The 144,179-nt window shown below is 43.5% G+C and overlaps 1 pseudogene; it reads right to left on the reverse strand.

Moving 5' to 3' along the window:
• Window positions 1-1,286: 1,286 nt before the first annotated feature.
• On the reverse strand, window positions 1,287-105,002 carry LOC142454644 (O(6)-methylguanine-induced apoptosis 2-like; annotated as a pseudogene).
• Window positions 105,003-144,179: the final 39,177 nt, after the last annotated feature.

Below are 144,179 nucleotides of genomic sequence, written 5' to 3' on the forward strand. Positions count from 1 at the left end.
ACCCAAAGAAAGATATCGTCAATGGCATCTGCGATATCATCTTTTAAAACATTTTCTGTCCATTCCACACTACCCAAAGAACACGCCCATGGATTTGTTTCCTCAAGTTGGTCAGTGTTGGTGAGGACAAAAGCCAGATGAATTGGAAACAGCAGATTGAATAAATAAATAAATAAATAAATAGGTACATAGATACAATGGAGAGCAATGTCCTGCTTGGACCACCAGATGATTATCAACAAGGAGGAAGACCCTGTGGCAACCATGACCTCTCACATGATCAGGATCCTGTGGTTGCCTCAGAGCCGGGGAAGGTTGCTAAGAGACAGAACTGACTCAGCACCTAACACAAGGCTAGAAACTGGATCATCACAGACCAGTGGGGTTGCCCATGATGGAAAGGCTTCCGGTCAAAGAGAGATTAGAAAGAAATGCCTGGCACTCTACTTCCAAACATCAGTCTGTGAAAATCTTTATCTATGACACAGCCTTACTGCTCTAAATGCAGTCTATGGACTGGTTGCATTGACATCTCACGAGAGTTTTGCTAAAAATACAGAATTGAACCAGAGGGTGGATACATATTAACTGGGGTGAAGGGCAAGACAAACACAACACAGATAGATAATAAAGTTAACGTAAGCACCCACGCAAACTGAAAACCTACAAGGGTACTTCAAAGTTTGCCGGAAAACTCCATTATTTTAGAATCCAATTCATCATGAGCATGCATGTCCACACAAAAGCTTGTGCATAAGTGTCCATGCAGCATTTATTCACAACAAAGCAAACTCTGTCATCAAGTGGATGCTGAATCATAGCAACCCTATCGGACAAAAGCAGAACTGGCCCTGTGAGTTTCCAAGACGGTAAATCTGTCCAGGAGTAGAAAGCCCCGTTTTTCTCCCTCAGAGTGGCTGGTGGTTTCAAACTGCTGACCAATGTGTAACTACCATCAGGCCACCAGAGAGAGAGAGAGAGAGAGAGAGAGAGAGAGAGAGAGAGAGAGAGAGAGAGAGAGAGAGAGAGAGAATATCAGCCTTTAGCTCAGAACAGCTGAATAAAAATCCACTTGGTAACAAACTCTGGAAGCAATTCATGTGCCCAATAAAACCTGAAGTGTCCTGGGATAGAACAACTTCTTTTTCAAGTTGGAATTATTTTCTTTTCTTCTTCTTCTTTTTTTGATGTCACGCAGGAAATATGTATTCTCTTTAAGAAAGTCATGGGGAAGCTGAGTCGGGTGGTCCAGAGGTCAGGGTTCTCCCTGAGCGTATGTGACGTCACTACAGTGCTGAGATCCATTTATGGTCCTCATTGTAGAAAAAGGACTGCTTCCCTGCGAATTCCGGGTTGTAGGTGGCTGGACTGGGTAGCCCCAGCTGGGACGGTTCCACCCCCCCCCCCCCCATCGCCTGGTGTTGGACACGAACGACGTGCGTGAGATGAAGTTCTTGGGGGTGTAGTCCACAATGTCATACTGACCAGGGCCCGGGAAAGGTGGCTTAGGTGGGAGAGGCAAGGGCAGAGAAGGCAGGATGGTGTTTTTTCAGGATCAGAGTCTTTTTTCAGAATGTTGGTGTGGTCCTTTGGGTTGTAGGAACCAGGTCCTGGGCCTGCTTACATCAGTTTGAGTCCACGGTCAGTTTTTTATTTAAAACAAGACATCCTTATCTTTGGCGACTGCCTCAAGAGGGATTCGTTGATGTTATAATGTCCCGGAGCAGGCACCGTTTGATTAGGCGTGAACACGCATCTTGGGGTTTTGGATATGAACCCTGCTTGGGGACAGATGTTCTTTTTCTCCTTGCGGGAAGAGAGGGTGGCACTGTCAGTTTGGGGCAGGAGTTTCAAATTTGAGAACGTTGGCAAAGTGTGGCAACTGGAACATGGTGGAACAGGTGTTGCTGAAGTCTTTCTTTGAAAAAATATGTGATGGGATTGAGTAGGCATTCGCTACAGGGTATTTAGAGATGGTGCTGCTCATGTGAGTGACCGCTTTATAATAAAATCTCTTGGCTTGACTATTAAATCCTTTTTTCCTGAACTTGGAACCCTTGAAAGGTGCAATTTAAATGGAATGGAGGACTGTGTTGGGCATGTAGCAGTAAAACCTTCCCAACCCACTGAAGTCAAAATGTGTGCATAAGCAAATGTGGTGAAGAAAACTGCAGGTGCCTGGCTATTAGAAGATATAGCATCTGGGGTCTTCAAGGCTTGAAGTTAAATAAGTGGTCATCTTTCTGGACTTTGTTGCCCCATCTGAATTTGCCAGGACTTTCATATTCTTGTTTAGGCTTGATCATGTTAGCAAGACTCAGTGAAATGTTCCATTTTTCTGATTAAAAACTCCACTACATGTTCCAACCTGACTCCACATCCCCAGCAGGCTCTTAAGGTGACCGGCCTTGCTCCTCCCTACACTTTCAGCTGTCCTTCTTGAACTGGAATGCCCTTCAACTGCATAGAGTCCTGGGGTTGAATAAAACTCTGTAATTATTTCCTTATGAGAGATTGCAAAAAATAAAAAAGGCCACAAATCCCTCCCACTTCTGTTGCATGTCCCTTAGCTCCTCCTATCAAGAAGGGGGAGTCTTGGTGTCTGCCCTTTGAAGCCGAGCACAAAGATTTTGTGTCTGGCTTTCAACAATGTATTCCAGTTGAAGTGGTGCTGTGGAAGGTCCAAGTCAAGTGGCTTTGCAGCTTCTGCTCCAATTTCCTTGGAAATCTGAGAGTCCTAAGTGCAGAAGCCCAAGGCCAGCTTGCTGGAGGATGAAAAGGCTTGCGGAGAGTGAGACTCAGCCAAGAATCATAACCAACAGTCAAGGATGTGGGTTAGGGCACACTAGACCATTCAACCTCATTTGAGCTGCCCCAGCGGAACAACCCGATGAGGGTCCTCAGGAAAGACCAGACGTTCTACCCAGCTGAGCCCAGCCCAAATTACTGACCCACGGTACGATGAGGGGAGAGGAAATACTTATTATGTTAACCCGCTAAGTTTTGTGGATGGCTTCTTATGTATTAAAAGATAAATAATATTGTCTTGAAATCTTCAGCCAGCACTACACGATTTCCTAAGAACAAATACAGCCCCCTTGATGGAAGAAACCATCTTCACTGATGAGAAGTGAAAGGTTGGCAAGTTGATTGTTGGTGAAGCCCCTTAGTTGATAGGCCTGCACATGGTGCAGTGATGGGGCCATTAACACAGACTCCATAACAAGTGGGTTACAACCTCTCTAGATGGATGCTTTAAAAATTGAAGACTCAGAGAAAAAAACTAAGTCACTTTCAAATGGTTCTGGTATCTAGACTGGATTTATGCAGACACGTCTGGTCTGGCACAGAGGACTCTGTCTGCCAGCACTGGAAGCTCTCACTCATCTATTCCAAGAAATAGAGAAGACAGCTAGTACACCAACTGACTGGAAGAAGGCCATATTTGTGCCCATTCCAGGAAGAATTTTTAACAGAAGGCGCAATTTATAGAAAATATCACTGATATTATATGCAAGTAACATTTTCCTAAAGATTATCCAACAAGAGTTGCAGCTGTACATTGACAGGGAGCTGCCAGAGGTTCTGACCAGATTCAGAAGAGGACATGGAACAAAGCATATCATTGCTGATGTCACTGGATCTTGGCTGAAGGCAGAGAATACCAGCAAGATGTTTACTTGTGTTTCATTGACTATGAGTGGGTTACAACCTCTCCAGATGGTGTGGATCCCAACAAACTATGGATGTCTTTGAGAAGAATGGGGATTCCAGAACGCTTCGTTGTGTTCCAGATTCAAGAGGCAATGTGCAAACAGACAGGGAACACTGCATGGTTTAAAACCGGGAAAGATGTGTGTCAAGGTTGTATTCTTTCCCCGTTCTTGTTCAATCTGGATGCTGAGCAAATAATCAGAGAAGCTGGATTATATGAAGAAGCATGCTGCATCAGGATTGGAGGAAGGCTTATTAACAACCCATATTATGCACATGACACAACCTTTCTCGCTTAACATGAGGAGGACTCGAAGCACTTACTGATGAAGATCAAGGATTGAAGCCTTCAGTACAGATTACAACTCAACGCAAGAGCAAAACTGCCACAGCAAGACCAACAGGTGACATTATGATAAATGAAGAAAAGGTCAAAATTGTCAATCAATGCTCATGGAAGCAGCAGTTAAGAGATCAAAAAATGTGTTGCATTAGGTAAGTCTTCTGCACAAGACCTCTTTAAAGGATTGAAATGCAAGGATGTTACTTGGAGGTCTAAGGTGTGCTTGACCCAAGCCAGGCATTTCCAATGGCCTCATATGTATGTCAAAAGTGACAGTGAAATAAGGAAGCCCCAGAAATAACTGAAGCGTTTGAATTGTGGTGCTGGAGAAGAGTACTGAAAGTATCATGAACTACTGATCAGACAAACCAATCTCTATTGGAAGAAGTATGGCCGGAGTGTTCTTTGGAGGTAAGGATGCCAAGACTTATTCCACACTTTGGACATGTTGTCAAGAGAGACCAGTCCCTGGAGAAGGGCATCCTGCTTGGTAAGTAGAGGGGCAGCCACAAAGAGGAAGGCCCACAAGGAGATGGATTGACACTTTGGACGCAGCAATGGGATCAAGCGGAGGAACCATTGTGAGGATGGCATGGGACCAGGTGGTGTTTAATTTTGTTGTGCATAAGGTTGTTGTGGGTTGGAACCGAACTGATGCACCAACCAAGCAACAATGTCAACAGTTCTAGCTCCAGTGTCTTGAGCCAGACTTATGAAAGTTTCTGCTCATGTCCAGGCACTACCCAAGGTTGTGACTCATTTTGTTTTTGGAAAACAATACAGGACTGGAAGGAGTCTGAGTTTGGGGGTTACCATAAACAAGTTTCAATCCTGGGTCCACCACTGGGTGACTTGGTGATTGGGCAAATAACGTCCATGAGACTCGGTTTTCTCCTGTGCCAATAGGGATTAAAGGCATCTATTGATCGAGACTGTCAAGATGAGATATATGAATGGTGAAGGCATATAATAAATGCTCCATAAAGATATTCTACATAACTGACACTCCAGATGCGAAAGTAATAAAGGCCTTGGCAAGTTCGATTTTTAGAAAAGAGAGACCTAAACCCACCAATACCTCCCCCAAGACTTTTCAAGAGGACCAGACTTATACATGCCAGGCAGACCACGATTTATCCGCTATTTATCTGTTGTCTGTTTGGCAGCTATTCTGCTTACAGCCATTTGGAAGGAGAGGGGAGGGGACAGGGTGATCAGCATTCATCTCTGGGCCACCAGGTCAAGTGGGTACTAATCAGGAAAAAATGTTTGGCTATTAAATGCTCCATTGAGTCCTTTAAATATCATCTGATGTGTCATAAATTTGCATTAGCCGTAGAGAATCAATCTCCGCCATATGCAAATTAAAGATGAAGTGAGATTCTCCTTCAGAGCCATTGCAGTCCCGCTGCCCCCACCAGTCACTTCAGCTTTATTCAACTGGACTCCATTTCTCTTCCCCTCTGCTTCCTTTTGTGACTTGAAGCTCATTAGCCTGTGATGGTTTGTGGTTGGAGAGACTTGGTCCCTGAGGTCAGCCTTTGGAGGCACCCCACTGGTGAATGGTTGGCTTTGTTTTGCACGTCCCCTGTGCAGTCCCAGGTTTCCCCCAACTGGCCTTGACTCTGGGACCACCCCACCCCCCACATGGGATGGCAATCATGTATGGACACAAGTTATGCCTGTATGCAGGAGCCCGTGCTCCTGAGTTGGCTTTCCAGGAGTTCATTCAGAAAATGAAAGGTTCATTAAACTATCCACGTGCCTTTGCTTCCTAGAGCTTGCCTCTTTCCTTATGCCTCCTCCTGTCCCGCCATCACTGTCCCCTTCTCCCCCCTCTTAGTGTCTCCTCCCCACTAGCTTGGTGTTGCTCTAATACTCACAGGATCTCTACCTTCTCCTAGATGCTGGTTCCACTTCCCTAGTTGTTCCCCTGTCCATGATGCCATCTGCTCACCACACCTTTCTCCCCATCTCCTTCTTCCCCCTCTGCCTCCCGGGGCCATTGGCCCCATTCCCTTCTCCCTGAGCAGCCCTCCCATGTCCAACCCATATAATTAGACAAACCAGCAATGTCCTAGTCTGAACAATAAAAAAAACACAAATGGTTGAAGAAAGAAAAGGAAAGAGAAAAAGATGAGAGAGAGAGAGAGAAAAAAAGGAAACCCCCCTACATAGGTCCAGGTCTGTTTGTTGGCCCCCATGAACCCCCCCCCCCCGGTTCTGAGGGAGATCCATCTGGGGGCTGCCCTGGAGCTGATCCCAAGGGCTCAATGGCAAGAAAATGTCTAGAAAAGAATGACGGAATATATGGACTAATATGTCAGATACAATTGATGTATGGACTATAACAAGAGTTGTAAGAGCACCCAAATAAAATGATTATATATACATATACATGTACCACATTTATTCCTCACAGGACACAGCAAAGACTGGAGTTCAGACTTCCAGGAGCTGGACCGAAGCTTTGGCATTGAGATGACAGACAATGGACTAAATTTTCCATGGTGGGGGTTGTGAATGGCCGTGTAGTGGACCCCGGGTCCTGGTGACCCCATGCACAATGGGAGAAAATTTCCCTGCCCCATGCCATCCCCATGCCAGCTCGATATCCACGGTGGTTTCCTCCATGAGTTTCCAGAAGTAGATCGTGAGGCTGCTTTCCACAGTCTGTGTGAGTCTGAAGAGCCCCTGAACCCTAGTGGGCATCGTAACCCAATGCAAGCCTCCCCAGAGAGAGGGTCGTGGCTGTGCACCAGGCACCTGGGCCAGGAATCCGGTGATGGAGACCTGCATGGAAGGTGACAATTCCACCAGAGAACCAGCCTTGCACAAGTTTTGTTGTATTTTTTAACCACTCCCCAAGATGCTCTGCTCCAGCTCATAATAATGACTATTGCTTATCAAAGCGCTGGCAACTTCCCAGGGGCAGAAACGCTAGCGTGAAGCCACGGCAGTCACTAGCTTCCTCGGAACTTATGCGTGTTCTTTGGGCGCAGCCCTCTTAGACCAGGATGCAGGCACTCAGCTTGGCTGGACACGGCTCACTGGCATGGATGCGAATGGGATGGGAGGAGACAAGTGACCACCATAAAGTCCCTCTATGACTTTATCATTTGCTCAAAATTTCCAATATGTTACCTCCTTCGGCCCTCCCAACAGTTACCTAAGGTTATTGTTTTTAATATCATGATCCTATTTTGACACGGTGGAAACAAAGATGCAGAGAGCGAGAATACCAGCACGATGTTTACCTGTGTTTCATTGACATGTCAGGGCATGAGATGGCGTGGATCCTAACAAACTGGATGTCTTTGAGAAGAAGGAGAATTCCAAGAGCCAAGTAAATTATTTACAGGAATGCATCTGGAGGAAATAAGAACAAATCCAAAGATAGAGAGAGATGTATGTATAGATTGTCACAAGATGTTATTTATAATAGTTAAAAATGGAAAACAACCCTTTCATTGCTGTTGATAAGTATTGCCACATCGATTCTATCAACCCCACATGACAGAGCAGAACTGCTCCATAGACTGTTCTAGGCTGGCATCAGAAAAGGAGCCGATCATGCTGTCTTTCTCCCTTGGAGCTTTGGAATGAGTTCAAGCTGCCAACCGTTCGCTCAGCAAAATGAGCGTTTAGTGTTCAAGAAAAAGACTCACTTGGATAAAGTACTGTAATTCAAAATAAGAACGTACTTAGTGATTTATAAAAATGGAGTTGTTGATATTAGTTAGGAATGTAGAAATGGGTTTACTGTCCCAATGTTGCCATTTCTCTGTGTATATACATGGGAAACAAGATGGAAAACATCACCCTGAGATGTTAACAGTTACGTCTATTCCATGAATTGATATTGACTTAGCCTCTTTTTAAAATTCTCTCTGTTTTCACAATTCACTGTAATAGATAAGCATCATAATTGAAAAGAGATGGATAATAGATTAATAAAATAATAACTTTCACAGAATTCATTTTCTTTTTGTGTGTGCGTGTCAGTTCGTTCGTCAGAAGTTAGAGAAAATACTAAGACACAGGAAAATACTTCGAGTGCTTTTGAAGGTCAGACTAAACATATGCCAAATACAGTGATTTTATCAAAACCATTTTGTCCATTTCTAACTAATTTATCTTACCCATATAAACAAGATCCCAAGAGGCCCGGTAATGATCCCATCTGTGAAATCACTGGATGTTCGGTTCGTCCCTGCAATTTTCTATACTTATCTTACTTATCCTTCACAAAGCACTCTCGGTGTTTGGGGAAATGATTTTGTGAAACTTGGTAAATTGCTAGGTAAAATATTTCCTTGGATAATGGTGTGTCTGACACCTTAAACATCTGAAAACTCTCAGAGTTGTTAGATCTCAGGTAGAAGAGGTCAGATAATGTCTCCAGAGACGGCTCCTATTAGCAGAGCTTGGGGTGATGTGAAATATGAGGCGAGGGTGGAGGGAAGGCGGTGGGCTGCCGCTGCAGAATTCTAAACAGATATTTAGGAGGAATTTCTAAACAAGAGGCAGAGACCCTGCTCCTGTCAGAACGGAAGGAAGCAAATTGATTCTGTGAAGGAAAAACTCAGGCATCGTGAGGAGACTCGTAATGATGTTCAAGACCCAATTCTTAGCATTTTCTCTGATTACATTGCACTTAAAATTGTCGTTTTCATATTCTTTGTTTGGCTACATTTAATTTTTTGAAATCGGTAAACTCACTTGGACTTTAGAGCTAGTTGATTTTTTTTACATATAATTCACATCTGTGTGAATATAGATAATTGCTATTAGACAATTCATGCATATGTAACTTTGAAGTGTGTGTCATTTACATATAATTCATAATTAATTTACCTGGAAGATGTTTTCCCTTCTCTACATCAAATCTTGACCCCCACCTTTAGTGAATATTAGTGACTTTATTAATTATCATCGCCGCCACCACCATTTATCAGTACTGGTGCTGCCCGGAGCTGTGCAGTTTGTAGACATACATCACTGTGGTACCTTCTCAGCTCTTTGAGGTTACTAACCCTATTTGCAGATCCAGCCACCAAGGCTGGCGGTTGAATAACTTTCCCAGGAACATAGTCAGGAACCTAAGGTTCTCTGATTCCCAAACACTCACTCCTGGAACACCCTGCTAGGATCCAATTATGTAGATCTGGTGGTGTCGTGGGTTCAATGTTGAGCTGCTAACTGTAAGACTGGCAGTTCAAACCCACCAGTCCATCCAAGAAGAACGATATGGCAGTGTGCTCCCATAAAGATGTATAGTTTTGGAAACCCTATTGAGGTAGTTAGTTTCTTGTGCCAATCTGGCCAATAAACACATGTGGGATTAATTGAAGGGCAGAGGGATAAATGGCTCTGTGAGCCTCGCCTTTTGAGTTCTCAGGTCTCTTGCTTTCTGATGGTCAGACCAGGGTGTAGCTGCCTTAGTCAGTTCCCTGCTTCAGTTGGCAAGGCTCATTTCCTGCAAGACATCCCCAAGGAGAAGCCGCATGGACCTACATCGATGAAGCCCTGGGTGCTAGAGCAGCTGTGTGGAGACCCCCGCCAGTGCTGAGATGCTTACATGTTCACTGCTTCGGCTTTCCTCCTGTAGTCGGCATCATTGCGTGTGTTTTGTGAGATGGAGGAGGACTTTGTGGATCGGTGTCAGACCTATGGGCTAATGTTGGGCTTGTGGGCTTGGGCAGCACTAGGTTGGGATGTTTTCTTGATGTGCACTTATTCTTTATATAAACCTCTGAGGATTTGTTTCTCTAATGTTCCCAGACTAACACACTTGTGGAGCAATTCTACGTTGCGCTAGGAGCCCTCATGACTCCGAATCAGCTCAGTGGCGGGTGGTGTTTATTTGTTTCAGGCTAATGATGCCACTGATAGGGGTCGGATTGGATCCCACAGCAGGGCTTGGTTTGGCGTTTGGTTTACGATGCTACCTGTGTCACAGGTCCTATGGTTATTACATTGGGATCGGCCCTGTTCCTCAATTTGTCTTCAGTTCCCTGGATCTGTTGGCCCAACCTTGCTTCTTATCATTCAAACAGCTGATAGGATCAATTATTCTGATGCTTCTACTTACCAACATTAACCTTGACTATTCTGACCTAACTTCTTGTTCTGTGCTGGCCTATCTGTTGCTGTGATGCGAACAGCTAGGCAAGGTTTATTTCAAAGACCAGGCAGGGTTAGCCACGGTGGCTAGGTTTCTGGGGAATTCCGGACTACGGTGAATTAGGAACAAAGACCTAATTATCTCCTTCTGAAAATTAACCAGTGAAAACTCTACAAATTATGTTATAGTGCTGCAAAGTAAGCATCCCAGATGAGCCCCTAGACTGTAACCCACTGCCAGTCAATCGACTCCAGCTCAATATTGACACCATAGGACAGGGGAGAACTACTCCTTAGGGTTTCTGGGACCATAAATCATCTTTCTTCTAAGGATTGCCAGGTGAGTTTGAACTACTGACTCTATAGTTAGTAGCCCAATACATAATCCACTATGCCACCAGGACTCCTAATACCCAGTGGGCACAATAGCAGACTCTAGCATATCCGTGATCATGCCAGTGATGCAGTGCCAGGCAAGGTTTGCTCAGTTGTACATGGGATTACTATGAGTCAGAGCCAACTCTAAGGCAACAATACCTTTCTACTGTTTTTGTTAAAATGTATGCACCCTGAAACTGTCCTTATTGGTGTATAATTATGAGATTTTAAAAATATGTATGGATTTGTGTAACCCTATTCCCTACTAGGACCCTCCAGTACACTGCTCCTTCCATGCTGAACCCAAACCCAGTGTCAGTGAGTTGATTCTGACTCCTGGCAATCACATATAGGGCTTCCCAGACTTTGTGTCATCTCAAACCATGTTAATTCATTTATTCATTCATTCAAGAAATATTTGCTTAAGCATCAACTCCAAGCCAGACAATATGTTGGGTGCCAGGGTCAATAATGAAGCACACATAGACTGGTCTCTGTCCTCATGGCTATAGTCATTCTTCATACCATCAAACAAATAAATATACAATCAAAATGCATTGGAAAAAAGAAGCTGAACAAGGTGCAATGAGTGGAAAGCACGAGGAGGATTTCCTGGAAGTGCGATCAGGGAGTCAACGACTTGCAAGCCATTTGCCTTATTTTGCCATGTTGCCCTCTAGGAAAATCATTTTGATTTCCGATTCAACAGACAGTGTGTAAGCAATGTACGTTTCCTTCCACCCTTGCCAAGGCTAGATATGATTTTTTAAAATTTCCCCCAGCTTCTGGATAGGTTATAGCTATTTAAGAAAGAGATCATTGAGTCAATAGTTTTAAAAAACCCCAAGATAAGGTATTTAACTTCAGAGGAATGGAAATTAAGTCACAGACAAAGATATCTATCTCCCCATCATAAGGCCAACATTTCAGAGTCATGATGATGTGCTTTTGCAAGGCCATTGTTATGGTTCATTGTCATCAAGTTATTTGCCCTCTTCCATACCAAACACGATGTCCCTTTCTAGGGCTTGCAAATTGTACAAAACCAACAACCTTACGCTGCTGCATACTGTCGTTATTCTGTAAAGACAAAAGTGCCCTGCCCTAACCCAACAGCCCAACCCATTGCTGTTGTGATAGGTAGGTTTATTGTGCCAACCTGGCCAATAAACACATATAGGGTTAATAAAGTGGCAGCTTAATTGAAGGGCAAAGAGATAGATGACTCAGCGAGCCTCGCCTTTCTCTCTCTTGCTCTCTGGTGATTGGACCAGCATACAACTGCCTTAGCTAGTTCTCTGCCTCAACTTGTGAGCTACACTACCTGTGGGACACCCAACCTGTGGACTGTGTTGTTATAGTTTGAGGTCCCTTCAAGACCTGCTTCACCACAATGCTGATATATACCATCACTCAATCTGAGGACTGCCAGTCCCTGTCATCTGGCTGACTGTTGGTGACCTGCTCTGCTGTTTGCTGCCTGTGACCAGACTACCTATATTTCTCTACAGAAGACTCCACTGTCTGTTTCCTTGACTTGCACCCAGCAGCCCTCGTGAGTTGAAGGACTGCCAGTGTATTAACTCTCACGGAAGTGAGTTGAACTGAGCCCTCTGTACTGCTTTGTGGAATACTTAGTTCTTTATTTCTTCGTGTTGTATATATATTCATATATATATATATATACACACCCATATATAAACATAAGTGTCCTGGTTTTGTTTCTCTAGAGAACCCTGTTTAACATAGCTGTTAAGTTGATTCTGACCCATAGGGACCCGACAAGACCGAATAGAACTGCTCCATAGGGTTTCCAAGACTGTATTTCCTTCTATCATCTTTTAACCGTTTTATTGGGACATAATCCATGTATCATGCAACACATCAAGAAGAGTTGTACAATCATTACCACAATCAATTTGAGAACACTTTCTTCTTTCTTGCACTCATTGTAATTAGCTCCGTACAACTCAGTTGCTTAAATATATTAAAAAGAATTGTGCAATCATCGCCCTTATTGATTTGAGAACATTTTCTTTGTTCTTGTAGCCATGATTTCAGTAGCCAACAGCTCCATCTTTCTCCACCAAAGCATCAACCTTGCTGTTAGCAGTCCAACTCTTAACCCTCCACACAACCCAATACCCTCCAAAATTCCACCTCCATGTAGGGAATTCGTTGAAATCATTTGCAGTGCTTATTAAAACACAGATTCCTGGGGTTCAACCCTAGGGTATCTGCTTCAGTGAGTCTAGGGTGGAGTCTACAAGTTTGCACTTGTAACCAGTCTCAGCTTCTGAACCAGGGGCAGGCCATACTCTGAAAACCATTGTCCCACCAGCATTCTTGTACATATACAGAAGGTTATTGTATCACAGTATTCATTGCAGTGTTACTTATTGTTTCAGAAAAGAAGAAACAAGCTAAATGTCTGTCCATAGAAGAACAGGTGGAGATACTGTGATATATTCTTGTGCTGGGAAAAACTACTTTGCAGTTTAAAGAAATGAACTTAAAGATATTCACAATTTAGAGTCTTCCTGACCAGTTTTACCAGGAACCTTTGCTAACTGCATTGTGGATAATGTTTTGAGCTGGTACCTGCAAGGGCAGCAGTTCAAACTCACCAGCCTTTCTGCAATGAAAGATGATCCTGTTAAAATCTCTGGAAGCTAACAAGGCAGCTCTACCCCATCCTGTAGGGTCACTGTGAGTTGGAATTGGCTCCATGTCCCTGAGTTTTCTCCGTTGATCAATTTGAAAACTGTTTTGTCAGATGTCTTTTTTGTTTCATCTTTACTCATTCATAACTTCATGAATTTGTATTTTCTCGCTTCTGCCTTTAATAAACTGGTCAGAATATTTTCTATTTTAATTTAGTTTTCTCTTTTCATAGAGCCAGCCTTTAGAGGTGTTTATCAGTGCTATTCCTTTACTGCTTCCAATTAATTAATTTCTCCATTTTATCATCTTTAATTTTTCTCTCTCCATTGACGTTCTTTATATAACTTATTGAATGGAATCCTGAGTTCATTTGTTTTCATTGTCTGTTTACTAAGGATGGAATTTAAGGCTACTGATTTTCCATTTAGTAAATCTTTGGGCCATTCCACAAAAGGTAGCTGTGTTGTATAATTATTTCTATTGTTCTAATTATAGTTTTGATTTTCTCTTTGACTCAAGAGTTATTTAGGATTGCATTTTTAATTTGCAAGTGCTTAGAAGTTGTATTACTTTCAAGTTGTGTGGCGTTGTGAACAAAGAGTGCGGAATAGTGCGTATAATAAAATAGGCAATAAAAAGGATTTATTATCTGTTTAGAGAATAAAGTTACTTGGATACTTATTAAATAAACTTTATTGATTTTATAATTCAAGTCCTCCCTATCCTAGTTAATGGTTTTCCTAATGTTTCAGAGACTTGGAGGCACTTATTAAAGTTTCCCACTTTAATAAGATTTCCAGAGGGACTTTGAAAATCTCTGACATATTCCTGAGAATCTATCTTTATCATGATTGTTATACCTTGCATGAAGGGATCTTCATGAATATTAGATTATACATCTGGTCCTTTTCAGTACTTTACCTTCAACTGTATTTATTCTGAAAGTTTCATTGTTGTAAACCCTGATTTCTTTTTATTGGCACTTGGATGACTCATGTGTTCATTTTTCTCATTTCAATCTTTATCATATGCTTTTTAAAAATTTTATTTTAACCAGTGTCTCTTCACATTCCCTCATTGCCAACAAGTTGATGCGGATCATAGCGACATAATAGGCAACCTAACAGGACAGGGTAGAACTGCCTCTATGGGTATCTGAGACTGCACCTCTTCACAGGAGTAGAAAGTCCCTTTGAAATGGCTGATTTTGCCATTAGCAGCCCAACAGGCAACTACTATGCCACAAGGAAGAGGTACCATAGTACTGGGCTTTATTTATGGGCTTCATCTGAAGTTGTAGGTTTCATCATTGCTACATTGCCCCCTGACTGGCTTGTCTCCTCCCTGAGACCCTTCTGTAAGGGGATCTCCAGTGGCCAACAAATGGGCTTTGTGTCTCCACTCTGTACTCCCCCTCATTCACAATGATATGATTTTTTTCTTCTGATGATGCCTGAGACCTCATCCCTTCGACACCTCATGATCACACAGGCTGGTGTGCGTATTCCTTCCACGTGGGGTTTGTTGCTTCTGAGCTAGATGGCTGCTTGTTTACCTTCAAGCTTTTAAGACCCAAGACACTATATCTTTTGATAGCTGGGTACCATCAGTTTTCTTCACTACATTTGCTTATGCACCCACTTTGTCTTCAGAGATTGTTTCAGGAAGGTGAGCATCATAGAGTGCCAATTTAATAGAACAAAGTATTCTTACATTGAGGGAGTACTTGAGTGGAAGCCCAATGTCCTTCTGCTACCTTAATACTAAACCTATAAATATATGCACATAGATCTATTTCCCCATCCTCATATATAAATATATTTACATATGTGCATGCCTTTATTTAGACCGCTCTAATGCCCTTTGCCTCCTAGCTCTGTCCTCTATTTCCTTTGATATAAAGCTCTTTCGTATACACACATGAGCCTCCCTAGATTTGTTTCTCTAATCTACCCAGACTAACACAAAGGAAGACACTAATAATCTTTTGTTTTACATTTTCTGTGGTTTCACTAAAATCTAGCAAACAATGCCATAAAGATGGGAACAACTAGGGGTTAAAATCAACAATGAGGTGGACGTGAAAATCCTGGGAGTGTTGAAGGAATAGCAATCTAGATGAGAGGAATTACTAAGAAGCAGAAGAAGGGTAAGCATGATGGTGGGACAGGAGGATGGTAAAAGGAAACAGAAGAAACATCTAGGAAGCAAAGCTATGGATAGAGGTACAACCATGGGTGTGTACACATATAAATATCTTAGTTCATAAAAACATATGTATTGGCATATATATATTATATTGAATATGTATAATATATTGAAGAAGTGGATGAACTTTGGGCCTCTACTCAAACCCTCCCTCAACACAAGGACACTTTGTTCTAACAACCTGGCATTCTTGGATGCTCACCCTCCTGACAGAATTGCTGAAGACAAAATGAGTGCACAAGCAAATGTGGTGAAGAAAGGTGATGGTACCTGGCTATCAAAAGATATAGTGTCTGGGGTCTTAAAGGTTTGAATTAAACAAGTGGCCATCTAACTCAGAAGCAACAAACCCACATAGAAGAAGCATACCAGCCTGTGTGATCATGAGGTGTCAACAGGATCCAGTAACTGGCAACAGAAGATCCAAAACAAACAAATAAACAAGCAAAAACATATTTCAGAGAACCAGGGGGTTGGAGCAGAGACCCAAAACCCATTTGTAGATAATGGGACATCCCTCACATAAGGGTCACAAGGAAGGGATGAGTCAGCCAGGGCTCAGTATAGCACTGCTGAAACACACACTATACCTCTGGTTCTTTGAGGCTCTTCACCCCCCCCCCCACTATCATGACCCCAGTCCTCCCTTTCAGTTCTGGCTAAACCAGAGCATGTACTCTGGTATAAGTAAGAGATCACGACACATGGAATCCAGGTCAGAGAAGCCCCTCAGTAACAGAAATGGTAGTATCAATACCAGGAGGTTGGGGGAGAGATATCCATCGGTGTAAGATATGAAAATAATAGTAATTTATAACTTATCAAGGGGTCATGAGGGCAGAAGGAGGGAAGGGAGGGATAAAGAGGAGCTGATACCAAGAGTTCAAGTAGAAAGTAAATGTTTATAAAATAATGATGGCAGCATATGTACAAATATGCTTGATACAATTGATGTATGGATTGTTACAAGATCTGCAAGATCCCCAATAAAATTATTTTTTAATAAAACCCTATATCATTAGAAAGATAATTTGAAGTTTTATTTTCAGATCAAAGCACCCATGGAGTGAGGAGGGACATAATTTTTGTTACATAAGATAGCCCACTTGGTAGGACCATGAAGGAAAGATGTCATGGTCCTGTCAGGAGTCCACACATGTCTTATCAAAATGTGCCCTTAGTTCACCTTTCAGAGATTTTACCTTCAACCTGTATAACAAGAAATAGACCTGTACTTAATTTCATCACGCAAGCAAGAGAAAGACATGGTAATTTCTGTTTGTTTATGTGGTCTGCCCAAACTAATTCAGTAGCTGCTGTTTTCAACTAAGCATGTTTGTCTTGTTTAGAGGTGAAAAGACATTTAATTGGTTCAGAAGTACTTGTTTGTCTCATCCCAACTTGGGAGATTCAGTCGCCATCTGTGTTTTTATGTCATGTCTCCTTCTCCACCACTGTGCTTAATCCCAAAGTATTTCTACAGAGTCTGTAGCATGTTATATTTGTATTTTTTTATCTGTGTCTTTACACCTATCATTGAAATAACACAGTCTTCTTTAGGGGTAATGTCTGTCATTCTGGCATTGCCATTTTAATTGTTTTGATATTTTATTATCTCGAGTCTTAGAAAGCATGGTCATTCTATTAGTAAGATTAAAAAATCCAACTGGTAAAACTTCCAAGGTCGAAAAATAAGGATTTCCATAAGCAACAAAGGTAGTGGCAAAATTGTCAACATCCTTGCAACAATATGAAGACTGCTTATCCAGTAAAAACTGCTCGACTTAGTAAGAATATCAGGGTTTGTTGCATTAAAATGCTTCAACTATTCCAACTTTTCTCTTCCAAACTGTCGTAACTTTGGCAATTAGCTGTCTTGCAACCACAGGAAGTGTTAAACCAGCAGCCATGCAGTCGCCGGTGGAGGCAGACTGGGTTTGGAGGAATAAAAAGCCCCATCCTAGCTTATTCTCACTATTTAACCTATCTTATAGTTGTCTGGAAGGAGTCCTGGTGGTGTCGCGGTTATGCACTGGGATCTGATCTGCAGGGTTGGCAGTTTGAAACCACCAGTGGCTCCACAGGAGAAAGACTGAGCTTTCAACTCCAGTAAGTAGCTATAGTCTGGGAAACCCACAGAGCGTAGCAAAGAGTCAGCACTGGCTCCACGGCAGTGAGTTTAGTTTTGGGGTTTATAGTTCCCTGGAGAGTCCCCATTGAAGAGGTTTGTTATTATGTGATGCAACTCAGAGCTCACTCTGCAAAAAAGTCAAGCAAAGATATCACAAAAAAATAAAACTACCAACGTATATCCTTTGTCAAACACACGCAAATACGCTCAACAAAATAGAGGTCAGCAACATCGTAAGACACAGATCAACAAAAACATCAATTGAATCTCTAGATGCTAGCAATCTTAAAAAATTTTAAAGGAACTTTATTTACTACAGAATCAATAAAACAAAAATAAATTAAACCCTCTGCCCACCCCCACCCCCCACTCAAAGTAGAGCGACTTGGATGCTGAAAACAATCAAAGATTATTGAAAGATTCCAAATAAGATCTAATTAAATAAAAATACATCTCATGTTCATGGTCAGAAGATGATACTGTTGAAATGGCAATCACCCCCAAGTAGCAATTTCTATTGAAACCTTTACCAACTTTTTGCAGAAATAGACAAATTGATCCTAAAATCCATGCAGAAATTCAAAGGTCCTTGACATTCAAAACAATCTTGAAAAGGGAGTAAAAAAGTTGGAAGGTCCACATTTTGTGATTTCAAAATTTACAACAAAACTACAGTAATCAAAATAATGAGATTCTACCTTAAACCTGAAAGGATAAAGTCAAAATTCCCTCCCATCAAGCTGATTCTGACTCATAGTGATCTTATAGGACTTCATAGAACTGCTCTATAGGGTTTCCAAGGCTGTAAATCTTTACAGAAGCAGCTGCCTCATCTTTCTCTTGCAGAACAGCTGGCGGGTTTGAACTACCAACCTTTAGTTAACAGCCCAATGCCTAAATCACTGCACTATGAAGGGCTAACCAACTAATTGTCATCGAGTCAATTCCAACTCATAGGGACTGTATAGGGCAGAGTAGAATTGCCCCTGTGGATTTCCAAGAATGTAACTCTTTACAGGAGTAAAAAGCTTCCTCGTTCTCCCAGGGAGCAGCCAATAGTTTTGAACTGCTGACTTTGCAGTTAGTTGACCAAGCTTTAATCCACTATACTACAAGGGATCCATAAAGGAACAGGGTGGGGTGGGTGATGTCACTGAAGCTTGTAAGAGCTGAAGTCATGGTGAAGACCTGATGGGGCTGTACCCTATGGAGGAGCACAGCAGGTAAGCAGAGAAGGATGAAAGGAAGAATTGCCACACACACACACACACACACCACACACACACACACCACACACACACACACACACACCACACACACACACCACACACACACACCACACACACACACCACACACACCACACACACACACACACACCACACACACACACCACACACACCACACACACACACACACACCACACACACACACCACACACACCACACACACACACCACACACACACACACCACACACACCACACACACACCACACACACCACACACACACACCACACACACACACACCACACACCACACACACACACACACACGACACACCACACACACCACACACACACACACACCACACACACACACACACCACACACACACACCACACACACACACACACCACACACACACACCACACACACACACACACCACACACACACACCACACACACACACCACACACACACACACCACACACACACACACACCACACACACACCACACACACACCACACACACCACACACACACACCACACACACACACAGACAGCAGCCTTCACTCTCAACCCTCCAACCCCCAGGTCCATCCCCCACCTCTCTCGTTCAGACTCCGGCTGACACTCAATGGCTGCCCACAGTCTGAAGACAGAGAACCGGGGATTTGTGTGGTACAGCTAGTAGAAGCTGGCCACAAATGGGCACAGAGCAGGGTAGAATATAGAGGAGGAACAAAACCTGGAAAAACAAACAAACAAACAAACAAAAACCCTAGCACCTCAAGGAAATGTCTCCTCCTATGTGCACATCAAGAAGAGATGTAAACTGTATTAATGCCTTTTGGTTTACTAAGGTGATGGGTCCTATTGACAGTTTTCGTGATTTCAAAACATCCTTCTGTTCCTAGACTCTAACCCACCGTAGTAAGGTGCTTGTCCTTCTCACCATACTTCTTTATGTGGAAACTTCAAAAAATCTATATTCATAAATAAGATTGGTCTGCATATTCTCTTTCATTTACTTTATTTTTGGAATGGTGAAAGTCACAATATCCTATCAGGATTACATGCATTTGCTGAGTAAAATTAATCAGACGAGCTTTGCACATTTTTATATACTGGAATAATTGATATAGTAAAATGATGTATTGATTCCTTAAACATGAAAAGAACCATCCAATCATGTTCCTAGTGAGAGTTGATGGTTTTAAATCAGACAGTTCTTAGAGAACTTCGCAAAGTCTTCCGTGATTATTGGTCTGTACAGATTGTCTGCTTTTGTCAATCTATTCCAGTCATTTGTAGCTTCTAGAGAAGTGGCCGTATCGTGGAGTCTCGTTTTCTCTTGCAATGTCCAAGTTTTATACTAAACCTTGGGGGTTAAATAATCTTGGGGAAGTGTTTACGTAGGAAGTGTTTGTTGGGAAGACTGCATGGTCGTAGTGGTCACTGCATGGAGGGTCACTCCTTTGGGGAGAGATTTTGAAGGCTTCATTAAAATCCTAAGAGGGGTTGAAAGACTTCCTGCAGATGGGATTGTTCAGGTTTCTCTGCAGCTGTTGACAAATGGTGCACCCCGTGGAGCTGACCAGAGGAGAATGTGCCTGAGGTGACCTTCCAGGGTGAGTCAAGGGTGAGTCACCCTGTGGTTGGGTAACTTCAGCACCTGCCTCCTCTGGAAGCTGACCTCTCAGGACTCTGGCTGCCATTTAGATCCCCTGTTGAGAAAAGTGACAAGAAAGTGTGTGAGAAGGAGGAGACAGAGTAGGGTGTGTGTGTGTGTGTGTGTGTGTGTGTGTGTGTGTGTGCCCTGCTGTAATCACAAGGGGCTGTGCTTTCAGTGCATCAGGTTGGCTTCCTTCCTGACCTAGGAGACGCCACTTGGTATGTGTCTTTGTGATTGACCTCTGCTACCTGATCAGTGAGAGGAGAGGCTCTGAGGCATTCTTAGATGTTTGATTCTGTTAACAGATATCCTGAAGATGAAGGTTTTAATCTTAGCAAAACAGGCCCGTGCCTCCTGTGTGTGTGTGTGTGTGTGTGTGTGAGAGAGAGAGAGAGAGAGAGACAGAGAGAGAGAGAGAGAGAGATTGATGATCCTACATAAGTAATAGTGCCTAAGGTTTTACTCATGAGGAGTCAAAGGTCTTACTTGGATTACTGTCTGGGATTCAAAGGCCTTCCTTCTTCCTGTCTGGGCTTACGGCATCAATAGCCAAAGGACAACTTTGTCTTGGAGAAACACCTTTTGAGTCCCTAATGCCTTCCTGTCACCGATTATCCAATTGGCACGGTTGGGAGGGAACAGGAAGTACAGATGAGATGGAGAGGGAAACGCCTAGCACATGGAATGCCATTGGGGATAGCTAAGGAGCTTAGTCGTAGGGGAATCTGTAAGCAGGCGTGCACTTGGCCAGCAGTGGGAAGCATGGTGATTTGGGGGACACTGAAGTTTGAGGTGGAATTACAACATAAATCACCGTTGCACGAGTTGGAGGAATATGAGTATTGGTTTTGGCTAAACCTCTGTGAGCCACTTTTTTCATCTGCAAAATGGGAAATATAATGTCTACTTTGACAGCTGACAAAGTCCCTGGTGGCTCAAACAGGAAATTGCTTGACTACCAAAATATTAGTGGTTCCAAGCAGCTGAGAGCTGTCCCAGAAGAACATCTTGGTGCTCTGCTTCTACCGGGCACAGCAGCGCTACCCTGCAGCCGTAGTGACGAGTCAAGATGACAAATGTTATTTTTTGTTTCTGTTTTAGTTTTTTCACATAATTATCATTTTTTCATTGTGGCAAAAATACACATAACAAAACATTCTCCAATTCACCAACTTCTACCTGTATCATTCACTGCCATTGATTATATTATTTGTGTTGTGCAATAATTGCTGATATCCTTTTCCAAATTATTCCACCATCATTAACATACAATTAATGCCCCCTATGCAAAACTCTTCCTTCTTCACCCATCTTAACCATTGGTCAAGTTTGGGGTCTTTCATTTTTTTTACATTTATTTTTTATATTTTTTAGTAATTTTCTTGATCTAGTTTTCACATATCATATATTTCTATAGTTAAATTGCTTTCAGGCAGAGTTATATGTACATCATCACAATCAGTTCTAATGCTCCTTCCCCATTCCCGCATACATTGTTTAGTCCCCAAATCCACTCACCCCCACCCCACATCCCCTGATAAACCATTGCATAAGTTATTGCCTTGATGCATCCCCTCCTGAGCTTCCCAAACTGGGAAACCCCATGGAAACAATAAAAAATAAAACAGCAAGAAGAAAATAATAATATAAAGATAAAAATAAAGAATATGACAGAAATGGCCACCATCAATATTTAAAAAGCCAGAAAAGAAAGTTCTGTTGTGAAACAAGTGAGAAGTAGTATTTGAGCCTAGAGCAAGTTCTGGTTGGGTCAAGAGGGACGTTAACTGACCAGGTATCATTTTGAACCATGGTTTCATGCAACAAAATCAAGTTTACAATCATCTCTGTCTAAGAGTTAAGTTTTTCAAGTCCCTTGTCTGTGGCTAGAGGGATCTTCCAGAAGCTTAATCTGACTACTCTGCAGATGCATGATGGGTTCCCACTGTCCTGCATAACCCTCTGCAAATTGGGTGCTCACAATTGAAGCTCTGATACTTTTCCCTTCACCATCTTTGGATTTTGTTATCGTCATTTTTTAATCACACAGGTTGGTATGCCTCTTCAATGCGGACTTAGTTGATGCCTCACTTAGATGGCTGCTTGTTTGAATACAGGCCTTTGAGACCCCAGACACTTCCAACTGATAGCCGGGCACTGCACTTTGCTGTAGCACCCTTATCTTCAGTGATCTCTTCAAGGAGGCAAGTATTGAGCAGGGCCATGTTATAAGAACTAACTGTTCTTGGATTGGGGCTAGAATTAAGTGGGAGCCCTGAATTCATCAGCTTACCCACAGGTTGTTGGGTTTTGTTTTTGTCATAATATGACTGCCAAAGAACAACAACAAACAGACAAAAGGTAGAAAAACAAAGAAACCAAAAGAAAAATGTTGACAAATCATCCCCCTGAGATATAAGGTGATTGCATTGATAACATCAATAATTTATCCAGTGACATAAAATTTAAGATATTGTTGTTATGATGAATTTGTGCTAGTATATAGTCCAACTGTAAACTGCAATCCATGGGTTGTTGCTTCCTACAGATCGATTTTTTGATGGAGCTCTGTTTATACTGAGAATGTGGTTGGTGCAAGGGGAAATGTTCCGGTGTCATTTCTTACAAGGGCATATCCTTGCCTATCAGATTAAAACCTGTCATATTAATGCCAAGGAACCATTGAGGTACTAAATATATAATGGTTCTGGGCCCCCTTTCATTGGACACCTATTAAGCCAGGAGTCCCAACCAAGGTCCAATGACGGCCATGCCCACAGTCCTTTGCTTCCTCTCTGACCAGAGTATGTCAGTCCTAACTCCAAGGGTACAGGTAGTTTTGAGGCAGAGCACCATTTGTTCAGCGAGGCTTCTAGATTGAGTCCTTCTGGTGTGGCCCTTGGGGATTGCTATGTTGCCTGTAAGGCCAGAGTCTAAGGTCAACATAGTGCTTAGTCCAGGGCGTGGTTCACCAAAGGTTGGGTAGAAACGTTTGTGGTGCCTACCCAGCAACATAAAACCGGGTTTATTCTCCCCCTTAGGTCCCCTGCAGTTATTGTTTAGCATCCTGATGTGAGGTTGCTCCTCCCCATGGACCCACCATAGCCACCAACAGAATTATCAGTGCCTCGTCTGAGAATGTACATGTGCCACCCCCTCTGGTCTTAACTCGATGTTCCAGTGAGATTTTCCTCTCATTTCTGTGGAGGGCCTGTGGATTTGTCGCAGCCTTGTCTCCATGTTGCATGGCATCAAATCGACGGTCTTCTCCTTTTCCGTCCTTCTGGAAGGAGTGACCCCAGCCAATGGGAGGTCTCCTCTTTCAAGGTGGTTCTTATGAAGTGTATAAACAGGGATCAATGTATGGCTCCCAGCTAGTAGGCACACTTTCTACCCTTTTGCATGTGAGTTAGTCGGTAAGATTTGTTTAATTGGTGTTTCTGCTTCTAGTAATGTCCTTTTGTGATTAACGAACTTCACTCAGCATAATGGTTTTCCAGGTCCTTCTATGACACGCAGTGGTCCATGCTTTGATCACTCCTTTTCAGGGATGCACAGTATTCCATCTTGTGTTTGTGCCATGGGTTCTTTATCCATTCTTCCATGGTGGGCGTTTGGGCTGCTTCCAGTTCCTTGCTGTTGTGAACTGATATGAACATGGGAGATCATACGTCCGCTGGTGTTGCGTTTCTTATTTCTCTGGGGTATATGCCTAATAGTGTTATTGCTGGATCGAATGGGATTTCAATTCCCAGCTGCTTTAAGTCTCATCCTATTGTTTTCCATGGTGTTATATGTATTTAGAAGCCCACCTACAGTGTGTATCAGCTCCAATCTCTCCGCATCTCTCCACCATTTGTTGCTTTCTGGTTTTTGTTTTTTTTAATTAGGCTAGCATTGTGGGAATGAAGTTGTATCTCACTGTGGTTTTAATTTTCATCTCTATGATGAGTAGTGATTGTGAGCATTTTTTTCATGTGTTTGTTACCATTTTACTTCATTTTGCTTAACGGTTCATGTCTTTTTTTCTATTTCTTAATTTGGTCATTTGTTATTTTCTTATTGAGCTGTTGTAGAGTTCTCTTTTAAAAAATCATTTTATTGGGGGCTTGTACAATACTTATCACAATCCATGCATCCATCCATTGTGTCAAGCACATTTGTACTTATGTTGCCATCATCATTCTCAAAACATTTGCTTTCTGCTCGAGTCCTTGGTATCAGTTCCTCACTTCCCCCCCCACTCCCCACTCCCTTATGAACCCTTGATAATTTATAAATTATTATTATTTTGTCATATCTTACACTGTCCGACATGTCCCTTCACCCACTTTTCTGTTGTCGGTCCCCCAAAGAGGAGGTTATATGTAGATCCTAGTAATCGGTTCTCCCTTTCTACACCACCTTCCTCCACCCTCCCAGTATTGCCACTCTCACTACTGGTCCTAAAGGGATCATCAGTCCTGGATTCCCTGTGTTTCCAGTTACTATCTGTACCAGTGTACATCTTCTGGTCTAGCTGGATTTGTACAGTAGAATTGGGATCATCTGTATATTTTGGTAAGAAGGCCCTTGTCCGGTGTGTCATTGTTTTAAAAAATTTCCTCATATGTGGGTTTTTGTTTTACTTTTTGGATGTGCATTAGTGATGTATTTTCAGCATGTCCCAGGCATCTATTTTGTCTTCCACTGTGTGATTTCTTTACTATACTTAATAGTCTATGTATGCCCTGTAATAGGGCCCTTAAGTTTGTTCCAGTTTTTCCATTGGTAATCTGGAGAGCTCTGGGGTTTACATTTAGGTATTTAATCCACCTTGAGCTCATTTTTGTGCCTGGGGAGCGATATGGATCTTGTTTCATTCTTCTGCAGATAGAAATCCAGTTTGTCTAACACCGTTTGTTGAAGAGGCTGTCTTTTTCCCATGGGATATTTCTAGATCCTTTGTTAAAGATATGTCTGGGTTTTTGGTTCGGATCCATTGGTCTATATATCTCTTGTTGTACCAGTACCAGGCTGTGATGACTAGTGGGGCTATGTAGTAGGTTTTTAGGTCAGGAAGTGCAAGGCCTCCTACATGGTTCTTCTTTTTATGAAGTTCTTTGGTTATCCTGGGTCTTTTGCCAGCCCATATGAAACAGTTAGTTTTTCCCATTTCTTTAAAGAATAGATTTGGTATTGGATTGCATTGTATCTGTAGATTGTTTTAGGTATGTGGTGGTTATATAATCTGTTGTCAAATTTGAGAGGCTTAAGAGTGAAGGAATGGAGTTTAGGCTATCAATCAGATCGCAGCTTGATGACCTCATTTGGAGGCGCTGAGGAGATAAATAGCTCGCTGGAGGTGGGACACTCAGACACTCCCTGTGAGACATTACTGATGATGAGCCTGATGGAGCTACAGTGATGCAGCCAGAGCCTGGAGATGGAGGAGTCAAGCGGAGACCCATCCCAATGCTGAGATGCTTCGACCCATTGGATCTACGAGATTTTCCGCCCACAGGCCTGTGATCTTCCTGCATTCAGCATTATTGCATGTGCTTCGTGAGTCCAAAGAGGACTTTATAGATTGGTATCAGATATATGGGCTAATATCGGAATTATGGATTTGAGCTGGACTGGGTTGGGATGTTTTCTCAATATTCAATTACTTTTTATATAAAGCTCTTTCTTATACACATATAGTGTTTATGAATTTGTTTCTCTGGTCAATCCAGACTAACACAAGGTAGTATTGATATCTTCACAGTATTAAGTCTGCCTATTTATGAGCACAGAATATTCTTCCATTTATGTAGGTTCTTTTTGGTTTCTTGTAGTAATGTTCTGTAGTTTTCTCTGTACAGGTATTTTGTTTCTTTAGTTAGTTTTATTCCTAAGTATTTCATCTTTTGAGTGGTTATTATAAATAGTATTGTTTTCTTGATTTCTTTTTCATGGCTTTCTTTACTGGCATACAGGAATCCAATAATTTCTGCTTATTAATTTGTATCATGCTACCTTGCTGAACCTCTAAATTGTTTCTAGTAGACTTTTTGTGGAGTCTTTTGGTTTTTCTATATATAAGATCATATAATCTGAAAATGGCAAGAGTTTTACTATTCGTATTCCCTTGATTTCCTTTTGTTGTCTGATCACTCTAGATAAGTGGTTGTCAAACTTCCTAATGCTGGAAACCTTTAATACAATTTCTCGTGTTCTGGTGACTCCCGGCCATAAGTGATTTTCATTGCTACTTCATAACTGTAATTTTGCTACTGTTATGAATCATAATGTAAATATCTGATGTGCAGGATATATTTTCATTGTTACAGACTGAACATAATTAAAGCATAGTTATTAGTCACAAAAACAATATGTAATTATATATTGTGAAATATTCACTTCTAATTACAAATGTATGAAATTTTGTCTTGAAGCATGGTGTAGCATGGGTAACAGTCTTAATATAACAACAGTAAACTACACTGAAACATTTTGCAACAGTATGCCTAAAAAAACCAAAGCCAGTGCAAAAGTTGAGATAGCTTCTTTCTCACCAGATCAGAAATTCATGGGGCAGTCTTTTCAAGAACACAACGAAGATCATCTTCCACAACAAGTCTACTTCTGTATTTAGACTTGATAACCAGCAAGCTGGAAAACCCTGTTTCACAAAGATATGTTGTTGGAAATGGAAGAAGAAGGCACAACACAGCTTCAGACAGAACAGGATATGACTGCAAACACTTGATCCAGAGTTTTGTAACTGGCATTGCAGAGAAATCAGGTCTCACTGCATTACTGTTAATAAGTTCAATGATCTCCTCTTGTGCTGTCTCAGGAACATCTTCAACTTTGATTGTGAATGGGCTTCTGGCAAGTGCAAATGGGGCTACAGGTAGATTTGGAAAGTACGATGAAATTTCGTCTGCAACATGTGCAAATGTTCTTTCACAGAAATGATCATCGTAATCCTTATGTATGGTTCCATGTCATGTTCCTCAAAGAAAGCAGATTGGGTAGGCAACATGTAAATTTATTTTCATCTATTTTTTTTTTTTTTTGCCAAAGGTGAAGTTTCATTTGAAATGATTGGGTCTTTTCAGACAAATTGAGGCATGATGCATTTGGTACTTGCAGTGATAAATTTAAAGCATTCCAGATGGCAAAGATATCAACCAAGTAAACTATTTTCTGCAGTTCACTTTTATCACTGAAAAGTGCTTTGAATTGTGGTCTTGCTTTCTGATTAAAAACATTTTGAGTTCATCACAAAGTTCAAAAACATGTTTTTAAACTTTTCCTCTCAACAACCATCTCACTTCAGTGTGAAATAGCAGAGCATTATTCTGTGCATCCAACTCGTTGCACAGTTGCAAAAGCCGTCAACTGTTTAAAGTGCTTGCCTTTACAAAATTGACAGAACTTATGATGTTTTTCATTACTTCTTGTAACTCTTGTGGAAGTGTTTTCATTACTAATATTTCTGATGAATCATACAGTGAGTTCCAATGACTTTTGGAGACTCATTCAGTACCAAACATTGAAATCCAGATCAACCTCCTAGCATAGCTGGAGCACCATCTGTGCAAACACCACAAACCTTTTCCCAAGAGATCTTATGCTCTTTCATAAATGAACCAATGGTGTCAAATACATCACATGCAGTAGTTGTAATTTCAAGAGCTTTGCAAAAAAACACAAACTCATCTTTAAAGTTGACATCATTAATATAGTACCTCACATAGACCAGTAACTGTGAACAGTTTGCAAGGTCTGTAGATTCATCAAGCTGGATCCTAAATATTGGAAGTGGAGCAGATTTAATTTCAGCAGATCACCTGATCAAGAATATCAGCAAGTATGTCATCTATTCTTCTGTGGACAGTGTCATTAGATAAGGAAATTGCACTCAATATTGTAACAAATTCTCTCCGGTCATAACTCCAACAATGTCTTTGGCTGCTGGCAACAGTAAATCCTCAGCAATGGTGTGAGGTTTCATAGCTCTGGTGATTCTGAGTGCCACCAAACATAAAGCTTCAATGGCTGCTATGTTTTGTTTGTGGTACTTGCCACCAGTGTCAAGTCTGGCCTTTTTGAGTCCATCAACTTTGCTTCTAAAACAGTGGGTATCCTTGCTGGCAAAGCTTGGATGATTGCTATCAAAATGACCTTTTAGTTTGTTCAGCTTCATTGACTCAGCTGATAGAACTTCACAACAAATAACACATTGCAGTTTCTCAATTCCTGCTGTAATTATTGAGGTAAAACCATACTGTAAAAAATCCTCACTCCTGAGGACCAGGCCCCATTACCAACTAAGTGGACAGCACCACCCTCCCCCTCAGAAGAATTCACTTCAGAGGACAGCACTGAAGCTAAAGTTCAAGGAGAGGGACTTGTCTGATCAGAGCACACAGGAGCCAATGAGGAGGTAGGGAAAAAGGAGTGAAGCACATCCTAGCCCACCAAGCCCTGAAGCCAATGTTTCTGCTCAGAGCAGCCAATACACAGAGACAACCACAGGGCTGGCCCCACCATGAGACACAACATTCCTCACTGACCTATAGCACCACGGGAGAACAACACTAGAGACACATGGTGGGAATTGTGCACACCCTGAACCCACCACACTGAAACCAGACACTGGGAGTGTGCAGCAGAGCAGTAGGGGAGCAGAGCAATGAAGGGATTGTCAGGGATAGATTGTGGGACCAGGGCAGGACACCCCATCAGGCTTGACTAGAAAGCACACATAAAGGTCAACAAATTGACCTTGAACTATTTATAGGGTTTGTTGTTGTTGTTGTTGTAGCTAATGTTCTATTTTCTATTGCTGCTTCATTGTGCTCGGTCTTGTGTAGGTGCATATTGTTGTTGCTGCATGTCTATCTGGGAGGGATAGGTGAGATAAACAAGCCAGTAGAGAGAACAACAGGATGACAGTTCCAGGGGGACATGGGAGAGGGGGAGGCAGGAGAAAGGAAGTAGGTGTTAACAAACCCAGGGACAAGGGAACAAGTGATCCAAAATCAGTAGCAAGGAGTGTAGGAAGTCTGGCAGGGCTGTATCAAGGACAATGTAACAGAGGAATTCCTGAAACCCAAATGAAGGCTGAACATGATAGTGGGACAAGAGGAAAGTAAAAAGAAATAGAGGAAAGAACTAGGAGGCAAAGGGCATTTATAGAGCTCTAAATACAGGCATATCCAGATGTAAATATATTTATAAATGATGAGGGGAAAATAGATCTATGTGCATATATTTATAGGTTTAATATTAAGGAAACAGATGGACAGTGGGCCCCTACTCAAGTACTCCCTCAACATAAGAACATTTTGTTCTAACAATTCGGCAATTTGAGATGCTCACCTTCCTGACATAATCACTGAAGACAATGGGCGCATAAGGAAATGTGGTAAAGAAAATTGATGGTGCCCGGCTATCAAAAGATAGAGCATATGGGGTCTTAAAGGCTTAAAGATAAACAAGTGGCCATCTAGCTGAGAAACAACAAAACCCAAATGGGAGAATCACACCAGCCTGTCCCAACATGATCACTAAAGACAAAGCAGGTGCATAAGCAAATGTGGTGAAGAAAGCTGATGGTGCCTGGCTATCAGAAGATATAGAGTCTGGGGTTGTAAAGGCTTGAAGATAAATAACTGAGAAACAACAAAGCCCACATGGAAGAAGCACACCAGCCTAGAGACCACAAAGCATCAAAGAGATTAGATATCAGGCATCAAATACCAAAAATATCATAGCATTGTGAGTGAGGGGGACTGAGGAGTGGGGACCCAGAGCCTATCTGTGGGTAACTGGACATCCCCTTGTAGAAGAGTTGCAGGGAGGAGACAAGCCAGTCAGGATGCAATGTAGCAACAGTGAAACATACAATTTTCCTTGAATGCTTCCTCCTCATCACTATCATGATCCCAATTTTACCTTACCAATCTGGCTGGACTGGAGGATGTACACTGGTACAGATAGGAACTGAAAATACAGGGAATCCAGGATAGATGAATCCCTCAGGACCAGTGGTGAGAGTGGCAATACCAGGAGGGTGGAGGGAAGGTGGGGGAGAAAGGGAAAACCGATTACAAGGATCTACATTTAACCTCCTCCCTGAGGGACAGACAGTGGAGAAGTGGGTGAAGGGGGAAGTCGGATGGTATAAGACATGACAAAATAATAATTATAAATTATCAAGGGTTTATGGAGGAGGGGAGAGCAGGAAGGGAGGGGGAAAATGAGCAGTGAATACCAGGGGCTCAAATAGAAAGCAAATGGTTGAAAATGATGATGGCAACAAATGTACACATGTGCTTGACCCAATGGATGTATGTGTGGATTGTGATGAGTTGTAAACCTCCCAATATAAGGTTTTAATATTTTTTTAATCCTCACTATATTTTCTTTTATTAATGTTCTTCTCTACATGATCCATTGTCATAGAATGGTTTGCTAATGAAAATAATATATAACAATAGATTTAATAATACAAAAGATCAAACATGACATAGTTCAGTCAATATAATTCATTAAAGTTTCCTTGATTTACCATTGTGTGTTGTTTTTTTTACACACCTGTTACTATCACAAGGGGGCAGTATTCACACCAACCACAGCTGAATATAAAAAGACCAATCAGCATTCAGATTAAGTTCTCATGTTACTATATATATACAGTACGTTTTACATTTACCTAGTAATTATAATTCATGAAATGTTGTTTTACCTCCAATACTGCTGCTTCCAACACAGTACCTGCTTTTGATTAGCTGCTTGCAACACAGCAGCTGCTCTCTACACATGTGTGACTGGTCCGCATAAGTACATTATGGTGCCATCCCTGTCACATACACCTGTTTTTGTATGGGGTGTATGTGATGGGGTTGGAGCGATGATGTCATCATGCTGGGTATTATTATGTGGGCAGACCCACCTGGAGACGGATAGAGGAGTGGCATCTCAGTTCCTAAGACCATCGGAAATATGTGTTCCCACAGGTTGAGAAACTGCTCTAGATAATGTTGAATGTTGTTGAATAAGAGTGGTGCTAGGGGACATCCTTGCTTAGTCCCTGTTTTAGGTGATAGTATTTCTAGCTTTTCCCCATTGAGCATAATGTTGGCTCTTGGATTTTCATATATAACTTTTATTATGTTGAGAAATTTCCTCTCTATTCCTATTTTGCTGATTTTTTAAATCAAAAATGGATGTTGGATATTGTCAAAAGCCTTTTCTGTATCTATTGATATGAGCATGTTTTTTTCATTATTCTTTGCCTTGTTTATGTGGTAGATTACATTGATTGTTTTTTGAATATTGAACCATTCCTGCATATCTGGAATGAATCCCACTTGGTTATGGTGAATTATTTTGGGGGTATGATGTTGGATTCTATTGACCAGAATTTTATTGAGGGTTTTAATGTCTATACTTTACTATCTTGGTGGGGATTTTGCCTGGTTTGGGTATGAGTGTTATGCTAGCTTCATAGAATGAGTTCAGGAGTTTGTTGTTTTTTCTGTGTTCTGGAGTAGTTTGTGCAGTATTGGTGTCAGATTTTTTTCTGAATACTTGGTAGAATTCCCCTGTGAAATCACCTGGTCCTAGACTTTTCTTGGTTGATATTTTCTTAATGACTTAATGGCTATTTCTTCTTTGTGTTCTAGATCTGTTGAGTTTTCCAATATCTTTGTGCATTAACTTGAGTGTGTGATATATTTCTAGGTATCTGTCCATTTCTTATAGATTTAAATTTGTTTGAATACAGTTTTTCATTGTGGTGTGTTATTATTCTTCTGTTTCATTTGGATCTGTTGTAATGTCACCCTTTTCATCTCTTATTCTGGGTGTTTGCATCTTTTCTTTCTTTGTTTGCTTTGTTAAGTTCTCCAGGTGTCAATTGTGTTCATCTTTTTAAAGAGTGAGCTTCTTGTCTTATTGATTTCCCCCATTGTTTTCCATTTATTATCATTTATTTCTGCTTTGATCCATATGATTTCTTTCTTTTAGTTGTTTTGTTTTCTGGCTTAAGATTGAAACGATAATTGCCCAAACCTACTGCTATTAAGTTGATCTGACTTAGAGTGACCTGTAGAGTTTCTAAAGGCTGTAAATATTTATAAGAACAGATAGCCTCATCTTTCTCCCCTGGGGGAGCTGGTAGATTTAAACCACTGACATTGAGGCAAACAGATCAATGCTTACCCATAAGTGCTACAAGAGCTCTGGGTAGGAGAGTTAGAGGAAATAATGTTTAACAAGTACTTAAGCACAGTAGCTTGTATGACTGGGAATTCAACCATTATATGTATTAATACAATAAAACTCAATTTTGTCATCGTACCTCTCAATTGTTGTTCTTGTTAGGTGCCATCAGTTTGGTTTCTATTCATAGTGAGTTTGTGTACAGCAGAATGAAACATGGCCTGGTCCTGCGATCCTCACAGTTGTCTGTAAGTTTGAGCCCGTTATTTCAAACACTGTGTCAATCCATCTTGCTGAAGGTCTTCCTCTTTTTTCACTGTCCTTCCACTTTACCACGCTCTAGAAACCATTAATTAAAGAAAACACCTTCTAGACCCTACTAATCACTGTGCTGACCACTGGGGGCTGCAAAGAAGAATTCAGCATCTTCTCTGCCCCCAAAGAACTTTAGATTCAATGGTGTAGACAGATTCACACAGCCAGGTGGAACATAAAATAGAACAAGCATAGAGGTGCCCACACACACCGTGGAAGGAAAAGTAGGAACAAACGTGGGTTGAGGATGTGGACCATGGAGGATTCTTTGAAGAGGCAGAGTATGAGTTAGCCTCTTTAGAATCTCCCAAAGTCACCTAGTCCAGCATCTTCACTTCATAATTAAGGATACAGAGAGGTACGCAACTCTGCAGATTTAGGAATCACTCGGGTGTTGACCATGAGCTATGTATCAAATACTATCAAGATTCACTTCTTAAGCCTCACAACAACCCTGAGAGATGGGGACTCTTGTTATCCTCATTGTATGAATGGAGAAGCTGAGGTACAGAGAGGTGGTGCCCCTTATCAACGTGGACAAGCTTGTACGTGGTAGTGCAAGGAGTTGTCCTCTCCAGGGCCACCACCGTTACCTCTCCTGTCGCAGAGCTGGAGCTTAAATGTGGGACTCACAGCTTGACACACTTTGGCTTTGTGCCTTCTTCCATGGCTAGTGTTCAGAGAAGGTTGGGTATTTCAGAATCTAAAAGAATTCTGAGTGAGTTTCCCTGGCTGAGAATAGATCAGGAGCAAAAGTATGGGGATCTGAAAGATGGTGTTCTTGGAAGAGCACATAGATTCTCCTAGCTGAAGGGCAGACACAATTAATTAATGAAAGGCTGTGGTTTGGCCTCCTACATCATTACACTACCAAACCCTGGGACAGAAAAGAAGCCACGAGCAGCAACACTTTTATACACTGTCAATGTAAGTGAAGATAAATGATGGTCTGCCGGGGCATCAGACGTTCCCCCATCACCATGGAAACCATAGAGATAAAAAGAAAATCTCAACTCTAATCCTACCCTGCACTTTAGATCCTCTATCTGTGAATGGTTCCACCGCCCATTCCTCTTGTCTGGTGAGAAACACATCCTCATCCCCATGTCGTCTATTTTTTTAAAAGTGTCTGTAAATCGTCTCCAGTGTCAGTTCAGGTTCTCCAAGATGTAGGCACCAAGATGAAATTAAACATGCAAGGATTTTTATTAGAGGACATGGCTCTGAGAGAATTCCAGGGACAACTGGGTGAGCAGTCAGATCATGATACAGTGTGTTAGTCCATGTGGACTAGAGAAACAAATTCATAGAAACTCCCATGTATATAAGAAAGATCTTTTTAGCAAAGAATAATTCAATATTGAGAACACATCACAGCCCAGTCCAGTTCAATTCCATAAGTCCGATATTCGCCAACATATCTAAAGCCAATCTATAAATTCCTTTTTAGACTCAGCACATGCAATGATGCTGAATGCAGGAAGATCACAGGTCTGTGGGTGGAAAGTCTTGTGGATCCAGTGGGTCGAAGCATCTCAGCACTAGGGTGGGTCTCCGCTTGACTACTCCAACTCCAGGCTCTGGCTGCATCAGTGTAGCTCCATCAGGCTTGTCATCAGTAATGTCTCACAGGGGTGTCTGGGTGTCCCACCTCCAGTGAGCTATTTATCTCCTCAGCGCCTCCAAATGAACTCCACCCCTTCCCTCTTTTTAAGTCTCAAATTGACAACAGAGTTTGTAACTACCGCATACTGTGTAATCCCTGTTGGAGAAAAGAGGAAGGGAAGGTTGGTGGCAATGCTCTAAACCACTGTGTAAAGACCAAGGAATGTTTCACAAAAATTTTTAGAAAGTCCTTGAGCCAAAACTGGCTGTCAGAGTAATACAAACTCTGCTAGGGGCATTTCTACAATTGTCTCTGTCACACTGTCATCGGCTAAAACTTTAGGTAGTTTGGCTTCAACACAAATAGGATGTTGGGTGTACTAGGCTGAGTTGTCTAACGAAACAAAACCAGTGATACTCGTGTACACATAAGAAAGAACTTTCTACCAAGCAAGAATTTTATACTAAGAAGCATCCCAACCAAGTGCAACTCAAGTCAATGGGTCAGATGCTAACTGGCGCCCCCTTTGGACTCACACAGCTGCCAGTCAATGAAGCAGGAAGGTGAGGCAGGAAGCTGAGAGATCACAGGCGGATGGATGCAGAGTCCTGGGGTTCCAAGTTCTGCAGGAATATGGCCATGTGCTGATAGCTCCCAGGCAGGGTGGGCTGCATGGGCCACCGGCTTCAAGTATGAGCCATAGGATGCAGTCGAGTATGAAAGTGAAGAACAAGAGGGAGAGGAGTTCTTGGTGTCTCTCTTATCAGAAGGTCACACCCCCAAGGAGCCATCAACAGCCTGTGATCTAATGAAGAGGTTGGACTTCACACACGTATGCCAAGTTGACATAAAGTACAACCCTGGGTTACAGAGCATGGCAGTGGGTCTCTTGGTTAATGCATGCCCTGTGGTTAGAGAGCTGTGACGTCCAACTTCGTAGCTACATCTTCTCCTCATAAGATCTACAACCTCCGGGTCAGTTCAGACCCTACATCCTCTGGACAATTGCAGTAAACCTGAAAGTCAGAGCTTTATCCTCCCAAGCCTTTTTCACATACCACAGTCAGGAAGATCTTCTTGAGATACAAATCTGGTGTGTCAATCCTCTGCTTAATGCCTTCAATAATGATTTTACCAATTCCCTTGAAATCTATAAAATGGAGTTCTTGCTTTGAATAAGAGATTGATTGAACATTTAATCAAATGAGATGCCCTTGAACTAGTCACATGGACATTCTTCCAGCTCTCAAACCTCAGGGTGAGTAAAATTCTGTGGAGACTGAAAATACAATTTCACGGAGGCACTTGAGCATTACCTTTACGGAAACTCATTGAATTTCTGAATGATTGTGTGTGGGGGCGGGGGGGGGGGTGGATGGGACAGGGGATCATTCCAAAACATGGTTTTGCCTAAGATTATGAATTGCTGATTGTTAATATTATAGCAAAAACTTAGCAAGCATCATTTGGAGTTTTGTTGACCTTGACTTTTTCTGATATTTATGGACTGGGTGCCATCTAGGATTTCAGGAGGGGTACCATCTTTTGGAAATAGTTTTAATTTATCCCATCTCCAGCTGTCCACACTAGCTCTCTACTGCAGAAAGCGGATCTTTATTTCCCTCACTCTCTCTTTCAATCCAGCAGTTACATCCCTATAAAATCATAGCTTCTTTCAACTAATCCTCTCCCTGTAGCCTGCTCTCTGTGATCCTTACATGGTAGAAATTACATCCTGATACTTCTAACCCTGGAATACTCCATCATCCCTGGTGGTTTCACTTTGTGAACACTCCCCTTTACGGAATTTTCCTAAAATTGGCCAATTTAAGGATATCATCTCTTATCTAACAGGACCCCAATTTATACACTATTTTCATTAGAGTTTCCAGATTTAGCCTCAACACAACAACAACACCACAATTATCAGATGCCCAGTTAAAACAGAATTTAAAATAAATAACAGCAACAGAATCTAGAATAAGCATTTTCTAATAATCCTTGTTTTTCTGAAATTCAAATTCAACTGAGTATTCTGTATTTTATCTGGCAACCTTATATATTTCCAATTACAAAAATAGATACTTTAGCTGATCCCTGAATTAAACCAGACCAATTACAACCACAGAATATGAACTCATGATATGGCTACAATTCCAAGTTGCAGGATGTTCTCTGCATAACCCACAACTGGAAGGTACTTTTGGGTAAGCCCTGAGCTACTAACTGAAACATTAGTGGTACAAGCCTACCAGCCCCTCCACAGGAGAAAAAAGGAGACTCTCTGTTCCCATAGATGTGTATAATTTCAGAAACCCTATGAGTCAGAATTGACGTGATGGCAGTAGGTTCCGGATGGCTTTGTTAATACTCACTTATGACAAGGTTATGTTGTTATGATCAAGTTGTTCTGTAAAAATGGAAGCTAGCTAGATCATTGTATAACTGCCAAATTGCATTAATATATAAGTGCCAAATCACTGGAATTTATGGTTCAGCTGAGTTGACACACTTTAACCACCCAGCATATTACTGTTGTCTCATAACCTTACCAGATGTGTGTCATTAATGTGCAAAATTGTCATGAAAACAGTCTATTTTTACTGTTTTCATGAGTTCAAACTGTTAGATACCAAAGAAGTGTATATACATGCATGTTCCATGGGAGAAAAATGGGACTTTCTATTTCCATAAACTGTTACAATCTTGGCAACCCACAGTGATAAGTCTACCCTGCTCTTTAAGGTCACTATGAGTTGACATTGACACGAAGGCAGTGAGTTTGGTTTTGAGAAAGTATGCGAAGGAAAATGAAAACAAGAGCAAAGAGAGAAGTAAGCCTGATAAGAAAGGCTGGGGCTGGTTTGCGAAGGAACGTAAATCCAGGGAGGATAACCGGGACACTCTGCATGGTGTGTGAATTCCCCAGACTCTTATGTATCCCCAAAGAGTTCTGACTCTCCTCAGCATTGTCCAAATTTTTTTACATATGTTTCATAGTCAATTCTGATCAAGTTGATGCCTGAAAAAAAATTATGATGGTAAGTCAAAAAGTATTTCCCCTAGGACTCCAGTCCATCTGTGCACAGGTTTATTAAAACAGGATGCCTTCCAACATGTCTCTGTGATCAGCGGATGGCTGGGCACAAATTCTCTCAGGAACACATTTGCCCTCACCTCAGCAGGGTGCCAAAGAGATCCAATCAAAACAGTGGTTTCTAGGGGTGTCTGCTAGGCCAGTAAAATTCGAGGCAGAGAGATCAGCTCAAAATGTTCTGGAAACTGAATTTGGGGATTGCACCAGGTAATCGTAATAGATGTTCTAGAAAGACACAGGGCGACCGCAGGGGTTATTAGGAAGAAGTCTTAAGAAAATGGAAAACTGCATTGATGAGGAAAAGGGCAGGACACTTGGGTTAAGGGATACCCCCCACCACCACCACCATCACAACAATGCACTGCGCGTTCTTTGAGGGTGACAAGGGTTTTCCCACAAGAATTTGGTTGTAAGAACTTATCCCATTCGCTCTACAGCTCGACTCTTGCTCCTTCAGACCTCTTTTTGTCCCCCAAACCCAAAGAACCATGAAAAAGGAAGCAGCATAATTTGAGTTCCTTGAAAATGCAAGACTGCAATTTTGACATGAATCAATCAAAGACATAAATCAAGGTAGTTGAAGGACTTCGGGCCTCTGCTCATACCATCCTTCAATGCAAGAACACTTTGTTCTAATGAACTCTCATTCTGTGATGCTTACCCACCCGGCACAAGATTTGAAGACAAAATGGGGGCATAAGCAAATGTGGTAAAGAAAGCAGATGGTGCCCAGCTATTAAAAGATATAGCATCTGAGGTCTTAAAGGCTTGAATTTAAACAAGAGGCCATCTAGAAGAGAAGTAACAAGCCCACATGGAAGAAGCACACCAATCTGTGACATCATGAGGTGTTGATGGGACTAGGTAACAGGCAATAGAAGACTCAAAACAAACAAACAAACAAAAATATTGTTGAGAACGAGGGAGGTTGGAGCAGAGACCCAAACCCATCTGTAGACAATGGGACATCCCCTCACAGAAAGGTCACAAGGAAGGGATGAGTTAACCAGGGCACAATAAAGCACCGATGTAACACACAATATTCCTCTGGTTCCTTGAGGCTTCCTCACCCCCCACTATCATGACCTCAGTACTGCCTTTCCTGTGAGCTTGACCACGGAGCATGTGCACAGGTGCAGATAAGAGATAGGAGCTCATGACACATGGAATGCAGAAACAGGAATGGGAGTAGTGATACCAAGAGGGTAGGAGAAAAATGGGGAGAGGAGGGTAGGAAGGGGGAACTGATCGACACATAGCCAACCCCCCCCCCCAAGGGAGACAAGCAACAGAAACTTGGGGGAAGGAAGATAGCGGTTGATTTAAGATATGAAAATAATTATATGATAAATATTCTATAATAATGAATTATGATGGTTTATTATCATATCAAATAATTATATGATAAATAATAATACGATGACTAATAATTTATCAAGGGGTAATGAGGGGGGAGGGAGAAAAGAGGAGCTGATACCAAGGGCTCAATAAAAAGAAAATGCCTAGAAAATAATCATGGGAACATATGTACAAACATGCTTGATACAATTGATGTATGGATTGTTATAAAAGCTGTAAGAACCCCAAATAAAATGACCTTTTAATAATTATTAAAAAAGACAAAACATCACTTTTAAAAATGTAGAACTACATGGAGAATCTATCAAGAAACAATAGTTCCACATTTTCATATCTTTGTTTAATAAAAATGTCAATGATTTTGTAGCAATACATTTGACCTACCCTGATAGATGAGACAACTTCAAAAAGTCCATCAACTTCAAAAAGTTTAACAAATTGAAAGATAATGGAATTTTTTCCATAAACTTTCTGAAACCCCCTCATATCACCTGAGATTTAAATCAAAGAATAAATTTGGACTGTGAGAATCTTACTAGGCTACTAACTGTAAACTACATTTGCTATTATTTCATGTTGAATTTGTAGAACATCGTTTCAGGAACATCAGCAGATGAGATGATCCATTTAAATGATCTTGTCCTGACTTGTTCTCACCAAGACCAGAAGGAAGAATAAAAAGGTGTATACGGAGCTTTGATAGACTAAATGAAATGTTTTGGAAAGATAAGTTAGAAAGTTGTGGCTATGTAATAGATATTGAAAAAAGTTGAAATGTTACTTAATCACCAAAATAAGTTATAATTTCATGGCCTCTAGCTATTATAACTTTAACTGGATGCTTTACAAGCAGCTGTTCTGGGAGATATTCCAAGCCTTTTTTCCAGGATTTCACAGAAAAAAATTACGGGTCTACAATATGTTTGATGAAATATTGTCACTGCCATTTCGGTCTTTGACAAAAAGAGACACCTGTGTGGGTGTGTGAGAAGAGAGGAAACGGGCTGCCTGGGCCAATGAGAATAACAAGCCTTTTGTGCTATGGGGTTGAATTGGAGGGGAAAAGTAACTTCATTTTAAGGTTAAATTTTTTAGCCTCCTGTGGTCCTCAACCACGACTTGTCTATCAGTTTGTTGTACTGTGGGTGACTGGTGTGTCTTTTTGTTGTTTCTGGAAGCTGGACCACAGGTGTTTCCATTGCCAGCAGAGTCAACCAGAGTGAAGCGTCCAGACTACGAAGAGACGCCGAGGAAGGAATTGAGCTGTCTGCTTCACAGGAGCTAGACGCTGAAAACCTCATGCGAAGCATCGAAACATTGTCAGATAATGAAGCCTAACGAAGAGCAGCAGAACACTGTCAGAGACCACGCCAGAGGGTGGACCCCACAGGTGAGAAGGCGCTGAAATTATGACTAAGGAAGCCTAGCTTTCTCAAGGTAAAATCGATCAGAATGATGTGCATGGAGTAAAGCCTTCAGGATCGTTCTTTGCTGCTGCAAACATCTATTAATGATTGAACCTTGCAATGTACGAAGTAGGAATTTAGGAGAGTTGAAATCCTCAAAATGAAATGCATAAAGATCGATTTCACTGGTGTTAGTGAACGGAAATGGACAGGTCCTTGCCGTTTTTAATTGGAAAACCTTATGGTTTACGATGCCAGGAATGATACAATCAACAGGAATGACATGGCATTCATTGTCAAAAGATGGATGCAAAAGATCCATCTAGAAGCACAACGCTGTCTGTGTTGAATTATATCTCTCTACCTTTGAGGAAATCCATTAATACACTAATTATTCAACTGTGTACACCAACCACTAAAGCTAATGATGACGAAATTGAAGAATTCTACCAACATCTTAAACATGCACTCAAGAGGCATAGATTGGTGATTGGAATGCAAAAGTTAGAAACAAAGAGGAAAAAGCAGTAGTTGGAAAATGTGCTCTTGGTGATAGAAATGAAGCTAAAGATCTTACAATGGAATTTTACAAGAACAAAGATTTGTTCATTGCAAATATCTTTTTTCCAACAACACAAAGGGTGACTATATATGTGAACCTCTCCAGATGCAATACATAGAAGCCAAATTGACTACGTCTGTGGGAAGAGACGACAGAGAAGCTCAATATCGGGAGCTAAATCCAAGCTGAGTGTGGGGGGACGGGGCAGTGGCTGTGGAACAGACCACTAATGGCTCATATATAAGCTCAGGATAAAGTTGAACAAAATTAATCAAGTTGACAAGAGCCAAATTATGACCTTAAGTCTATCCCACTTGAACTTTGTGAACATCTCAAACACAGATTTGCTGCATTGAACACTAATGACAGAAGACCTGAAAAGCTGTGGGATCACATCGAGGCCGTCATACAGGAAAAAGCAAAAGGTTAAACAAAAAAAAGACAAAAAAGAAAGAAAAGATCAAAGTGGATGTCAGAAGAGATGTTGAGACTTTTTCTTAACTGTAGAATGAAAATGAAAGAAATTATGAAGTCAAAGATCTGAACAGAAAGTTTTCAAAGGGTAGCTCGAGGAGACAAAGTAAAATATTAAAATGAAATGTGTAAAGACTAGAGTTAGAAAACCCAAAAGGAAGCAGGTGCTCAGCATATCTTAAATTGAAAGAGCTCAAGAAAAAAATTCAAGTCTTGATTTGAAATATTGAAAGATACTGTGGGCAAAATAATTAATGATGCAGAACAAATCAAATGAAGATGGAAAGAATATGCGGAATCACTGTACCAAAAATAATTAGTTGAAATTCCACCATTTGGGGAGGTAGCGTATGAACCAGAATCAATGGTTCTAGGAGACAGAAGTCCAAGCTGTACTGAACGCATTAGCCAAAAACAGGTCTCCAGGAATTGATGGAATACTGATGGAAATGTTTCAACAGCTGCTGAAGAACTGAAAGCAATCACTCAACTTCACCAGGGAATTTAGACGATAGCTATTTGGCCAACTGCCTGGAAGAGATCCATATTTGCACCCATTCCAAAGAAAGGTGACCCAAGAAAATGTTCAAATGATAGAACAATATCATGAATATCACAATATCACTGAAGATCACGCAACCATGGTTGATGAAGTACATTGACAGGAAGCTGCAGAGGTTCAGGTTAGATTCAGATGAGGGCACGGAACTAAGGATATCATTGCTGATGTCACATGGATCTTGACTGAAAGCAAAGAATCCTAGAAAGCTGTTGACTTGGATTTATTGGCTGCACATTCAACAGTGTGGATGATAACAAACTGTGGATAGCCTTGAGAAGAATGGAAACTCGAGAACACTTTGTGCATATGTGGAACCTGGACATGAATCAAGAGGCAGTTGTGTGAACAGAACAAAGGAATACTGCATGGTTTAAACTCAGGAAAGGCGTGGGTCAGGGTTGCATCTTCTCACCATTCCTATTCGCTCTGTAAGCTGAGCAAATCATCAGAGAAGCTGGATCCTATGAAGAAGAATGTGGCATCAAGTTTGGAGGAAGGCTTATTAACCACCTGCGATATGGAGATAGCACAGCATCGCTTGCTGAGAGCGAGGAGGATTTGAAACATGAGCTGATGAAGATCAAGGGTTGCAGCCTTCAGGGTTACAACTCAATGTAAAACAGTCCAAGATCCTCACAACTGGGCCAAACAGGAATCTTCACGGTAAGTGGAGAAAGGGTTGAAGCCGACCAGGATTTTTGTTGCTTGGTTCCACAATCAACGCTCACGAGAGCAGCAGTCAAGAGTTCAACGGATGCATTGCACTGGGCGGATACGCTGCACAACACCTTTTTAAAGAGTTGAAAAGCAAGGCATTTACTTTGAGGGCTCAGATGTACCTGACCCGAGCCACGGTATTCTACATCACATCATATGCATGTGAAAGTTAAGCATCAAATAAGGAAGAACTAAGGAAAATGGATACATTTGAATTAGGGTGCTGACAAAGAATATTAACAGTAGCATGGACTGCCAGTAGAATCAACAGATCCGTCTTGGGAGAAGTATAGCCATAATGCTCCTTGGAAGCCAGGATGGTGAGACTTTGTCCCCATCCTTTGGACATGTTGTCGAGAGAGACCAGTCTCTGGAAAAGGACATCGTGCTTGGTAAAGTGGAGGGGCAGAGAGAGAGGAAGGCCCTCAACAGGATGGATTGACGCAATGGGCTCAGAGAGAACAATGGTGAGGGAGGCACAGGACTGAGCCGTGTTTTGGTCTGTGTGCACCAGGTGTCTATGGCAGAGCACCAACTCGATGACACCTAACTGCACTGTGGTAGTTACCCCATCTGTTGCCCATTTGAGACTTGAGAGTGAAGGGGTGGAGTTTAGCCTGACAGTCAGATCGCAGTGTGATGACCTCATTTGGAAGTGCTAAGGAGATAAATAGCTCGCTGGAGGCAGGACACGCGCTCACACGCTGGGAGACATTCCTTGAGCTACGTTAGAGTGCTTGGAGCTGAAGGAGACACGTGGACACCCCTGCCAGCGCTGAGATGCTTCCACCGCCACTAGATCCACAAGACTTTCCTCCCACTGGCATGTGATCTTCCTGCATCCAGTGTCATGGTATGTGTTGTGTGGACTTGAAGAGGAACTTATAGATTGGTATCGGACATATGGGCTAATATCAAATTATGGACTTGATCTGGACTGGGCTGGGATATCTTCTCAATATTCAATTGCTCTTGTATATAAAACTCTTTCTTATACACATATGAGTGTCTATGAATTTGTTTCTCTAGTCAACCCAGACTAACATAATCACCCCGCAACAACATGGCTCTCAGATGGAAACTTTACGAATAGTTTTTTGTTTTTAATCGAGTATTTAAAGTTCACATGGTGGTTTCAAGATGACAGCCTGGTGAAACCTCATAATCTGTCTCTTATAAACCAAATCCTAGAAATAATAGCATGGCACGGGGCTGGGGCCGGGGGCATGGGGGAGAATGACATAAGTACATAGAAACATTCAAAAGTGATACAAAAGATCATCCAATGGACAAAAAAAATCCATGAGAAACTCAGGAAGGGCAGGAAGCAGAGACAATAATATTGAAAAAGACCAAACACCCAGAAGTATGCAAGAATGTGGCCACAGAAACTGCAATCAGAAATGAGGTCTTGGTTGTGAAATTCAAAAGCCTGAAGGGACTGGGCAGCAAATTGTCCCATTAATTGGGGTATTGCAGTAATGTATTGCTGGCCATTCCTTACCACTAGCCAGGTCAGTGTGACCCAGACAGAAATGGTGAGCGTGGGGAGCTGGGGGTAGACGGTCATCCCCGACTCCCAGGCCCTCAAGAAATGTGGGCTGGTCTAGACCAGCAAAACATCCTGGCAGCTTGGGTGAGGCTTGTGGTGATCTCCGCCCCATCCCAACATGCCCCTGGAATTTCCCATGACCGATGCTTCACCAGAGACTCCTCAGCCTGGGCACGAACAGGTTACCTTTGTCCATGAAGTCCAGTTCCTCATGATCCCTCTGAACATGGATCTACCAAAGCTCCTTCTCGATGCCTCCTGGTGTGATGCAACCTGCCTCAGGATCATCCTGCAAACGTTAACCAGAGATATGCCAAAGGCAGAGCTGGCTCAGGAGACACTAGAAATTGCTCTCTGGGTTCATGTGGGGGCATTAATCCACACCCTTTGAGCAACAGCTGAACCAGCTGCAAGTCCACCTCATCTACGTCCATTTTTATTTGACCCACCTGGACTACTGGCTCGCTGTCTGTCAAGCCACTTAGTCACACGGACCCTCTGTTTTCTCTTCCTACTTTACAGGATGGGTACAAGGACCAAATAGGATAAGATGCTTTTTAGAATGGACAGAATATATGAAGAGTCCTATCAAGATTTACTTATTCTTACTATTATCAGTTTCTCCAGCACTTGAGGTGATCACAGGTTTTACTGAAAATGTGATAGCTTGTATCTTATTTTTATCATAGCACTTGGCCATGCAATTCCTTTTTAGTGACTCTATAGGACAGGGACTGAAACGTTTCTAGAGTAGGAAGCCTCGTCCTGCTCCTGGGAAGCGGCTAATGGTTTTGAAGCACAAATCTTGAGGTCAGTAGCCCAAAGCATGACCCCCTATGCCTCATGGGCAACCACAATTCTCTGTGAAAATACCTTCTTCTGGGATTATTGTGATTTCCTATTTTTCTTACCTCCAATTTGTCTTGTGTTTTTCAGGGGTTCTCAACCTTCCTAATGCTGCTACCTTTCAATACAGCTCCTCATGTGGTGGTGACCCCCTCAACCATATTATTGTTGTTGCTCCTTCATCACTGTCATTTTGCTACTGCTATGAATCGGGCGACCCCTGTGAAAGGGTCATTCAACCCCCAAAGGGGTCATGACCCACAGGTTGAGAGCCTCTGGCCTAGATCCTCTGGTCATAGATTTGTACCTATTTTCTTTTCTTTTTGCAAGCGGTTTTGAAATCCACCTTCCGGCATCTGGAGTGCATTTCTTTCCCTCTCCGTTGTTCTCTTTAGAAGCCCTAGCAGCGAACGGTCACTTCATACAAAACTTTTCTCTCTTCCATTTTACCCCCTCAGTATTTTGTTGCACGTCAGGATTAACTCCAGAGGAAGATGTCCTCCCCGAGGTTCTGTATCCTTGCTGGAAGTTCAAGTTGGCTGCAGGACAGTCAGTCAGCAGTGCTGCTTCCCACAGAGGGCGGCTTCCAGTGAACGTTTGGATGGCTGACACATCAGCTCCAACCTTCTCCTGAACCCTCTCCCCACAGATTTTTCTTCCCATCTTTTCGACTGAGCAAAATATTCTTTTCTGTGAGTGTGTGGGTCCTGAATTTCTGTGGCTTTTCTTTCATCCACAGAGTGACTCAGGTTACCATTCTTCTGAACATGGCACCCTCCCAGTTGTATTTCACCTGTGGTCATTTACCTGGCCTAGGTGTGCCTTGTGAGGTTCTTGTTCCCTTTATATATAAAAAGTGTCCTTTGGCTTGCTCTTTCTTCTTCTTCTCCTTGCCAATACTCAGTCACGCCTGCACGTGATCAAGTAAGGGAGTTCCACAGAAAAATCTTTCTCTCGTTCTTCATGAAGTGTCTCCATCTCTAGTCAGAAACCCTCTCTCCAGTCATCAGAGAACCCCCAGTCAAAATCCCAGGTGCCTGGAGCCAACTGTTCACATTCCACACTCTCTTGTAATTTCAGAGGTCTGACCAATGAAAGAATGGGTACACTGAGTCACCAAGCCCTTCCAGCCTCCAAGGCACATTCCCACTGAACCCTGCGAGGATTCTCCTGAATCTGCTAAGTGGGAGCATCCGTTGACTGGCCATTGACTGGCTGTTTGCATGAAGTCAGTCACCCTAGACCCTGTTAGGCCCACCATATGCTCTCAGCACTATACTCCCCTATACACCAAAGGCTTCTGGTTGCAGGCACCGATGACTTTTTGTCTGAGTAGCAGCCCTGGTGGGGCCAGCTGGAAATGCCTGAGTGGGGTGGGGTGAAGCACCAAGAGCAATAATTGACCAAAAAACCACAGTTTCCTTAGCTCTTAGGTGGGCCACCTCTGAGGCCTACTCCACGGTTTCTCAGAGCTCCCCATTCAGACTGACCCACACTGGTGACTTGCTTGCACAGAGTACCCTCTCTTTGCCTCCTCGTTGGCTCCCCCATTTCCCCCACTTGCAAATCAAAAGCTGACATTCAAATCGGACTCAGGCTCCTCTTCTAGCACATCTAATTGCATTTATTTCCTTGGGCTGCCCTAGCAAAGTACTGCAAATGGGCCTGACCGAAAGCAACAAAAAAACTATTGTCTCAAAATTTTGGAGGCCACACATGGAAGAAGCACCCCAGCCTGTGAGATCACAGGTGCTGAAGGGAAACGTTATCAGGCACTAAAGAACAAAAAATCATATCGCTGAAGACAAATGGGTGCATAAGCAAATGGGAAAAAGGCTGATGGTGCCTGGCTATCAAAAGATATAGCATCTGGGGTCTTAAAGGCTTGAAGATAGACAAGCGGCCATCTAGTTCAGAAGCAACAAAGCCCACATGGAAGAAGCACACCAGCCTGTGTGATCATGAGGTGTTGAAGGGATCAGTTATCAGGCATCAAAGAACAAAAAATCATATCATTGTGAATGAGGGGGAGTGTGGAGTGGGGACCCAAAGTCCATCTGTAGGCAACTGGACATCTCTTATGGAAGGATAACACGGAGGAGATGAGCCAATCAGGGTGCAGTGTTCAAAGATGAAACATACAACTTTTCTCTAGTTCCTAAATGCTTCCTCCCCACCAAGTATCATGATCCCAATTCTACCTTACAAATCTGGCTAGACCAGAGGATGTACACTGGTACAGATAGGAACTGGAAACACGGGGAATCCAGGGCAGACCAATGTGAAAGTGGTGATACTGGAGGGTGGAGGGAGGGTGGGTTAGAGAGGGGGAATCGATTAGACATTGGACAGTGTAAAATATGACAAAATAATAATTTATAAATTATCAAGAGTTCGTGAGGGAGTGAGGAGGGAGGAGAAAAATGAGGAGCTGACACCAGGGGCTTACGTGGAGAGCAAATGTTTTGAGAATGATGAGTGTAGCATATATATAAATGTGCTTTATACAATTGATGTATGTATGGATTTTGATAAGAGTTATATGAGCCCCCAATAAAATGATTTAAAAATATATATTTTTTGGAGGCCAGAAGTCTGAAGCCAAAGTGTCATGGTCACCATGCCCTCTCTAAAGTCTCTGGCAAGATTCTTTCTTGCCTTTTCTGGCTTCTGGTGGTCCCAAGTGATCCTTGACTTGTGACAGTAACTCTAACCTCTGCTGCTTTTTCCATATGGCTCTGTGGGCCTTTCCCTTCTTTCTATAAGACACCAGATGGACTGGATTAAGGACCCACTCTTCTCTAGTCAAGAGGCCCTCGTGCCACACTGGGTCATGCTTTGGGCTGTTAATTGCAAGGGCAGTAGTTTGAACCCCTGAGCCACTCCAAGAGAGAAAGACGAGGTTGTCTGCTCCCATAAAGATTTACAACCAGATATGTCTAAGGGCCATTCTACTCTGTCCTATAGGGTCACTAGGAGTCAGCATTGACTGGATCCCAGGGAGAGTTTTCTGCTCCACTATGACCTCGTGTTACTTAATTATTTCTGCCAAGATCATATAGAATCCAAATAAGGTCCCATTCACAGATATCAGGGGTCACAGTTCAAACCATGACACCAGCCTAAGGTACAAGCCCACGTTGGTCGGGCCACAAGCCCTCCTATCTGCTTTGGTCCATGTCTAGTTGCAAGGGTTCCCCCACAGGTTCGAATCACAAATTTGTGTTAGTTTGCGTTACTTCCTTATTGGGGCTGCGACGAATTGCCACAAACTGACTGGCCTATACCAATACACATGCATTCCGCCTACGGTTAGGTGAGTAAAATGAGGAGCAGAGTCTGAGAGAAGGGGAGACCTCAGTGGGAAGGGAGGTGCTGGGAACCTATTGAGGCACCTACCATCCAAGTCATCCTGTGATCTACCTTCTGGAAAGCTAGCAGAGTTTCATCCTGTGCTTTTGTATGAGGGCCCCTGCTCTCCAGGCTTCGGTTCCTCTCGCCTCAGTTCAGGGACTCAATGGCATTTGCCCCTTGGCTCCTGCTCTGGTGGCTGACCAAAAGGCACGAGGACAGAGCGTTCTCCTGCCACACATGAACACCTGATCACAAAGGACCCCATTGCCTGGCCTCAGCATTGCTCTTGCCTGACCCATGAACACCAGCAGGGTGGATTACCCAACAAGCAAGGTAAGCATGGGCTCTTTTTGCACAGTTACTAATTGCTTACTACAGATTAGAAAGTAAGCACAAGCAAGTCCATGCTTACCGTGCTTATTTGGCAATCCAACATTGAAGGCCAGTGTGGATTAGTGCCAGGCCTAGCTCTCCTCTCAAACCCCTTGCCTCTAAGGCATTGTATTCCAACTTGCCTGTCTGGTACCAGGCCAGGCAGCTTTTCATTCTTTTGCTTGAGGTTCCCCTGCATTAGGAGTTGACTCAGTGGCAGCCAACAGCAGCAATGTTTGGTTCAGTGTAAACTCAAGCTTCCTGAGATGCCGTTCTCCTACCCATGAAAGAAATCTTCCGATCCCCCTTCGGAGTTATTGAAAGGTTTTAATGAGATAATGTGATTACATTCAGTAATTTTTTATTTTGCCTTCAAAGGCTAGACATTTATTCTAAGTCTATACTTAACATGAATCAGAAGTTTTAAAAAATTAAGTGTATAATTTAGGTTCAGGACATTGGCCCTTGCCTCAATAAGCTGTTTTAGGCTCCTGAGGGGTTACCTGTCTAATGTCAATGTTCTGTTTTATAACTCACGGGCCCTGGTGGCACGGTGGGTTAGGCATCAGACTGCCGATTGCAAGGTCAGTGGTGTTCGAATCCATCAGCTGCTCCAAGGGAGAAAGATGAGACAATTTGCTCCCGTAGCGATGTGCAGCCGAGAGACCCTGAACACGGTTGCTGCGAGTGAATCCTGACTCAATGGCAGTGGGCCTGGGCTTTGGGCTGACTTGGCCTCTGCCTCAGCAGAGCACTTCAAGATCATTCTCTCGGCCCGGTCCCAGTGACTCGCCGTCTCTCCTCCCAAGGGAGAATTGATTTCATTATATGAACCAGGGGCTTGGCGCAATGGGGACTCGTGTGCAGCTGGTCATCTTGCAAGGAGAAGGGGCGATTCTCTCAAGATCTACAAGGATGTGTAACAGTTTTACCAGAAATAGTGTGAACGCGTGCTCTATCTTAGCATCTCGGGGTCTTCTTGAGTGACTGCACATGCATTTGCTATTCCCTTGGGCTCAGTGCACCCATCTGGGGCCTGTAGGAGGAAATTGCAGGTAGGCAGCTCTGACTTCCGTCCAATGAAAGACTTTCATGCACCTAGAGCTTTCTCATAATAAAGTGCTTCCCTGGGGAAATTGGCCCTCCACGAGGCCAGAACGACTCATGTAACAGTGATTTGGCTCTGCAAGCCTCGCCTGCCCACTCACCACCTCTTCCAAATAGCATTATTCTACCCAAGTCTACAACATTTGAGTTGTTGTTTAAAGCCACTAAGTTTGGGATTATTTTGATAGACAGAAACCATTCACCAAAACAGTCCCCAAACCCTAATGTCAGCCATTTTTACCCATTTCCAGATCAACAGCATAATCCCTGCCCGTGCTTAGGATGTGAGGAATTTTAAACTTGATTACTGGGCATGTCCACTTTTTAGGACAGCACTTGTCCTTCAACCCCATAGGCTCAGAGAGCATCAGGTGTGTTCTTTTATGGCATTGAGACCATTAGGTCCTCACAGTCTTTCTTTCTCACCCGAGCTACGACATCGCTTCCCCTCTCCCTCCAGGCTGGGCCCGAGCTCAGCTCAGCTCATTGCACTCCCTGCCACCATCCACGGTCCCCTGTTAGAGCTGCTTGTTCTAATGCCCTCCCATCTTGAGTCAAGCCAGACCTCCACACTCTTTGTCTTAAAAGTTCCAGTGCCAATGCTTTTGAGAGTTTTATCTATCTATCTATCTATCTATCTATCTATCTACCTATCATCTATTATTTATTATCTTCTTTCCTCCAGTAGTAGTGTTCATCTCTCAGCAGATTAAAAAAAAACTTTTCATTTAAAAAAAATTGGATGCCAACTCTGCCTAGAACCCAAGAACCATATGTCGCTGCTGCTAACTGCGCATCTTCCAAACCACTTTGACAAAGGGGACCTCACCTCAGGGGAGAAGGAAAAGGCCGTTTAATTGCTGTAATCGAGTTGTACAAGGGCATCGCAAATCAACAGACATTCCTACAAGACTGATGAGCAAAGCTTATTGGAGATCAAGTCAAGTCTCAGGACGGTGGGCACATTTGTCTCAGAGAAGGTGATTCCATTTCTGTTGGTGAGTAAACCCGGGGGGGAGCAACCTCTCTTTGGGGAAACACTTAACAATACCTCTATAGAACGCAAGGGGAGAAGACGCCAGTACTCTGATCCTCAGTGGACACTCTTGACCTAGTTTCTATCCATCCTTTGGTGGCCCAGGCCTTGTGCTCTAGACTGCTGGGACTTTAGACCCTACCACACAACATCCTTCATGGGTCACACCATGAGGATCCAATGTGAAACTTAACAAAGTAAACTGGGCTTTGCCTCAAACTCAACTGTTAAGGAACTGACTCCGCTCCAGGGCTTTAGGCTTAAATGCACTGCTGTGAGAAGAAGCAGCTGACTGCTCTCCCAAGGTTAGGGAATTGGCAGTCATTGGATGTTGGCTTGGATCTCTTGCTTTGAAGGAGCCCACTGAATGGTGGCCTGGGACGAGCCTGGGATGATCATCTATTCAATATTTTAATGCCCTTCTTGCTTACTTATGACATGTGTTAGTTTGGTAGGCATGGTTCTGACTTTGTGAATGAGTGTTATTGGAAGTTCTGTCCTATTGCCAACCCCCCCATTGTTTGTGTACATAGTGGTCACTTAACAATTTAATCTGTACAAGTCAACAATTCATGTATTGCTGTCTGAAGCCGGTCTATACTTGTTAAATTTCCTTTTCTCAACTGTGTTTTTAAATCTATACCATTAGCAAAGTTGGTGACACTATCAATAGAATTATCTTATGCTGCAGGGGGATACTTTGTAATGTTCTCTATCATAAAATAATAATGGTGTCTTTAAAGAGATATATAAACCAAAGATATATATTTGGATTTGGGACTCGCACTTAATTCTATCTCCAATCTAAGAAAAATTTATTTGTAGGATGGGGTCCTACTCAATACTTACCCTCATAAAGCGATCACTGAAGATATGGGAGCTTATATAACAGGGTATATAAGAAAAAATGTTCTGAAATTGATTGTGGTGATAATTTCACAACTCTTCCTAATATGAATGAACAACTCAATTATATGACATGTGAATTATGGCAATAAAACTAGTTTTTAAAAAGATTGATGTTCCTGGATGAAACAAAGAGTAGCTACAAACAAAGAGTTAGATGAAGCTTGGCCGAGCAGATCATCCATTTTACGTATAATGAGTGCACATTTTGTTATAACTCATTCATTGCAATATATGATCACTTGTTCCAGTTCTTCTCTGTGTTTCCTGTTTCCATGCCCCTTTCTTTCCTCAGACTTTGTCCTTGGGTAAAATGCTTCCATAAATGGTGGGTTATTCTCACATAGGTGTGAGTTCAGCTCGACATTTGAAGGAGTAAAAGCGGTAGCCTTTGGGATTCTACCCGTCTCTATCCAACCAGCAAACCCGGGCTCTTATAGTGGTGAGTTCTTGGCCACATTTTATCCCACTCGGTTCACAGTTTTTCCAATAGCAATGTTACAGCGCCCTGACTTTAACTTCCTCAATTTCATGCATGTCCTACAAATTGACTGGGAGGCTATTAGGAATAGCTTTCTCTTTTACTGCCCAAAGTCTGGAGTTAGGCACTTGTAAAAATATACATTTTATTGTTCTCCCCATCCTCATAAAGAAGCACCTTCTCTTTGTAGCTGGAACTCTGTTCCTCTAAAGCACTGAGAAGAATTTGAGCCAAGGAACCCTGGGTGTTTTGGGGTTAACATGGAACACATTCTAAAATTTCTCTAAAAAAGTAAATCACTTGCAAATTTGGAAATTTTAATGATCATCGATACTGGATGACTTGGGACATCTCAGGAGTGACTGTGACGCCCGGGTTGAGATCTGCTCTGGAGGATTAATTCTTCTGTCTTTTCAGAACTGCTCTCATGTGTGAGGGCGTGATTGGGAGATGGTGCCTACAGTCTCCCTTCCCTCTGGCTCTCGCATACTCTGATGCTGGGAGTCTGCATGGGCAGGCGATTTCCACGGGGCAACTTGGCAGCGTGGATACAAAAAAATAGCCTCCTTTGATCTGCGGGTTCTATTTCTAGCAGTTTATTCCAAGGAAATTATCAGAAGTGTGAGGTTTATGTATAAGAACCCCCCCACACACACACACACAGGGTTTTTCATAATGGTGAAATATGAAAAACATGAATACCTATCAATATGATTTTTAATTATAACACCATAGCCATGTATCATGTCTAAGTTTGGGGGCACCTATTATGTGTCAAGTACTGTGGCCACAAGCCTTTAAAAACTCATTGCATTCTTACAACCATTCTTTTAAGGAGGTACCATGATTATCCCTATTTTACGGGTGCAAACATGGAGAGTCATAGGGGAGTCAATTGTCCTAGGGTCACAGAGCTAGGAATGACTAGACCCTCCCCAGGGCCCACGATCTTGGGTGAATACAGTAAATATTCCGCAGTCCTTAAACATGACATGAGAAAATGAAATAAGGATTGAATAATAAATGGCAGAGCCATTCTTATTTTAACTTTAGTAAGGCGATATGTACTCATGGGGGAAAGATACGGCTTTCTATTGTTGCAAAGTTATAGTCTGAGAAAACCAGAGGGGCGGTCCTATCCTGTCCCTGAGCGGAGAACCCAAGGGAGACGTGCTAGGATGTCATCTGACCTATGAACTATGAGCGAACAAATGGGTGTTGTTTTTAGTCTGAGTTTCTGAGGACTTACAGCACTGCCGTGGGGGAAGGGTGGGGGCAGAGGGAACCCTCAAAGTGGTTATAGACCTATTTGTGCTGATTCTTACCAAAGGACTTCAAGGACAGCCATGAAAGGAACAGCCCTCTGCCGGAGTGGAGAATGCAGCGAGAGAGAGGCCAGCGGGTTGAGGCAGGACCGGAGAAATGAAAGAATGAGCAAGGGGAGCAGAGCAGGACTATCCTGACCAACTGGATGAATGCCTAGGAAAGCAGAGGAATGGATCGGAATCCAAAGTAGACATGGAAACATCTGGAAGCAACATGGCGGGGTGAGTCAGGGAAGAGGGCTTCTTCCTAAAGAGCAGAGACTGGGCCTCAGCTCACGGTTTCGAGGAAGAGAACACAGAGAGGTGAAGACAGAGCTCCTTGGAGAAGATAAATGCGCTGGAGGAGCTCAAGGAAGTTATGTTTTTAAGATGAGTATCATAGTGCGAAGGTGAGAGTTAACACGCAGGAGCGAACGATGAAGCTAAGGAGGCGGGTGAGAGGACAACTGGAAAGAAAAAGTCCAGAATAAAAATACCTCAAAGCAATTTCTAATCATTTGTGTGTTTGGGAAGCAATTCAAGATAACACAAATATGTCTATTTTTCATAACCCAATTGTTATAGCACAAATTCATATCCATGCATGATCGACTGAAACTTCTCTTAACACCAGAAAGCCCCATCTTTCTGCTCTAAATGAATTCACCTCGTAGAGTCAGCCCCCTACATTATTCTTTCATAAAAAAACAAAAACCACTGCAGTCAACTCCATTCTGACTCACAGTGACTCAATCGGACAAAGGAGAATTGCCCACGGTGTTTTCAAGGTTGTAACTATCTGGGGGAGTAGACTGTCACATCTTTCTCCTGTGGAGCAGCGGATGGGTTTGAACCACCAACTTTTCAGTTATTCATTGAATACTTAACCACTGTATTACCATGCTAGTGGACTATATATTCCCGGATTGTGAAAATGAAAGATTCCAAAGCCAGTAAAGAAATGGTCATTGCACTAGTGTTCTCCTCAGAAGATGCAGGTCCTTCCCAAGTGTTGATCAGCCACTTGTCACCTATATCAGGTTCCCTTAAAAGCAGACCCTGAGATGGGAATCTGGAGGCATGTGATGTATGGAAGGAGGGTCTCGGGAGAAGGGGACCGAGTGGGGTGGGATGGGGGCAAGGGGCAGAGCTCCATAAGGATATGGGGTCAGCTGGGATTTGCTTCCACTTGATTCCACAGGGAGCTCTGGAGTATTCATTTCAGCATAATGTTGAAGGCATTGGCTTTTTGTATCCTTGTATCAGTTAGCTAGGAGCCCTAGTGGTGCAGTGGTTAAGATATTTGGCTGCTAAACAAATGGTTGAACATCCAACAAACCCCCTCCCTGCTCCCTCATCACTCTGCAGGAGAAAGATGGGGCAGCTAGGGAGTGTGTGTACCAAGAGGTAAAGAGACTCTGGATAGGCTCTAATTCCCATGGATTCTTCTCCCAGGATGTTTTCCAGCCCCAAGTTGAATCAGAAAATAGAAGGTAACTGAGAGTTTGGGAGCCAAAGATATATGCCAAAGCATGGAGTGTCCACCCCCAAGAGGACACACCTTTGACACTTGCCTTAGGCTCTGATTGCTCTCCACATCCATCAGGGTCACTGTTCTGGCCACTGAATTTTCTGCATCTCTGCTGACTTCTAGCTCTTTCTATTGATTCGACCCTGGCTAAGCCCTCTTGGCTCTCAGCATGCCCCAAGGGAGGCAATGTGATCTGGCAAGACTTTATGTCTGGTGAGGGACTGTGGAAGGCCTGCAGCTTAGGAAAGAAATCATAGACCGTTAAGAGTTTGAAGAACCTCAGGGATGCATGTAGTCCAATCTGTGATTCCTGCTGGGAAAAGGACTTTGACATATGCCTGGTCTGGTCCCTTGCTATAAAACAGTGGTTCTCAACCTGTGGGTCGTGACCCCTTTGGGGGGCTGGGGGTAAAATGACATTTTCACAGGGGTCACCCAGTTCATAACAGTAGCTAAATGACAGTTATGCAGTAGCAGTGAAAATAATTTTATGGTTGGGGGGTCACCACAACATGAACTATATTAAAGGGTTGCAGCATGAGGAAGGTTGAGAACCACTGCTATAGAACAAAGAGTTTTGCAAGTGATGACCAGTTCAGATGTCTGGTCCACCTTCAAGTACCTGTGGTCATATTTGTAAGGCACCTGAGACAGGGGCTCTAGGTAGAACAAGAAATGAGCACATCTTCCCCTGACCCAAAGGCAGCCTGTGCATTGAGTGACCAAGAGTCAATCATGTTTTCTCTCTTTGAAGATTTTAATTGAAACATATAAAGATTATGGTTAGCAATGATCAATGCCCCCCCCCCAAAAAAAAACCACCTCATTGCCATTGAGTCAATTCTGACTCATATTGACCCTATAGCACAGGATAGAACTGCCCCTGTGGATTTTTAAGACTGTAACTGTGTACAGGAGTAGAAGCCCCGTCTTCCCCCTGGGAAAACCGTGATGGTTTCACACTGGCTGTTAGCGGCCCCATGTAACCACGAAGCCAACAGCGCCCCTATTGGAAAAGGATGGGTGTAGAAGCTGAACATTTTTTAAAGAAAGACCATGGTGTAGAGACGGAGACCAGTGGCAGGTCATCTGAGATTTCAGCAATATCTACAAGTTGGATAGATTTAAAGTTTAGTCATACAATAGAATATGCACCTATATACTTGAGCATAAGCTGACCCGAATATGAGCCGAGGCACAAGGTGGATGATACCTTCAGGACCAGGGGTGTGAGGGGTGATACTGGGAGAGTAGAGGGTGAGTAGGTTGGAAAGCGGGAACCAATTACAAGGATCTATATGTGACCTCCTCCCTGGGGAATGGACAACAGAAAAGGGGGTGAAGGGAGACGCCGGATAGGGAAAGATATGACAAAATAAAAATCTATAAATTATCAAGGGCTTATGAGGAAGGGGGAAGCAGGGAGGGAGGGGCAAAAAGAGGACCCGATGCAAAGGGCTTAAGTGGAGAGCAAATGCTTTGAAAATGATTAGGACAAAGAATGTGCTTTATACAATTGATGTATGTATATGTATGGATTGTGATAAGAGCTGTATGAGCCCCTAATAAAATGTTTTTTAAAAATCTGCTGAAAACCTCAGCTTATATACACGAGTCTATTGGGTAATTATGAAGGGACATGTATGAAAGTTTCTGTTTGCTTTTACTTGTCTGGACAGTTAGTAAACACCATCTTTGGATTCCTTCTCTAGTATTTGGGGAAAGTGTCGTAAATTCCACTACTTCCAAATGATAATTAACCAGGTTCTCAATTTCTTACCATCGAGGCTGCCTGTGAATGGAGTGGGAAATGGTGGCATTTGCCTGCGGAGCTGGACAGTTTAGTGCACTTGGCCATGGCGATTATAGCCACTGCAGCAAAGGGGCCAGGGACTGGCTCAGTAGAGGACTAGAGCTCATTGTGCATTCTGTTCAGGCCATGCCTCATTATCCAGGGGGTGGATGATCCAGTTTGGGGATTTTCCATGCCTCTGGCTTCCCCTCCCCTCTACTGTCTGCCTTTTGGCCACATTACAGATCAAATTAGCATGTCTTTGAGAGGATAGACGGGGAAGGGACAGGTAGAATTCAAATTGGTCGATTTTGCAGTGTGTTCACCGCTCTAATGTAGGAGATCAAAACCACAGGCGAGCGTGGGGCTCTGGATTATCAGTGGATTATAGTTCATCTCGGCCAGAACTCCCCTCCATTACTGGAGAAATTGGAGTCTGATGAGCAATCGCCATATTTCACATGGATATCAGGGCTCAGCACGTAGAGGCTTGTCCAGAATCCCAAATGCATCCAAGTTAGAAGTTGAGAGCTGGAAGGGACCTTAGAGATGACAAGTCTTGGAATATTGAGGCTTAGAGCCCCATAGCAGCATCCCAAAGATGGTCCCCAATGACAAGTGGACACCTGGAAAGAGGGCCTGAAACCAGTTGACTTACAAAGTATGTCTTTGAGTCAGGGTGATAGGTGAAATATTAAACACTTCTTGTCCCCCCGGCCTATTTATTGTGACTCTCCACCAACTGGAACCTCAAATCAAGACCATCCACTGCAGATGCCCCGCCGCTGAGAGCAAAGACCCCACACGCTAAGGTTGCTAAAGAACACACCTTCCAGTTGGAGGTTGCTCGGATTTGATAAAAGAAGAGCCAGGAGGCAAGATCGGCGTGTCCCTCTGCTTGGCCAGAGAAAAGAAGGATTTCAAGATCAGCACTGAGGCGTTCTGAGCGTCCGTCCTCCTGCCCAACACCCACACACATACCCTTAAGGGAGAAGCCAGAGAGCGGAGAGGACTTCTAATGAAGTGTGGGGAGAGCTGAGGGAGAAGAGAAGAGCAGTTTTCTTCTTTTCCAGAGAATCCTGACGGAGAACTACTTGGTTTGACAGGCAGTTGGAATTTGGAAGAAGGTAAGCAAATAGGCAACACGATTGTGCCAACATCTTTCACCACGCAGTGGCTGGAGAAGACCCCAAAACCCCTATCTTCCCACTATGGAATGTGCTAGCATGCTGCCTTGGAAGGCGCTAGGTGAGTGAAGTAGTAAACCCCCAAAAGAGGCGCGTGCTGCTGCCCCAGAAATACCACAAGGGGCTGGCTTTCAAGGACAGAGACTTATTTGCCCATAGTTCAGGGGGCTGGTAGGCCAAGTGCAGGGCCTTGGTATTTCCGGCTGTGTGTCTGTGGAGGGGAAGGTGGGTGTTCTTTGTCTCTCTTAGTTCTAGGAACGGGCAGGCCTTGGCTCCTTGGCACCCTTCCGATAGCATCTATCTTCCCCAGGTTGTGCTGGCTCCTTTCCACATTTATCAGCTCTTTACATCACTCAGGAAGGATTTCCTTTAGGACAGACCTCACACTGAGATGGCCTCATTAACATAACAAAGAAACCCCCCCCCCCACACACACACACACCTGCATCCACAGGTATAGTCCTTAAGATTCAGCACAGATGTTGAGGGGATGCAATGCTACCCAAAATGTCGGAAACTCACACTGAGGGAAATATGACCAGGACCCTATTCCCTAACTTATCACAGAGGGAATCTGGAAAGCTAATATTCCACGGTAGGAAAGCCACCCCTGTGGTAAGTTGGAGGTAAAGTCCAAGTACATGATCCTGCTTTAAATATCACTCCCACAAATCCCCCACACACACAACAGCTATGCTGCCTTAAAGTGAGAATATGGTTGAATTTTTTAAAAAATTAAAACATTTTATTGGGGGCTTGTACAACTCATCACAATCCACACATACATCCATTGTGTCAAGAACTTTTGTACATTTGTCTTCCTCATCATTCTCAAAACATTTGCTTTCTACCTGAGCCCCTGGTACTCGCTCCTCAGTATGTTCCCCTCTCTCCTCACTCCCCCCCTCCATGAACCCTTGATAATATAGAAATTATTATTATTTTGTCATATCTTACACCATCTGAAGTCTACCTTCACCCACTTCTCTGCTATCCGTCTCTCAGGGAGGACATTATATGTAGATTCTTGTAATCTGTTCCCCCTTTCTACCCCACCTTCCTTCCACCCTCCTGATATCTCCACTCTCATGACTGGTCCTGAAGGGATCATCAGTCCTGGATTCCCTGTATTTCCAGTTCCTATTTGTACAAGTGTACATCATACCTCTGGTACAGTCAGATTGGTAAAGTAGAATTGGGATCATGATAGTGGGGTGGGGGGGGAAGCATTCAAGAACTAGAGGAAAATCATATGTTTCATAATTGCTACACTGCATCCTGAATGGCTCATCTCCTCCCAGCGACCCTTCTGCAAGGGGATGTCCAATTGCCCTCAGATGGGCCCTGAGTCTTCACTCCATACGCCCCATCATTCACAATGCTTTGATATTTTTTGGTCTTTGATGCCGGATAGATACTTGATCCCTTCGAATCCTCATGATTTCACAGGCTGGTGCCCTTCTCCATGTGGGCTTTGTTGTTTCTCAGCTAGATGGTCACTTGTTTATCTTCAGGCCTTTATGACCCCAGATGCTATATCTTTTGATAGCCACAGTGAGTTTTTCTGGATACTTTAGAGAAACAAATCCACAGAAACTCATGTATAAGAGAGAGTTTTATATAAAGGCTAAGTGCACATCAAGAAAACATCCCAACCCAGTACTGGCCAAGCCCACAAATCTAACATTAACCCATATGTCCGACACCAATCCACAAAGTTCTCCTCCATCTCACCAAACACACTGTGACACCAGCTGCAGGAGGAAAGCCGAATCAGTGAACATGTAAGCATCTCCGCTCTGGCAGGGGTCTCCACGCAACTGCTCCAGCACCAGGGCTGCATCAGGTTAGGTTCATACAGCTTCACCTTGGGGATGTCTTGCAGGAAGTGAGCCTTGCCAGCTGAAGCAGGGAACTGGCTATGACAGCTGCACCCTGTTCCGACCATCACAAAGCAAGAGACCCGAGAACTAGAAAGGTGAGGCTCACCGAGCCATTTATCTCTCCACCTTCAATTAACCCCACATGTGTTTATCGGCCAGATTGGCACAATAAACTTTAACTATATCAGCTGGGCACCATCAGCTTTCTTCACCACAATTGCTTATGCACCCGAGGGGGAAATAGATCTATGTACATATATTTATAGGTTTAGTATTAAGGAAACAGATGGACAGTGGGTCCCTACTCAGGTACTCCCTCAATACAAGAACACTTTGTTCTAATAATTGGGCAGTCTGAGATGCTCACCTTCCTGACACGATCGCTGAACCCATAGTTGATTCTATCTCCTTGTAGAAGCAGCCACTCTTGTTGTCTCCTCCCACAGCAGCACCCATCCCCACCCTCATGCTTTCCCCTAATGTAAGTATTAGGTTTCCTCACCTGTGAACTCAGGGACTTTACTGTGGTTACCGCCCACCCTGTGACATATATAACTACTGAATAGGCATGTCTTGTGGCTACCTTTACCTATCCCAAGAGAGTAAAGATGCTTCCTCCTCTCTCCTCCTCTCCTCTCCCACCTCCACGTGGACCACCACCAAGAAGGGCTGAGGTGAGCATGCTACTATGAAATATGTCTGACTCCTTTGTTTTATCCTCTCTCCTATCTCTCCTATTCCCTCTTTATTCTATATTATCACCCTACATTTGCGCCTATGGACCCTGTGGTTGTCAGAGGCTGGTTTCCTCTAACACCATAACATCCTACTCTCTGGATCCCCAAATCTGTGTCTTTCCCACATTCAGAGACACTCACTCTATCCCAAGAGGAATGGTGGATTTGGTTCTGGGGGAGATTTTGTGGAGGACAAGGTCACCAATTGGCCACAGAGGAATATGAATTACATGAATGACAATTATGTGTTCCTTATCACGAGGTAGCACATCTGCTGTTCTTCTATATCAGTGGCTCTCAACCTTCCTCATGCTGCAACCTTTAATACAGCTCCTCATGTTGTGGTGATCCCCCAACCATAAAATTATTTTCATTGCTACTTTATAACTTTCACTTTGCTACTGTTCTGCATCAGGCGACCCCTGTGAAAAGGTCATTCAACCCCCAAAGGGTCATGATCCACAGGTTGAGAACTGATAAGCTGACCACTGTCCTCCCCAAAACAGTCAACGAAGGAGAGAATGAGGCCGGTGCTCACTAGGGCCAAGTTATCCACCCACTGCCTACTCCGATGAACCTGGAAATTTCATCAGAACCAGGAGGAGATGAAATCCCACAGTGTCCACTTGGGCTGGACTGGAACTAAATGGCAAATCCTGAATCGCCTCTAGAAATGCCTGCAGTCCTTACAGTGAACTAGCCCAGGAAAGCAGAGCTTACTCAACACAGGGAAACAAAAGGAAAAACCATTCCAGTACCCTGAGTTGGGGTCACTGTTTTGACTGTGAAATCCCCCCTGTCAGCATGCTTCATAGAGGACGCAGCTGTCCTCTCTCGCCTGAAAACCATTTCAAAGGATTTGTCTTCAGACTGGAGCCGGAGAGGTCTCCATGAACGGAGAGATGAAATCGCTGCTCAGAGAGCCCTATTCCAGGCCATGCCAAGTTTGTCAGCAGCTTCACCACCATTTCTGCCTCTCTCCTTGGAGCAGCTCTGCAAGGGGCTTCCTGGAACCCTTGTTTCTGAAACAAGAGAGGCAGCTCCCCGATAGCAACAGCAACCTAAGCCCAAACAGTTGTCGATGAGTTGACTCGGCTCATGGCAACCAACCCCTTGTGTGACACAGCAGAACTGGGTGTGGTGGTTGAAGTTGAGAACAGACACAGAAGAGCATGTACCCGTTCAACAGTTCCCCCGTGCACTATCTAACGATCGGGATCACGCTCTTCAAGTTGCGTGATCATTCTCATCCTCCTCTTGCGAATCGTTCCTCTTCCATTAACACCAACCCATCACGGCCTGCTCAGGTTCCCACCTAATCTTCTGACGTAACTGCTGCCACGTGGATCCCAAATAGATGGTTCTGGAAGGAGCACAGAACTCAAGGCAGGCAGGCTTCACTAGTCAAGCTTAAACCACTGCTTTAGTTAAAAGAAGACACCAGGGGTCTTTGGGGTTTGCAGAGTTCAGGGCAAACGTTTGGGGGATCGTAGAGTTTTGCAATGGCTATGATCTTGAGGGAGCTGTTTTCCAGGCCTTTCTTCTGAGGTGGTCTCTGGGTGGATTTTGGTCGGTAGCCAAGCAAGGTGACTTCGGTCCCCAGAGGTCAGTGGTGCAGGAGCCCTTTCCTCTTCTGGCAGAGCTTATCAGGAAAGCAGAGAAACTTCCTCCACCCTGAGCCTCACTCTCGCTCCCCACACCCCGAGACGCTCTATGAGCAAGACAGCCAGCAGCTGAGCACACAGATGTGGTTCTGTCTGGGAACAGGGAACTCAAGAAGATACGGCGGTGGCCTTTGGAAGGGTCAGTGACAGCTGTGTAATCGGGGAAGCGCCTTGTCCAATTGAAAGCCCACCCTCCCTTTGAACTTCGTGCAATACCCCCCTCGTCCCCCTCCTGCTCCCCCACCCCCCGCACCCACACATACACCTCCCACCAGGGCCTGGGTTGTGTTTTCCTTTTTCTTTTTTCCCCCTTGGCAAATTACACCGTCCCGTTGGGAGGGCAGCTTGCTGAGTTTGGCAGTCCTGACACAGCCGTCTCTGAGCACGTTCCCGGAAAGCAGGCCTGAGCATGTGAGATGAATTTTCTCTGAACTGTGTGGTTTCCACTGTGTCAGAAAAACAAGCTTGGAGAAGCCCGCTTGGCTCCTATGCGTGTGCAGTCGCCCCCTTCCGGAGTTGAACACGCTGTTGGCTCCAAGTCCCTGTTCCTTTAAAACAAAAACAGCCGGGCTGCCGGTGTCTGGATCCCTGAAACCCGAGGCAGGCGTGGACAATGGACGGGCCTTCTTGTCATCACCCCAGAGGCCACATGACTGTGTCCTTGTGCCTGGAGGGGAGGCCAGGCCAGGCCAGCCTGCCTCTCTGTCTGCCTGTGGGGCCGCCACTCACTGCGGCTAAGCTGCTGGCCTTTCTTTTGAGCTTGCTCGCCTGCCTGCCTCCAGGCCCTTGGCTACCCTTCTTCCTCCCAAACATCCGAGTTCCACTTCCCAAAATAGCTGCCTGTAGGAAACCTCGGCGACTTGGGGGCCCCTGCAGTTGGTGAATTCCCAGTGCTGTCTGCAGGGATGTGGGGAGCAGGCAGGATGAACCGGGGAGGGACTGTGAGCCCCGGGGCTGCCAGTCACTGCTGCAATTCACCATCCACCCAGCGGTCACAGCTGCAGTTCACCAAGGACTCTGTGTAGCTCTGTGATGAGGCTGAAAAGCTGTCTGTCTACACCAGCTCCTCCCACCCTCCCTTCTGTTTTTCCCATAAGAGCGAGGCAAGGCCAGGCACCAGCCCAAGCCCTAACTCTTTCCATTGATTTTCCATACTTCAGGAAGGGAGCTCAAGGGCAGTTGACCTTCAGACGACCCCAAGCCATCAGTCTTTCCCCTCTGTCAAGAACTGTAGTTACCTGGCCACAGGGAAACAAAGAGCCCTGGCCTGCAAGCCCTGCTCCTCCCTGCTCAACCCCACCCATCCAACGTTGCACCCTTTGAGTGTGAGAAAACAGGGACATCTCCACAGCTCCCTACGCCAGGGCCTCTCAGATCTGAGTCCTGGTGAACTTCCCCCTCAGAATGCTGGGGGTCCTGAAAGTCAGTCCTTCTTGTGGATTTATTAGATACTGTTCCAGTCAGCGAGGAGTCTCTGAGCGGCAGAAACATGTACCGCACTCGCCTGCTAACCTACAAGGTCGACCACTCGAACCAACCAGAAGGACTTCCAAAGATAGGTCTGGAATATGCTTGATACAATCGATGTCTGAAGGTTAAAAGAGCTGTCAGAGACCCCAATAAAATGATTTAAAAAGAAATAAAGAGAAGATAGCTCTGGCAATCTACTTAACAAAACGCAGCTGTTGCGAACTCTCTGAAGGACACTTCTACAGCGACACGCATTTGAGTTCTCATGAGTCAGGGCACCCTGGGCAGCAGTGAGTTTTTGGTGCTATGTAGTTGGAGGCACGCTAGTGCTATTGTACTAGGGTATGCCCCAAAGGTCAGCAGTTTGACTCCACCGGTGGCTCCAAGGGAGAAAGTAGAGGCTGTCTGCTCCCATCAAGATTTACAGCTAGCGTGGGGCATGGTTGGCCCTCGGGTCATAAGCTGCTGTAGCCAGGTGCCTTTGAGTTGGTTCAGACCTAACCCTATGCACAACAGAAGGGAACGCTGCCCGGTCCTGCACCGTCTGCACCATAGCTCCCATGCGGAGCCCACAGTTGCAGTCACCATGTCAGTCCATCTCGTCGTAGACTTTTGCCTTTCTCACTTCCTCTCTACTTTAGCAAGCACGATGTCTTTCTCCAGGGACCGGGTCTCTCCTGACAACAAGTCCAGAGTATGTACAGTGGAGTCACCATATTGGCCTTGAAGGAGCATTCTGGCTGTACTTTTTCCAATACAGGTTTATTTGTCCTTTTGGCAGTCCAGGGTGCTTTTGATATTCGTCAGCACCTTGATATGCATCCGTTTGAAGCCCTTCCAGCCATCACGTTCTTGCCGTCATTGAGTCCATGCCGATTCATAGAGACTGCCTGTGGGTTTCCAAGACTGTAACCCTTGATGGGAGTAGAAAGCCCCATCTTTCTTCCATGGAGCTGCTGGTGGTTTCCAACTGCCAGCCATTCAGATCACAGCCTAATGAGTGACCACTTTCACTGTTAGGACTGGGGGGAGGGGGAGGGAGTTAATTGAATGTTTGACCAAATATAACAGGCTAATTTTTAAGTTGACAATTTGATATGGCTCTCAAATGGTGTTTATAAATATCCAAATGGCCCGTGCAGAAGAAAAGGCTCCTTGTCCCTGGTTGACAGCCTCCCAAACCCTCTGGATCTGGCCGAGAGGGTCGAGTCAGTGGCAGTGTTTGGTGTAGGTGTTAGTTTACTTTCCTACCTCGTCTCCCAGCCCAGTGAAATCAGAATCTCTGGGAGGTGGGGACAGACATTGGCACTTCTTAACACTCTCCGCGTAATTCCAATATGCAGTGAAGTGTAAGAAGCACTGGTTCAGCTATCATTTTCAAACTCTCCCATGCATCACACCAGGTCCTTCTCAAAGAGTACATCCTGACTCACAAGCAGACCTGGGAGGTGGCTGAGTTCTTGTAACAAGTTCCCAGTGGGGACTGGTGTCGCTGGCCCCAGGATCGCCCCTTCAGTCACAAAGCCTCAGGGACCCCAAGGATCTCTGAGGACATGTAGGCCGCATGGGTAGAACCCACGAGGAGATGCGACGGCATTTTCACAAGACGTTCAGACTTGACGGGGTCCCTGGATGGAAGCCACACCCATTCATCTGGGAACTCTACAGTGGTGGGGTGAGGGGACAGTCATCTGGACGGTGACTGGACCCAGGGTGGGGCAAACGATGAAGATGAACCATAATCTTCAAAGATGAGTTGTGAGAAGCGACAGGGTAAAGGATCGCTTCATACCTGCCCTCTGGTCCTCCGAGGTGAATGATGGTGGCATTCAGTCCCACGGGAACGTAGCTAAGTGACATAAGCATTGCTTGAAATTGACAAAAGCACAGCTGACCTAGCAGAGTGCTAGGACCCCAGTAAACTTAGACCCAAAGGGGGTGGGGCTAAGATGCGTGGCTGTCCCAGGGTGTCTTGGGTATGGCTGATATGACCTGCCTAGAGCAGGGAAAGCTTTGTTGCTGCCTCTTCCCTTTCCAGAGAGTCTTGGTGATGCATTGGTTAAAGCACTCCCTGCTAGCCTAGCAGACAGTGCCTGGAGCCACCAGCGACTGCTTTGCAGGAGAAAGACGAGTCAGTCTGCTCTCCTACAGACTCACGGACTTGGAAATCCTGTGGGGCAGTCCTACGCTGTCATATAAGGTCGGTAAGAATTAGAATCTACTGCCGAGGGAGTGGGCTTCTTTGTTTGGGGTTTTGTTCCCTTTCTGATTCAAGGTTAGACATTGCCTTAACAGGTTTCTCAAAGTTCATTCCGGTGAGATATCCAGACAGTCTGAGTTATAATCAAACATCCCCTAACTCAACTCTTGAGTCAGAAAAGCCAGTGCAGAAAAGTATTTTGACACAGATGGTATTTGGGACTCTCTCTCCAAACCTGGTTTGTCCATCAGTGAAGTGGGAGTAACAAATGTACCTATCTGCTTGTGAAAATTACATGAAGTAGTGTGTGTCAGCAGATAGCATAGCACCTATACATAGTAAGTTCTCAATAAAAGCTAGCTGCTATAATAATACTAATAATACAAAATCATCAAACTCCCTGTCCATTCAGAGACAGAGTACGACTGCCCCTTTGGGTTTGAAAATTTTAAGTCATTATGGGAACTGACAGCCTCATCTTTCGCCTGAGGAGCCACTACACCAGAGGCTCCATAATAAATATTATTGTATGTATTTTATTTAGATTTCATTTAAAGTATTCAATTCAATAATTTAATGAAATAGTCCACTTGACAAATGGATCATTATTAAATTGGAATATCTGTTTCATGGGATGTGAAAACCTCAAGGACAATGGGTCGCACGCGGTAAAGACACGATAAATACGTGTCGAATATAAGCAATGAGCAGGTTGTGTTTTCTTCTATGTCCCCCACCTAGGCATGTTCTCTAGAGAAAGAAAACCAGCATGAAGGAAGATAACTGCTAATTAATCCACACAGCAGTACAGAGGATTCGTGTCAACTCACTTCTGTGGAACAGTACATATACCGGAAGTCCTTCAACTCACGAGGGATATCAGGCCCAAGGTCCAGGAAGCAGACCACTGAGTCTTCCCTTGGGCGGTGCAGGCAGAGTCTGCCCACAGGCAACAAACTGCAAGGCGGGTCACCAGCAGTCAGCAGCTCAGGAGTTTAGCAAAGCAGGCCCGGATTGGATAGCAAACGCAAGCAATGCAAGATGACAGGATCCACCAGACTCAAGCTCAAGCGATGTGCCCACCAGCAGCTTGGAGAAACATGTCTCGAAAGAACCTCAAGCTCTAGTGACACGATCCACAGGTTGGCTTGTCCCACAGGTAATGTAATTCACAGGTTGAGGCAGAGGGCTAGCTAAAGCAGCCGCACGCTGGTCCGATCACTAGAGAGCAGAGAGAGATGGGGGTGGGCCTTGCTGAGCTATTTACCTCTTTGCGCTCCAATCAAACTGCGACCTGACTCATCCCACACATAGGTTCCTATTGGCCAGGTTGGTACAATAAACCTACCTATCACAGGAGTTCAGTGATAGCTCAATTGTCAAAAGGCTCAGGCCTAGAACTTTCCACTACAGAAACAGCAAAGTTCGGGGGGGAAATGTGCTCAGTGTTCACAATTTTGCTTCATAATTGAACTGAAGATCCAACTTGAAAACCCCCGTGTGGTCTGAGAGTGAGTCACACTTTGCACCCTAGCACGAACTCAAAGGAGTGACACTTCTGTCTGTGCACAGCTCTCTCTCAGAGCACAGTGCTGTGTACAGTGCATTAAAATTGTGTGTGTACAGCGGGGGAAGGGAAACAGTGGTTGGTGTAAGATATGAAAAGAATCAATTTATCAAAGGGTCACGAAGGTAAAAAGAAGAGCTGATATCAAGGGCTCAATGGAAAGTAAATGTTTAGAAAATAATGATGGCAACATATACACAAATATGCTTAAGATAATTGATGTACAGATTGTTATAAGAGCTGTAAGAGCCCCCAATAAAATGATCTTTTAATTAAAAAAAAACCTTGTGTATAGTACTGTAAAACCCTTTCTGATGTTAGGGTGCTGTATTGGTTGTGTGTAGATGTTTTGGGGGCTATTTCCACAACAGAGTACTGTTAACTTTGTGTAAAAGTCCTGGAAAAATGAATTTCCAAGCATCATTTGAGGGCTTCAGAACCCATTGTTTTGTTTTCCATTAAGTCTTACAGGAAAAATATGGTCAGTTCTTGAACTTTATGGTGTTTGAACATGAACTTGGAACTAATTGAATTCAACAAGTGAGGTATCACTGGAATTCATAAGCCTTTGGTTGGTTTCCATAAGGTGCCCAGCTGCTACCCACAGGGCCAGAGGTTCGTGTCTACCCAGAGATACCTCAGAAGAAAGCTTTGGTGATCTACTTCAGCAAATCAGCCATTGAAAGCTGTAGGGAACACAGTTCTACTCTGACATACGTGGGGAAACCATGTATGCGAACCAGCTCAATGTCAACTGATGGTGGCAGTGGATCCATGCCTCACTCAGGCTCCTGGGCTTGGACCCTAAACTTGCTCCCCAAATCCCATCCAAGTACAGAGAGAAGGCTTAGGATGCAAATCCCCCTCTTGGTTCAACCAGATCTGCCAGATTTACAGAGAAGAGGTCTTCTCTGTGGGAAGTCAGAGGAGAGTGACTCGGGAGTTGAGTAGTAAGCAGAGTACCTACCGTCAAAGACTGTCAATGATGGGCTCAATGCCAGGTGCTTGACAGGAGGTACCATGGTCAATGCTATGCCTGTCCTTCCTGAAAGATAAAGAGGGGAACATGGATTCCACTGATCGCCTCCTTTCCCTGACACTTGTGCATGAGAATGGCTTTGGGAACCTTCTGTTTTTCACCACCGGAAGTTACTGCCTCTTTTGAAAAACTCACGTCTGCCTCCCAGAGGAGCTCAGAGCAGTCATTCTGGATACTCACGGTATCCTCTGGAATGCAGACACTGAGAAGAACTCCTAGGGAAAGCATGTGGCCAAGGAGTAGCCAGATCAGAGCACAGGGACTGAGGGATGGAGATCAACTTCCTGGTAGCTGGGCTGCAGAAAGCATCTGCTTTCTGTCCAGGCTTGACCTCTGTCTGACTCAAAACATTTGGATGTGGGAAGTAGTGGGGCAAGCCTTCCAGAGACCACAGAACTTGAGGGAGAAAAGACGGGGCCATTAGAAAGGGGCTTGCTCATTAGAAAGAGGTGATGCTGAACACAGGCTGTCACCAGGACTTGTCCCTGTGGAGTCATGTCTGCCCTGGATGAGGGAGCCCTATGAGTGAAAAGAATGTGTTATGAACAGTCGAGAGATCTTGGAGCAATGCAGTCACGCCTAGGCAACCCTCCAACTCCATATGAGTCAGATCACTAACTGTCGCAGACCCTCATCCACTTTGTCATGTGGAGTAGTCTAGTATTTTCTTTGGCCAAGATTGTGGTGGGTGGAGAACTACTTGGTGGAGATGGTGATAACCACCAGGCATAGCAGTGCCCAGGGCTTGCTGCAGTACCCAGTGGAAGGGAAGACAGAGCCTCAGAGGAGGCAGGCTGTACCCAGTGGAAGGGAAGACAGGGCAGGCAGTGACCAGAGAGAGGAAAGAATAGACTCCTTTCTATCTAGATCTCACCCAGTAAAAAGGGGAAGCATTGACCAGTGAACGGGTTGAAGTGCCCATCTGGGGGACATTGTGTGAGGTTTGAGTGGACTTGGGCTTGAGCTCCTGAGGAACCCTGGAAGCACAATTCCTGGGAGTCTTGCCAGGTGCTGAAGTCCTGTGTAGCAAGTGGAGGGATGGCCTTCCAAATTATGGTATTTTTAACCCTAGTCAGAGATTATCCAAGGAATGTGTGAATGTGATCAATATCCCAATATGGGAACAAAACCTGTTTTTTTCATAGGACATTGAGCTCTATTTAGGTCTTTGTCTACCTCTGTCTTTATCACAAAGGAGTCTTGGTGGCCAAGTGATTGTGCATTGACCTGCTAACTTCAAGGTCAACAGTTTGAAGCCACCAATCACTCTGGGCAGGAAGACTGGGTGTTCTAATTCCTTAAACAGTTACAGACTCAGTAACCCACAGGGGAAGTTCTACCCTGCCCTATAGGGTTGCCACAAGCCAGAATTGACCCAATGGCATTGAGTTTGTTTTTTTACTTGAGTCTTTGCCACCATTCTTCCACCTCCAAGACTATTTCCCACATCACTGCCTCTGTCTTGTTCTCCTCCCTCCCCTCCCCTCCCCTCATTCCCTCCATGCTTGATTCACACACACACACACACTCACATGTGTGCACACACTGACATGGTCACACAAATACTCATATGTGTACACACACACGTTCTCTCTCACACACACACACTCAAACACATGTGTGCACACAATGACACAGCCACACAAATACTCAAATATGTATACATACACATACAAGTTCTCTCTCTCTTACACACACACACAACACACACATGCGCACACATCTTCATGTCTCTAGGGGAGTCCCGCACACACCTTTAACTGAAAGTGAATAAATTGGGGCCTAAAGGAATAAACACGATGCCTGACTAACAGGTCTTCTAAAGCACCTTTTGCTCTTCCACGCTGTGCCATTTCTGCAGGCTTGTCCCGGATTACTGACCAGCTGCCATGGAGAGGACTCCAACCCAGAGTGGCCTCAGATGTGCCATCAATCATTGGTGTTTCAGAGGTAGATAGCCAGGTCTTTCTTCCAAAGTAACTCTGGCTGGACTTGAACCTCCCATCTTTTCCTCAGCAGCTAACTAAGCATGTTACTTGTGTACATCACCCAGGGTCACACAAGGCCCCCTAAGAACCCTACACCTATGCAGGCTGTCAGAACCACAACAGACTGATAAATGTGATAGGGAAAATGTGCTGTGTGTGTTGTTGTCCATGGTGTTGGTTACGTTATCACTGTTCCATATTAAATACACGAAACGGTGTCTATAAGGACTGCTGTAGAATACTGTCAACTGCATGTTACGATCAGCTATATGGGGATGGTAGTCAGTTTTGAGACAAGTCGTTTGTAAAGTCTTAAGCTAATGATTAGAGCTATCGAGGCAACAGATCTGGTGTTTTGCAACTCTTTGCAGCAATAAAATTCCTTTTAAAATAAAATCTGACTCCCCAAAAGCCTCAACTGTATTAAGTGCACAAAAGTAAAACTGGTTTGGTTTGTGTAGGCTGCAAAGTGTGGGGAGGATGCTAGGAAAAATAATTTAAACAAAACAAAACAAAAGATTGACCTGATAGAACTCATCTTGCAAAGAAGTGCACAGCCCCCCAGAGCATGTGAAGTGGTCCACACAAGCTGTGTGCTGCAGGAGTTGTAGAACCAGTGTCAGGATCTAGCTCCCTAGCAAGTGTTTCTTCATTCACTCCTAGCGTCATAGAAGCAACACCACACTTAGCTGTCAACTGAAAAGCTGGAGGCTTGAGTCCACTCAGATAAGCCGGAGAAGAAAGGTCTGGTGATTTAAAAATCAAGTCAAACATTGAAAACCCTCTAGAGCAGCTCCCCTGTGGTATACCTAGGGTCCCCATGAGCTCTCAATCAACTTGATTGTCCTTTTTCCTTAGCTTACCCCTTCCAGAAATGGGAATCAGTCCAAAAATAGTGCTACTTTACTGGAAATGTATCAATGACTATGGTGGAGCACACAGGAAGCACATTTATGAGAGCTTCATAAACATAACCAAACACTTAGAGGAAATGAGTCACTGAGGCCCGGGGGCTCAGAACTGTATTCGCCCAGGGGTCCCCTAGGTCAACCAGGATAACATAGACCACAAACACAATGCTCTACATTATACTTTGATGAGTAGAAATTCAGATCTTCAAAGCACATGAGACGCCATCTAAGTAGTAATCATTGCTCTCCTCCCGTCCTGACTACAAAAGATTGATGAAAATTGAAGAAGAAAGAAAAGAGTTGGTCTGATCGACTCTTGGACCATGTACATATCAGTACCCAAGACCCTGAGACCAGAAGAACCTGGTGGTGCTTGGCTACTACTACCAACTACGGTGAATGTAATCACATTACAAGGTCTTGGAAAGAATAAGAGAACAATGTGGAACAAGGCTCAAAGCCATTAAAAAATGTATCAGGCTTATTAATTGGATAGAGACTGATGGAAGCCCAACTTGATGGCCTTTAATCATCCTTCAGCTGTATAATTGAAATCACCCCCATGGCTCACTTTTCAGTCAAACAATTGCAGGTCTTTGAGAGGCACAATGACACTCTGAAGGTACACATACCTTAGAATAATCAAGCAGTGGGGACCCAAAGGGCAGCATTTATCCAAGGACAAAGTTCAGAAGGGTTGGGAAAGAAGGAGGAATGGAAATGAGAAACACAGGGAGGAAGCAGGCTAAGTGATGTTTCATTGTGAGGATTTCAATCAATGAGATGAAACAAAATGTGTCTGAACTGTTGCGTGGAAAATTGATCTGTTCTGCAAATCTTCACCCAATTCACAATAAAGTAATATCAAAAGAGTCGATGGGCAAAATATTGAACTATGCGGGAAGCATCCAAAGAATATAGGAGGAATACACAGAGTCCCTGAGTATAAAGAATCCATGGCCAGTCAATCATTTCAGGAACTGATGGTGCTGAAGGAAGAAGTCTAATCTTCACTGAAGACATTACTGGAAAACACGGCTCCAGGAATGGACGGAATGCCACCTGAAATGTTAAACAAGCTGATGAAGCACTGGAAGCACTCACTCTTCTATGCCAAGAACTTTGGAAGACAGCTACCTGGCCCACTGAGTGAAAGACACCCGTATTTGGATGTATTCCAAAGAACGATAAGCCAACAGAAATGGCAAAGTATAAAACAAAGCATCATTGATACAACATGCAAGTACACTTTTGCTGATACTCGGTCACCCCTCAGGGAGCTGCCGGAAAAATCCAGGCCAGAGTCAGGAAAGGATGTAGAACAGAGAATATCATTGACGATGTCAGGTTGATCTTGGCTGAAAACAGAAGATGCCAGAAAGATGTTTACTTGTGTTTTATTGACTATGCAAAGGCCTTTGTGTGGATCATAACAAACTATAGCTAGTCTTGAGAAGAATGGGAATTTCAGAACTCTTTATTGTGTTCATGTGGAACCTGTACATGGACCAGGAGGGAATACTCCATAGTTTAAAATCAGAAAAGGTGTGTGTCAGAGTTGTCTTCTGACTTGATATCAGAAACGGAGAAAGGCATATTAACAACCCTCATTATGCAGATGAGGAGGACTTGAAGCACTTGCCGATGAAGATCAAGGATTGCAGCCTTCAGTGTGGATTACATCTCAATGTAAAGAAGACCAACATCCTGACAACTGGACCAGTAGGTAACATCATGATAAACAGGGAAGATTGAAGTTGTCCAGGATGTCAGTTTGCTGGATGCACAATCAGTGCTCATGAAAGCAGCAGGCGAGAAATCAGACGACAGACTGCATTGTGTAAATCTGCTGCACAAGACTTCTTTAAAATATTGAAGAGCAAGTTAAAGTTGGACATTGAATCAGGGAGACTGAAGAAGAATCGATCCATTAACATTATGGTGCTTGTGAAAAATATTGAAAGACTGCAAAAAACAATGAGCAAATATGGCCCAGAAGAAGTATAGGCAGAACATTCTTCAGAGACGAGGGTGGTGAGACTTCATCTCATGCTCGTTGGATGTGGTATTAGGAAACCATGGAACAGGACATTATGAAAAATGTTTCAGAAAAAGAAAGGCAAGCAGCACAGAGATCTCCAGCTGCCTGGGTCCCCTGCCTAAGTAAATTGAAGTCACTGGAACCAGGGCAAGTCAATGAAGTTGGAACCCAGTTGTTGGGGAGCTCAGTTTCCAACAGGGCTTCTGCCACCCAGGCCTCCCCTGAGGTACAAGCTAGGAGGATTGGTTTGATAGTTGGATGGAAAACTTGTAAGGTGGCTTTTTGCTCCTGTACAGAGTTACAGTCTCACAAACCCACAGAAGGTAGGTCTAATCTGTCCGATAGCACTGCGACCACTCAGAATGGACTCAACATCGGGGAGGTTTTGTTTGTCTGTTTTCTGGTAAAATACACTTCTATACAACTGTTTAGCCAGCTGGGATTTGAAAACACTGATTTTCTTAGAAAGAACTGTCTGTTTCATGAATCACACATGGATGCAATTATTTCTTCTTAAATGTGTATCATGCAATAATTTGCTGCGCAGGATCTAATTAACAGCCAGGACACTTGATTGCGTAGTCAACGCCAGTCCGTCGGTGAAGGTTTGTGTGAGGCTATGAGGCTGGCCAGATGCTAGCAGAGCTTCCAGACTCAACTGGACTAGGAAGAAAAGCTTGGCTATCTACTTCTGAAAACCAGTCAGCGAAGACCATAGGGCTCATGACAGCCTAATCCACAAGCAATCATGAGGATGGTGCAGGACTGGTAGTCTTTCCCTCTGTTTTGCTTGGGGTCACCATGAGTCAGGAGCTAGCTGGATGGCAGCGACAGCCACCACCATTAGAAATCTAGTCAACATTTGCTTCGTCTTGCTCGCCTCTTGCAGGAGCCCAGGTTGGCAGCCAGGGGGTTGGTAACTATTAGACATTGTGTGTTGAGCAGCTGGTGTGATGGTTGGCGCGTTGCAAACTCTCACAAATGGCAGGGTTAGACACCTGGACGTTCTTGTAACACCTTCAATCACAGAATGGCTAATTAGCAGTCGGCATGGCTATTGGGATAATTAGCAATTCTGTATGAAAGCCCCTACCCTCCTGCCTGGCACTCAATAAATCAAGACTCAAAAGGGATGGAGTTAGACACAATCTCTCTGGTCCTCATGTTCATGTGTTTTCCAGTCCACCTTACTGGTCTCCCAAAAGTCAGTCCCACGTTGTGCTGAGCTACTCTCAGCTGCCCGGAGCAACGCAAGGTCCGGCGAACATACCGGCCACTGCTGTCGCTAACTGTGACTGAGTCTCCTAAAACCGATGGCAATGCCATGCACAGCAGAACAAAATCCATTGTGGACTGGGTCTTTGTGAGCTCAGGAGTCCTAGTTGAGACCTTGGTCATGCGGCCAAAGCACTTCTCAGGAGTTTCCCTTGACCTTGCTCTGCATGTCCAGTGTGACTGGCCATCTCGAAGGCTGCATTCCTGTCCACCACACTGTCAGTAACACGTGGGAGTAGATGCTCACTAATTCTCGCCCACAGATGATGGAAAGGGTGAAATTCCCACCAAGGTTCTATTTTAAGCCAGGGTGGTGTCTGTAGGGCTGAGAACGTAGAGTTGTACTTAGTGTTTTGCGGTAGCTGATCCTACGCCAACATTTGTTTAGATTTAAAAAGCTGAGGGAGGAACTCTTTCCTTTTCTTTTTCTTGTTCCCCTTTCCAGTGCCATTTAAAGGAAGTTATTTCCCCGCTTACATGACCCTGGTACATTTTTTCGGAGTGGCTCTGCCACACGTTTGCTCTGGCTGATGCCTTAAGGAACAGACAGCTTGCATGCTGGGCATGTGATGACATCTCTCTCCAGCTCTGGAAGCGATGCGGGGCTCCAGGGTCTCGTTGTTTGAGGGGCTGTCAGCCTTTGTTTCTCTTGGCTTTGCTGGGAATGCTCACTGACCTATCCCCTGAATCCGTCTCCACCAGAGGCTGCAACTGGGATTAAAATAGAAAAGCGTGGGGTGGGGGGGGGGGGAGTCTGGGTTGACTCTCTATGCAGGACAGCCCAGTCACACCCTAGTGTCCGTGAATGCCCCCTCCGCTGCATGCTCCCCAAGACCAAAAGCAGAGACCCAGGGGGAAGGGTGCAGGGAGCTCAAAATCACTAGACTCTTCTGAACCAGATTCCTGTGTCCATGTGGCTGGGCCATTACTTCTCCTCCGGGTCTTCCATGGGACTGCTCTCCATTGTGGGGAGGCTCCTGGCCTGTTTGGGGGATTATCCTCCTTACAAGCCACCATGTGGTCGGTTGAAGGTGTTTTCTTTCTTTCTAAATTTGTTTTATTGGGGGCTTGTACAATTCTTATCACAATCCATCCATCCATCCATTGTGTCAAGCACATTTGTACATTCATTGTCATCATCATTCTCAAAAAAATTGCTTTCGACCTGAGCCCTTGGTATCAGCTCCTCATTATTTCCCTTCCCTTCCTGATCCCCCTCCATCATGAACCCTTGATCATTTATAAATTATTACTATTTTGGCATGTTTTACACTGTCTGATGTGTCCCTTCACACACTTTTCTGTTGTCCATCCCCCAGGGAGGAGGTTATATGTAGATCCTTGTAATTGGTTCCCCCTTTATACCCACCTTCCCTCCACACTCCTGGTATCGCCACTTCTACCACTGGTCCTGAAGGGATCATCTGCCCTGGATTCCCTGTGTTTCCACTTCCTATCTGTACCAGTGTACATCCTCTGGTCTAGCTGGATTTGTAAGGTAGAATTGGGATCATGATAGTGGGAGGGGAGAAGCATTTAGGAACTAGAGGAAAGTTGTATGTTTCATCGTTGCTACACTGCACTCTGACAGTCTCATCTCCTCCCCTAGACCCTTCTGTAAGGGGGTGTCCACTTGCCTACTGATGGGCTTTGGGTCCCCAATCTGTAACCCCCTCATTTGCAATGATATGATTTTTTTGTTCCTCGGTGCCTGAGGGGCTGCCCTATGTCAGGCCCTGTGCCCGGCAGTTTCACCAGTATTAGCTGTCTCAGTTTTCACAGTCAAGTGAAGTCAATACCCCTTCGTGTCTGTCATCGCTCTCTAATATTGTTGTATATACATATCAATATGCTAATATGAATTAAAATATAAGAGCTCTGGTCACACAAAGGCTACTTACTTGGCAGCCAACTAAAAATAATGTCTGTTCAAGTCCACCCAATGTCCCCATCGGAGTCAAGGCCCGGTGATCTTCTCCCATAAAAATTCCAGCCTAGGCATCTCCACAGGACGGGTCTACTCCACATTATGCAGTCAAACGGCATCAGAATTGACTCTAAGACATATAAAAAGCATATCTGAGTAATCAAAGCTGTCACAACTCTGCCCACTTTATGAGTGTAAATCCTTACATGTTTTCCATCCAACTATCAAACCAATATTCCTAGCTTGTACCTCAGGGGAGGCCTGGGTGGCAGAAGCCCTGTTGGGAACTGAGCTCCCCAACAACTGGCCTCCAACTTCATTGACTTGCCCTGGTTCCAGTGACTTCAATTTACTTAGGCAGGGGACCCAGGCAGCTGGAGATCCTGTGCTGCTTGCCTTTCTTTTTAAAAATTATTATTTATTTGTTTGTTTGTTTAGCCTTTATAACAGAACCACAGGAATTTGGTTCTACCAAGCCACTCACTCCTGTTGGCATTGGGGTCTTGCTCCCCACAATGCACCCACTCCTGAACTTCTCAAGCTCAAGTGTAGACCTGTTTCCTCTTGCTCCAAAGGCTTGTGTGCAGAAAGAGAATGTGCATTCTTTTGTAGTAGTCTGAGCTCCTATTACCTCATCTCTTTGATCAGTTACAGCTTTAACTATGCACACACATGCCCATGGGGTCTCGCACATGCCCTCAGGATGGTGTGCACGACTATATATTGTAGCTTGGACAAGCAAAGCTTCCCCAAGAACCCAGCTCACAGGTACTAACTTCTCCAAGCCTCCAGGGGGCCTGTTACCCCTTCCCATAATTATTTTTCCTTAATTCAAAACCAAACTCACTGCCATCGAGTCAATTCTGACTCATAGCGACCCTATAGGACAGAGTAGAACTGCCCCTGTGGGTTTCTGAGACTAACTCTTTATGGAGTAGAAGACCTCATCTTTTTCCCAGCAACAAAGCAGGTGACCAGCAATCAAAACTCATTTTTATCAGAAGCTTTATGGTCATGGGGAAGTTTTAGGAATGCAATGATGTGTTAAGGGAGGGCCCTCCTCCAGCTATGGGAACATGTAGCTCCCAGATCCTGAGGCATTGAGAGAGTGAGCACAATGAACTCCACTCCACTCACTCACAGTTTCTGACTTCCAAACCGTGAGTACATACGTCTGAAAGTCCACGTTCGCAGATAGAAAACTAAGGCTCAAACGGGTTGAGCTGTTGGCAGAGCCCTGACGTATCAGGAGCTTTGTATCGTTCCATGCAGTGTCCATAGCCAACGGTGGTTATAAGAAAGGAAAGAAGACTTCAGATGTTTTCAGAGCCCTCTGTACTTCATATCACCTATCTTGAGCTGGGTTTTTGGAGACGCAAGGTAACAAGGACTTGAGTGTGAGTGGATTACTTGGAAGGTGCCTTTAACAAAGCATTGGTAAAGGGATAAGACTGTGAGACAGAGAGGAGAAAGAAGACCACATGGGGTACATTAATAATCAGGGCACCATGGGAGCAACACGGGCTCAAGAATTTGGGGGCTCTCTGGGAGATTGTGAAGAACAGAGGTTCTCACACTTGGACATGAGCCAGACTCACCTGGAAAGTAGGCTAAGATACAGAAGGCTAGGTCCCACCCAAGGTTTGAAGTTGGGGGACCTGGGCATTTGCATTTCTCTCAAGTCCCCTGGCGATGCCAGTGCTGCTAGTGTAGGGACCACACTTGGAAGATCATGGCAAAGAATATACCTCTGTGTAGCCCCACCCAGGAGAGAAGAGTTGGGGTATTTCTGGGACCACTGACACCTGTCACTAGCTGAAGGCTTTTCCTGGGGTGGATAATTCCCTCTTGCCCTGTATACCAGCCAAACATGATCCTGCAGTGAAAGAAAGCACCCTGACTGAGAGTAATCGGCACTTGTATGATAGGTCTTGAAAAAAAAAAAACATCTATGGGGAAATGGATTTGCCATTTGGATTTTTTCCATGAATAGTTTATAGCTCCCTCAATCATCAGGCACCATGGGACTGTTTGGGAAGGAGGCTGGTCACACCACCTAAAGGAACAGTGTGTCTCTGGTGAAATCAGAACACTGTATTAGAGAGCTGGGGGTCAGCCCAGTCTAGTTATCAGCAAATCCATTGTGTCTCATGTGAAGTGCTGTAGAACTGGGCAGCATAGGGTTTCCGATGACTGATTTTTTTTTGAGAAGTAGATCACTAAGCCTCCAGGTAGACTCAAACCTCCAACCTTTTAGTAACAGTCAAGTAAGTATGTTAACCATTGACACCCCTCCCAGGACACCAGAGAGGCTGAAAGAGCACAAAAACATGGAGACAGACAAAGGGTGACCATAGTGACCCAGTTGCTCTCACACTCATGGGTGTGTGACCTTGAACAAGGTTTGCATCCTCTCCTGGTGCTTGGCTGGAATATCTCCAGGGACCCACTTGACTTGAAAACTCCCTGATTTTCAGAAAACTGAGATTCAAATGACCATGCTCAAGCACAGACCGTGAACGCATTCTGTCCTAAGTAGGACACCAAGAAAAAGATATCTATTGGTGTTCACTACTCCTGCCCAGACCATCCTCTTAGGTTGCTCCCCTTGCCCAAGAGATTGCTTCAAATACCCTGAGGCTCGCTAGGATGGGTCTGGTACATGGACCCTAAAAGTGCCTGGTCCTCGGGCTCTAGGTACACTGCCTTCCCTTTGGCTGCTTGGCAGGTGTATGAAGCATTAATGAGGTGCTTAATCTCCATCAAGGAGGACTATACGACTACGCATTTTCTTTTAATGAGTTATGCAGTTAAAATAATACACTTTTCATCTTTTGGTTTAGGATAGGATGATGTATGGGCACTGACGGTATTGCTTCCCCATTTTATGCTCCTTCCCTAAGTATCCAAGGAAAAGCCACTGCCTGGAAGTTGAGTTTTGTGAGCCCCTGAGCTTGCATCGTAAGCGTAGGCTTCCCCAAAATTCTGGGAAAGATAATCTAGGCTCTCAGGTTAAGGTAGCTGAAAGTTCCTGCAGCTGCTGTAGCAACTCAGGATCCAGATAAAATTAAAACATATCATAAGCATCTCTGGGCTTTCCCCTTTGTCTGAAACACCTCTCCAGTTTTCCTGGAAAATCCTAAACTGCCAATTCTGAATCCCAGTAGTTTGGGATAACGATGAGATCAGTTTCAGATCAGCCTAATTACCATATTTCCTAAATTTGGCCTGTTGGCTCAAGGATGAATGAACTCATGACCTAAGTCATTCAATCGGACTTCCCAGTGCTGAGGCAAATGAGAAAGAGACACATTTCTTCATGTTGAGCTTCAGCTGGGAGGGTGAATAGCTGGGGTTTCCAGAGGTCCGCATGAGCGAAAGCCTGCCTAAGACTAAAGGCAACACAAAAAGAGCTGGAGCCCAAAGCAAGAGAGAGGCAGCATCTTGGGGTCATGTCTCAAGGATCTACATACAATTATGGAGCCTGGTGGTCCAGTGGATTACAACCTACAGAGGTCCATCGTTTGAACCCGCCAGCCACTCGGAGGAAGAAAGATAAGGCTTTCTGTTCTCCTGAAGATTTGCTACACAGAAACCCTCAAGGGCAGTTCCCTGTTGTCCACAGGATAGCTCTGAGCCCAAGAGGTTTCAGTAGCCCGGGGCCATGTGTTGGGCTGCTAACTGCAAGAAGAGCAGTTCAAACCCATCAGCAGCTTCTCACAAGAAAGATGGGGCTTTCTATTCCCATAAAGGACTGGATCAATCCTGCAAGGTTTTAAATCAGGGAAGGTGTGTCATGGTTGTATTCTCTCACCATACTTGTTCAATCTACAGGCTGAGCAAATCATCCAAGAAGCTGGGTTTTATGAAAAAGGATGTGGCATCAGGATTGGAGGAAGGCTTATTAACAAGCTGAGATATGCAGATGACACCATCTTGTTTTCTGAAAGTGAAGATGAATTGGAACCCTTGCTGATGAAGATCAAGGATTGCAGCCTTCAGCAGGGATTATTGCTCAAGTAAGGAAGACCAAAATCCTCACAACTGGACCAATAGGTAACATCATGATAAACGGAGAAAAGACTGGAGATGTTGTGGCAGTTACATAATCTCCTGTCAACTTGTGAAGAGGTGGAATCTAGCCTGTCGATTGGGTTGCAGTTTGCTGACCTCATTGGAGATGCAAAGGAGATACATAGCTCACTGGAGGCCAGATACACTCTCTGCTTTGTCTTCCTGCTAACTAGACACAAAGAGCTGTACTAAGGGAATCAGAGCCCTGGAGCTGGAGAAGCCACATGGAGACCCACGCCAACATTAATATGCTTCCACTGCCATTGGATCCACAAGACCTTCTACCCACTGGCCTGTGATCTTCCTGCATTCTGCATCATTGCATGTGCTGCGTGACTCTAAAGAATGTCGGACTAGTGTCGGACATATGGGCTAATACCAGACTTGTGGACTTGATCTAGACTGGACTGGGATGTTTTGTCAATATACAATTGCACTTTTATATAAAACTCTTTCTTATACCATGAGTGTCTATGAATTTGTTTCTTTAGTCAACCCTGACTAACACACATGTCAAGGATTTTGTTTTACTTGGATGTGCAATCAATGTTCATGGAAGCAGCAGTCAAGAAATTAAAAAATGTGTTGCACTGGCTACATCTGCTGCACAAAACCTCTTTAGAGTATTGCATAGCAAGAATGTTTCTTTCAGGACTAAGGTGTGCCTGCCCCAAGCCATGGTATTATGCACTGCATCATACACATGTGAAAGTTGGACATTGAATAAAGAAGACTATAGAATAATCAATGCACTTGAATTGTGGTGCTGGAGAAGATTATTGAAAGAGCCATGGACTTCTGCATTGGAAGACGTAAGGACAGAGTGCTGCTCAGAGCCAAGAATGGCAAGATTTCATCTGACACACTTGGGACACATTTGTAGGAGACACAGTCCCTGGAGAAGGACACTATGTTTGGTAAAGTGGATGGGACAGCACAAAAAAGAACCCCCACACCACCTCAGGAGGAGGCAAAAGGAAACAGAGGCAAGCTCTAGGAAGCAAAGGCATGGATAGGGAGATTAACAGAGGTGTGCACTTACGCAAATACATTAATCCATAGCAATAGTGTTATGGGCCTATGTACATATATTTATAAGGCAATACACTGAAGCTGCAGATGGGCCTTGGGCCTTGGCTCATACCTCCCCTCAATGCAAGAACATATTGCTCTAACAAATTGGCATTCTGTGATGCTCACCATCTCCCACCCCACGGTCTCTGAAGACAAATTGGGTGCATAAGCAGACACGAGAAAAACAGAGGATGGTGCCCGGCTATTAAAAGATATAGTGTCTGGGGTCTTAAAGGCTTGAAGTTAACAAACAGCCATCCAACAGTGAAGCAACAAGCCCACATGGATGAAGCACACCATCCGGTGCTATTGAGGTTTTGAGACTGGGCAATGGGCATCAGAAGATTCACAACAAACAATAAACAAACAGACAAAATGCATTGGTGAGAATGGAGGCGGGTTGAAGCAGAGACCCAAAACCCATCTATGGCCAATGGAGCATTCCCTCACAAAGGGGTTTCAGGGAGGGGGTGAGTCAATCAGGGTGTAGTAGACTGGTAACTAATGGGTCACACAATTTACCTCTGTTTCTGGGAGGCCTCCTCACCCCCGCTATGAAGACCTCAGTGCCGCCTCCCAATCTAGACTAGATGGGAGCATGTACATAGGTATAGGCAATAGATAAAACTCACAACACATGGACCCAGGAATAGGAATGGGAATAGAGATACCAAAAGGGTAGGGAGAAGGAGGGGAAAAGTGGGGAGGGAGGAGGGCACCGGTCACAATGAATAGCACATAACCACACACCCAAGTCAGAGGGAAAAACAACAGAAACCAGAGGGGAAGGCAGATGGCAATCAGAGTGAGATTTGAAAATAACTAACAATCTACAATGTATCAGGGGGCCATGAGGGGTCGGCAAAGAACCGATCCCAAGGGCTCAATGGAAAGTAAATGTCTAGAAAAGAACGATGGAATATATGTACATATATGTCAGATACAATTGATGTATGGTTTGTATCAAGAGTTGTAAGGGCACACACACACAAAATAATAATAATAAAGAAATGGGTAGCAGGGGCACAGGGCACTAACCCACCCAAGGGAAGGGTATTGTTTATATCTCCACAGGGAAAGAGGGACCAGACTTCAACCCAGTGCTCCAAGATGTGAATGCAACATTCCAGCATGGAGTAGGAAACCAGAAGAGAGGTCTGGGGGGCCAGTCCCAATTCCAACTACGTGGACACCTGCCCCTCCCCACAGAAGAATTTATTTTAGAGGACAGTATTGAGGGATATATCTGATCAGAGCACATGGAAGCAGATGAAGGGGGAGGTGGAGAGAGTGGAGCACATCCTGGCCCACCAGGCCTTGAGGACGATGTTCCCACTCAGAGCAGCCAGTCCACAGAGAGGACCACATTGCCAGCCCCACTATGAGACGCGACGTTCCTCATTGACCCATAGCCCTACAGGGGACAACACTGAAGACACTGCGGGACTTGTGCCCGATCTGATCCTGCCACACTGAGGCAAAACACTAAGGGGTTACAAGAGAACAGCAAGGGAACAACGGAGCGGCGAGGTCCCTAGGGAATGCCGAAGGTGGACTTTGGGGCCAGGGCATGGTGCCCCAGGGGACTGGACTGGAAAACACCCCTAAGGGCCAACAAACAGTCCTTGAACTAACTACAAGCTTTTCTTTCTTGTTTGTTTGTTGTTGTTTGTCGTTGTTTTGTTGTTGTTTTGTTGTATGTTGTTGCTTGGTTTTGCTCTGTCTTGTTTTTGTGCATGTTATTATCTCCACAGGTCTGTCTAAATAAGATAGGCTGGATGAACAATCTGGAGGAGAAAACAACAGGACTGATAGTTCCGAGGGCACATGGGAGAGGGGGAGGTGGGGGGAAAGGTAGTGGTGTTAACAAACTCAGGGACAAGGGAAAAACAAGTGATCCAAATCAGTGGTGAGGAGGGTGTAGGAGGCCTGGTAGGAAGTAATCAAGGGTAATGTAACCAAGAGGAATTACTGAAACCCAAATGAAGACTGAGCATTATAGTGGGACAGGAGGAAAGTCAAAGGAAATAGAGGAAAGAGCTAGGAGACAAAGGACATTTATAGAGGGCTAAATAAAGGCATGTACATATGCAAATATATTTATATATGAGGATGGTGGAATAGATCTATGTGCATATATTTATAGGTTTAGTATTAAGGTAGCAGAAGGACATTGGACCTCCACTCAAGTACTCCTTCAATGCAGGAATACATTATTCTATTAAATTGGCATTCTATCCTGCTCACCTTCCTGACACAATCACTGAAGAGAAAGCGGGTGAATAAGCAAATGTGGTGAAGAAAGCTGATGGTGCCCAGCTATCAAAAGATATAGTGCCTGGGGTCTTAAAGGCTTGAAGGTAAACAAGCGACCATCTAGTTCAGAAGCAACAAAGCCCACATGGAAAAAGCACACCTGCCTGCATGATAACGAGGTGCTGAAGGGATCAGTTATCAGGCATCAAAGAACAAAAAAACATATCACTGTGTGCTCACTTCCATGATACGATCGCTGAAGACAAATGGGTGCATAAGCAAATGTGGCGAAAAAAGCTGATGGTGCCCGGTTATCAAAAGATATAACATCTGGGGTCTTAAAGGCATGAAGGTAAACAAGTGGCCATTTAGCTCAGAAGCAACAAAGCTCACATGGAAGAAGCTCACCAGCCTGTGCGATCACGAGGTGTCGAAGGGATCAGGGATCAGGTATCATCAGAACAAAAAATCATATCACAGTGAATAAGAGGGGTAGTGTGGAGTGGAGACTCAAAGCCCATTTGTAGGCCACTGAGCATCCCCTTACAGAAGGGTCTCGGGGAGGAGATGAGCCAGTCAGGGAGCAATGTAGCAATGATGAGGCATACAACTTTCCTCTAGTTCCTAAATGCTTTCTCCCCCCACCCCCACCCCACCATCATGATCCCAATTCTACCTTACAAATCTGGCTAGACCAGAGGATGTACACTGGTATAGATAGGAACTTGAAACACAGGGAATCCAGGGCAGATGATCTCTTCAGGACCAATGGAGAGAGTGGCGATACCGGGAGGGTGAGGGGGGGTGGGGTAAAGGGAGGGTGGGGAACCGATTACAAGGATCTATATATAACCTCCTCCCTGGGAGACAGACAACTGAAAAATGGGTGAAGGGAGACGTCGGACAGTGCACGATATCACAAAATAATAATTTATAAATTATCAGCGGTTCATGAGGGAGGGGGGAGGAGGGAGGGGAAAAATGAGGAGCTGATGCCAGGAGCTTAGGTGGAGAGCAAATGTTTTGAGAATGATGAGGGCAATGAATGTACAAATGTGCTTTACACGATTGATATATGTATGAATTGTGATAAGAGTTGTATGAGGCCCTAATAAAACGATTTTTTAAAAAAGAGTTGTAAGAGCCCCCAATAAAATGGTAAAAAAAAATAAATAAAAAAGAAGGCCCTCCACCAGATGTATTGGCAGTGGCTGCATGAATGGGCACTTGGAATGGGCATTGGAACAATTGTGAGGCTGGCACAGGACCACATAGCGCTTCCTTCTGCTGTGCACAGGGTTGCTATGTGTCAGCACCAACTCAATGGTACTTAATAACACCAGAGGGTGACAGTCATGAAAACTCACAGGGATGGCTCTACTTTGTCCTTCAGGGTTGTTATGAACCAGCACCAACTCAATGGTAGAGAGTTTGGGTGAGGGGATTGGAATTTATATCCAATTTCACCTCACACATGTGCCTGCCCTAGAACTTTTCCAGTTGTATCTGAAAGAATTAGTTCTATCATATCTACGTCCACATCACCATGCTCCTGCCATAGACGGTGGCATAGCCTTCGATGAACTCCTGACCCCTTCAAGACCTCTACCCCTGCTCTGTATTTCCTGGCCACCTTCCAGTGGTCATACTACATGTTTTTGTCCCTGGCTATGTTATCTTGCACAGGGGCTGTTGAAGGATCTCATGTCCCCAGTGACAGAAAACACCAAGATCAAGATTGATTGATTCAGTCCTCTCTCTGAAAGGTCCACACAGTCACCATACTTGACGCATGAAAACTCAGAGGTTATCTGGAAAATCTGACAGTAAGCAGCCTCTTTAGTGGTCAGTATTTCCCTTATATCTCCAAGTATGAAATCTTTATACTACCAAAATTGCCTGCTAGAATTTGATATGTCTTTTCAAAAATGGGATTGATCCTCCTTCTTTAAAGAATTGGAAAAACTGATTACCAACTTCATATGGACAGGGAAGAAGCCCCAGATAAGCAATAATTCTTGAAGAAGAATGACACAGTGGGAGAGCTTGCTTTAATCTGACTTTAGCACATATTATACAGCCATAGTGGTCAAAACTACACAGCATTGGTATAATGACAGATACTGAGACCAATGGAAAAGAACTAAAAACCCAGAAATAAAATCATCAGCATGCAGACAACTGATCTTTGATAAGGGCCCCCAAAATATCAAATGGAAAACAGATGTGCTCTTTAACAAGTGATGCTGGAAAAAATGGACATCTCCTGCAGAAAAATGAAGCAAGACCCTTATCTCACTCCACGCACAAGAATAACTCAAGGTAGATCACAGACCTCGAGGTAAAACCCAAACTATTAGGGTCATCAATGAGGGATTTGGGACCAACTTGAGAACAATGGTGCAGTGAATACATAGACTATCAGAAATAGGGAAGGACGCGAATACAGATGAGTCACAAATTGACAAGTGGGATATACTGAAGATAAAACACCTGTGTACATCAAAAGAATTCACCAAGAGAGTAATAAGAGAGCCCATAGACTGGGAAAACATCTCTAGCAATGACACATCAGACAAAGACCTTATTACTAAAACCTACAATACTTTGCAAGCTTACAATAAGAAAAAAAAAAAAACCTAATTGCCCACTATGGAGATGGGCAAAGGACCTGAACAGAAGTTTCACAAGGGCAGAAATCCGAATGGCCATTAAGCATGAGAAAATGTTCCTGATCATTAGCCATAAGAGAAATGCAAATTAAAATAACAATGAGATACTGCCTAACACCCCCAAAGATAGGCCAATTCAAAAAATCAGAAAGTAACAAGTGTGAGATAGGAACTCTCATCCACTGCTGATGGACCTGTAGGTATGTACAGCCATTATGGAAATCGATTTGCTGATATCTAAAACAGATGGAAATTGAGTTACCATGTGACCAAGCAATCCCTCTACTGGCCATATACCCAGACGAGGCAAGAAACAAACCACAGCCAGACATCTGTGCTCCAATGTTCATTGCAGCACAGTTCACAATTGCAAGGAGTTGGAAAAAACCCAGATTTCCATCAACCAACGAATGGATTAAAAACCGGTGGTACATACATACAATGGAATACTACGCATTCCTAAAAAGCAGGGATGAAGCGCATTGACGCATGGGATGAATTGGAGGAAACTGTGCTAAGCGAAGTAAGCCAAGCACAAAAGGACAAGTACAACATGAGTCCACTGAGGTAAGCTTTAAAAATGGGGCATAGGGGAAAAGCTACTGTATACATACATTCCTTGGGTCAGGCTCAGGTACAATGGCAGGGGCCAACCCCAATCCAGGGATACATACAGCAGTCAATGAAATAGGAGGGCTAAAGAAAGAGGGGGAAAAAAGACATGGGCATGGGAGGAGCAGGGAAGTAACCCCCCCAAAGGGAGGGTATTGTTTATATCTCCACAGGAGAGGAAGAGAGACCAGGCTTCAACCTGATGCACCAAGAAGTGAATACAGCATACCAACATGTACCAGGGAACCAATAGAGAGGTCTTCAGGGCCGGCCCCAATCCCAACTATGTGGACACCCTTTCCTGCAGAAGAACACAATGCAGAGGGCAGCACTAAAGCTACAGTTTGGGGAAAGGGGCGCATCTGATTAGAGCACACAGGAGAAACAAAGAGGGATGGAGAGTGAGGGGCTCACCAAGCCCTGAGGACGATATTCCTGCTCAGAGCAGACAATGCACAGAGAGGACCATAGGGCCGGCCCCACCAGGAAATATGTTCCTCACTGAATCATAGCACTATGGGGTACACAGTGCCCCATCTGACTCTATCACATTGAGGCAAAACACTAAGGGCATGCAACAGAGCAGCAAGGGGAGCAAAGTGATGAAATCCCTGGGGAATACCAAAAATAGACTTTGTGGACAGAGTGTGACACCCCATCATACTTGACTGGAAAACACTCCTAACGGTCAAAAAGCAGACCTGGAACTATTTATAGGCTTTTCCTTTTTTGTCACTGGCTTTCTTTTTGTTGTTGTTATTTTGGTTTTTGTTGGTTTTGTCTTCCTTTGTTGTTTTGTTTGGCTTTGGCTGATTTTTGCACTTATTAATGTCTCTGAATGTCTATCTAGGTAAAATAGGCGGGATAAATAATTGGGAGACAAAAGCAATGGGACCGACGGTTCCAGGGGACACAGGAGAGGGAGAGAAGGGAAGGAGGGAGTGGTGCCAACCAAACCAGGGACAAGGGAACAACAAGTGGACTAAAATCAATGGAGAGAAGGAATTAGGATGCCTAGTGGGGCTTTATCAAGGACAATGTAAGAGCAAGGAATTACTAAACCCGAATGAAAGCCAAACATGACAGTGGGACAAGAGGAAAGTAAAAGGAAACAGAGGAAAGAAGTAGGAGGCAAAGGACACTTATAGAAGGCTAACTACAGGCATGTGCATATGTAAATATATTTATATATAATGATAGGGAAATAGATGTATGTACTTATATCTATATATATTAAGAAATAAGGTAGCAGATGGACATTGGACCTTGGTTCCAGTACTCCCTCTACACAGGAACACTTTGTTCTAATAATCCAGCATTCTGTGATGCTCACCTTCCCTACACGATCACTGAAGACAAAATGGGTGCATAAGCAAACGTGGTAAAGAAAAGTGATGGTGCCCAGCTATCAAAAGATATAGCACCTGAGGTCTTAAAGACTTAAAGATAAACAAGTGGCCATCTAGCTCAGAAGGAACAAAGCCCATATGGAAGAAGTACATCAGCCTGTGTGATGATGAGGTGTCAGTGGGATCCTGTGTAAGGCTTCTAAGACCCGGAACAAAATCATATCAATGTGAATGGAGGCAGAAGGGGTGGAGTGGAGATCCAAAGCCCATCTGTGGACAATTGGACATCCCCTTACAGAAGGGTCACAAGGAAGAGACAAGCCAATCAGGGTGCAGTATAGCACCGATGAAACTTTCCTCTAGTTCTTTCATGCTTTCTCTCCCCATTATCAGGACCTCAATTCTACCTTACAGATCTGGCTAGGCCAGAACATGTACACTGCTACAGATAAGAGCCCACAACACAGGGAATCCAGGACAGATAAACACCTCAGGACCAACAATGAGACTAGAGACACCAGGAGGATAAGGGGAAGGTTGTGTGGGGGGGGGGGGCGAAGGGGGGGAACCGATCACAAGTATCAACCTATAACCCCCTCCTAGGGGGACAAACAACAAAAAAGTGGGTGAAGGGTGACAGATGATGATGTAAGATAGGAAAACAATAATCTACAACTTATCAAGGGTTCAAGAGGGAGGGAGGAGAGGGAGGGAGGAAATGAGGAGCTGATATCAAGGGTTCAAGTAGAAAGAAAATGCTTTGAAAATTATGATGGCAGCATATGTACAAATGTGCTCAACACAATGGATGAATGTATGGATTGTGATAAGAAATGTAAGAGCCCCCAATAAAAGTATTTAATAAAAACAAAACAAAACATGGTGTTGAGGGCAGAGCAGGAGCAGGACCTGAGGACATATTTCAGTGAGTCACTATCCATTGTAGAGAGAGAAGCCAGGATCTTAGGGCTTCTGCCCTGCCCGTTCACCTCCATGGAAACATCTCTCCTGTTCGCCCAAGCCACAATGTCCTCCCATCCTTCAAGGTTGACTCTCATCTGACCCTTTGTCTGAAGCAGCTCTCGGTCCCCGCGGGCAATCAGATGACTTGACTGTTGCTGTTCTTCCTCGTTACAAACCCCGAGAGTGAATGAGGGGCCCTAAGTCATGGCCCCGGACCTTCAAATGCATCCTGTGACCATGTGGTCCCAAGGAAGAGCCGGACTATTCCAAAAGTGGATGTGTGGATATGTGTGAGTGGTTTTCCTTGTAAAGAGACTGAAGAATGGTGCCCAGAGATGTTCCCCATTCTACCAGAAGGTTAAGGAAGAGGTACCGGTTGCTTCTCAGGAAAGCACTATCTGCTTACACCAGAGAGAGAGACAGACAGACAGGTCGAGAGAATGTTGTTGAGTCTGTTCTGACTGGTGGCAACCCTATATGTGGAGTAGAAATGTATTCCAAAGGGTGGCTGACTATTCAGAAGTAACACACGGAGGCCTGTCTTCCAGGGCACCTATGGGTGCATCCCAATGTCCAACCTTTTGCTACATTAGCCATTTGCACCATCAGGCATTGCCTGTCAGATTATAGGCACTCTGAGTGCCCAAGGGAGTGGCTGAAAGTTCCTTCTCTGTCACCTGCCCTGTTGCCGAGCTCTCCTGGGCATGCTGACTTTTGTCATGACTAGTCTCAGAGCCAGGTTGCCCCTGGCCCATTCCCTCCCCTTTCAAGCAGATAACACTTTTATCTCCAAAATAGACCTGGGCCTAATCATTGCTGAACTCTGATGGAGACCAGGCGAGATTGCATTTTATATCCAACTTCTGATGGGGCTCTAATCCTAATTAAGGAGTCAACTGATGTATGGATATTGAGGGTCTTCAGAATAATTTTTCTCCTCCATTGCACCTCGATCTTCAGTCTCTTTTAAATGTGTTTCCGCCAAGCCTTGAGACAATGGGTCATGTTAACTTGAGACAGCCTGTTAGTAACTACATGCTCTTTTCGTGTTGTTTTTGGCTTCCCAAAATCCCAACCTCATTGTCCTGCTGCTGGGGTCCTCTTCATCAACTTTGTCTCACACAATAAAAGTCAATAAACCATAGAGCACTATGCCCGGTCAATCGCCGTCATCCTCGGCAGACCTTCAGTTGGTGTGTCAGGCCAGAGGCTTTTCATGACTGGAGTAGGGGCGGGTGGACGAACCAGGAAGCAAGAATATGAAGCAGAAGGAGGAAGACCATGGCTGCTGGATGCGGAGGTGGATGAGTCCAAGATGGACAGGTCAGATGTTAGGGTCTGATGATGCCCAGAGTTATCAGGCAATATGGTAGGCCATGGCCTCAAGTCCTATGAATTGAAGTTTGGAGAGCCAGATGCAGGGTCTGGTCCAGCAAGAAGAGAGAGTATTATCCATAGTATGTGTGTATGTATATTTGAAGTAGGTCACACTCCTGAGAAAACATCATTAGGGCTGTGACCAGAATAAGGGGCTGCACCCTGCTCTTTCCACAAAGGCTTGGCTGCTCATCACAGATACCATCATCGATTTGTTTGTTAGGTCACCTCACAGAATCACAGGGGAGGCCTCAACTGCTGGACTCCTGAGAATCCTGACTCATCCAAGTTGACACAAAGCCTAACTATTACAGTTTGAACCTGTGATTCCCGCCCCCCCCCCAAAAAAAAATTTTTTTCTGATGGAGTGAGGAGTGTGGTGACCAGTTATCAATAGTAGGGGCCTTGCTACCAATCTATTTCTGTGACATGATGTTGACTGTGGTTCTGATCATGCAATCACCCTCTGTCCACATCCAAATCCCAAAGCCAATCCTCTTGACATCCCAGTAATTCCATGAGCTGTCGACTATCCTTTCAAGGAATTTACTTTGTAATCACATCAATCAGTCAGCATCATTCAAAATTAATATCTGTCACATGTCACAAAGAACCTTAGCTGAGAACCTGGTACTTGCTCTCTCCTTTTCCCTCCCTCCGTTCAGAGCCCCACTCTGTTTGCTGCTAACATAATCCTGGGTCCATCCTGTCCTCTGCTGAGGCAGCGCATATATTCCCATCACCTCATCGGAAGTCTCCCCACAGTCATATTTCCCGATGTGACTTTATGTTTGTTGCTTTTGCCACACGTGTCCCCCAGGCACTAGCGATGGGATGAGGTTTCTTGGCCCAGGGAAACCTGCCCTGAAAGCTTTCCTTTATGGGTCTGACCCAGGGGCAGCTGGACATTTATCTCAAGGTCTGGGTAATCACCTGCATTTTATTGCAACCCTAAGAGAAGCACCGGTGACTTGGCTAGCAGACTTGGGAACTCTGCCCAGAGGCCTTGAGGCTGGAAAGGGGCCCAGCTTACTCACAAGTCAGGGGTGTTAGAGTCGAAAGGAGCCCAGAAGCCTTCTTGCTTTAGTTTTTGGTAAAGGGAGGCCTATAGGGAAAATGGTTTAGTCAGAGTCCGAAGGCAAGTAAGCGATTGCTAGTCCTCCATCCCTAGTAACTCTCAACCTAAGAAGCCACGTGTTTGTGCCGTCCACTCACCTTACTACAATGTCTTTCTCCATCTCCATTTCTTTTGTCTCAGTTAAGTGGGTGAAACCTTCTTCTTTCGGAAACAAACATATCTGGCATCGTAATTCTGTTTTAATTTGAAAAGTGTGTATCGGGGACGATTACATGCGCTTCTCTTTCTACCGGCGGCCTTTGCTGACTCTTTCAGAGTCCAATCGAAGTTTCCACTTTTCGGGGGGAGGATCAAGCATAGGAGGACTTCCATCCCAGATTTCTTGGAGCTAGAAAGAGTGTGTTTCTATTTGCCACAATCGGGAAAAGTAGTTCAGCAGCCGCGGGAGCCCAGCTGCTCTTCAAATCACCAAGCCGCAGCTGCTAAAGGACTCAACTGGATCCATTGCGCCGCCGGCCCTGTAGGAGCAAGCATTTCATTAGTTGGATGCCAGCAGACTGCTGGGTTTAAGAATTTGAGCCAAAGATGACTAACGCTGGGTCTAGAAACCTCTAAGGGAGATAATTACTTGTGATTCTGTGAAGCCATGTCAGAGGGTGTCTAAGGATAAAAAGGGTGTTGGAAAGAAGACGCAGTTGGAAAGGCAGGTTGAAAGAAAGCACCTGGCTTGCTCTTTGGTATCAGGTGAGAACTATGCAAGGATCACCGTGAGGTTGAACTGATTTGATGGCAAGTGATTGGTTAGTTAGTTAGTTAGTTAGTTAGGCAGGATTTTAAGGAGTCCCTGAGGGGGTACAAATAATTAATGTGCTCAGCTCTTAACCCTAAGATTGAAAGTTCAAATCCACCCCGACAATGCTTGAAAGAAAAACCTAGCAATCTACTTAGGAGAAGCAGCCATGGAAAACCCTGTGGAGCATAGCTCGACTCTGATACCCAGGATTCAGCATGTGTCAGCGTCAACTCCCTGGACACTGGCGAAAAGTATCAAAGTATCTCTGCATATTCAGAACTGGAACACAAATGAGAATCCTTGATGGGTCAGGAAGAGGAAGGGCTGGGGGCTTCTAAATACTTCAAATGCATGGATACCCCACTCTCCTTTGAAGAAGGCCATTTGTCTGGAGTATCGGCCATATCTGGGAGTCAAAATTCTTTGTTCTCTTCCTGAATTGTCCAACCCGTGAGCATGAGCTCCGGAAGTGCCAGGCACTGGAGACCAGTTCAAGAGCAGAGTGGCCTCGGATGGACGCCGACTCCCTCCAGTCAATCTTCGCAGCTGCCTGTCCAGCTGCTTTGCACGTTCTCAGTAAAACGTTAGGTGCCAGGTTACTGATTGCCTTATCTTTTGTGAGCCACCTACCGCCACAGGACTTGAAAGAACTTATAAGAAAAGCACACATTACAGTTTGCGACCACTGCAATAAAGATAAGGGAAAAGCCCGGGTATTGTATAGAGAAAGAAGATCATTGTTTCCTTCATTAAGCGTGAGTGTGACTTTAACTGGGGAGCAAGTTTAACTGTGAATTTCCTGGAACTGGGGTTAAAGGGGAAATATACTCATATGGATGAATAAAAGATAGACTCCATTGTATCCAGGGGAATAAAATCTTAAAGCAATAAATACAGGTCCAATGAATTATTTTAAATAGTAGTATAATATCCCATAGTGTGGATGCCTAATGACTTATTCAACAAGTCACCTAATGCTGGGCTTTTACATTGTTTCTAGTTTTTATTTTTATTTTTGGACCACTATGAGCGATACTCTCTCCATGATGCCTTGCATTGTCAGATTAAAAAACCATGAAGCAGAGACATGGTATTGTCTCCATTTTTAAAGAGATTATTTAAATCACATTCACATACTCATATATATCCGTATGGCATGGAGAAATATGTGCAAGGAAAAACCAAGTTGCCAAGACTTGCTATCAGAATTTGGTTTGATTGCAGGTAACAGAGACTTGGGGGCGGGGGAGGATGGAAGAAACCTGTAAAAGGTTGCAGTTTATTTTCACTGTGTATAAATGAATCCCAGCTATAAGTAGTTGTGGTAGTTATATAATCAGGTGTCAATTTGAGGATTGGGAGTGAAGGGGTGGAGTCTAGCCTGTCAATCATTGTATAGCCAATGAGGCCTCTGTGTGGGCATGGACTTCTCCCGAAGATTCTGAGAATGCCTGTATTTCCTCCTTGAAGGCAAGAGACTCTCTTTCTCTCTTCTCACTCCCTTGGAGATGCTCTACTGACAAGACACGCAGTTGACTCCCTGAAAGACATCCTTGAGAAGAAGACACATTGACCTACCCTGATGCAGCCAGAACCATGGACCTGGAGAAGCCACATAGAGACCCCTGCCAGCGCTGAGATGCTACAACGCCACTGGATCCAAAGACTTTCTACCCACTGGCCTGTGATCTTCCTGCATTGGGCATCATTGCATATGTTTAGTCAGTCTCAAGAGGACTTTATAGATTGGCATAGGATCTATGGGCTAATATCCGACTTATGGGCTTGGACTGGACTTTCTTAACGTACAATTACCCTTTATGTAAAACTCTCTCTTATACACAGTTGTGAGCCCATGGATTTGTTTCTCTCGTCTACCTGGATGAACACAGGAGTCTAGCATGACAGGGCCTCAAGGTTAGTAAAGTCAGAAAGAGAGGCTTTTCCCAGGTCACCCTGCAATGTCCCACACTCGGGCCCTTGTCATCGCCCAGCTTTGTCTGCATGGTCCAAGAGGATGACTGGAACTCCAGCGATTAGATCCCCATTTATGGCACCGAAAGGCGGAAACGAGGAGAGAAAGATTGGCCCTTAAGAGTGGGTCTGGGAGAAGTCCCACAACACAATCTCACCTGCTCTCATTGGCCAGAAGAAAGCAAGATCAGCTGCAAGCAAAGCCGGGCAATGCGGTATTTTAACTGGGAAAGAAGATACCCCTAAGTAGTGGAATTATGAGAACTAGGGGGAAGGAGTTGAATCAATGCTGAGAGGTCACCAACAGTTACCTTGAGGTAAGAATGCGGAAGCAGTAGAAGATGCAAAGGACCAAGAAGCAAGAAGGTTGTTGTTTGCAGGAGTCAAAGTAGGTTCTGAGTCATAGCGATCCTGTGCCCAGCAGAGCAGACCTGTGCTCTCCTACCGAGCAGGTAGAAGTGCTTACATATATATATATTTCCATAAACATATCATTAAAAATATACATTTCATAAATATATTTTCCACAAACATACAAAGTCTCCACAAATAAATATACATTTACAAGTATATTTTTCACACATTATATATTTTTTCACAAATATATATCTATTTTCACAAATGTAGGTCATAACCTATATGCACTTTCAGAAAGATACATTTTCAAAAATACATGAGAATGTTTAAAAATTTTTCTTTCTTTCACAAATCTGTGAAAAGATGGTGAAAGCAACAACCTGGTCTGTATCCTTTCTCCAGCAGATCAGGGATAATATCATCTTACTGTGAAGAGTTTCTCTAGCTGTCCTGATCCAGATGTTGGGGACTTTCTGTTTGCAGAATCGTTGGGGGGCGGGGATGAGGATGGAGATGTAGCCAGTTCTCAAGTGGTAAAGGCTTCCTCTAAACACCCTGGTCTATGGGTTCAAGGCCAGAATGAGAACCCGCAGGCCTTGAGTTCTCAGGCAGTTGTCAAACTAAACATTTTTAGATGAGTCAATTTCGTTGTCAGACTAAAATGCACTCACGCCTGGAGTTAGAACAACAAAAGGGAAGAATGCTACCAGGATTTCTCAAGCTGAGAGAAGAAAGAAAAACAACCAGGCCTCAAGTTGAAACACTACAGGATTCATGTCTGAACTGCAGGGAGTATCTAAAGATGGAAGCAATACAGCAAGTCACTCTGGCAAAAAAGAATTTGTCAATGCCGATCATTTCAGTAGGGTATCATATGATCAAGAACCGATGGAATTGAAAAAGAGAATTCCAAGGTACACTGAAGGTATTGGCAAAAAGCAAAACTCCAGAAAATTAGCGGAATACCAATCATCATGTGCCAACAACTGGATGAATTGTTGGAAGCACCGGGAAATTTGGAAGATAGTTACCTGGCCAACCAACTGGAAGAGACCCATGTCTGTGCCCATATAACGAAAAGCGATCCAATGGCATGTGGAAATTACTGAACAACATCATTACCATCGACCATAAGTAAAATCTTGCTGAAGATAATCCACAATTGGTTGCAGCGGTACATTAATGGGGGAGCTGCCAGATTCAGGAAAGTATATGAAACAATGACGATCCTTGCTGATATCAGATGGATCTTGGCTGAAGTGTATCTCCTAGAAAGATGTGCTGTGTCATATTAACAATGCAAAAGCATGCCATTGTATGGATCATAACACATTATGGAAACACAAGAATGGGAGTTACAGAACACTTAATTATGCTCACGAGGAACCTGCATGTAGAACGAAAGGCAATCTATTAGAGCAGAATAGCAATCTGATTGCCCTTGAGTACATTCCAACTCATAGTAACGTTCCAGCATAGAGCAGAGCTGCCCTGTGTGTTTCCTGAGCCTGTGCATCCTTATGCGCAGTCGCAGAGTAACTGGTGGGTTTGAACCTCAGACCTTGAGGTTGGCAGCCCGATGTGTAACCTCTTGGGCCAGTGCATACTTTAAAGTTACGAAAAGCTGAGTGCCGGGTGGCACAATTTCACCCTATTTGTTCAGACTATCTGCTGAATCATATCAGAGAAGCAGGAGTATGTGAAGAAGACTAATAGTTGTCCCTTCACACTAAAGAAGCTGAAACACAGGGAAAATGAGTAGCTTGTCTAAGATCCCATACCTCATAAATGTAGACTCCCTGGCCTAGCTCCTAACCACGATGAATATATAGACATAGCCACCCTTCTAGCTCTGGCTGATCTAAAAAGGCTTCAAACGTAGTTTAAAAACAAACAAGCAACACTCAAAGCCAAACTCGCTGTCATTGAGTAGATGCTGACTCACAGCGACCCTGTAAGGCGGACGAGAACTGCCCCTGTGGATTTCTGAGACTGCAATTCTTGCCAGGAGTAGAAAGCCCCATCTTTCTCCCACTGAGCAGCTGGTGGTTTTGAACAAATGACCTTGGGGTCAGCAGCACTACTTACAACAACTACACCTCCAAAGCTCTGGTGTTATTTTTTTAAGATGTTTAAAAGAAACTTCTATAAGACAAATCCATTATTGTAAATAATAAAATCCAGATCCCACGGAGGAAATGGTATCAGAGCTTACTTTGGGAACACCTGGTTTGCCAGAGGTTTCCAATGCCAGTGGATGCCCCAAATCCCTTTGCTGGGTTCACACAGGGATTAGGCCTCTGGTGAATGCCCTCTGGCTAGGGTCGCCGGATGTGAGTAGTTGTGTTATCAGACAGAGGCCATTGTAAATTCGATCCTAGCAGATGTAGTTCGGTTCAGCTGTCATATCTTATCATTTGACACCCCTTTGGACCTCTTTTGAAGTTGTGAAGGGGAAAGACGTGTGTATTAAAGCCTCCGGTGAATCCCTTGTGCCCCATAGACCAGTGATGTGAATCACCTTGCTATTGTGTAGACTGCATTGGAAAATGGATTATTGCAGATGCAGTTAGGTTTAAGTTTAACACCATACCTATCCTTTGATCTCGTTTTGACTCATTTTAAATTTGTTCTAGTTTTCAACATGTTCTGCTTTCTTTTCTATTGAGTTGTTCTGTATTCCTTTGTTATTGTTAGTATTTGGGTGTTTGTTTTTCTTTTGGCAGTGCGGGGGCCGATATGACTTTCTGTATATGAAGTCCAGGCTAGGGAACATTAACGCTATAGATACAGCAACTGGATCAAAGGTTTCTTGAGGGTATGACAGGGCAGGCTGGTTAAAGTGGGAGCTAATATCAAAAATGCTCTAAAATTGCTTGTGGTGATGATGGTACAACTCTTCTTGGTATAATTGAGCTATTGGGCGGTATGATATGTAAATGTCATGCCAATAAAACTGTTTGCAAAAGAAAACACCATCCATTTATTCTCTGACCCGCACTAGAAGGACTTATGACAGTTTCAGAAAATACCATCCTAAATCTGCAATGCTGTTTGTAATATGTCTTCTTTCCTAGTTAACTAGATGCTTGCGAAGCTATTTTTAAAAATAGAAGATTTAAAGGAGAGCCCATTAATAAATAGAAGGTCTTGCGCAGGGATAGGGCAAAAATGAAAGACTGAGAAAGAAAATTGCTAAGCAGAAAAACTAAGCCGAGGTGAGGCATGGCGTTGGAGGTTTATAACAGCCTCCACTTCCCAGCAAAGAAGGAAAAGCAGGGAGCATCACGGCCCTCATGCAATAAGAGCGTCGTAATCGAAATAGAAAGGAGAGACTCCCCACCCAAACTCCTGAAATGGATTTGTCCTGGGGTGTTAACCTTGACATACAGAGCAGTCACTGGGAAGGTGGTGGTGGTCATTTCTGCGGAAGCGGTTAACGAGGAGAATGATGTGCCCTTTGTTCCTAGACTGTTCTGCTTCAGATATTTTGGGAGAACAGTGAGTGGCTACTGACCAAGACTATCATTCACGAGGGCTTAAGTAAGAGAACGACCTTTTCTGTCCATCAATCCATGTCTGCAGGCTTGCCTTCCATCCGACTAGACAAAAAATGTCACATTTCTCCCTTAGAAGTTCTCCCTCTGATCTCTCCTTGACCCAACGTTCTGTCCGACACCAGAACCTCGGCAGTATTGACATAGTCTGATGTTTGTGATAGATAGACTCACACATCTTAAGTCATAGCCTGTTTAGACAATGAGAAACTCTACTGTTATTTTTCCACCCTGATTTCACCCCCATCTCATTGCTTTCTCCTCCACAGACCTAATAACGTCTTTTCAAAAGGAGACTTGATAATGGAATGAACATGGATTCTCTCAAAACCAAGCTCACTGACATTGAGTTGATTCTGACTCATAGCAACTCTGTAGAACAGGGTAGAATGGTCTTTTTGGTTTCAAGACTTTACATCTTGACCTGAGTAGGCAACCTCATCTTTCTCCCTCAGAGCAGTTCGTGGGTCCAAACCAGGGACCTTGTGGTTAGTGGATCAGAAGATTTAGATGTAATGCTGCAGCCATGATTCCTGTGTTCTCATATCTCGGCAGTTGAGAAATTTGAGGTCTATTTGAAACTGATTCTTTTGTAGGAATCTGGTTGTTGTCTCAAGAAACACTTTTCTGTTTCTTGATGTGTTTATATTTCATCATACATCCAGCTTTGTGTGTGCACACACACAAAAGAGTAGAAAAGAAAATCTATTCTGTTTGTTATTTCATGCACACCACTAATCATTGGCCTCAATTTCAATAAATCAAAAAAGTCCTCTGTCCTCCAAATATTTATTTTATCTTTATTTTATATTTTATATCCTCCCCCATTTAGTCATTTCCTTCTCTCTGAAAGTCTTAAGTAAAAAACAAAGTGTTTAAGCTTTTAGGTCTAGCTTCCATATTGTTTCCCCCCATTATTTCCATCTCTTCTTTTCCAATACTTTCTGTACGGCACGTGACTAGAATGCCCAGCTCACAAATTCATTCTGCCGCTGAATCTACATAATCTATAATCTGTTCACCAAGCACCTTACTCTCACAATTACACATGTCCATGCCTAATTATCTCCAATTAGTTTTCTTCATAATTGCTCACTCCTACATCCCTATTTCCCTGAATACATTTATTATGCTTAGTTTAAATCCGTGTTCCATTTAGTCTGCTCCTTCTGCAACAGTTTGCGGCATCTGCTGGTTTGTTGTTAGTATGTGCATACTCCAAGTGTCCTCTAATATTTCCACAAGAGTTGTCACCACGCTCCCCTAAATATAGTCATCATCGGCCGTAACAAATCCTGAACTCGGTGAGGTGGAGAAAAGACACCAGCTCTCACTGTGCTCCTCCAGAGATACCCCTTCACAGCATACGGTCTCTAGTGTGACAAGCTAGGCTCAATCTCCTAGGCAAGGTAGTGGTAGTTATATAATTTCATGTCAACTTGATAAATAAGTGGAGGGGTGGAGTCTAGCCTCCTTGTGGGCGTGACTTTCTCATGAATATCCTTTCTCTTCTCCTTGGAAGTGGGCCACACTCTCTCTCCCTGCCTTCCTCTTCCTGTTGACAAGGCTTGTGGTACCACGCTGAGAACTGAGCCAGCCCTGAGGACAAGACCTGTGCCAGCCTTGAGATGCTTCTACTGCCATTGGATCCACAAGACTTTGCACCCACTGGCCTGTGATCTTCCTGCATGTTTCATCATCGTATGTGCTGTGTGTATCTGAAGAAGGGTTTGTGGACTAGTATTGGACTTATGGGCTAATATCGGACTTATGGACTTGATCTGGAGTGGGCTGGGATATTTTCTTAATATACAGTTACTCTTTGATATAAAGCTCTTTCGTATACATCTATGAATACATAAGTTTCTCTAGTCAACCTGGCCTATCACAGCAAGCTTCTGCCTCTAAGAGGGGATCATCATCTGCTGTTATTGATGGCTTTCAGGCTCAGGTTGAAGGTAAAAGAATCATCAAACAATCCACGCCTGTGATCATCCATTGCCCTGATATCTCTCTGGGACCTTCTTCTGGTGAGACCGCTTCCATTCCTAACAAAAATGAATGAAGTTGGCAACCTGCTTGTTGTCCACTCAGGAGAAAAGAGGCACAACTAGGAAGCCGCCTGGGACCCTCGCCCTGTCACCATACGCCACCCTACCACCTTCACTGCCCCTGGGTTTTCTCAGTCTCTTCATTGACTGCTGTGACCCTGTTCCTGCCCCTGGGTTTTCTCAGTCTCTGCATTGACTGCTGTGACCCTGTTCCTTCTCGTTTACTCCTGTGGTGTTTCCAGCTTTGGGACTGAAAACCACCATGGCCCAAGTGGGTTGCCAGCTTATCCAAAAACCCCCCTTCCATTTCTGAGTCTCCACACCTACTTATAGGATGATCCTGCCCTCCAGGCCCTTCTCAGAGAACATAGGCTTTGCTGACAGTCACTAATCACATACACCCAGAACTCTTCCTAAGAAGAGGCCTTGATGGAAGCAAGGCACTTTCTCTTCAAGGGTTGTTACCTCTTAAAACTAAGCCAGTGCCCCTCAGTCTTGCCCCCAACCCTTCCACCATTGACCTCCAAAGACTTGTTCTGGAAAGGTATGATCCACCGCAGCAGTGACTCACTCCTCTGGAATGTCGTTCCCAAGAAATGTCGCGTAGCCTCAGACCTCAAATCTTTATTTTTTTTCTGAGAAAGAGATGTGTCGTGTTCTCTCAGATAATAAGAACTGGCCACTTCTCCTTGTCTATTTTGACTGCTAAATCAGAGAGAGAATGAAGACAGAGCCCAACACTTACATGGACAGGTCCCTGGTCTGCATACTCAGATCCCTTCTCTTTTTTGCCCCAACTTCTTATTAAATCTGGTCATATTCCTGCCTACCTATTTTATTTATACATTAGTAGCAAAAATTATAATAATAAAGCTCACTTTGAAAGATTCACAAAATAAAAAAGGGAAAATGCCAAGGAAGCGATTGTTTATAATTCCCAAGAACCGAATTTTTTATTCTAAGTTACATTTGTTACCATTTTTTTGTCTGAGTTTCTGTTATATGTCAGCTCAATTCCACTGTGAAATTAAGCGAGGTATCAGGAAGCACAGAAAGTAAGAATACATAAAGTCTGTGGACCACGTCTTTGCAAGCAATCCTATAAAATACCAAGACCATCTACACATGGCCATTTATCAACCTCAACCAAAGTCAAGGTCTACCAATCACAGGGAACACCCCTGATCTGCAGTTGATAACAAAGCTAAGGTAAAAATAGTTTAACAACACCCTCTATGGCCTGCTAGGTGCTTGAGCAGATTCATTTCACTGGAGGGCGGGGGTTGAAGGGTTGAGGGGTGTGGTTCACAACAACTCCAAAGCCAGTTTTTGTTGTTATTATTGTTTGATCATTTTATTTGGGGCTCTTACAGCTCTTATCACAATCCATACCTATATCCATTGCGTCAAGCATTAGTACATATGTTGTCCACATCATTTTCAAAACATTTTCTTCTACTTGAGCCTTTGGTATCAGCTCCTCTTTCCCCCCACCTACCTCATGAACCCTTGATAATTTATAAATTATTGGGTTTTTGTTTGCTTGTTTGTTTGTTTTTGTCTTACGTCAACTGCTGTCTTCTTTCACCCACTTTTCTGTTGTCTGTCCCCCTGGGAGAGGGTTATATGTCAATCATTGTGATCAGTTCCCCCTTACTCACCACCCCCTTTCCTTCCCCTCCTAGTATTGCTACTCTCATTATTGGTCTTTAGGGGTTTATCTGTCCTGGATTCCCTGTGCTGAGAGCTCTTATCTCTGTACCAGTGTACATGCTCTGGGATAGCCGTATTTGTAAGATAGAATTGAGGTCATGATAATGGAGGGGGAGGAAGCATTAAAGAACTAGAAGAAAGTTGTATGTTTTATTGGAGCTATACTGCATCTTGACTGGCTCATCTCTCCCTTGTGATCCCTCTGTAAGGGGATGTCCAATTGACTACAGATGGGTTTTGGGTCTCCACTCTTCCCTCCCCTTTATTCACATCAATATGATTATTTTGTTTTGTTTGAAGTCTTTGGTTTCTGATACCTGATCCCATCAACACCTCATGATCACACAGGCTGGTATACTTCTTCCATGTGGGCTTTATTGCTTCTCAGCTGGATGGCTGTTTGTTTATCTTCAAGGCTTTAAGACCCCAGACACTATATCTTTTGATAGCCAGGCACCATCAGTTTTCTTCACCACATTTGCTTGTGCATGCATTTTTTATTCAGCGATTTTGTCAGGGAAGGTGAGCATCACAGAGTGCCAGGTTAGTAGAACAAAGTGTTCTTGCATTGAGGGAGTACTTGAGTGGAGGCCCAATGTCCATCTGCTGCCTTAATCAAAGCCAGTATTTTATGCACTGAGGGCACTACCAACCCTTCCCAAACAAGATGCATGGTGGTTTGGGATGAATACATTATATTCCATGCTTTCTTAACCTTTCCACCTGCCAGCATCACCTTCCGGGCTATAGGCTGAGGACATAAACAGGCTCCCAGAAAAAGGGGGATCTGTAACCCATGGACATTTATGGAGCCTGTCTGTAAGCTGTTCTGCATATTCCAGACACTGACTGGAACTCTGTGACTTCCCCAGGAGGATCTGTCAAAATTCCCCGTGGTTCACAGCTGGACCCCAAAGGCTTGATTGTTCCTGCAGGTAGGAATGGCGAATCCTGATGCCCCACAGGAAGCAGGAGTCATCCCAGGGTCTTATCGAGACTGTCCATCACCAGCATGAGTGGGTGAAAGGCCGCATGGAAATCGAAGGAAATGACTGGCCTTTGGGAATGAGGGGAAAAAAAAAAAACACACTTTGGGAAATGCATTTTTTTTTTAAACATTAGGACCAGGCAGGTGCTCCAGACTGGCTGTGTGGACTTCTCCAGAACGTTTTCCTCCTCGAGGTTTGGGTTTGTGAAGACAGCCACACAGACACCACCAGGGTGGGAGTCAGGGTCCATGTGTCGCCCCTACTCGATTCCCTCCGTGTGATCCTTCATCTTGGCTTGCCACTCTTCCTCCCATCGGTGAAATGGGGGTTGCAACATCTGAAGAGGTTTGAAGACTTGAAAGAAGATGGGGAAGGGCCCCATGCTTATCAAGAACCAAGAGACTCATAAGTATAAATAGGATCAAACGCACTGCTTTAAACTGCAGGAGAAGCCCGGTGCCTTGAGCGTACATAACTAAAATCCCATGGAACTGAACTGCACCCAAATTCTAAACTCAGTACATGGGGAGGGCAACCTGTTTATGAGGATCTTTTGGAAGTAACACTCACTCATTCTTTAATGATCTGCTAGGTTGGTTCACAATCCGGCATCCTGCTTATTCTTGAAAAGATGAGACTTTGGAACAATGGAGTGTCACGGAAGCAGAGTGTGTTATGGGTCCTTGTGCTTTTGTGGACAAGCATTCAGAATCCAAAGGTAAATAGATCTAGGCCATCCCCTTCTAGCTGAGTCTTCAGTTTGTTGTTGTTGTTTGTAGCTTGATAACCTTTATTAGGTAACCCGCTACTAGTTTCCATCCACCCCGACTGTCTGTAGGGCTTTGGAAGTGGTGACAGGCATGTGGGCTACCAATGTGTAGAGCTTGTTTGGTGCCTCTTCATTCTCATTACGTTTCCTGGACAATTGTGCGTGGATCTCACAGCGGACTACCTGGTTCCTTTGGCCCCGACAGCTCTGTGGAGCCTGGTGTGGCTCCGTCCATCTGGTGTGCCCATCTCCTTCAGGGCAAACTTCCCAGTCTCCTTGAGGGCCCAAGGGACACGCTTCTTGAAGCCCGTGCCATGGGTGCACTTGTGAATGTTGATGGTGTCCTCTCCGGTCACGACTCCACTGGGAGGCGAACAGCCCTGCTTCTTGGTACGCTTCTTTTCAGGAGCCATAGTACCGGGACCAGGCTGGGAAGCAGTCTTAGTTTGCATATCTGTAAAATAGGAACACTACCAGCCACACAGGGCTGTCATGAGGATTAAGAGATATTGTGCAAGTAACTCAGTTAGTGCCAGGCATAGAGCAAATGTTCCATAAATGAGGTAGCAAAGGAGCCCTGGTGGCACAGGAGGTTACTTGTTGGACTGCTAAGAAAGAAGTCATCAGTTCGAACCCACCAGCTGGAGGCTGTCTGCTTTCGTAAAGATTTACAGTCTTGAAAATGACAGAGAGCAGTTTTGTTCTGCCCTATAGGGTCACTATGCTGAGCAAATCATCAAAGAAACTAGATTATATGAAGAAGAACGTGGCATCAAGTTTGGAGGAAGGCTCAATCATAACCTGCAAAATACAGAGGACACAAACTTGCTTGCTGGAAATGAGGAGGACTTGAAGTCTTTGCTGATGAAGATCAAGGATTACAGCCTTCAGTATGGACTACAACTCAGTGTAAAAAAGACCACAATCCTCACAATTGGCCCAGGGCATAACATCATGATCAATGGAGAAAAGTTTGAAGCTGTATGGGATTTCATGTTGCTTGGATCCATAACCAGTGCTCGTGGAAGCAGCAGCCAAGACATCAAATGACTCATTGCACTGGGTCAACCTGCCACTCAAGACTGCTTTAAAATGTTGGGGGTGGGGTGGGGAATGTGTTTGACACAATGGATGGATGTATGGATTGTGATAAGAGCTGTCAGAGCCCCCAATAAAATTATTTTTTTAATGTTGAATAACAAAGATGCTACTTTGAGGACGAAAGTATGCCTGCTCCAAGCCATGACATTTTCAAGGGCTTCATTGTGAACATTGGACATGGAACAAGGAAGACTGGAGAATGGGTGCATTTGAACTCTGGTGCTGGAGAAGAATATAGAAAGTGGTGCTAAAAGGACAAGCAACCCGTTCAAGAAGAAGCACGGCTAGGGTGCTCCTTAAAAGCAAGGATAGAGACTTTTTCTGACATACTAGGAACAGGTCGTCAGGAAAGACCAGTCCCTGGAGAAGGACATCATGCTTGGTAAAGCAGAGGGGCAGCCAAAAAGAGGAAAGGCTTCCACACGTTAGACTGTCCCCGTGGCTGCAGCAATGGGCCAAAGACAAAAACAACGGTGAAGATGGTGCAGGACCACACAGTGCTTTGCAGTGTTGTACATCAGGCCGTTATGAGTCAGAATCGACTGTACAACATTTTACCACAGTTTAGGCTCTCTCTGAATCAGGATGGACCCGTTGGCCATGGGTTTTGTTGTATGAAATAGGATATTTTAAAAACATTTAGCAAACTATGAAATACTACTATGAGGAAGACTTAACCACACAAAAAGATATGGAATACACCCAACCTCACTGTAGTACAAGAAAACATAGAGCCCGCTTAGAAACATTTGTGTAGATAGTTATCAATATTTTAAAATCAATTGTTTACTATTTGTGGTGATTATAGAACATAATTAATGCTGTTGATATCACCAGATTGCACAACTAAAAACACTGAATTGGTAAATGTATTATAATTTTACAAGAAATAAAAAGAAAAAGATTGAGTATAGTACAGGCCACAAATGTAGATCGCATAACTCGTTTTTTAAACATTTTATTAGGGATTCATACAACTCATCACAATCCATACATACATCAATTGTGTAAAGCACATCTGTACATTCTTTGCCCTCATCATTTTCAAAGCATTTGCTCTCCACTTAAGCCCTTTGCATCAGGTCCTTTTTTTCCCTCCCTCCCTGCTCCCCGCTCCCTCATGAGCCCTTAATAATTTATAAATTATTATTTTGTCATATCGTGCCCTGTCCAACCCACATTATGAAGAGTGAAAAGAAATAGATGAAATTAATTTTAATAAGTTGCATCTTAACTGAAGATATCCAAAATACTATCATTTAAACATGTAAGAAATTGAAATTTGAATATGATATTTTACTAAGTTGTTGTGAATTGAACTATGTCCCTTCAACCCAAAATATCTGCATCTGTGCATGTGATTCTCTTGGCATGAGGGGTTTTCTTTAGCTGTGTGAATGAGTGCATACTAGAGTGAGGCGGGTCCTAAACCTAATCACTATGAGACATGCCTTATAAAGACTTGAATGGACACCTAGAGACACATAAATAGGAGACAGACACTCTGTGACAATAAAGGCAGGTGCATCTACAAGTTCAGGAATGCCAAAAACACTTGCAGCTCTCAGAAGCTGAGAGACATAGAAGGACCTTCCGTGTCTCATCTCTAAGAGCTCATGTCCTGATTTTGGACTTCTAGTCTCTTGAACTGTGAGGAAATAAATTTCCGCTCCTTAAAACTGCAAAACAAAGAAACAAAAAAATCCAAACAATTTTCTGTATTAGTGTTTTCAATTTATCTTGCTTTGTTTTGTTTTTAATTATCATCCCAGCCAGGGCTCTTTTAAAGTACCACCACCACCACCTTATTGTGCTCCTTGAATGAGTTCATACTACAGATACACTGCATTCTGTTTATGTAGCCTGTTTGATATCTATCTATCTATAGTGTGTGTGTGTGTGAGAGAGAGAGAGAGAGAGAGAGAGAGAGAGAGAGAGAGAAGGTTTAGTTTCCACCTTACAGAGTCCAATTGTTGCTTCCCTTGGGAGGAGGTATCTCTCCCCTGAAGAATGCATGGCTTGTGAATAGTTAACTATGGTAGAATTTTCTTAATACTTCTTTGTATTTTTCTGTCCATGCTATTTTATTATTTATTGTTGTTATTCCCACCTTTCTCCATTTTCCTTTCTCCTCTTCCTCCTCATTCTCCTCCCTCTTCTTCCAATTAAATCTTTGTGTATTTTTAAATATGGTGGTATTGCTGGGTGTTTGGACTTTTAGTTACAAGATTGATGGTTCAAACCCATGTGCCAGACTGAGGGAGAAAGATGAGGCTTCCTGCTCTTATAAAGATGTATAATCTCAGAAACCATATATATAATCACTATGAGTTATAATGGACTTGGAAGCAGTGTTTTTTTTTTGTTTTGTTTCATAGCAGTATGAGTAGTTGATGAATTGGACTCCTTCTCAATGTACTAAAAATTAATACAGGTTAAAGATAAGAGTATCTAGGGATCAAAATACTTGAATTTGAACCTGACAATATCTCCTATTTGTATGGTGTGGTAGTTACATAATCTCCTGTCAACTTGCAAAGGAGTGTAGTCTAGCCTGTTAATCAGGCCATAGCCAATGAGGTCTCCTTGTGGACATGGCCTTCTCCTGAGCATTCTGGGAACTCCTGTATTCATTCCTGGAGGCGGGCGACACTCTCTGCTTTGTCTTCCTGCTGACAAGCCACATGGAGCTACACTGATGCTGCCAGAACCCTGGAGCTGGAGGAGACACGTGGAGACCCTCGCCAGTGTTGAGATGCTTCCACCACCACTGGATCCACAAGACCTTCCACTCACTGGCCTGTGATCTTCCTGCCTTCTGCATCATTGCATGGCTGTGTGAGTCTAAAGACGAATTTATGGACTAGTATCTACATATAGGGCAATATTGGACTTTTGGACTTGATTTGGACTGGGCTGGGATGTTTTCTTAATGTACAATTACTCTTTAATATAAAGTTCTCTCTTACACCCATATGAGTATCTCTAGATTCATTTCTCTAGTCTACCCGGACTAACACATATGGTATGTCCCATGATTCTTACCTAAGTCTCAGTTTCCTCACTTGCAAAACAGTGATACATGTGTGTGTCTGTGTGTGAGCATTGGTGACATAGTGATTATAAATTGAGATACTAACTGCAAGGTCAGCAGTTCAAAACCACCCACTGTTCTGTGGGACAAAGATGGGGCTTTCTACTCCCTTAAAGGGTTACAGTCTCAAAAACTCATAGGGGCCAGTTCTACCCTGTTCTTTAAGGTTGCTACGAGTTGGCATCTACTTGATGGCTGTGCGTTTGGTTTGGGATATATTCATATATAACTGTATTCAGTGTAAAAGATTTAAAACCACTTTCTCTATAAGCATAGTCACAGGACCCTGCCAGGAGAAAACGGCTGATATTAAAATCTCATTTGTGCTAACTGGTGGCATCTAACAGCTTTCCAGATCAAGAAAGGCATCTATTTGGGCCCCTTGGAACAAGTGCTTTACCTTCCCGTAGCTGCTGTGACGGAGAACACTTTAGGCACCACAGCACACAAAAAGAGACTTGTCACGTCCCTTCTGCATCAAACCCTGTGGGCGTTTGCTTACTAGTCTTCCATCCTCCCTCGGCCTTAATTAAAAACCTAATTTCCCTATTACCATAACAATGAGCCAAACAACCACTGATTTGTTTCACCAAATTAATTCTGCTTTTGGGAACCTGGGAGAACATTATTTATCAGAGCAGCAGACAGCGATTTAAACATGGAAACATCTTTCCAATGTGTGTGCCAAATTCAGCAAATCGATGGGACTAATACTTGAGCATTTGAAGGCATCCTGGCCATTTGTACATACTGTGCCCCGGTACCCAGGACGACGCTGTCACAGGAGGACCCTGTGCAATCACTTCATGAATAGATAAATGAGTAGAATTCTGTCACCACAATCAGACTCTCCACGAGTTTCACTTGTTGTCCACAGAAAGCTTTTACAAGCAGGAGCAATCATTTAATTTATTTTGACATTCCATTCAATGTTTGGCCTATTTTCTCCTTTTGGTAGTTAAGAAAGAACAGGTTTACTCTCTCGTGCACAGTCAAAATGAACATCCTTCTATTTGCCATGATGAAATATTGTCTTAGAGCTAAAAAATGTAAGCTGGTTCCAACGTGGGTGCCAAGGTTACTTTTTTTCCTAAGGAAACATGACTGTGTCATTGGATACCAAAGTACCCGAGGGATAAACATGTATGGGAGGTGAACTCACCAAATATCTTGATATTTCAGGAGACTTCCCTATGCCTCCATTTTCAAATTTACCTTTCTAAATTTACCTCCACCTGTATGTTACCCAGAGTAAGAGAGGACTATGATTATTTTTCCAAAGATACTTTCAATAGATCACAATTTCATCTTCATTTCTCAATTTGTAGTTCTTTAGGCCTATTTTGAAGAATTGTTGAATTGAAGTTGTATTAGTATCCTGAGCTGCTGTAACAAGTTATCACAAACTCAGTGGCGTCAAACAAAAGGGGCTTGTTGTCTCCCCCATCTGGAAACTAGAAGTCTGAAGTGGAAGTGTGACAGTGCTCGCACTGAAGGCTCTCGGGAGGGATTCATTCTGGGCTGGTTCAGCTTTCGATGGTTCCTGAAAACCCTGATGTTCCTTGGTTGCAGACGCACCGTTCCAATCTCTGCCTCTCTTTCCACGTAGCCATTTCTCTCTGTGTCTCCATGTCTGTTTTATAACGATGCAACGCCTGTCAGGTTAGGATCCCCCTACAACAGAATGACCTCCTGCTAGCTTTACTGACCACATCTTCAAAGATTCTGCCTTTAAGCAAGGTCATGTTCACAAGTACTAGAAGCTAGAATTTCACCGGATCTTTTTGAGGACAGAATTCAAAATTTAAAAATTGAAATTAAATATAGCTAATTACTACCATTAGTTTGAAAAAATGTAATACAGGAACCAGCTCAATTTCTAATATATGTCAGTGTCAAGTTCAAGGAAAGAGGCATAGGCGCAGGGGTGTGTGACAGCTACAAGATCGATATTACTGTATCTTATCAATAATGGGCACATTCAATAATTCTCATCTTTTTTGAGACTAGATTTTTTTCTGAGCTGAAGATAACTGCTACCATGCCATTCAGTGACGATCTTCATAAGGCCCTGCTAGCTGCAGTCTTTGTCATTGTTTCGAGGCACAAAAGAGACCCCAATCTCAAATATGGGTATATGGCCATAGGGGGATTGCTGGGTCATATGGTAGCTCAATTTCCATGTTTCAAATATTGCCAAATCAATTTCCATAATGGCTGTAAAGACCTACAATTCCACCAGCAATAGATGAGAGTTTGAGTTTACCTCGAGGTCTGTGATCAACCTTGAGTTTATTCTTGTGCATGGAGTGAGATCTCACCACAGTCCCTCCAACACTTATTGCTTTCTGAATTTTTGAATTGGCCTATCTTTGAGGACGTTCGGTGGTATCTCATTGTTGTTTAAATTTGCATTTCTCTTATGGCTAATGATTGGGAAAATTTTCTCATATGCTTATTGGCCATTCGGATTTCTGCCCTTGTGAAACTTCTGTTCAGGTCCTTTGCCCACTTCTTCAGTGGGCAATTAGTTTTTTACTTTTTGGAAGCTAGCAGAGTATTGTAGATTTTAGTAATAAGGCCTTTGTCTGATGTGTCATTGCTAAAGATGTTTTCCCAGTCCATGGACTCTAATGACTTTCTTGGTGAATTCTTTTGATGTACACAGGTGTTTTATCTTCAGTATATCCCACTTGTCAATTTGTGACTCATCTGTATTTGCGTCCTTCCCTATTTCTGTTAGTCTATGTATTCACTGCACCAGCATTCTCAAGTTGGTCCCAAATCCCTCATTGATGATCCTAATAGTTTGGGTTTTACCTCGAGGTCTGTGATCTACCTTGAGTCTGTTCTTGTGCATGGAGTGAGATAAGGGTATTGCTTCATTTTTCTGCAGGAGATGTCCATTTTTTCCAGCATCACTTGTTAAAGAGCGCATCTGTCTCCCACTTGATATTTTGGGGGCCCTTATCAAAGATCAGTTGTCTGCATGCTGATGATTTTATTTCTGGGTTTTTAGTTCTTTTCCATTGCGCTCAGTATCTGTCATTATACCAATGCTGTGTAGTTTTGACCACTATGGCTGTATAATATGTGCTAAAGTCAGATTAAAGCAAGCACTCCCACTGTGTCATTCTTCTTCAGGAATTATTGCTTATCTGGGGCTTCTTCCCTGTCCATATGAAGTTGGTAATCAGTTTTTCCATTTCTTTGAAGAAAGATGAGGGTAATTGTATCTGGATTGCATTAAACTCATATAGTGTCTTGGGCAGAAATGACATCTTTACTATATTGAGTCTTCTAATCCACGAGCATGGGATATTTTTCCATTTGTTGAGGTCACTCTTGGTTTCTTGTAATAGTGTTCTGTAGTTTTCCTCATATAAATCTTTTTTTTAGTCAGGTATATCCCTAGATATTTCAATTTGTGCTTGGCTATTGTGAAAGGCAACACCTTTTTGATCCCCTCTTCTGTGGTCTTATCCAATGTGTATAGCAGTCAGATAGACTTCTGTTTATTGATCTAGTATCCTGCCACTCTGCCATATTCCTCCCCTCCAGGACTCCCTTTGTGGAGCTTTTGGGATTTTCTTTATATAAAATCATATCATCTGCAAATAATGCTAGTTTCATCTCTTCCTTCCCCAGGCAAATATCTTTTATGTCTTTTCTTTGCTTTATGCTGTTAACTCAAACCTCCAGTACTATGTTAAATAAGAGAAGGGAGAAGGGGAATCCTTGTCTGGTCCCCTTTTTCACTGGGATAGTGTTCGTCTTTTCTCCATTATCTACCACGTTGGCTGTTGATTTTTCATATGTAGGTTATATTATAGTGAGGAATTTTTCCTTCCATTCCTACCTTCTTGATGTCTTAACCAGGAATTAGTGTTGGGTGCTGTCGGATGCTTTTTCTGCATCTATCGGTATTATCACATAGTTCTTATAGTTTTTCATGTCAATGTGGTGAGTGATAGTAATGGTCTTTCATATGTTGAAGCATTCCTAGTATGAATCCCACTTGGTCATGGTGAATTATTTGTTTTATATACTTTTGTACGCTATTACCCAGTAGTCTGTTAAGGATTTTTGCATTGATGTTCATTAAGGATATTGGTCTGTAGTTCTCTATTCTCAATTCTCCAGTTTTGGTATCTGCATTATACTAGCTTCATAGAAGGAGTTTGGGAGTTTACCATCTTTTTCTATGATCTGGAAGAGTTTGTGTAGGATTGATGTCAGTTCATCCCTGAATGCTTGGTAGAATTCTCCTGTGAAGCCATCTGGTCCTAGGGATTTTTTGGTTGGTAATCCCTTGTCACCCTTGTCTATTTCTTCTATTGCTATGGCTCTGTTGTGATTCCTGACATCCATCAGGGATAGCCTAGGGAGGGATTGTTTTTCCAAGAATTTGTCCACGTCTTCCAAGTTGTTGAATTCATTGGAGTACAGTCCTTTGTAGAACTGTGTAATTTCCCTTTTGATTTCAGTAGCGTCTGTTTTAATGTACCTTCTTTCATCCCTCATCCTTGCAATTAAAATTTATTCCTTCCTTTCTTTGGTTAGGTTTGCCAGCGGTCTGTTGTGTCTGTTTATCCTTTCAAAGAACCAACTTTCAGCAGCATTAATTTTTTCAATAGTTTTCTTATTTTCTCTCTCCTGAATCTCAGCCTAGATTTTTTTTTTTTAGTACTTTTATCGGGGACTTTTATATCTCTTATCATAATCCATACATTCATTCAGTGTGTCAAGCACATTTGTACATATGCCAACATAATCATTTTCAAAACTTTCTCTTCCCTCTTGAGCCCCTGATCTCAGCTACCCATTTCTTCCCCTTCCCTCCCCAACCACCTTCCCTCACAAACCCTTGATAAGTTATAGATTATTATGTCCACATCTTACATTGTCCCCTGTCACCCCTCATCCACTTTTATGTTATTCGTCCCCCTGGGAGGGGGTTATATATTGATCCTTGTGAATCGTTCCCTCTTTCACCCCCCACCATGCCCTAATCCTCCAGGTATCTCTACTCTTATTGTTGGCCCTTGGGGGTTTATCTATCGTGGATGCCTGTGTTGTGGGCTCTTATCTGTATCTGTGTGCATGCCCTGGTCTAATCTGATTTGTACGGTAGAATTGAGGTCCTGATAGTGAGGGGAAGGAATCACCAAAGAACTAGAGGAAAGTTGTGTGTTTCATTGGTGCTATACTGCACCCTGACTGGCTCATCTCTTCCTTGTGACCCCTCTGTGAGGGGACATCCAATTGTCTACAGATGGGCATTGGGTCTCCACTCCATATTCCCCCTCCATTCACCTTGGGTATGGTTTTGTTCTGGTCTTAGATGCCCGATACCTGATTCCATCGACACCTCATGACCACACAGGCTGGTGTTCTTCCATTTGGACTTTGTTGCTTCTGAGCTAGATTCAGCCTTGATTTTTATTATTTCTTTTCTTTTGCTATTAGTAGAATTTCCCTGTGGACTCTGCTCTAGTTTCTGTAGGTTTTATGCCAGCATATCAATCATAAGTCTTTCTTCCTTTTTCATGTGTGCATGTATTGCTATGAATCTTCCTCTGATAATTGCTTTTGCTGTGTCCCATAAGTTTTGGTATGTCATATTCTCATTCTCATTGGTTTCTAGAAATTTCCTAATTTCATGTCTTATCTGGGCCAGTACGCACTCCTTTTTCAATAGAGAGTGATTCATCCTCCAATTATTTGTTCTTGTTTTTTTCATCTTCCTTTTGTTGATTTCCAGCCTAATGGGACAGTGGTCAGAGAGAGAAGTATGTATGATATCAATGTGCTTAAATTTATGCAGATTCTCCTTATGCCTCAGCATATGGTCTTCCTTCAAATATGTGCCATGTGGGCTTGAAAAGAATGTGATCATTTTTTTGTATTTGGATGAAGAGTTCTGTAAATATCTGTCAGGTCAAATTGTCTAATTGTAGTGTTTAGATCTCTAGCCTCTTTGCTGAGTTTCTTTCCCTGTGATGTATCTTTCTCAGAGAGCTGTGTATTGAAGTCACCTACTAAAATTGTTGAGCCTGTGATTTCTTTTTCATCTTTTGGAGAGTTAGGTTGATGTATTCAGCAGGTCTTTTGCTCAGGAAACATATGCTTAAAATGCTTAGTGGTTCTTTGTCTACCATTCCCTTGAGCATTATATAGTGTCCCTCCTTTTCTCTCTTTTGTGGTTTGCGCTTTTAGGTCAAGTTCATCCAAGACTAGGATTGCAACCCCTGCTTTTTATGAATTGCTGTTTGCTTGATTTGTTTTTCTCCAGCCTCTTCATAGCATCAGACATAGCTCTTAGGTTTTCTTCAGCTTCTCTGATGATCATATTCACTTTTTGTTCACGTTTGTTAAAGTCTGCTTGGCTGTCCTCTAGGTCACTGGTGCAGTTCTCTGCCTCCTCCAGTTGGTTGGCAAAGTATGTGTTTCTGCTACTGGTTTTTGTTATCTCGTCCCTAAGCTCTTGTATTTACCTTTGGTGTATGGTCTTTATCTCCTCTCTCATTTCATCTGTTTTCTGTATTTTTTCCTTCATATCCTGTATGACTTCAAGCATCATCCTGAAAGTTTCTAGGTATGTCATTAGGTTCAGGACATCTTCTGCCATTGCCTTTTGTTTCTCCTGGTTTTTTGGTGAGGTCATTGTTGCTGATTGTTGTTTGCATTGCGTTGTTTTAGAGGAAACAGGTTCCATTTTCCAGGGAGTTGAAGGCTTTTTCTGGGAGATCTATAGAAATGCTTCTTCAAACTTCCTGCAGCTAATTTCACTATGAAATTGTCCTACCACTTTATCCTCTTGTAGCTTCATTCTTTCCCTAGTTAACCAGTATTCTGTTAATTGGAAGGTAATTTGAATGGTGCTCTCAGGGAATGCTAGTTGGGTGGTTGTGGACCCATGAGGATGATGCTGTACTGGGTGATCTCACAAGAAGCTGTGATGGTGTGACCCACAGCAGCTTGAGGCGCTGCAGTACCATGGAAGGCTGGTGGGTTGCCTGCTTTGGTGTAGAGCACTGGGAATGGTGGGTGGAATTTCCCTAATCAGGTAGATTACTACAGAGGTGGGGGAGAGAGAAGAGAGAGAAACAAAAGTAACAATATAGCTGAGCCCCAATCCCTGACCATGGGGCTGAGGGGCTTCAAACCTGCCCCGAGGCAATGGCAAACTGTGGCTGTGTTGAGATAAAGCCCCTGTACTGGCTCCAAATGATCCTGGCTCCAGCCGAGATAGTGGCAGGGCTAAGGTCAAACCTTAGCTGGCCTCCACTATGGTAAGCCAAAAGCCCCCAGCCCTTCAAAACCTAGTGGATCTGTGCCTACTTATCTTTATGATGCTCCTCCTGCGACCCGGCAGTGTGGAATTTCCCTCTTAGTCACTCTCCTGGGCTGATTTCTGCAGAATCCCTCTGGTACGTGTTACTCAGTTGCCATTTTCCCAGATGTCCCACCAATAAATATTTTTCTATGGCCACAAATTTTATTTAAATTTCCTTTGTATTGCTTCTTTGTTTTCTTCTTATTTGTTTCTTTGTGTTTTGGGGTTTTTTTATTTGGTTTTGTTTTTAGAAAAGATGGAACTTTTTCTGTTCAGTTAAACTTTTGCCCACTATGAGGCAGAAAGATCATCTATCTTGGAGAGCAGGCAATTAGATACTAGAAGTCCAAACCTGCAAAGAGCAGACACCACTTCCCTGGCTCCTAAGTCCTGCGATGTGGCCTGACAGGGCTCCCGTGTGATTGGACACATCTCTGCTATAGTGACTGCTAATAAGCGGGTACTGTTTTTTCCAGAGGCTATCTTTTTTCTTTGGGAGTGGGGGTTCTTTTCTTTTTATTAAACAATCATTTTATTGGGGGCTCTTACAACTCTTATAACAATCTATACATCAGTTGTATCAAGCATATTTGTACATATGTTGCCATCACTCTTTTCTAGACATTCGCTTTCTATTGGGCTCTTGGTGTCAGCTCGTCTCAACTCCCCCCTCTCATGACCCCTTGATAAATTATTCTTATTTTCATATCTTGCAATGAGCACAGTCTCCCTTGCCCCATGGTTTCTGTTGTTCTTCCCCCTGCTAGGGTGTGTGTGTGTGTGTGTGTGTGTGTGTGTGTGTATGTGTGTGTGTGTGGTTATGCCAGTGTGATCGGTTCCCCCTTCCTCCCCTCCTCTTCCCACCTTCCCCTCACCTGTCTGGTATTGGCGTTCCCATTCCTATTCCTGGATTCCACGTGTCATGAGCTCTTATCTGTACCTGTGTACATGCTAAGGTCTAGTGCGAAGTGAGAGACAGCACTGGGGTCATGATGGTGAGGGGTGAGGATGCCTCAAGGAAACAGAAGAATTTTGTGTGCTTCATCAGTGCTCTACTGACCCCTGGTTGACTCATCGCTTCCCTGTGACCCCTCTGTGGGAGGATGTTCCATTGTCTATAGATAGGATTTGAGTCTCTGCTCTGACCCTCCTCATTCTCAACAATTTGGGTTTTTGGTTTTGTTTGTTAGCTTATTTGTTTTTTATGGGTCTTCTGATGCCTGTTACCTGGTCTTATCCTTGGGAACATTCTGGTGTCTTCTTGACCCTTCTCAGAACCATTTCCAACTGCCCATACTGCTGGCCATTTGTAGACCCATTTTAGTCCAATTTGGGTTCTGCTTCTTCCAGGGAGAGGAGTGAGAGAAAGCACTCTGGTGTTTTGTGAAACTTGCTCAATGGGGAATTTGACTACAAGGGTTGCTATGGCAACGTGAGCAGATAAGTTAGAAGGAAAGCTGGAGGCGTGTGGGAAGTGTGCAAGTGAGTGCACCCAACGGATGTGTGCAGCCCAAAGGAACAGCACTACTACCAAGAAGAGGCCAGCCACTTCACATACAACCCTGGAGTTGTTCCATAAGCCATGGTCCTGCTTCCTGGTCAAGAGGACTCCAGACTTCAAAATTTTAAGACAGCAATTCTTTTCAAATTATCTAGATTAACTCCATGCTTATAGAAATATTCCCCTTAGTGTCATTGAGATAGTTTCTGCATGCCAATGGCCCACAAGTATCAAAAAGTGGAGGAAGGTCGTGCCTCTTAATTTAGAAACATTGTTAATGGTAAAATTAGACAACAGCAAAACAAGTGGGCTCTAACTCACTGGGACCCTGGACAGTGTTTCAAAGCAAATAAATCTGTCTGAGAAGGAATACAGCCTGAGTGGTCCTTAAAAACTAGGATGGCGAGACTTTGACTCATAAATTTGGACATGTTGTCAAGAGAAACCAGTCCTTGGAGAAGGATGTTATGCTTGATAAAACAGAAGGGCAGTGAAAACGTAAAAGACCCTCAACAAGATGGATTGACACAGTGGTTGGAACAATGAACTTGAACATAAGAACAGTCTTGAGGATGGCACAGGACCAGGCAGTCAGTGTTTTGTTTCATTGTGAGTCAGAACTGATTTGATGGTACCTCACAGAGGGTCTTTGAGGCTGTAAAAGTCATAGCAGGAACACACAGCTTCTTCTCCTCCCAAGGAGCGACTGCTGGGTTTGGATGGCCCACCTTGCCTTCAGTAGTCTAACTTTTATCCCGCTGAGGTACCAGGGCCCCTTTCTTTAATGGTAAGTGATAGGTGTGCTGTGAGTCTTTCGAGACTTTGAATGCACATCTAATGTTATTTACTTAATCTATCTTTAAGTCTGAAATTTCTATAAGCTGTACCATCATGAACATAAGCTGAATCATGAACATGATTCATAGACTTTGAATCTCATGCATTGTACTCTGTAGTTGTTAAATGACTGCCTTCTCAGTACTTACTTAGATAATTCAAAATTGCTGACTCGTATGATTAAAGATTTTATACACTTTGAGTATTATTGATTCAATCAAATATTTAAAACTCTCAAGGTGTAAATGCCTGAATCATTCGCAAGTAACTGAGAAAAATATAACATACTATAGGTTGCAGAATGGGAGCTCTGGTGACACAGCCATTAAGCGCTGGGCTGCCGACCAAAATGCTGGTGCTTCAAGTTCACCCAGCCACCCCATGGGAGAAAACTCTACCAGTCTTCTCCAAGACCAACCACACTTCCTTCAGGTTGATTTGGACTCATAGCAACCCAATGTATGGTTTCTAAGACTGCACAGCTTCACAGGAGCAGACAGCCTCGTCTTTCTCCCATGGACGAATTGGTGAGTTAGCAGCCCACACTCACCTGATAGATGGCATCTCTATGAAGATCTCAATGAAGAAAATCCCGTAGAGTAGTTCTGGTCTTTCTCTATGCGTCAGATTTGACTCTGAAGCACCTAACTGCAACACCTATTATAAATAAAATAAAATAAAATAAATTAAGAGACAAAATGAAACTCTTCCCAAATTCCTCTCTTTTCATATGTAACAAATACTGACAAGTGATGTTTGTTGGGTATTTACTATTTGCCAAAGGACCCCTGGCGGCATAGTGGGATATGTGTTGGGTGGCAAACCGAAAGATCAGTGGTTCCAACCCACCAAGTGTTCTCTGGGAGAAAGAGAAGGAGCTCTGCTCCCATTAAGATCTACAGCCTCGGAAACCCAAATGGACAGTTGCACTCTGTCCTGTAAGGTGACTGTGAATCAGGATTGACTAGATGGTTGGGGTTTATTATATGCCAGGCTTTGTTCTAAGCATTTGACATGGGTTTACTTATCATATCCTCACTATCACCACCTAAAGTGGGTATTATTATTATCTCTGCCTTACAGAACAGGACATGCAGACGCAGAGGGCTGTGTGAGTCACTAGTCAATGGTGGAGCTGGGATTTGAACCAGAACGTCTGACTCTACCATCATGTCGGATACCCTAGCTGAGAGGTCCTTCCCAGGCCAAGGACCAGCTCCAGGGAAAAGCGGGTGGTGAGCAACCCTGCTCAGATCCCAAGGCTGCATTTTACATCAGAGCTCCCCTTGCCCTCCACCCCTCTGGGTGTCATGTTCTTCCAGATAGGAAAACAAGTCCTTTTGTCATCAGGCCCTCCTCTGGAAAAGACTGTGTTGGGCATCAATTTGGGGCTTTGGTATGCAAGCACTCTGAACCTTAAAAATGGTTACTGTATATATTTGAGCATAAGCTGAACTATCAGCCGAGACACCTAATTTTACCACAAAACTGCATTAAAATGTGCTAAAAAAAACTCGGCTTATACTCAAGCATAGACGGTGTCTCCCATAGTTACTGCCATGGACTCCAAAAGCCTATTTCTAAACTCAAAGCTGAGCGGGAGCTCATTTCTATCTCCACATTACAGTTCTCTCCTGAGACAAGAGGCCTGATCGACACTCTCTAATTGTAGTGAAAGAAGGACTGTGTGTCTAACTGAATTTGCAAGAAAGGATATAGTTCTAGTAAAAATTCAAAATATTATTCCTCGATGTGTTTGTATCTGAGAAGACTGAAGTTACGGAGGACATTTATGAGAAATTTAGGAAGAAGGCAAGAATATATTAATACAATAGCAAGCCTTCAAGCTATCTTGAAGTAAAATGGTGTCTGTGATAGGTTAATGTCTGTACACCAATAAGGAAGTCTAGTGATACAACTATAACTCAGATTCATGCACCAACCCCTAACGCTAGTAATGCAGAGTGAAGAAGTCTAAAAACTTATTCAGTCTAAAATTGGTCAAATATACAACCAAGGTGCATTAGTAATCTTTGTAAATTGGAAGACAAGGTTACAAACAAAGAGGAAGGGAAACAGTTGGCAAATATGCCCTTGGTGATAGAAACTAAACCAGAGATTGCATGACAGAATTTTTCAAGAAGAATCACTTCTTCATTGCAAATATGCTTTTTTCAGTGACACAAATGGAAATGGAAATGTGGGCTTTGCCAGATGGAATAGCCAAGAGTCAAATTGGCTACATTTTTGGAGGAGATAGAATGAAAAAGGTTCATATCATCAGCCAAAGGAAGGCCAGGGCCAACTGTGGAACAAACCATCAATTACTCATATATAAGATCAGGTTGAAATTGAAGAAAACAAAAATTAGTCCACAGATACATCTCAATAATAAGTCCATAATACATCTTACCTGAGTTTAGAGACAATCTCAAGAGCAGATTTGATGCATTGAACACTAATAATAGACTTACTGAGCTGTGGGACATCAAGACAGCAAAAGACATGAACAAAGCAAAAGGTCATTACGAAGACCAGGAAAAAAGGAAAGTGGACTTCAGAAGTCAGGAGAAACTTACCCTTGCTCTTGAGTGTAGAGAAGCTACAGCAGATGGAAGTAATGAAGTAGAAGAGGTGACTTCTTTCCAACAGAAAACTTCAGAAGACAAAGTGGAATACTATAAAGAAATGTGCCAAGACCTGGGATTAGAAATCCGAAAAGGAAGAAGATGCTCAGTCTATCTCAAGGTGAAAATACCGAAAGAAAAGAATGTCAAGCTTCCAGTTGCAACATTGAAAGATTCTTTAGTCAAACATATTGACTAATGCAGGAAGCATTACAAGAAGAATGAAGAAGTAGGTAGTCACTGTGCCAAAATGAATGGGTCAGCATTGAAACATTTCAGGAGGTAGCATATGATGAAGAACCAACAGTGTTAGAGGGAGGAGTTCAAGTTGCTCCCTGGGGGGGACGAACAACAGTAACTTGGGCGAAGGGAGAGAGCGGGCTATGTAAGATAGGAAAATAATGACAATTTATAACTTATCAGTGGTCCATGAAGGTGGGACGGTGAGGGAGGGAGGGAAAAAGAGAAGCTGATGCCAAGGGCTCAAACAGAAAAAAAAATTTTTTGAAAATGATGATGGCAACATATGTGCAAATGTGCTTGATGTATGGATTGTTATGAGAGCTGTAAGAGCCCCCAATAAAATGATTTATTTTTAAAGGGGGAAAAGAACAAGGAGGTCACTTTGAGGACTAAACTGTGCCTGACCCAAGCCATGGTATTTTCATTAGCCTTTTATGCATGTGAAAACTGAACAGCGAATAAGGAGGACCAGAGAAGAATTGATGGATTTGAATTGTGGTGTTGGTGAGGAATACTGAACACACCACGGGATGCCAAGGAATAGGAAATGTGCTTGGGAAGAAGTACAAGATGCTTCTTCCAAGTGAGGATGACAGGTCTCTGTCTCACCTGCTTTGGAGATATTGTCAGGAGAGACCCATCCCTAAAGAAAGACATCAGACTTGGTGATCCAGAGGGTCAGCTAACAAGAGGAAACTGCCAATGAGATGGGTGGACACAGTGGCTGCGTCAATGGACTCAACCATCGCCACAATTGAGAGGATGGCGAAGGACTGGGCAGTGCTTTATTCAGTTGTCAGAAGGTTCATTAAGAACCAGAACGGACCAAATGGCACCTAACGATGACTATCACAACAACAAAGGATTACTTATGCTAAATTAATTACAAAAGTGGCCACAATGATTTCCCTCTCCCTGTTTCACTGTAGAGGAAAACTTTTCAATACCACAGCCGTTTCTGTCATCAAAGCTACAGATGGCTGCCCTCACCTTTAAATCTCGAGCCATTTGTGATTTGCTTTGGTCAATACCTTGCAGTGAAAGTGTTGTTAGGCCACTAGAGAACAAGGCCTTGTGTGCTGCTCTCTCTTCCCTGCCCGTGTGCAGCAGAAACAAGACCAGCTAGCCTTCTGGAGGTCATGGGAGCAGGGCGGTTAGTGTTGACTCATTTGTCCAGTCCAGATGAGGGCCCGGACAGGATTCGAAACCTTCCATCCCCTGAGATTAGTGCTTATTGTTATCTGCCCTGGAGGTTTGCTGGCTGTTTCCTTCATGAAATATACTTGTGGCAATCGCTAACCGAAGTACTATGTGTTTATCCTTATTTCTCATAGACATTTGGCAATTCTGTGCCCAGGATGGTAGGGGGATGCTAAGGCAGGCACAGATTCCCCTTATCAAGTGGACCAGGGACTGAGGTGGTGGAGAGAGAGGAGATAGGCGAAGAAAGCCACTTCTGTCTTTATCGCGTGGTCTTCCAACAGCGCAGTGCCTTTCCATTTTGGCTGTGTACCTCAAAAAGAATTTTGAAAGCAATGCACACTGTGGCAGACTTTTAAGGTCACCCCTGAAATTTCTCATTATAATTTTAAGTAATTGCAATGGATATGTTTTCATTTTTTCACCGTCCTTATCCCTATCTCTTTCCTAATTATTTTGTCAACTCAGTGCTTCTCCAGCAAGAAGAGCTACCATTTCTATCTGTTAGCTGACTTCATATAAATGAAGTCCATTTGCGGCTGACTCACGATGCTCCACGTAATGCTGACAGGGTTCGTCTTGGTAGTGGTGCATAGCAAGACTGTATTGCTCTTGTGACTCTTCTTCACTTTATGCTCTTAAAACATATGGCGAGTAAGACCCCATCGTATGTGTGTACAACATTTTGTTTATATAATTGCTTGTTGATGGACATTAAGTTGTTTCCACCTTTTGGGTTGGAAAATGTTGCAATGAACACTATGGACAGGTTTATTCATGCCTTCGCTTCTCCTGGGTAAACATGGAGGATTGGGGAGATAGAGTCACCTTTTCAGGAGCCATCAAACTGCTGTCCCCTGCAGCTGGCCCATTTTTCATTGCAATGGAGGAGGTTCCATTTCTACCACATCATCTTCGCTCCTCTTGCTTGCTTGTTTGTTTGCTTCATCCCTGACATTCGAATGGAGATGTGGCTTTGACCTGCATCTCTTTAATGGCTAATAGTGCTTTTGAGCTTTTCCTCCTGTGCTCACGGACCATGTGACTATCCCATTTGCTGAGCCATCTGTCCAAGTCCTTTATCCACACTTTGATTGGGTCATTTGCCTTTCTGCCGCTGAGTTTAGGAATTTTCTGCTTGTCTTTTATATATTGGATATTAGATCCCTAGCAGATAAATGGCTCCTGAAAATGTTCTCCCAACCCTCCAGGAAATAATGATTTGCTGTCAACCACCATTGAAGTTACAATATATGAATAAACTCTTTAATATCTTCTTGAATTTCTATTTCCTTTCTCCTTCCTTCACAAACCTTATTGTAATTTAATATTTTTTAAATCCAAAAGTTTTCTATTCATCACACAATCATGCACCATTATATCAAAAAGACCTCAAATGCATATTCTAATACATTTTAAAATGTGTTTTACTATTGTGACCTTAGGCTATCCAATTTTTAAAACTATTTCTGGATTGAATTACTGCACAATTGATTAAAACTGCACAAAATTACCAATTTTGATCATTTTTAAACATAAAAGTGAACTATAATTGGAAATGCATCTTTTAATGAGATAAAGTATCAAATTTTTCACACACATTTAATGAAAGGTATATCCCCCCTAAAACTTACTCAGTGCAGAAGCTAGTATTCTTATTAATAGGAGGTAGAGAATATTAACTGTATTAGATTGTAAAGTAAAATGAGCATAAACTGCCAATGAATTATTTCATGAGAAAATTTCATTAAATGGATTTTAAATGACCATATTTATGCAAATAACACATACATCATACACCTCCGCCCAGTATTATTTTCATAAACATGCGGTCCAATTTTATTTGCTTATTGGTGACTTCAACTTCTTTTCTTTTCCTTATCCAATAGATTGAAAGTTAAGTCTTGGTGCTGATGTCTGCTGTCATGGAAGTTTGGCCGCAGCAGTAGATCCTTGCCAACTTGCCCTCGAGCTTCTGAAGTTTCTAAAGCAGCTGCTCACCCCACAAGCTCCCTTCTCTGTACTGCAAGCTGCTTTCTCCACTTCTTCCTCCCCAGGAACCACTGGCCTCAGTGTCAGCCTAGGATGTGAGCACCAGCTGTGGGCACAGAGTGGCCGTGCATTGTGTGCACTTACCAGACAGATCCAAATGGCTGCACAGGGGCCACAAAGAAGTGGGCCAGAATGTGCCCCCCACCCTCACCAACACAGTCCTTCTGGCAGTGTCAAACTGGCAGTGCAGGGCCCTGGCACATGTGAAAGGGACCCCCACCGGCCATGGGACCAGCCCAGGCGCAGACTGTGGCATGTCTATGCTCAGCCTTCCTCTCCACCCTCTGCCCATCTCTGAGATGATACACGTGGGCCCAGAGCAGCTACAAGAAACTCCATTGCTCTCAGACCTGGTTGACTAAGTGAACCAGGGCAAATGTACAGTTTTGATTGTTGATTTTCTGATTATTAGGGTACTAAAAACATGTTCTGTGTCTTCTTGACTATTGTTTATATCTTTATTATACAAATATGATCCATAGTAATATTTTAGGACGACTGAATGAGGATAACTGAGGCCAAAATTCACTTCTGGAAATGGTATGGCACTTGTGCAGTACATGCATTGCCCCAAATATTTTTACTTAATTTCATCATTTCTGCAAATTATATGTGTGTGCACATTACTGAGATGGATACACTATTTAAAATACAGTATCTTACTGAATAAAATGCAATGCTTCCAAAACAGATCACCTGAAAGTCTTAACTGTGAATTTTACTTCATGTACCTTGAAAACCATGAAAGTCCTGCTAAGTTTTGCAGCGATATTAAATGAATCAGTGTCACTAACTCTGAGCTTAAACTATGTGATGGTATTCTCCATTTTTAAAAAAAGGAAATAAAATAATACTATTATGTACATAATCCTTCAGTAACTATAATATTAATAATCTACAAGTAGATACATAAATAGACAAGCTGAACAGGTATGGGAAGGAAAATTGGACTAGACCAATGAATATATATTGTGTTAGTCTCGGTTGGTGAGAGAAACAAATTCATGGACACTCATATGTATAAGAAAGAGCTCTAAATAAAAAAGTAAATTGTACATTAAGAAAACATCCCAACCCATTCCAGATCAAGTGTACGAGTCCAATACTAGCCCATATGTCCGATACCAATCTACAAAGACCTCTTCAGACTCATGTAACACATGCAATGATGCCAAATGCAGTAGAGCTCACAGGCCAGTGGGTGGGAAGTCTTGTGGATCTAGTGGTGGTGGAAGCAACTTAGCACAGGCATGGGAATTAATCTGGCTCCTCCAGCTCCAGGACTCTGGCTGTCATTAAAGTAGCTCCATGTGTCTTGTCAGCAGGAATCTCTTGCAAAGAGTCTGTGTCCTGCCTCCAAGGAGCTATTGATTTCCCTACTGCCTCCAAATGAAGTCATCAAGCTGCAACTCCACCCATTCACTCTTAATAATCTCAAGTGGACAACAAATTATGTAACTACTATATATATAGTAGTTATATGTGTGTACATAGTTATATATGTGTCCATTATATATGTATGCATATAGGTATATGGATATGCATATATATCGTTTTGAAAGGATATTTCCAAATATGTATTTACATTTGCTGCAAATATATCCATGAACAAACTAGAACATACAAGGGGAAAAGTTATGAAAGCATCTTACTCATAGCCAAACACCTTGAAGGAATTAGTCACTGGGCCTAAGTGACATCAAGATAAATTGACAAAGAATGTTTCACTACTACAAAAACCAAAAGAAACCTATATAAATAAAAGAATATACCATGCTCATAGATAGAAAGGGAAAGGTCAATATTACCTAAAGAGATCTCTAAATATAATGCAATTTCGATCTAGATGGCAGGATCATTCTTTAAAGATGGAAAAACTGATCATCACCATTATATGGTGTGGTAGTTACATAATCTGTTGTCATTTTATGAGGATTAAGAGTAAAGGGGTGGAGATTAGCCCGTCAATCAGGTCACCCACTTGTTGACCTCATTGCTAAAGAGATAAATATCTCACTGGAGGCAGGGCACACACTCACTCCCTGCAAGACATTGCAGCTGACAAGACACATGGAACCATGCTAGCACCCTGAGCTGGAGGAGCCATGTGGAGACCCCTGCCAGCGCTGAGATGCTTACAATGCCACTGGATCCACAAGACTTCCCACCCACTGGCCTATGATCTTCCTGCATTCGGTATCATTGCATGTGTTTTGTGAGTCTGAAGAGGACTTTATAGATTGGTATTGGACATATGAGATAGTATCAGACTTATGGACTTGATCTGGACTTGGCTGGGATATTTTCTTAATATACAATTTCCTTTTTTATATAAAGCTGTTTCTTATACACATATGAGTGTCTGTGAACTTGTTTCTCTAGTCTACCCAGACTAACACACATGGGAAAGGAAGGACAGAATAAGCAAAGCACTACTGCAGACGAACAAAGGAGTCCTCTCACTTCTCAACCTCAAACCCACGTCACAGCCATGACAGTCAAACCAGACTGGAACTCGTTCAAATTGAGCACCCTATCATTTGACCCCTTTATGATGCATTTAAATTTGTTATAGCTTTTAGTATGTTCTGCTTTCTTTTCAATAGAGGGTTTTATCTGTTTTCCTTTGTTATTCCTGTTAGTTTTCATTTGTTTATTTGTTTTAAATGTTTTTCTGCATATGAAATACGGAAAGGGAAAATCTATAGAGACAGTAACTGGATTGATAGTTCCTTGGGGGTATGGCAAGGGGAGGTTGGGAAGGAAATGGGGGACCTAATAGCGGTGAATACAATAATGAAGAAAATGTTCTAAAACTGATTATAGCGATGAGTGTACAACTCTTCTTCATATGGTTGAACTACTTAATTGTATGATATGTGAATTACATGTCAATAAAATTGTTGTGGGGTAGGGTGGGGGAGCCAACAACCAGGTACTGGTACAACAAGAGATCCCTAGACCAATGAAATAGAATAGAGAACCTAGAAATACACCCATCCAAAAATTGATAATATATATTTTTTACACAAAGAGTTTAAAAAAAGAGAAGGAGATGGTCTCTTCAACACATGGCTCTGGCAAAATTGGATTTCCCTTTGCAGAAAAAGGCAACAAGGCCCATACCTCACTCCATTTACAAAAACAAACTCAAGATGGATTAAAGACCTAAATGCAAACCCTAGAACTATAAAGATCGTCAATGATCTTACCCAAACACACTATCAAAAATGATGAAAAACACGCGACAGAAGACAAAATAGATGACTGGAACGGCCTACACACAAGACACTGCTGTTTATCAAAAGACTTCACCAAAGTCTAAAAAGAGAATCCACAGGCTGGGAAAAGCTTTGGCCATGACCTATTGGACAAGGGGCTCATCTCTAAAATCTGTAGAAAATGTGAACACCTCAACCAGAGAAGAATGAATAATCCAATTTTAACATGAGCAGAGGACATGAACAGACTGTACACCAAAGAAGACATCAGGCCGTCAACAAACATGTAAGAAATACTCTGGCCAGTGCAGCGGGTGGCCGGGCATGTGCAGGGCGCCAGGGCCACCTCCCAGGCGGTGAAGAAGGAGGAAAGCGAATGGAAAGAATCAGAGCTGAAAGAGGTTCATGACAGCAGCCTCCCAGTGAGTCCACACAAGGCCAAAAACTGAAAAGGAAGAAGGTGGTCCTTAAAAGAGAGAAGGCTCCAGTGAGAAGGTGGTGTAGAGAAATCTTCGGGTCCCTGAAATAAAACAGCTTCACTACAAGCACCTGCTTCTCCAGCAATTGTTCCCGAAACCCCGTGGTGGTGTGTATAGCTCCCCGGACCCAGGTGAACCACAACCAGGAAAACAGCACAAGGTCCACCAGAAATATACAACTGCGCGCAGACCCCCTCCCTGCAGTCCACTGCTAAGCATGCAGAAAGCCGGAAATATCGAGCCTTCCTTAGGGTGAGCTACCTCAGATCCACTGCCCTCGATTGTGAACTTCCTGTGGACCACACCTTCTGGATAAGACACTTTTAGCTCTTCAGAGTCTACGTGACAGGTGAACCCAGCTCTACCGGATTTCTATCAGAAAGCTTTCGAAAGTCCGCAGTCTGGGTTCTGATGTGCTGTAAAAGATACAAGACGTAAGTGACCTTAATTTCCCTGCCCTGTGCCCCATCCTCAAGGAATATTTTCTGTACTAGCTGTGGCTACATTAGATTTCCTGGAACATGCCACCCTCAGAAGAACCGATGTGTTCAGATACTCCGATGTATTCTGAGCTAATCACAAATGAAATTAAAACAGATTCCACCGAGTGGGGAAGGGAGTAGGGAAGGGAATCATCTTATTTCTTCTAGTAATTTTTTTTTAATTTGGCTGGTGCTTTTTGTAGGTTCTACAAATAAGGCCTTTCCCCCTCTCTTTTTGTTAAGTTTGTTTGTTTTTTGACAGAGCATATTGTCTGGCTAAGCAACCCAAAATATGCATTAGGATTGTGAAGTGTCTTGTGAATTTGCCAACTCCTAGAGTAGAAACCAAAGGTCTTCGGTGTAAAGGGCAGCGGGCGCTGGGGGTTCTTCTCAGATGGTGCCTCTACGGGGGTCCAAATGGCCAGGGAAAGGGCCGGCACAAGGATCATGCATTCATCTGCCCTTAGAACTTCAAAGCAAGGGCAGAGCCATGCCTCTGCCTCATTTCAAATTTCATTAATCCTGCACGATTTTTCTCCAGAAACCCAGATATCATACTTGTGTCCAATTCTTTAAGGTTCTGGACCGTCTACAGGCAGTGATTGTGGCAGCTCCTGCGCTAATGAACCTTACTGTTTGTCTCTATGGTGTCCACTGGGGAAGCCGAAAAAGATGGGTGATCCCGCCCGTCTGTTTTCAGTAAGGACAGCTTAAGCATCCGGTTATTTTCAGTCCTGATCAGCGACTCGCGGAAGCTGCTCGGCGTTACTGAAAAGCTTCTTCCCTCTAATGAGCTGTTCTGATCATTCTGTGGTTTTGAAACTTGGGTTCAGTCGAATCACTGTGGTGTGTGCCCCGTTGATGCTGAGCCTGGGTTTCTCCACGATGAATCATTTTGCCAAATGCAGGAGTGGCGGCCCTGCGACGGCAAGAGCAAGAAGCAATTGAGTGAGTAGAACACGCCTGCTAGGGAGCATTTTCTGCCAGGAGGTCAGGCTTGGTGAAAGAAGGGCTGCAGGGGCTTGACAGGAGTTGCCAACCACTGCAGGCCAGTAATTCTGACATCACTTAGAGGGTAGGTGGGGCGGCGTACCTGCTTCCGTTCCTCATGTCTTTGGGTGAGTAGCCGAGCCAATCCTAGGTTGATTCAAAGAGAAACAAGGAGTTCATGGTTAAATTGAAGAGTTTATTTGGGAACCAAAAACCTTAACAGTAGCTCGGATATTGGGCCTCAAATTCTCCCTGGACAGGGTTCATCTTTTCCACCGTCATCTTACTGGGGTTTCAGAACCACAGAACGAGCGGAGTGGACTATGAGGAAGCATTACTTCATGGAACACTAGACAGCAAGCACCGAGACCTACAGAAGATTTAAAACTCCAACTTTCATTACACCTTCCTAAAAGATGGTGAAATTTTCAAACTACACATGAAGCACGTTTTATATGTGGTCTCAGGGGGAGGTGAGGCTGTCCATTGTTCCATTTCTTTCTCTGAATCCTCGGGCATGGCTCGGGTGATGCAAGAAGTCAATAAAGAGGAAATATATGCAAAGAGAAAAAAGGCTCTTGATCACTAGTCATTCGGGAGATGCAAATCACAACATCGATGAGATGTCACCTCACGCTAGCATTGAGAGCAAAGTTCTGTAAACAAACAACAGATGATGAACAGGCTATAGAGAGGCTGAAACCCTCAGGCTGTAAAACCAGACAGCCACTGTGCGAAGCGGTATAACAAAGCCTCAAGCAACTGGGACTGAAAAGACCTTAGGACCCAACAGCGATGGCTCTACTTGGTTTATATGCTAGAGAAATAAAGGGTGGGGGGAGCAGATATATGCACACACATGTCTGTCACAGCACTCTGCACGCTAACGAGCAGATGGAAGCAATGTAAATGTCCATCTGTGGAAGAATGGCTAAGTAAATTTGGGCCCAGACCCACAATGGACTACTGCACAGCACTAAGGAATAATGACAAAACTGTGAAACATCTCATCCCACCAATTGATTTGGATGGCATCATGCCACGTGGAGTTAGGAGTCAGTCACCAAAGGACCAATATTGATACAAACACTAGTACTAAAAAAAAAGAAAGATGTACAAACCAAATGAACGGGTTTTGTTGTTTCTCAGAGGGAGAAGGAGGGGACCGGGAAGGGAAGGCAGGGCCAGTAATGGGCTAGAGAGCAGTCCGGTGTTCATTTGGGTGAAGGGGAGAATAATGTCAGTTTGTTGTTCTATGAAGGCTTTTGTATCACCTGAATGCTGGAAGCTATGGCACCAGTAGTTCAAATACTAGAAAGGTCACCCATGGTGGACAGGTGTCAATGGACCTTCCAGAGGAAGACAGACTAGGCGGGGGGCAGGGGGAGGCCTGAAATTTACCTCCAAAAATTAGCCAATGAAAACACTACAGAGTTCAATAGACCAGTGTCTGATATAATAAAGGAAAATGAACCCCTGTGGTAGTTACATACTCTGTTATCAATTTGAGGATTAAGAGTGAAGGGGTGGAGTCTAGCCTGTCAATCAGGATATAGCCAATGAGGCCTCTCTGTGAGCATGGCATTCTCCTGAAGATTCTGGGAACTCCTGTCTTCCTCCTTGGAAGTGAGAGACACGCTCTCTCTCTGCTCACTCCCTGAGAGGCTCTCTGCTGACAAGACACATGGAACTACACTAGTGCCCTCAGCTGGAGCAGCCACATTAAGACCCCTGCCAGCGCTGAGATGCTTCCACCACCACTGGATCCACAAGACTTCCCACCCACTGGCCTGTGATCTTCCTGCAGTCAGAGTCACTGCACGTGTTTCATGAGTCTGAAGAGGAATTTATAGATTGGTGTCAGACAAATGGGCTAATATCGGACTTATGCACTTGATCTGGACTGGGCTGGGATGTCTTCTCAATATTCAATTGCTCTTGTCTATAAAGCTCTTTCTTACTCACATATGAGTCTTCCTGAATTTGTTTCTCTAGTTTACCCAGACTAACACAACCCCCTTAGGATAGAAGGCATTCAAAACACTCAATGACAACAAGAGATTGGAGCATGCCAACAATCATGAAGCTACTACAGGACCAGAAAAAGGTGCATTCTTTTGTACATTGAATGGTTGTATGTCACAGACAATTCAATGACCACTAGTAACAGCATCTATAAATATATATATATATATATATATATATAGAGAGAGAGAGAGAGAGAGACAGAGAGAGAGAGAGAGAGAGAGATGCATGGGTGAGGGGGTGCCATGAGCTGGAATAAACTCAGCAGCAACTGGTCTTTTGTTAGGCATAATCTTTTAATGAAAACTTTACTGGAAAGCCATACAATCCTGAATTCAAATGGACCATCGTATGATCTCATGAATTGTTTTACTTTCTAAACAAATTTTGTTCTCCAGCTCTGTCCATTGACAGGGTCAGAAGCCATCACAACTCATTAACTCCTAATGCCACCCTGCACCTCAGGTTTACTAGAAGTACAGAACGCAGAAGAACATGATCGACAGCACAAGAAAATACAAGCAGCCATGACCAGAGTGTGGAAATTCTATAGGCCAGTGTCCCTAGTTCTTCAATCAGTAAGGGGCAGAAGACAGGTTCTTAGAGATGAGCAGTGAGCCAATGCAAGGCAGAGACCGAGTGTGAACAGTGATGACCCAAAGCCCTATTGTATATAAAGTTTGAACACAAATGGTGTATCAAGTTATAAGTGTTATATAAATGTTATATACCATATAAATTGTATATGTGTGATATGTACAGCAGTAGGTAAATATGTAAAATTATATATAAGCTATAAAACTATACTCAGTGCACATTATGTTGCTATGGACCTGGGGGCACCATGGATTAGGGTGTCGGACGGCTAACTGAAAGGCCAGTGTTTCAAACCCACCCCAGTCTCCAAGTGACAAAGAGAGACCTGTCTGCACACCTGTAAAGACTTATCATCTCAGAAACACTGCACAGGGTCACTAGGAGTTGGAATTTACTCTGTGGGTGCGTGGATGCTATTTTTTTTAAATACACAGTGGCATTTGGGGTTATGAAATTATTTTCAACTATGTGAGATCTAGACTTTCATATTTATTAAAATATGAAAATTAATGTCATGTTTTTGATCTGCTTTGAAATACTGCTGCCATGGGGGTGGGAGGCCGTGACGAGCAGGGTAGATGTAGCAAAATCAGTCATACGTTGATCCGCTGGGGTATGCGGGAGCTTATTATACTTCTGAGTAAGCCTGGACGTTGTTCACAATAAAAAGCTGAGAAGGAACGCAAAGGCAGCATCAAGGGCATTTATCTTCTCTGTAAACAGTTGCAGTCTGGGAAAGTCACGGAGCAGCTCGACCCTGTCCTTCAGAGTCACGATGAGTTGACACTGACGTGATGGCAGGGAGTGAGCATCCCACCAGCCCTTAAGCCTACCTAAGCTTGCTCTTCCCTTGGGCTTGAGGCCTGAGTGGAGGCTGCAGGTGTTTCCCAGAAAAGTAGTCGACTTACACCCACCCATAGACATTAATGTGGTGGAGCCCTCAGGGAGCTGACTGGGGGGAGGGTGGTCGCGGACAGGGATGAGGCCGATTCCTCCTTCTCTTCCACACCAACATGGACACAGCAGGGCCCTGATGTAAGCAGGGGGCATCCCGATGCAGTAATGCTCCCAGGACGTGCAGAGAGCTTGGGGGAGGCTGGCACTCTGGTGGAGCACCTCCTGTGCATCTCAGCCTTGGATCTTTTCACTTAAGTGTCTGGGATCACCTTTGTGTGCTTCACGTGAGGTGTGCTTATGTTTTTGTACAGCCGCATCCTAGGCAGCGCTGCTGGTGAAAAAAAAGGTGGCTCTGTGTCAGTGAAACAATAGGATGCTCTGTGTCCATACTTGGTTGCAGTGCTTTTTCTACGTTGAAACGTCCTCCATTCTTTCACGTCTTACAGATTCACCTGAAGCAGGATGGTGACTGTACCTGTTGATTAGGGTCCCAAGCCTTGGTGGGAAAGAAAATGCCATCATCACCCTATGCTGTTATATGGTTTTAGAAGGAGACTTCTGTAACGTGTTAATAGTCTGCAGCAAAGAAGCGAGGGTGCTCTCTATTTTTGCAGTTTTATTGGCCCATGATTGCATATAATCCAATCACTCAATCCTTGAATTCAATCGTTGTGCAAGCAAGGAGAGTTGTGCAATCACCACCACAAATAATTTTAGAACGTTTTCTTCTTTCTTGAATTCAGCGTTATTAGCTCCCCATTGCCTCTCAACTTCTCCTGTCTTATCCCCAAGAAACCAGTTACTGTCTCTATAGATTTACTCTATCTTGGATTTCATATACAGGAAAATGTATCATTTAAAAATGAACAACAAAAAAGAAAACCCTCTCACACTTAATTCTAACCCCAATCTGAGGACAATTAGTTCTTATGACATGGCCCTGCTTTATGCTTAACCTCGCGAAGAGATCACCGAAGATATGGGTGCTATAGAGGACGTGTAATGAAGAAACTAGGTGGTGCCCAATTATCAGAAAGAATAGTGTCTGGAATCTTAAAGGCTTGTCTTCAAACAAGCAGCCATCTAAGCAAGGCATCGACTAAGCCCACATGGAAGAAGCACACCAGCCTGTGTGATCCCAGGATTATATATAATATGACCAAAATGTAAAGGAGGGATGTCATCAGAGCTTAAATTGTGAACACCTCGTTTGTAGAAGGCTATCAATTTGGGACTTCCACTGTCTTTCATTTCCATCTACAAACGGGGTAACCATAGTCGAGAGCTGTCAATAACGCTGCTATCAGACAGAGAACTTTGTACAGATGACTAAGTAAAGATGTAGTTAGGGTAAAATCTTATCATTTGACCTCACTTTGGACCAATTTAAAAATTGTTTCTATTTTTATAAGTGAAGAGGAAATGTACATGGGTTAAGCGTCCAATGGCTCTTCTCTGACTGTAGACCAGGGATGGGAACAGCCTTACCATCACAGCTTGCAAAGTGCATTGGAAAGTGAATTGTTGCAGATGCGATTGGCTTAAAATTTAGCATCTATCGTTTGATTTCCTTTGTGACTCATTTTAAATTTGTTCTAGTGTTTTAATATTTTCTATTTTCTTGTTCAGAGTGCTCTCATATGATATTAAATTATCATATTAAATATTTTATTACATTAATGTAATTGTATGATAACCCTTCAAGTTTGAACAATAATGGGCATTTTAAGAATACCCTACCACAAATTGCTTTGCTTTCTCTTTTTTTTCATGGTCCTCTTAAATAGTTTTATTGGCATATATTTCGCATAGCATATGGTTCACTATTGAAATCATACTCAGAAGAGTTGTACGGTCATCACCACAGTTGATTTTTAAATATTTCTTCCTTCTGTATGCTTATTATTGTTATTGTTAGCTTCCCCTCTCCACCTGCCATACCCCAAGACACCATTAATCCAGTTATTTTTAAATCCTCTGTGCGTGGTGTCTACATAGATTAAAAACACGGACCTTCTTCTTTCTCCCAGAATTGCCTGTGCTTAAAGAAGAGTGGGTGTCGAGAGGAGTGGGATGGCGCCGCATGGTTTCAGGGCACCCCTCTCACTGCTGTTCCTCTCCCACAATAAAGAGACGGCGCGGCTTGTGCAGCACATGGGATTCTCAGCCAGACAGCCTGACATGAGATCCCTCTGCCACGTGGGCAAGTTGCTTATATATTTTTAAATGTTAATCCTCATGCCTCCCTTGAGTCCCAAAGACTGCCCCAACATTCCTATTACAGAAGAGTATGGACGTGGGTGGCCCAGTGGTTAAGGGTTGCACTGTTCCCCCAAAGTCCACTGATTCAAACCCACCAGCCCTCTGCAGACGAGCCATAAGGTGGGAGGGAGCCCTAGAACTGATGGTGATGACCCAACGCATTTTAAAGGTGATTTAACCATGGGGGACAGGGGAGGCGGGGTAACGCTCTAGAATTAGTGGCAGTGACGATTGTACAATTCTTCTTGATTTGATTGAACTATTGAGTTGTATGGCGTGAGGATTAGGTGCCAATAAAAATTTTAAAAAGAACGATAAGGTGCCTACTGTAAAAATTTCTCAAAACTCACTCAATGCCGTCACGTTTTTTGGGTGTCTGAGGCTGTAAATCTTTCTGTTTAAAAATTTTAAATCCTTTGACTGGGGGGCCGAGGCTGTTACTCCTTACCCTAACAGCAAACCTCACCTCTCACAGAGCAGTCGGTGGTTTCAAAGAGCTGACCTTGTAGTTAGAAGCCTACTACACCATCAGGGCCCCTCTGTGAAGATTAGGATCTCAGAGCCCTGAAAATCCTGAGGATGCCTATGAGTTGGCGTCAACTCGGTGGCAGTGGAGTTGTGGTTGTGGCACTTGGAGTCCTGGCGGTGCAATGGCTAGAGCACTCGGCTGCTAACCGAAAGGTCGGCAATTTCTCCATGAGAGAGAGACAAAGGAATCTACTTCCGATAAACAATCTCAAAACTCCTAGGGAACAGTTCTTCTCCATCCAATCACGTTGCTGTATGTGAGAATCAACCCCAGATGTGGGCAGTGAGTTGTGAAATGAATGGCACTACATCGCGGGCACTGAATCTCCACCACCCGCCCCCCCCGCCCAGTTGTCATCCAGTTGGTTCCAACTCATGGCCACTCACTGTGTATCAGAGTAGACCTGTACGTCAGAGGGTTGATTTTTCCCAAGTCTCTCATAGCACCAGGCCTTTCTTCTAAGACCACTGAGTGGACGCAAGCCTTTAAGCTTTCAGTTAACAGCCTCGGATGTTCATCATTTTCACCTCTGAGGAGATCCTGCTGTATGAATCTTCTGCCTCAGTTCTACCCAGCAAAAGCATAGTATGTGTGCATGTATGTTTCACCTTACGTTGTGTGGTGATGCTTGTTGGTTGCTTTGGGGTCGATTGCCACTCGGAGAGCACCAACCATGTGGGCAGAGAAGAGCTTCCCCAGAGGGTCTCCAAGGCCGTGACCCTTCAGAAGGTCTCCACGCCTGTCCCCTGAGGCACTCTCCCTGGTGTGAGCCACCGTGCATCAGGCTAGGGGTTGTGTATTGACCCTTTTGCACTCTTCAGAGATTACCCCTCGGACCATTTCCAGGGGTATCCAGAACAGTAAGGTGGTTCTATCACCTACCCAGGGTCCCTAAGAACCCCTAACCATTGCACCGTGGAGGCGCATGACCAAGCCAAGACAATTAGGCCTAGAATTCCTAAGTTTAAAGAACAATAATAAAAATAAATCAAATTATTTTCTTTTCTAACTTGGTAAGACATTTATATAGTTTAAAAGTCGAAAGGGCACAAATGCTATAAAGCATACAGCAAAGAGATCCTTTTTTCTCTCTTCTTGGTTTCCTCCCTTCTCCCGCTCTTCCATCTTAACCAGGCATTTCTCTGAGCATGGTTCTGCAACTTCCTGATGCACAAGCAAACAAAGGCACATGTATTTCCTACCTTCTCCTTCATGACTTAAATGGTGCTTAAGGTTCCTATTGTTTTGTTCCCCCTGATTATTTTTTCCTCTTAACATTATTTTGTTTTGCTTCACAAGACTTCTTTCTTTTTAAATTTTCCCCCAAACCATTTTGTTGGGCGGTGATTCAGATATCATCACATTTCGTGGTTCAATCACATCAAGCAGTATTGCACAACTGACACCACAATCAGTTTCAAAGCATTCTCTTGCTTCTTGAACAACTTGATCTCAGCTCCCTTTAGATCACCCTCCCCACCGCCCCCAGGGACCCTTATGCTACTTGCTGTCTCTATAGGTTCATCAATCCTGGGTTTCATATACTGAAAAGCAGAAAAACATGTAACAAAAATTAAACAGTGTTCCCCCCCAAATGACAAAAATGCATCTGAAATAACCCCAATGTGAGAAAAACAAAAATGGAAAAACACAGACGATGTGAAAAACTAATCAGGCCCAACATTGGGCGTGGGGTGGGGGTGGGGGGCAACTGACAAGGTTTTAACTATTCAAGACAGGTTTACCCTTTTGACCTCCTACAGCCATTTCTCCAAAGCACTCTGGTACCCAGTTGCTTCCCCTCCCTCTATTATGGGTCAAGGGAAGCCACCAGAGGCTTATTTCCGATGTAGAGCCCACAGATGGATCTTGGGCCTCTGTACTACATTCTATCTTGATGGTAATCTTTCCCAATTACTACTTAAAGTTCTTAGTAAAACATGTATGCTTTAACTAGTACAGCTTCATAGTAGTCCATTGAAGACACATGCCATGCTTTATTAAACTAGTGTTCTTTCTTACTCATTCTTTAAAAAAAATAATTAGGCAGGGTTTACATTTCAGACCATCATTTTTTTATCCAATAAGTTGAACAGCTTATGTAACCTCCCAATAGCTTGCCCTGTCTCACCACTCCCCCAAATCCCCACCTTTTTACCCTTCTCTCTCTTTAGAGTATCTTCCTCTTCACCCAAATGTAAACCACTGCTCTTGCAGTGGGCATGCCAGTTGTTTTTCTATTTGGGTTATTTCAAATAAGATGAGAACACTATCTTTGGACAGCTGTTGCTTTGCTTCTCTGTGACGAGTAGTAGGATGAAGTCCTAGAAGTAGAATTAATTGGTCCTAGGCAAATTTTCTTCCGTGGATCTTGTACAAGTTTCATGTCCACCTGCAATGTATGAGACTGTCCAGTTTTCCCCACAGTCTTGGATGAGAAAGCACTGTCACACTCCTGAGGTATGTCACTCTGAGGAGTGAACAGTATGCTCTCCTGAAGGAGGTTCTGTTTGCGGCACTTTTCATCTTTGAGCTATGAGGTACTAAATGCTTGCAAAGCTGTACAGAGGGGACCAGGCTGTCAATGGCATTGTGGAGAAGCCAGGCAAGCTTAGACAATGGTCAATGGGAGTCAGCAAGAAGCAGAACCAAGACACAAAGGGATAGACTGCCCCTTACTCAAGACACCGGGTCCCCCTACACCAGCTGAACTCCCTCTCTCCCAGAGTTCCTGAATGGTGTATAGGGTCAACATGTCCTGCTGTTAACCAAAAGGTGGGAAGATCGAGTCTATCTGGAGACACCTCAGAAGAAGACTTGGGGAATTTACTTCCCAAACCTCAGCCACTGGAAGCCTAATGGAATGCAGTTCTATTCTGACACGAAGGTGGGTCTTCATACCTCGGAGTCAAGTTGATGGCAGCTAGGTTCTCCCCTTTATTGGCTGAAGTTGGTTCGGGTCGGGATTCAATAACCCACATCCATACAGAGAGTATGCAAATAACCCCATGAGGGGTCCTATGATCTGTTGACTAAGTACACCTGCCAGCTGCCTGGCCAGAACCAGAAACCCTCTAAGAAGCTACTATACATACAATCTAACCAACACTGTAAAACTTTGGATGATTTCTAATAGCCCTACACCTACCCTGTGCATCAGCAATTCACTCCAACTATAGGTGCCTTGCAGTTAAGACAGCATATGTGCCCCCAGAGACATAGCCATTTTGCTCACAATAGAAAGGTAGGTGATCATCCAAATGCTTAACCCACAGGAGAATGAAAAACATAGACTGAAGTATATCTTATGATGGACTATCACTCGGCAAAAAGAAAAAGTGTGAATTACCACTGCATGAACAACGTAGAATCTCACGGGCATAATGCTGAGCAGCAGAAGTCAGACACTTATGAATATATCCTATAAGCTCTCATGTTCATGAAGTTTTTTAAAAGGCAAAACTAAGCTATAGGGATGAGGTCAGAATAGTACTTGTCCTGGTAAATGGGGACATGGGTCATGAGGGCACTTCTGAGGTAATGGAGATATGCTATATCTTGATTGGTCTGATGGTAACACTACACTAAAAAACAAAATAAAACAAACTCTGCCACACACCTTTCTTAATTTAAGCCACAAGGTATCCCCTTGTTCCATATAAATGACTGCCTCTTGAGCACAGTGTTCTGGAACATCCAAATTCACCTTCTAAGGAATTCCCATTCTTTATATTGATATATGTAATGTGTTATGCCCCACACTGTTGAATTAAACACAGATAAACATCTTTCTAGTATTCTTTGTGACATCGTCAACAATATTGCTTGTTCCACATCCTCTTTCTACCAGGCTTTCTACTCCCATAAAGAATTACAGTTTCAGAAACTCAAAGAGGTAGTTCTACCCTCCCCTGTAGGGTCACTCCGATGGCAGTGAGTTTGGTTTAGCTTGGATACTAGTAACATTCATCATTAAAATGTGCTCCATTTTAAAAAAATATGGACACTAGAAAAATTCAAATCATATAACAGGCTCATATCATATTTCCTTTGAACAGAGATGTCCTAAGATATCAATCAATACACATGATCCTTCCCATCTTTTTTTTTTACTGTGTTGCACCTTTTTAAAAAACATTTTATTAGGGGCTCATACAACTCTTATCACAGTCCACACATATACATACATCAATTGTATAAAGCACATCTGTACATTCTTTGCCCTAATCATTTTCTTTTTTTTCTCCTCTTTTCTTTTTTTACATTTTATTAGGAACTCATACAACTCTTATCCCAATCCATACATATACATACATCAATTGTATAAAGCACATCCATACATTCCCTGCCCCAATCATTCTCAAAGCATTTGCTCTCCACTTAAGCCCTTTGCATCAGGTCCTCTTTTTTTCCCCCTCCCTCCCCACGCCCCCCTCCCTCATGTGCCCTTGGTAATTTATACATCGTTATTTTGTCATATCTTGCCCTATCCAGAGTCAGAGAAGGGGGGGAAGGGAGATCCTTCCCATCTTGCTCCCTCTGTGAAGATGGGCCAAGCTGCGCAGGGTAGCGATCATTCTGTTGCGGGACAAATGTTAACCATATTTGCATAGGTTAGGCTGTTCCCATTTGCTAATGCAACAAAGTCATCAAATCAGAAGCTTAAATAAATAACCGAACGGGTGAGTGCTCATAAAGGAGACAGGACTATGAGGCCATGTTATTTCTTCAATGAACTAAGGACCCGTCCTGACCTTTATTGGGGGCTGGAGGTGATGTGACCCCATCGGTCCCTTTCTGTATTCTTTGGAATCTGTAACATTCTGACTGTAACCCTCAGCCATCTGTATCATTCAGGCTGCTCCTCAAGAAGCAACTGGAAGAATGAGACTGAGAGTGTGAAAGTGGAGGGCCTAGTGCGTGGTCTCCGCAGAAATACCCACAACCCATCACTGCCATCGAGTCAATTCCAGTGTCTGTCATTGGCTACTCTGGATTTACTGTATGGACAATGACATGCTAAACAAAAGAGAATGATGGGAAATCAACTCTGGAGTCATACACACACACACACACACACACACACACACACACACAGGCTCATGCACTGCCAAGTTCCAAGGAAGCTTTAATCTCGCATAATTTTTTTCTTGCATAATTTTTAAAGGTGGAGCTTATGAGTTGGGTTGCATCTCTCAAAAACCCAGCCACGTTCCAACCCTAGTACCCGTAGGTAGCCTTATTTATAATCTCTTCAAAGGTTGTCAAGTTAAAGTGAGGACATACTGGATAAAGTTGGAGCCCCAATCCAATGACTGATGTCCTTATCAGATAAAGGGAAACTTGGACACAGTCCTACATGAGGGAACTGACAGAGGTAGAGACAGGTTTGATGTCTCGACAAGGTGAGAAAGGGCCTGGGTTTCTAGCAGCAGAAACAACAAGGAAAGCTGGATGAGGAAAGGGAGGATTCTCCCCTCGTGACGTCAGAGAGAGTTGGGCTCCCAGCCTCCAGGTTTCAGGCTTCTCGCCTCCAGACTTATGAGAGGATAAAATCTGTTGTCTTAAGCCACCACGTTTGCAGCAATTTATTTTGGAGCCGAATCTAGGGGAGTATCCAGTACCTCTCCTGCATTGTGCTCACTGGTCAACCGTGGGAGCCACAGCTTCTTTATGGGGTTCTCCTCTCTACAGAGACACAACAAAGAGGAGTTGGGGGGCCACTTTTGCCAACACTACTCTTCTCCTCCATCCCTGGCTTATCAAACTCCCAGCCTCTGGTTTCGAGCTGGGATCTGCCTAGGTGGTGGGAGTAGACCAGTGTCCTTGAAGCTGACTGACTCGTGGCTGCTTCGTGAGTTGTAGGAGTAGAATTGCACTTCACAGTGTTTTCAGTAGCTTATTTTTCGGAGGCCAATCACCAGGTCCTTCTTCCAGTACTCCTCAGGATGGATTCAAACCACTAACGTTTCGCCAAACACTCTAACCATTTGCAGCACACGGGGACTTCTCTACAGAAATAACAAGGGCCCTGTCAGAGCTGTCCATTGATAGCTGTGCTGAAATCTCTCGGATGCTCTGACATCATGAGCCAGAAGGCAGGCAGCCATCCGAGGACAACCGCACACCTCTGCCCCCTGAGAGAAGTGAAGCAGATGGGAGCTCTCATAACATGTGCTTAATCAGGTTTTTAATTCAAAACACTGGGATGGGAACTTGTTCAGCTGCTTTGGTACCACTCACTCAAGGATTCTCAAATATAATGTGTATAAGAAATACCTGAGATGGTGCACAAAACCCATGTTCCTGGGCCCAACCACCATCAGCAAAATAAATCTTGACCGGGATGCCAGCAATCTGCATTTTGACAAGGGATGTGTCTCAGGGGCTCCGTGGACGACTTCTCAGGAAACCATGTCGATATGTGTGTGTGTTTGTGTGTGCATGCATGTGTGTGCATGTGTGCATGCGTGTGTGTGCATGGTGTGTGTGCATTTTGTGTGTGTGCATTCATGAGTGTGTGTGTATAGAAGGAGCTAAGAATCACTAAAACAGCAAAAATAACATGGATGAGAACATGGGTATAAAGCAAACACAACCACAAAATGTTTCATCGTGTCATCTTGTTAGTGTTACACCATCTAGCTAAGCTTCAGTTCTTTAGAAGTAAAATGGCAAGTAGCCCAACACCAACTTCAAGGTGTTATATGACGATTATGAGAAAATATATATATAAAACACTGGTGGCCATGTCTTGGCCCGGAGTAAGGGACGGACGATAATTGCTAGCAGACTGGGGAGTGGTAGTTTCAACTTGCTGAGGGATCAACAAAAAGCAGCAACAATCCAATTAAAGAATGGGCAGAGGGCATAAACTGACAGTTCAACAAAAGGAGACATACAGGCAGCCAACCGACATGCAGAAGCGCTCATAATCATTAGCCATTAGAGAGATGCAAATCAAAGCAAAAGGGAGATAGCATCTCGCCCTAGCATGAAGAGCACATTTCACAAAAGCAAAAGTTGGCAAGGGTGTGGAGAGACAGGAGCCCACATGCATTGCTGGCCACACTGTAAAATGGTGCAACCAATCTGGAAAACAATACGGAACTTCCTTTAAAGATTGGAAAGAGAAATAGCAAATAATCCGGCAATTCCACTGTTAGATATATATTATAGAGCAATAAGAGCCATGATATGAATTGACATGTGCACACCCAAGTTTGTTGCATCAGTATTTGTGATAGCGAAAAGATGAGAACTGCCTAAGTGGGAAACAGTGAATGAATGGATGAACAATCTGCAGCATATGCACACAACGGAACCCGACTCTGCAGTGTCACAGAGGAACTGTGAGTCTGTCAAACGCCTCGCAACTTGGTGGACTTAAAGGACATGGTGCCGGGGAAGATCAACCCATCCCCAATAGTATAGGAGGCTACTGCTGCAGAGCCCAGAAAGGTTTGCACAGAAAAAGAAACATTCTTTAAAGGCTGAAAAAGAGGAAGTCGGCCCAAAGTGATCAGAGCAAAAGAAGACTCGGAGGAGCACAGTAATCAATGTCCATGTCCATGTCAATATCAACAAAGGCAAATAATGTTACATGCCATGCCCTGCAGCAATAGCTATAATCTGTTACTGAATACCTAGAGCAGTGGTTCTCCACCTTCCTCATGCCGCAACCCTTTCATACAGTTTCTCATGTTGTGGTGACCCCAACCATAAAATTATTTTCATTCCTACTTCATCACTGTAATTTTGCTACTGTTACGAATTTGGCAACCCCTGCGAAAGGATTATTTGATACCCAAAGGGGTTGCAACCCACAGGTTGAGAACTGCAGACCTAGATGGACACATGAGGTGAACAAGTAGGGGAAGGTGAATGGGACAACACCCATGAATATATACAAATATATTTATAGGTGTCAAACAGAAACACATATATTCTTATGTGTGGATCATATACACATACATATTCATGTGTGTCGAACATGCATATGTGCTTGAAAGAGACTATCTCTACATAAACTCTCCCAATATATCCATTAATATAAAGCGCATACAGGAGTCAGTTATGAAAATGTCTTAGCCATCACCAAACACCTTAAAGGA

This window comes from Tenrec ecaudatus, chromosome 8, assembly GCF_050624435.1.
Source record: "Tenrec ecaudatus isolate mTenEca1 chromosome 8, mTenEca1.hap1, whole genome shotgun sequence".
NCBI classification, from domain to species: Eukaryota; Metazoa; Chordata; class Mammalia; order Afrosoricida; family Tenrecidae; genus Tenrec; species Tenrec ecaudatus.